This window comes from Sinohyriopsis cumingii, chromosome 15 (assembly GCF_028554795.1).
Source record: "Sinohyriopsis cumingii isolate HCF-2022 chromosome 15, ASM2855479v2, whole genome shotgun sequence".
NCBI classification, from domain to species: Eukaryota; Metazoa; Mollusca; class Bivalvia; order Unionida; family Unionidae; genus Sinohyriopsis; species Sinohyriopsis cumingii.
Window position 1 is genome coordinate 91,909,408 of NC_142975.1, and position 144,179 is coordinate 92,053,586.

Sequence of the window (144,179 nt, forward strand, 5' to 3'; positions counted from 1 at the left end):
GCATTGGTCTTCAGAGTGTCCAGACTGTCAAAAAAGAAAAAACAGGGGTTAAAAGAGACGAAAGTCAAGATACCTGTTATCATTGTCAAGAAAAAGGACATTGGTCTCCAGATTGCCTAAAAAAGAAACAAGAGGAGTCAGAAGAAGAGAGGGATTCTTCAGAGAAAGAAGAGGAGGAAGATAGCAGACAGGTGAAGAAAAAGAAACAGGAGAAGAAAAGAAGAAGGGAAGAAAGTGAGGAGGAAGAGGAGGAAAAGACTGTGACGGTGAAGAAATTTAAAAAACAGAGAGACTAAACAGTGAGACAGAAGAAGTGAATATACTTTTTAAAGTGCTCTGTTGTGAATTGTGAATTGGATTGTAACTATTTATAAAAGTATAAATAAGGTATAAAAAGGTAAGTGTCTTTGAGTTTTGATTTTAAATAAGAAGCTACACTCACGCACTCATATACACGTACTATAGGAGTAAAAATTTTTTTTTTTTTGAGTTATTGGCAATTGAAAGTCTATCTCTTTTCGAGAGAAGTGGGTGGCCCTGAAAAGGGCCTTTGGTTTTTGGTGTAGGGGTGAGTTTAAGCAATCAACTTTAACTGCCTTAAGCCTTTGCCACGGCCGAGGCCTACTTCTGATGATGATGATTGGTTGAAATCACTAAGGGTGGTACGGTAGGCTTAGTCACAGGGTTGGCGTGTTTTGCTCGGGAAGGTCGTATTCTCTTCGGTCGTGATAAAGAAGTCTGATACATTTGTTTCAGACTTCTTAACTCCGCTAAAATGTCTAACAGTACCGTGACCGTTTGATTTTCACCCTCTTGTTTCTTTGCTGCTTCTTCTTCTTGTTGTTGTTGTTTTTTTCTTACCCCTTCTTGCTGTTGTTGCTGTAAAAGAAAAGCTTGTTCCGCTTCCTTTTGTTTTTGTATAAATTTCTCCAATTCTTTTTTCTGTCTCTGTCTAAAATTCTCCACGTGTGGTAATGAAGGTGACGAAGGTTCCGGAACAAATTCTTGCGAGGTAAGAAAATCCACAAAATCCCAATTCACATCTTCTGAAAGTAAGTCCGGGTTCCCTTGGGTGGTCTCCACTGCTGGTGCACCCCAATTGATCGTTTTCTGAGTTTCCGTCATGTTGAATAGCTGTCGTATGGATTGACAGCGCACAGGCACAAGCGAATCTATATAGACCACGTGACGTTCCAGACTGTTCTCTTCGGATTGGATGCGAGCTGACTGAATTTTGTAACGCGTGTTTGGATCGGTCAATGAACTCAATCCGTTTCAATCCTTCCTCTACCTATAAATAAGCGCAGTTCACTGCATTGATTTACCTGTTCTCGTCGCCTCAGCATGTGGACTGACGTTGAATCTTCCACCCTTGTGTCAACCGTGATGTTCAGGACGGACATACCGATGTATGTCCGATCCGAATGGACAGTTGTCCATAGGACCGCCAGCAACCTATGGATACGTAGGATTTACGTGGAGAGGCAAGGATGCCTCAAAAGAGTCCTGATTTACGGTCCTACAGTGAGACGAAGCCTAAGGACAAGAAGAAGTCACAGATGCCCTTCATGTTAAGGGCATATATAAACCCAAAGGCCCTTTTCAGGGCCACCCACATTTCTCGAAAAGAGATCGACTTTCAATTGCCTACCCCTTTTATTTATTTTTTTTATCTTTTAAAAAAAAAAAGATCCCATGTTAAATTCCACTTGTCCCTAGAATTGCTTATTTTCTCCCATGTTAAATTTCCCTTGTCGCTCAACAGACCCAAAATATATTCCCATGTTAATTTCCCATTGTCGCTAAAGTGACCCAGGGGTTTTCGTAATGTTAAATTTCCCATTGTCGCCAAAGTGACCCAGGGTGGTTTTTAATGCTAATTCCCATTGTCGCTAAAGTGACCCCCTTCACTACTTATGTCTGAAGCAAGGATGTTAATAGAGAAATTCGATGTCAACAAAGAATGTGAGACTCTTCTGCTGTTTAAAGAACAGACAAATGTTCCAGTCGATGTTAGTGTAAGTATAAAGTTATTTGTGCTGAGTATAAATAAGACATATGCGTGTCTCGTTATTTCTATGTCTGCAAAATACACAATAAAGTTTTAAATTTCCTACAGTATTGAAACTAATTGCATGCATAGTCCGGCTCTATAATCACTAACTTAATAAACAGTGAACAACTTTTTCTGCTCTAGCGACAACATTTTGAATTTGGAATCTTTTGTGAAAATTTGTGCAAGATATTTGGCTTTGCCCTTTTAGGTAATTAGTTATTACTCAGTACAGTAAGTACTCGATTATTTGTGTAAATCAAGAGCAATACACCTGTGTCGCTTTTACATTTGTTTTAATTACTTCTGCATCTGTAAACAGATTTTATCTTCCTCAATTTCACAGATTTGTTTGTCTTCTATATTCTTGAAACGTTTTGCCTGCAAAGTCATCAAGCTATGTATACACTGACTTAATAACATGTCACAGCGACACACTTTTCCGACTCTAGCGACAATGTTGTGGGTCGTGGATCATGCAGAAGAAGCAAAGGTAAAACGGAAACATTGGTATGTATGAGAAAACTAGAATAGGTGTTAAGATACCATTTCCACGATGTTGTACAGGGAAGATGATTCTTAAAATTACGTGCTAGAATAATCTGATCACTGAAAAAGTTCATTTGGAAATTACATAAGTGCCTTCCACGTGTCTCAATGACATTTTAGTGGTACGTGTCTTACACAGATTATTACAGTATAGAATGGATGTGTTTATGCTCGAAGTGAAACAATTTATATGGATATATACCAAATAAATCAACTTTTCGAAATGAAAATTAACATTAATGTTTATTCCTGTGAGTGCAAATTTTGGCCTATGATTGATAATTGTCCACATAAAAACATTATGAGAGAAGTACCGATTTATTAAAGGATAACAGGTAACATGACTGCATTTATAAAAGGCATCATATTGTGAAACATTCTTAAAATTTGGTCATTGGCTGTATGACACTGGTTGTTCGTTGCAACGGAAACAAAAGCATCTTTCCAGGCAGGTAGCCCGCCTTGCAAAAAACTAATACAATTATCTGAATCATAATAAGACAAGCAGAGTTTCCAGTCTACAGTCATAATAAGACAAGCAGTGTCCAGTCTTCAGTCATAATAAGACAAGCAGTATCGAGTCTACAGTCATAATAAGACAAGCAGTATCTGGTCTACAGTCATAAGAAGACAAGCAGTATCTGGTCTACAGTCATAAGAAGACAAGCAGTATCCAGTATACAGTCATAAGACTAGCAGTGTCCCGTCGACAGTCAAAATAAGACAAACAAGGCTGTCCATTATATAGTCGTGATAAGACAAGCATAATATCTAGTCTCTTGTCATCAGAAACAAGCAGTGTCCAGTTAATTTTCAGTCATAAAAAACCACGAAGAGTCAATTTCAATGCACACAAAGACAAGCTGCGTATAGTCCCTTGTAATGAAAAGATGAGCAACGTGCCTTGTCAGCTGTCATTTAGAGACAAGCAGAGTCTAGTCTGCTGTTATAATTAGACAGTCCAGTCCCCCATCATAAAGAGACAAGCTGAAGAAACGACATCGGAAGGAAAATATGATGTTACTAATAGACTATAAGATAACGTGAGACAAGCAGAATGTCCAACCCCCTGTCAAAATGATATATGATATGGTACTTTATGTCAAGAACACTTCACATTTTGTAACTTGGGCATGTCACACTATTTCTAGCCATTCTCAGTTTTACAATATAGCCAAGATCGCCTTATACTGGGGTACATTCGTTGGAAAAATATAATACAATTAGTTCAATAGGATCCAAGACTCGTGTTATATCAAGGACTGTGTTATAAATCGGTGCTGTTTAATGTGATCCACATTCATATGGATAATATCAGTAACTGTTATATTTGGGGTGCTTTATAATCATATATCTGACATTACCTGTGTTATATCAAGTCCCATATTATCCTGAATTGCTTTAGTATGCTCTCTGTGAGAATGCCTATTGTTATTGCATATATAATATTATAAGGAGATGCTTTAAAATAGGATACGTGATCATGTCAATTTCATATCAGGGACAGTGTTGTACAGAGGTGCTTTATAATGGGGCCTATGACCATACCCATGATATATCAGGTGTTGAATTGTACTCAAGTGCTCTATAATGGGATTCATGACCATACCTGTGGTAAGTCAGGTATTGTTTTATACAGAAGTGTTTTATAACAGAACAGGATTCATGATGATAACCATGTTATAGCAGGTATAATGTTATACTGAAGTGCGTCATAATGAGAGCTATGGCCATGCTCATGTTATATGAGGAAACTCAGATGCAATGTAATGTAATCCATGACCATATCTGTGTTATATCAGAGTTTGTTTGATTGAGATGCTGTATAATTGCGTCTATACCCATACCAATGTTATATCAGGGAATGTGTTATACTGAGGTGTTTGATAATGGGATTAATTACCATACTCGTGCTATGTGTTAATTCAGGGACTGTTATGCTGAAATACTTTATCATAAGGGATCACTGTATTTACATACTAACAAAACTAATCTTCAGGAACAATAAAATATAGTCAGCAAATGAGAGATTTACAGGTGGTGGACCGCGTGTTTGAATGAGTGTTTAACTGGTTTCATGTTGAACTTTAGAGGCTGCGAAATCCAGTATTTGTTCTCAGCAGCAGGTGTTTCCCAAGGTTAAAATAAATAAGGTACTGGAGATACACAAGCGTTTAACTAGTTCCATGTTGAATTTTAGAAGTTGTATTTTTCTCTCTCACAGGAGCAGCAGTTTAACACAAACACAATATATAAGGTACTGGAGACAAACAAGTACCTCATGCTGCCTCGCCTATCCTCCCAGAGGCATTTTGATGAACTCTGTCCGCATGATAACAATGTCAAGAAGAGAATGTAAGTTGATGCAATATTTCAATTATTTTTTTCAAATTGGATCAATTTTAATAGCTTTGAAATAAATGATAACTTTGTTGATACTTAAATGTTTTGATATAGCACTAAATAGTTATGTAACTCTAATGGGTAAATATTGGAAAAGGTTGTCTTTTTAATCTTTTAGACTGATAGGCATTGTTTGGTTATCTTAAGTTGTGTACATGTTTTAAAAAGTTGGTAAACATTGCAGCTTAAGAACAAAATACCATACCATCCATTGTGCATAGCTTGCACTTGAGGTAAGATTAAATCTCTTGATTTTGAGTTAAAAGTTCAGTGACTGAGGTAACGGTAAAGACAATAAGAACACGATGATTTCCAGACAGTATATTTAGTTCTGGATTATATACACGGAGCAAGCATTTTGGATGGGTTTATGTGTTGATCACAAAAAAATGCCTGTTGGCTTTGCAGTCAAAATATCAAAACCCAAATTAACCGTGTCCTAAACAATATAAAAGATTTATGTAAAGAAAATAGTCATTTAAATTACACTCAATTTAAATGGAGGCAAATCAGCATTGACAGTAAGAACTGTTTCTGGCCCATATGCAACAAAGGCTACAGCGATATTGCCCAGAATATTACTAATGATTATATATTATGATAAACAAACAATGTTATAGAAGGCATATAAGTTGTGTTAGGAAATATACATTATTAGTCTACGGTCATACTGGGTGAGTACATTAAACTGCTCGTTTTTGTTATGTTGAAACAAAACTGATTACCTGTCAAACTATTTAATTATCACGTGCATTTGCATATATCATTATGCATGTTTATAATACATAAGCTCCTTTGTATGTTTATATTCCCTCTATGAATGAATGTTTGTACCTCTTTTTCACACGCTAATAATATTAACGGTTGGTAACATGTTTTGAAAGATGAATCTTCTGTAAAAGAAATGTTGTTGAAGCATGAGTATATCATATATGAATGATTTGTTCAAATATAAATCATCTGGGGAAATATTTTGATACCAGTTTTGTAAATGGCAGTAGTGTCTTCACCTACCTTACATATCTTTCCACTTTCAGTAGGGAAACACGTACTGATATCTATTTTTATCCAGGGTTAAGATAATGTTCATGTATTTACATAATGTTTCGTCAGCAGTCCTGTGAAATTGTTCCCGTTCAGTGTTCAATCTACTTATAATATATTGTAAACATTTTGCTAATTTTGTCGTCTTAAATCGGGCACCATTTGTACTACTGTTTATAATGGCCGTTCAGTTAGATGGCTCTCGTGTTAACATTTTTCTAACTTCTTCCATATTTGGTAATATTAGTGAAAACTCTGTCGTTGAATTTCTCGAGTTTTTCCCAAAACCTATAAATAGGGGTGTGATCGGTCGTTCTTGCAGTTGTGACTCAACTGGCTTCCAATCAAGGTTTAGAGAAACAACAAAAATCTCGACTGTAAAAATTTCTTCAAGCATAACAGCAAAGTAGACTAGTTTCTAAAGACACATTAAATTATTAAAAGTATATTAGGCCTAGATTCTTACAGTAATTCTTAAATCTGAGCGTTCGAGAACCTTCACACTCGACAGACTGCTGACCATTGGCTGAAAACAGTGTTTGATTTGTCATTTTCCTTAATGACGTTCTGGTGTTGAGACACACTACTAAAACTGATTATAATACTTTTCTTAAGTTGTTTCAACGTTTACTTCACCCTTCACATCTGAGAAACATTTCCGCAGAAGGAATTTCGGTGACGACCTTGTTGCTGTGTCGTCATCAAAACAAACGTCTGCTACCAATTGAAAAATCAGTACTCCAATTGGCATCATCAAATACTATACTCATTGATATTAAATATATCACATTTCACCATCTTGAACACTACCATTAGGTTGAGAAAACAAATATAAGCCGGTAAGCAATTTCAAAAACTGTCTTGACTATTAGTTTTGTACAATACACTGGAGATATCTAGTAAATAAAAATTGTTTGAGCTGTCCATCCATTCCTTTTATTTTGCCGTTACCCTTGACGCGTTACAATATTTCATTATAAATAAAGGTCTCTACAACATCAGTATATAAATGTGTAAAATTCAACACATTTTTATACTACATTTTTCATTTATATGAGACAGAATACCCCTACCAAACATTGCCAAAATAGGACTTAAGTTTCATGTTCTGCAATCACTGTGCATTTTGTGCCTTTGAAAGATATATAATACCCAGAACGTATATGGTCCCCACGACTAAAAGTTACCATTTTAAACAACAAAACAGTTCACATCACGAGCCGAATCAGTGCTTGTAACATGAAATGTTTCCCAATTTGTGTTGGCCATAATAGGTTCTCAAAGCTCATGTCCCTTTTAAAGAGGACATGCTTACACAGGAATGAAATACACCGCAGACTGTGGGTCAGACAACTAAACGAACAAGGTCGCATTGACCAAAACAGAAACAGTTGGTACTCTGCACCATCGTCTTTGAACAAACTTCAAAGACGGTTACCACTTTCTAGGAATAAATTACAAGATCAAGGTCAGCACCATCTAGAGTTTGCCTGGCCTTACAAGTGGATGATTGCATGACTATTAAACGCAGAGTGAAAATATCATCTACCATTCAGGCACGTTTTGTTGCATGTGCATTGATCTTAGAACATCTTTGCCCATTAATGTTATTCACAGCCTCAGTTGTTCTTGATGATCACGATGATTAGCCATATACACATAATTCTTGTAATCTTGTTCATAACCAGACTGTCAGTCCAGTCCATGTCGACTCCCAGCATGTTAGTCCCAGCCAGTAAAATTGGGGGGGGGGGGCTAGTAATAACAGCTTCTAAAGCAGACTTTATGAATAATGATTTGAAAGGCATACAAAATGGTTTGTATCAACACATTATAGCACCTACGCCGCAACTTTTATATTCTAGAAATGAATGATATCCATTTGTATTTATGAATTTTATGAATAATTAACAGTGTCAATGACATCTTTGAATTAGTACCTGTACTGCTAACATGTTAGAAGAGTCTATGGTGTAAGTCTGTTGACCTTCAGCACACGCTGGTTATCGCTACTTCTCATAAATAACTTGGATGGTTGCCATGAATCAGAACCAAAATGCCATGGTGGTTCAGTGGTTAGTGTGCCTCGCTCACGATGTGTAGGTTCATATACTACCGGTTTGTATTTCTGTCTGAACATAACTGTCAAAACATTCATGGTATTTCAACTGGTATTACTACATATTAAGTAAGTTGCATAGAGGAAATGACATATTAAGTAAGTTTGCATAGAGGAAATGACATATGATAGAAACAACTCAGTTTGTACTGGTAAACGGATTATTTGCAGTATTTCAGCCAGTAATAGCACACATTAAACAAGTTGCATATATTTGATGAACAATGGTAGAACTAACCCAGCTTATTAAAGCAATGGTGTTTCGTTGTTTTGTCCATAAACAAACCAAAACTAGTGTAAGCACTCTCGGGTTTCTTATCTGTTCCTTATTTATTCACTCAATATGTCATATTAGAGGGGAGATAGACCTATTGCTATGTTTATTCGTATGTCTCTTTGCCAGTTAGTTTCCCATCACAGCACAACTCGAATCATTCAGTCTAGTTCAACCAGCATTGGTGCACGTCAGGCAATTTCCACAGAAGTGCCGCGTCATAAATATAATGTTCAGTGTGTGCTCTTTGCTATCGAGAACTCATTGACTCCAATATCATTTAGTCAGGCGATGACACAGATAACTATGTCTGCTTCTTTTTCTTACAAGTATATGATAATGTATGGACTTCATCTTGATAAAATATTAAAGAAATATCCTGGGAATTTAAGATAATAACTCTGTCGTTGAAACAGTTTCCATCAATCAACCATAGTTAGCGTAAGCATTTAAAACTTGCATGTGATTTCAGCCAATAAATGTGCTCTTAAAGCAAGATTAGAAAAATATTATCCCCTCAGGCATGTAATACAGGGGATACAGCTATCACTCTCTGTCTTTCTTTCTATACATGGTTTACAGATTATACAACTATCGCAACATCTGTCTGTTTTTCAATGCATATTTGTGAAGCACTGCTCAAAACCACTCTAGGTGTTTCAACCAGACTTGGTACCCATGATATCTTGACATACAGAACTTTTCTCATTAGTTATTTTTAATATTACCATGGAAACAAAGTGTAGTATTAAAAATGCTAGACACTGTGTTACTTTTTCCTTAGGAGTTCGTACATGAGTAATGGGATATGGCATCTTTAGTTGACTTTAATTATCCTGGCACTTTAGCAAATGTATTGTTGTTGTCCCAGTGCATCAGTCAGACCAATCATGACCAGCTTGTACCGTGTTCTCCCACACCACTTGGTGAATAATAAGCACTCTAGGTTTGAAATATGGTTGGCTTAACTTCTCCTCGGAGCCATTTTGGATCAAATGCCTTGAAAAAATCAAAAAGGGGTGTTTTGAGAATTGAGGTCCTACAATAAATACAGAATTTACTGAAAATTTCTGGATAGATGACATTGGTGTAAATATGCAGCAACGTTCTGCAATTTTTTCCACTAATTGTGAGAAAGAGGGTCTTGTCTCTTCTTTTGTGACACGAGTTTGAGGATAGTATTGAAGCTTTGTAGTTTCCACAGATGGATAGCATATATGCTCAATAGGGTTTCACTTTCTTTTCTCTGGTTAAGTTTGGGTACAAGTTATGAAAAGAAACTTTGGAAAAGGGGGAATTGGAAGAATTCAGATTGTCGTTGATATTACTCCTAACCAACTTGAAAGATTTCATATCGCCACACGTTTGCAAAGAATATGAATATTATGTTACTGTTGCTCCCTGTAGATTGACTTGTTCATTTTAAAGTCGATCATTGGCAACGCTAAGTCATCACGATTTCTCACATACTGCTTGGAGGAGCAAACTTATAGGCTCGATGTGTGACTGGTGTCAGTGTCCGAAAGGATTTTTATTCTCTTTCCAAACCAATGTTAGGAAAGAATCTTCAAAAATGATAATAAGGGAATATTTTGTGAATTTCTTCAATTTCGCTTTTTCTTCCACCACTTGAAGGATTTTGGTGAAACTGTGCAGGATCGATATGTAGTTGTTGTAGATTGGCATTACGGTTTTACTTTTTTCTCTGGGATATATTTGTAGAATTTCTTGAAAAAAATCAAAAACGGGAATTCAATAGTTATTTCTTCTCCCACACAGCTTGTAGGCGAAATATGTGGGTGATGTATAATGTGCAGAAAACTTTCTTTTTTAGTGGGATGTCTTCAAAAAATTTTTGGAAAAAAAGGAGAATTTTGAGAGCTTGTTTCTCATAAACGGATTGTGTAAGTTTATTTCAAATTAGAAGAAAACATATATACTTTGCACTTATTTGTAATAAGGATTTTTATCCGTGGCCCGTGAGAAGGGGATAAAATTGTTGGTTTGTCATTACGATATATATATAAATATTAACCTCTCATTACTATATATATATATATATATATATATATATATTACCCTCTCAAACGGATTTGATTGAAACATAATGGGCCATATAAGTGGTTGATGTCGATTTGCAATACAGTTTTCAGTTTCTAATCTACCACTGGTTTAGACAATTGTACTGGAACATTGTCAAAAGATTAGTGTTATGTTTCGTGTTATTTTTTAAAATTAAAAAAAGAAAAAACTTTTATAGCTTTTACAATGGGTTTGGTATAAATGTGCGATGTGGTCCCACTTCTTCTTTTCATGAAAATGAGATTATTTTCTTGAGACGAAAGGGCATCTTGATTAGTCAGATTTTACCACATCACATAAACTGATTGACGGAAAAACGTGTTCAGAAGAACATATCTGAAGTGCAAGTATCCGACCCCCAATATTAGGATTCAACAATTTTGTTTCCCATAGCATTTCCGTTAATTATTATTGTATTTCAACACAATTGTATTTGGAGGTCAATGTTGCAATATTTTCAACGGAATGCAAATATGATCATTCTATGTCATTATTTAGTTGATTTATGAGCTTCTGTTGAACGTTGGACCCATATGATTATATTTCCCCATAATATCGCTAACAAAATATTTTATTTCAAGCGAATAATCTATGCATGTTTATATTGACAAGATCGCACATGCTAAGGTGGCGCTATACAGTTTCGCATTTTGCATAGGGTTAGGAATTTAAAGAAAAAGAATGTCCCCGGCTTTCCTCACTGGTTATACTGGCTATTTAAAAAAGACCTTGTATATCTTAGGTATAATGCAAAGAACCTTTAATTCCCTTTATTTTGGTGTATGATTGATGGGTGTACTATGGGTTATAGAGTATACAGCTTGGCCTTACTTCAAATGTGCACCTTTCAAAAAAGTGCTAGCTCTACTTGGTCATTTTCACTTCCTGAACTTCAGAGGTCAATTGTATAAAAAAGAGCCGATAACTTTTTTTACATTTTATATATTTGGTAATTCATTCATTGCACTTTCAGAAGCTGGTATTGTCTAGTCTGGCAAAATTCATTTTCCCTATTTTAATAGCTGCTATGTATAGTGTACTTTAGACTAATTCAGACTGATTTTTTAACACAAGGGAGCAGTCATTTTAGTTAGCAGTGTGCTTAAATCATGTAAAATTTCCAAAAGTACAAGGGGCCCCGAGTGGCCGAGTGGTCTAAAGCGTTCGCCATTACGGATCACTGCCATCTCACCTCTGTCTGCGCCGGTTCGAGTCTCAGATTCAGCCAATGTAGATATGTGAGAAAGCATGCCAGTAGCTTCTCGTGGGTCGGTGGTTCTTTCCGGGGTTTTCCCGGGTTCTTCCTCCACCATTAATACTGGCCGCCATATATGGCCTATCGTGTGCTGAAAAATGGCGTTAAACCCCACAACAACAACCAACCAACCAAAAGTACAATATCCAAAAGAAATATCATCCACATTACATTAATGTAGCATAGAGGTATGCAAACATTCTCTCCACCGTGCATGTTTTAAATGCGAACTACTTCACCTTACATACGTCACTCTCTCAAAAGCACATATTATCTGGTGAGCGCCACCTAAATCATCAGTTTCTTCCTTTATGAAACTTTCTACCATAACTCATAAACTGCATCACCATAATCATTTGGATACTTTATCCAATGAAAAGCAAAAGACATATATTCCTGAATTTTGACTGCTTATATTTGATTAAAATCATCAAGATATTTAAGATTTAATCATGAAATTATAACCTAAATCAGAGAAATTTATTTCTTTAAGGCTTGTGTGGTACTTGTCACAAATCAGATCAATATTTATTTATTTAAGGCTTTGTGTTGTGCTTATCACAAAGAAGAATAAAGAGCATGATGCCTATAGAGATTCCTTCAGGAATTATGCACAGACATCAAAATTGGCTGGCCATGAGCGTGTCATGTTTAGTTACGTTTATGAAGATATACAGAAAGAATTTGTGTTAGCACTCACCAAGGAGAGAATGCAGGAACACGATACAGCCACGGTATGATTTGACTACAATATTCAGTCTTTACTTTGTTTCCTTGTTATTTCTTTATCATCAATAGTTATCTTTCTTCAAGCTCATGAATGTACGTTGACTTTATTGAAATGGATGAATGATGAAAATTATGTAAAAGATCATTAACTCCATGTATTTGATGGACACGTCTGGTTAGTCAAGGGTTTTGCATGGTACATACATTAAAGATTAACTTGACCTTTATCATATGAGTTCTCAAATAACATAATCAATTTGTCTTTTAATTTCTTATCTATTTAACAGCCAAAAACCCATAATGAAATAAAATTCAAAGGTCACTAAGTCTAGTTTATTTATTGCTCCTTTGTTTGACAGCCAATAAATATGCAGCTAACAAAGCTTAATTCAAAGGTGAATAGGTTTATTTTACACACTCTTTGTGCATCAGTCAACAGAAGAGTTGCTGATTAAGCTTGTTTGGTCGTTATGTTTTACCAGCTGTTTAAATACTACATACCCACAAAACGCAAGACAAACGAGGTTTAAAATCATATCTTCTCGATTTGTCAAAATCTCTATGAATGAATGGTTTTTCCATGGTCTGTCTTAGTAGACAGTACATCATGTGGTTTTGTCACATTGTATCAGCTCTTGATACCTTTAAAACAAGATATGCAAAAGCAGAGACCCACAGTAAGAAATAAAAGGATACTAACAACAGCTATCTTTGGTCACGATCCAACTGTACCGGAAATGCCCAACAATTATGTATTATATATTTCAAGGTAGTGGAGTGGCTTGTAGTCAAGTAATAATTACTTTTAAACTCTCTTCCATGGAGTGAAGTGCTAAAGTGTAGTTTTCTGAAAGAACAACTGACTACTTATAAATATTCATTTTGACCATAAACCAGTTAACCTTTGATCAAAATACTAACACTAATGCAGCTGTAATTCTGGAACTGAAAATAATACATTTCCCAGGACATTAAATAAGAAAATCAAAGTTTTTGTTTTGTCCAAAACTTGTTCTTTGATTGTTTTTGCATAATATTTCACCAACATCAGAATATGAAAAAGATAGTATTGATAAACATTTTTATTTAGTATGACTTAAAATGTGGGGGGGGGTGTGATTTGGATTTTTAACGTACCTATCACAATTTTTCAGTTGTAACGCTGTGATGTCATCATTGTGGGGTTTATAGTGATGTCTAGCACTGGAGCATCATGGAGCAGACATGTAGCATGATGTCCCACCCAGTTAGATTATATCAATACCAAGACGACCAGTCCTAACACTAGCCTCTTAACGATGAGAGCCAAGCGAGGCAGCTGTTAGTACCATTTTTATAAGTCTTTGGTACGACTGGGACAGGGTTCGAGCTCGCTATCAACCACATCCGAGGCCGATGCTCTAACCAATTAAGACACCGGATCGGTTGTCAAAAAAATGTATAATTTAAATTCCAGGTCTACGGATTCTTCACTTTTAACATCATCTTTGTGACCCAACCCACACACTAATATTGCTTCTGTTTGGGGTTTTGCAGCCTAAGGTATTTTCAAAATAGCAGTTTAGTTTCGGTGGCCTCAACCCTCTAGGCAGGGTACTACGCCCCTACTTGATTGGGTAAAAAGTCCTGAGTAGGCCATTTCCTTCTACTATAGTTAAATAGGTATGTATCAGTGATTGATAAATTACCACTCGTTCGAAGATGAAAATTGTTCTTCAAAGAAATAATTACTCCTGTTGTTTCAGTACCATCACAATTGATGCACGCAGATTGTTACATATGCTTGCTGGCCATTTTCACTCATATGAGACAAGTACAAAATGCCAATTGTTTTCATCCTCACCTGACCTATTCCCTTATCCTTTCCTTGCCTCCTTTATTACCCTTATCCTTTTCCTCGTCAACATTATTTACAGAAGTAACATTTATATAAGAGAACAATCACTTGTATTATTCACAGGTTGCAATTTTGTGGCGAATGGACGAGAAGAGTTTGAGTTATGAATGGCTGGAAACAGGGTGGGAATTACAAAGAGAAAAGACGTGTGAGGAAAAATTAGAGTATCGTCTGACTGTTCTTCTAACTACTGATAGTAATCTGCAATACCAAACCAACCTAACGGAGCTTTACAATGAACATGGACCTGTAAGTTGTCTTTCTGAGGAAATATCTGGTTCACAATGTCTTTAAACGTGTGCTGGAATGTAAAAGTGTATTGGAATGATACAGAATGAATCAGGCTAAGTAACAAGAGAAGAAGTAGCTTAATGTAGTGCGTTACATTATATAATGACATACGATTACCTTGTGCATTTTTATTGCATGTTTTAGCTCTATTCGATAAAAGGCAGTACCCTATGGCTCTCCCTTTCTTGCATATCCTCCTTCAACCTCCTTAAATCTGCCTCTGTTTCCGTATATACAGATCGCTAAAATATATAATTAATAATTAGAACTATATTAATGCATATTCATTACCTAATCTTCCGTAAGACAGTTGTATTCTGTTTAGCCCACCTATACATAGCAAAGGTAAGTTATTGTACAACCCCCAAGATGAGCATGGAGTTTATAGCAGCAGCTCTCGGAGAAGAGGTTGAGACGGCTAAATTGATATATACAAGAAATAAGTTGTACAGTCTTGTTTATAATTGTGCATTTAACTCACGCTATTTGCAATGCTGTTTGAATACTGTTATGTGTGGAATCATACAAATTGGCGAGAGGATGCTCAATGAGGAGTACTTCACCCTCATCTCAAACCTATGCCAATGTGATCTGTATTTCATTCTTCGCTGACTTATTAAATTGTGTGCTTTATTTCTCGTGCTGTGTTCTTGCAAGAATAATCAAACTATAAACTAGAAGATTGTATGCATCTCCGTTAGTACCACAGCCTGATCACAAACGAATGTCACCATGACCTATATTTAAAATTATACTGGTTTAGTTCAAGTTTTGGGGTTTATCTCAAAACCAAATAATTTTAGCCCGCTTATGCAATAATCTTATACTAAGATAAATAAAATTTTATGATGGCATATAACTCAATCAGTACCACAACCTCATCATATATTTGTATGATGGCATATAACTCAATCAGTACCACAACCTCATCATAAAATTGTATGATGGCATATAACTCAATCAATACCACAACCTCATCATAAAATTTTATGATGGCATATAACTCCATCAGTACCACAACCGCATCATAAAGATGGTCACTGTGAGCACATTTCATGCTTTACTGCCTTGGTTTCAGTCTCAAGTAATGTTTATACCAGAATCATCAAATTAGGTAATTAGATGCATCCCTATTAGTTCCACACCCATGCAACAAAAGAAGGTCATTGTGACCTATATTAACATTTTACTAACTTATGGTTTTAATTTAGTTCATGGACAACTTCGTATTTTATCTACCGTGTAAAATACTTCTATACTTGAATCAAGTAAAAAAATAATAGGGTTTTGCTCACTCGTTTTAAAAGTGGAGCATGAACTAGAACACTTCCGTTTTAGGGGATTAAATAATTGCCACCTTCTGTGTGGCTTTTCACCATCCATTCTGTCTGTAAACACAACTTGTCCTTCTATCTGGCCATTAGCCATTCTGTATGTAAATACAGCTCATCCTTCTGTCTGTCCAGTATCAATTCTCTCTGTAAATACAGATCATCCTTCTGTCTGGTCACCTTCCATTCTGTCTGTAAACACAACTCGTCCTTCTGTCTGGCCATTAACCATTCTGTATGTAAATACAGCTCATCTTTCTGTCTGTCCAGTATCAATTCTCTCTGTAAATACAGATCATCCTTCTGTCTGGTCACCTTCCATTCTGTCTGTAAACACAACTCGTCCTTCTGTCTGGCCATTAACCATTCTGTATGTAAATACAGCTCATCTTTCTGTCTGTCCAGTATCAATTCTCTCTGTAAATACAGATCATCCTTCTGTCTGGTCACCTTCCATTCTGTCTGTAAACACAACTCGTCCTTCTGTCTGGCCATTAACCATTCTGTATGTAAATACAGCTCATCTTTCTGTCTGTCCAGTATCAATTCTCTCTGTAAATACAGATCATCCTTCTGTCTGGTCACCTTCCATTCTGTCTGTAAACACAACTTGTCCTTCTATCTGGCCATTAGCCATTCTGTATGTAAATACAGCTCATCCTTCTGTCTGTCCAGTATCAATTCTCTCTGTAAATACAGATCATCCTTCTGTCTGGTCACCTTCCATTCTGTCTGTAAACACAACTCGTCCTTCTGTCTGGCCATTAACCATTCTGTATGTAAATACAGCTCATCTTTCTGTCTGTCCAGTTTCAATTCTCTCTGTAAATACAGCTCATCATTATGTCTGCCCACTATTAATTCTGTCTGTAACTACATCTCATCATTCTGTCTGGTTACTATAAATTTTATCTGTATATACAGCTCATTCTAATGTCTACCATCTATTATGTCTGTAAATACAACTCATCTTCTGTCTGACCATTAATTATTCTGTCTGTAAATACAGCTCATTCTACAGGCTGTCCACCATCTATTATGTATGTAAATACAACTCATCCTCCTGTCTGGCCATTAACCATTCTGTCTGAAAATATACCTCATCCTTCTGTCTCGTCATTAACAATTATGTCTGAAAATACAGCTCATCCTTCTGTCTCGTCATTAACAATTATGTCTGAAAATACAGCTCATCATTCTGTCTCGTCATTAGCAATTCTGTCTGAAAATACAGTTCATCCTTATGTTTTGTCATTAACCTTTCTGTCCGAAAATACAGCTCATCTGTCTGTAAATACTACTCATCCTTCTGTCTGGACACTATTAATTCTGTCTGTAAATACAGCTCATTCTACTGGCTGTCCACCATCTATTCTGACTGTAAATACAGCTCATTCTTCTCTTGGGCCACCATCCATTCTATCTGTAAATACATCTCATCCTTCTGCCTGGCGATTAACTATTCTATCTGTAAATACAGCTCATCCCTCTGTCAAGCTACCATCCATTATTTCTGTAACTACAGCTCATCTTTCTGTCAGGCTACCTTCCATACTGTCTGTAACTAGAGCTCTTCCTTCTGTCGGGCTACCATCCATTCTTCTGTAACAACAGCTCATCCTTCTGTCGGGCTATAATCCATTCTGTCTGTAACTAGAGCTCATCCTTCTGTCGGGCTACCATCCATTATGTATGTATCTACAGCTCATCCTTCTGTCGGGCTAGCAGCCACTCTATAAATATAGGTCATCCTTCATATCAGTCCCTGACTGACAAGGATCGCTCATGCTTGATGGTAAAAGCGCACAAGTTCCATGCCATTGCAACCTTATAGACATATCTAACTCATTCATCACTGGAGGATGTTATGAAGGCTAAGTTTCAGCATTCACACACAACCTTCTCCTTCATTCCTTGCCGCATCAGAGTAGCCTGTAATCATGGCACAAAAAGTACCTCAAGGAGATTCCTTTTTGCATTAGCTGAAGTTCTTACAATAAATCTCTGATACTGCTATGCCCCTAAAATTAAAGAAGGAGACTGTGACCATTAATTCATGCTTTAGTAACACGAGTTAAGTATTTGTGTTTATATTCACATCGATTCATCCATGAAAAAATGTTAAAATAAAAATTTTGGAAGATAGACCCCTTGAACTTAATCAAATATTTGATGGGTCTAGATAATTTACATCTTACCGTATTTTTAGTTACTAATATTTAAATAAATATGAAATTTTTTATTAACAACTAATTCTTGTATAAAAAAAACTTAAAATAAAAGGACTGACCCAAAAATGTGTAGGCACCTAGACATTCCAAATGAGATTACTTCCATGTAATTGTAACATTTACTGTAAAATCATAAACATGGAGAGTTATTCATGGGGGATGGTGTGCCACGGATACTTGATATATATGAAATTAAATCTACTCTAAAACATAATATTGTTGACTGAATGTTATTTTTTAGTGTATTCAGAGGTCATGTTATTTTTAGTGTATTCAGAGGTCATGTTATTTTTAGTGTATTCAGAGGTCATGTTATTTTTAGTGTATTCAGAGGTCATGTTATTTTTAGTGTATTCAGAGGTCATGTTATTCCAATGCCCAACAATTTTATTTCTACAGATTATGTTTGTACATCTACTTTAATGTAGTTATTATTAATGATAATTCCTTTCTTCTTTATTAGAGCCATTTATTAAGGATATACCACAAGTTGCTATTTTGGGCAGACAGGATATTATCATATTTAATAAGGTAGGTATCAGATTTTATCAAATAGTTGGTATAGTGTTCCTATAGTATGTGCAGTTTCATGTTTTGTTATATTACCACACTTTAAAATATCACTTTATGTGATTCTGATTGATTCAAATACGCACATGAAATTATTGTGCAGTATTCTCTTTACTGATTGCCTGCAATCATGGGAAAAACATCTTAACCACACCTTTTGAAACTTTTTGTTTTCAGTGATCATTTTTGGCAGCCATTTTTCGAATCGACTTGCGAAATGAATTGAAGAAAATTGGTCTCGTCGTTTCAATATGGCTAATGTACCCCACAGGGGTTTGTTATGTCATATATAACATATCATAGCATGAAAAATGGCTAAAACCACTAGACAAAAACGATAACAACAAGAAGTGAAACTACTGGTATTGCTTGTATGGTGGAGGTTGAGGAAGGCAGTAAATCTGTAGCATGGAATCCACCCTGTATACAAGTGTGGTTTAAATGATAACTTACAGAAGTAAATAAAATCACTTCTGTTTACAGAAGAATGTGCACATAAACCAGTCTCCAAACTGACAGACGTTTATCCAACCGCTGCATATTTTCGCGGTAAATATGTGATGCAACTCCGAGTCAAAATGAAATTTGTTTGTATATTCTGCAGTATACTGTTCCAAATCAAACACTGCAAATATACAGTCACAAATACATTACAGTAAATATGGGAATTTCTGCATCCAGTAACCCTTTTTTCAAATGAATATCGCAATATCAATGCAATATTTAGTTGTGAATTTGACACCTTAAGGTTACACATACATGTATTTTCAACTGTACAGGTGGTGAACCAAGCAATGCAACATCAAACACGTTGGACATTCTGTGTTGAAAAAGGATTTAGTCTGTGTAAAATGTTCTTTATATTCGGAAGGACGCTTCTTCTTTGATTTATAATTTGTAAGAAAAGTACAATCTACTTTTAAACGTCAAATACTAGTTTAAGTTTGGTTGGGACTATTTCTTACGCACAACAAATGAAACGTGTGTTGTTTGTCAGAATGAACGAAATTATTTGTTCTTCTTTCCATCTAAATAATTTCCACTGAAATAAAGCTGTGATAAAAATAATCTCAAATGGGTAATGATGTAATATTAAATTTATGAAACTCGTTGAATAATGTTCCACTTTTGGTCTCATTACCCACTCGAGGTCTTCTATATATGCAGTTTGTTTGAAAATTATTTTATATAAACTGCAATCAAAGTAATGATCTGTAACAATGATTTTAGTCAGTCATTGAATTTTAGATTCATTCTTTATTATTAAGAAATGCTTCATTATTTCTTTGTTTCTCGGTGATTACAGCCATTTCAGATTTATGGAATTATTACAAATCTTCAGTGAAAATTAGCATTCTGAAAAATGGGAAATTCAGGATTGAGATCAAACTTGGGATAATTGTGCTAATATCAGTGTGTTGCAAAATCTGCAACACCATGGACCACATTTACCAAATTGTGAAGTTCATGGGATATATATATATATATATATATATATATATATATATATATATATATATATATATATATATATATATAACTTATTTATTTTGTCCTGTAGTTTGACCACTCTGGCTTATATCGTCGAGGTCTTTAACGAGTACAGCAATGAATAGGATCTATGCATATTAATGAACTGATATTTCATCAGATTGGTAGAACTTGTCAACACTTTAGCAAACATTTCCTGTCCTCCATGTTTGCTGACATGGTATTGAATTGACTCTAGACTTAAGACACCTGACTTGACAATTAATTTTAAGTCGGTCTTCAACATGAGCCAGTCAGATCACTGTATTCAAAACTTATGTTAAATTCTGTAGACTAAAGGTAGGTTGGTGAAGTTCATGCCAGATACAATACTGATCGGACTTAAATGTAAATAAGATATCACATTGAGCTTTCCAACACTAACATGTTCACCGATGAAACAACATTATATAACACTGAATCAACGGACCATGAGCTAAGCACTAAGTTAAATCAGGATTTGGTTAAAAGTAAATGGTGTGAGCAAAGTGGTACGAAGATAAATGCTGCCATCAAAAGCTGAGATCATAAGTAGTCAAACCAAGGTAACAACTGGGGAAGACAATTTCAATGTAATGCTATATACAATAACTCAATTGTCCATAGTTGATTCCTTCCAAAATCAAAGTGTCAGAAGTGAAGTCAAACTGAATGAAAGAAGAACCAGTTAGGTTACATTAGTACTACGTCACATACCTGAACCAAGCTTTGTGAAATGTGGCAAATTTCAAATTAATATAGTCACACATAAAATGCAGTATACTGCTGTAGCTTCCACAAACCATGTTTATAACACATGGGACCTCTGTACAATAAACTCTTTTCTTCTGCTTGTAATCATCTGAGTAAGATTAAAACACAATTTAGATATTAATCTTACATTAGTAACTAATTTTTGTAAAACTATTGCAAAATATATTTCTTAAGTACTCTTGCAGGTTGAAGTATTTGCATAAAAAATATTTTTATTTTGAAATATTGAACAACTGTATCAAAAAAGGATTTTATTACCACGCTGTAGCATCAGGTATTTTAAGATATCTTCATTAATCCATGTTTCAGTCATTCATTTACCGTATCTCCTAAACAGCGGGTCGTAAATTCATTAACATTGGAAGTAATATTTTTCATATGGTAGATATATACGAGAAGGGTAATATTGTTTACTTCATCCCCTTTTTCTCTTAAGGGGATCAGAGGTCTGATGTAAAAGAAACTTGAGTTACAATGACATTTTTAAACATTTGGTTCATAGTGATCCTGTTTTAAGCGTTACGTTAACACGTTTTTTAACATATGTGCAATAATATAATGATGATTATTTTATCAGTGTACAAAGAGCACTGATAAAGAGCATGTTCACGTGCCCTACAGCTAAAGAGACAGCTCACAGAAAGTTCTATTCATGTGTCGCTCAGCTAGTCATAAAACAGTAAAGCTTACGGGATGAACGTTTGTTCATCGTCCATGCAGCCATTGGCACAAGTTTGGTATAACTCTTAACCTACACAGATGATTGTGTGTACATTTACACAGAAATTCATCAAATATAATATCTGCCATCTAGTATTGTTACTTCATCTGAACAGAATGTAATGTTGAAAGGTCGTGCGATCTCTAGTTGATCACAAATAGAAATGAAGATTCTCAGACATCGTGTATTGCAGCAACTGTGGCAATCGTGAAAAGCTTATCAGAATTCCATCTAAATGGAAAGTCGTGTTGACATAGGGTTCCACCAGAACACTTCTTATGAAGTCTAGTTGGGTCTAATGAAAATGCTGCTAATTTGTTTGCAATATGTTTCCAGTAGTGGTCATCTTGAAATATTAGCATTGCTACTAATCATGAATGGATGAGCATAGCAACATGGAGATTTACTGAACAATCCCTTGTGATGTCTAGTCGCAGCTAGATGAAAATGGTGCTGTTCAGACAACACGTGTGGCCAGCACAGAGGTCATCTGAACAATCTTGTTAATCATGAATGAATTACTATATCAATATGGGGTTTTCATTGATATACTTCTTATGAAGTCTAGTTGGTTGTAAATAAAATTGTTGCCGATCTGATTTCTAATATGATTGCCACAGTGGCCATCTTTAAAATCTTAGCACTGCTTCTTCTAAATGACTAAAAGTTTGAAGAGAAACAAGAATTGTTGTTTAGATGTACACACATCGGTTTCTTGTGAATATTTGCATTCCACTTCTGTCATTTTACAAATAGAAATAAATGTCAATCAAACATGCATTAACACATCATTGGTAATCTTCCCTTACAGGTGGCTGTTGCATGTAATTATGTTTAAAGCAAACTATACGAGCAAGAAATGAATGGATTCAGTGCAAATAAAACTAATATGGTAACCTTAAATTGCAAAATATTCATGCAACAGTTATTCACATTTTGCACAGAAGTTCAATTTAAAATATCATTGTGCGTATGTGTATACTTTAGTTATTGTTTTCATGTATTATGCAATATAGATATTACTTACCTGCACGTATTTATGTGGGTTTTTTTGCAGTTATGATAATGTGGCATGCATGGAATTACTTCTGTTCTGCATGTTTTATTTTGCTATGGGATATCTCATATGGACTACCTATGGAACACATGATGTCCAATTGGACCCTCATTAATTTTTAAGGTCAGTGCTTACTAACATTTAATTTCCTTTGCATTATGATATTTATACCATATTAGGGCTAATAAAAAGAGATGTTGTTATTGTTGGAATATTTTTATCTTATACCTGCCAGTTTGTTTTTACATAAGTTCATGGATTTGTTTAAGAAAGACATATGCACACACACACATACACGCACACATACACACACACAAATATATATATATATATATATATATATATATATATATATATATATATATATATATATATATATATATATATATATCTATGGGTAGCAGGAAAAACGTTATGAACTGTTCAACACCTTTCTTTTTCATTTCTTCAACATGTCAGAAGATCAAGGAAAGATCAGTTAAACATTGGATAGTTTGTAATATAGACTAGTTTATATGTCAATTTTTCACAAGAAATTACTGTCAAAGGTAATTTATTTATTCAAAATGAGTCAAAACTTAATTAATCATGTTAAAACATTTAATGGAAATTTTATATTTTTGATTGAAAAACATTGTCATTGAATTGTCCATCTAGTTACCTGAAGCATGGTGACCAAATTATCTTCTTTTACTCATACGGTTCAGTGTTTGGGTGATTACTATTGCTAAAAAAGTCACACTAATGTATGTGTGTAGGCCACATGTTAACTGATAAAGCAATCACAGCTTGCCCCTTAAAAAAGCAACGCTCACAAATGTTCATATATTACCAAACATCAACATATTTATTTATAAAGGCATCTTACATCTGTGTCCTGCCATGCTGAATTCCTGTAATACCCTTTCTTGTGGCTTGTCGAAGAAATGAGTACTTGCTATAAAGCTTGTGACAGTTGTCTCTTTTGCTATCTTATCTAAAGGAATATTGCAAGTTTTATGAACTAAACCAACTGCAGAACTGTTGCATGCTACTGGCATATTGGTTTGTGGGCTGAAGATAATTCCACATAGAAAATGGAATGTAACAGTTTCAACACAGGATTCATGGTGTTGGATTAAAGACTTTCCTTGAATATGGTATTAGTTAATAATGTTCTTTGTTGACAGTCTCATTGTTTGTCAGCATTCTTGTAGTTGACCTTCAACCTGCTTACCCTGAGCAGAAATGTATATATATTTTATATTTATCTGAGTTTACATTAATACATAAAATGAAGCAAAAGTGCAAGCAAAAATACAAATTAATAATTGTTTGTTATAGTATTGATCATAACTGCAGTATTTATAAATGTTAAATGGTCTTTCATACAAGTGTTTATTATATTAGTAGTTTGTAAAAATGAATTATCTAGGCACAGTATTGTTATGTATGTTGAATGTCATTTCTAATAGTGCTTATTATGCAATATAAAGATTGTTCACAATGTTTCACAGGGGAATATCATTTTAGAACATTAGAGCCAAGACACATTATTGTTTTTTGTGGGGGTTTTGTTTTTTCAAGATGTTTATGCACTTTTCCATATCGATAATGTTGGATATACTTGTAGTTAACAATTTATGCAGGTATGATTAATGTACCACTCATATGTAATTGTAATACAATTTTCAACATACATTTGTATAAATACATGTTATCACGAGAGACCAACAAGTAAGATTAACTAGAGCAAACATAGTCTCCAAGAACATAATAAACACTCTTTATTATGATATATATATATATATATATATATATATATATATATATATATATATATATATATATGTATGTATGTATGTATGTATGTATGTTACATTATTTTTTTTCTTGTTTTCTTGGAAAATAGCTGCAAGTAAAGGAGACTGACCTTACCAATGAAAGAATCTAGAAATACATTACGCTATTAGCCACCCACCACTTTGCCTCACATGCAAATCTATTTTTGGCAGCATCCTACAGTCTTCTTAAGGAGAAATTATTGTCTCCAGTGGTGCTGCAATGCTTGCTGGTGGTTGTAGCAAAGACATTGAGATATGCTCTTTCCATGTCTATGATGCTCTCTGCGGAGCTGCTCCACCTTTATGTGGATGTTGCTTTCAATAATTCGTGGGACTGGCTGGACCACAGCAAGAACCTTTCAAGGGCTGCTTCTCTTGATAAAGGGACAGTCTTTGGAGGACTTGAGACCAACAGCATTAGTTTCTCACAGCCACTCATCACCCATCACAACAGGCCATAAAGCACGATCACCCTGACCACTTTGGTACTGTCAAGTTTTTCAAGTATGTGTAGCCCCATCAGTCTCAAAAGCAGCTTCAGTCCAAAGCTCCTTCATGCCTGTCATTTTCCAGACAAGGTGGATGGTAAAACCAAGGAAGAAAGTTTTTTAAATCCTCCCCATTTTGCAAGGAGGGATGAGGAAGGCCTTTATTCTTCCCATTGTCCCAGGGCTGCCCAGCTAGCCGTTTTCCAACCTCAGATGGGTTTTCTTGCTCCTCCAAACATTATCAACAAAATTATTTGCATATTAACAGCTTTCTAAATTAAGACATTGTTGTCAGCCCACCTTTACCTTTCACTCATGGGGACCTTGAACTCACAGCTTGTTTTGGCTACTCCATCTAAATGGATGATCATATCAATATGGTGTATTCACTAAATGTCTTCTTATAATGTCTTTTTGGTCCAAAATGAAAATGGTACCCACATACTCTGGCACGAATTAGAAGTTATGGTAGAAGTATTAAATCACTGATTACTATTGCATTGCTTTACTTCTGCAGGACTCACAGTAAAATGATCCAAGCTTAATTATTTCCTCGTCAAACTAGAAGATTCAATAACTATATAAAACACAATGCCACTCTGTCTCCTACATCACAGCCCGCATACAGAATAGAATCCTCTGTTTCCTTGGATGATCTATGTAATACTGCTCAGCAAAATTTGCCTTTGTCCTCAGTTTAAAACATTTTTGGCATGCTTGCTACTTTTTGTATTGATCAAGAGTTACTGCCCTTGATCATTGCCATAGCTGATTGTTATCTGTGCTCTTTTTGCAAATTTTAGGTTTTTTTATGCCTTGCTTTGTAAGCGGTGCATTCACAAATTGTATCCTCCTTCACTGTTCCAGTGACCGGGTAAGTATCATCTATTTTATTTCAGTTCTAAGATTTTTGTTTTATGCATACATTTGTCTCTTTCAGATTATAGTGTTGTGAGGTGTTTGCAAGTACAGGCACAGGACTGTACCATGGCACACTGACTGCAGCAGGCATGGATGGATGGATAGTTGTATAATCTGTTGTCTTTCATCTGACTAGACTGGATTTGTCAACTTGTGTATACTTTCATCAGTGTATAATTAAACAAATGGTAATTATATGAGTGATTATTCAAACTGTTCAAATTCTATCACATAGAAAATATCTTGAATTTATTTTCATGGGTTGCAATATTCATGGTATTTTTGTTGATACTTAAAGTTTGGATTTAGAAAGGGATTATGTTGTTTCCATGGAATGATTATATTTATGTTCAGATTTGAATTTTGTATCAACCACACAAAAAATTTGAAACTTGGTATACCACAGAAAAATAGTGAAATCACATTATTTCATTAAACAATCAGTGACTACTAAGTTTTCCCACTCAGTAGCTACTAACTTTAGCCACTCACTAACAACTAAGTTGGACCATTCTGTAGCTGCCAAGTTTTGCCACTCAGTGGCAAATAAGTTTTCCCACTCAGTGACTAAGTTTTCCCTTTCACTGACAATTAAGTTTTCACACTCAGTGATTAAGTTTTCCTTCTCACTGGCAACTAAGTTCTCACACTCAGTGACTACTAAGTTTTCCCACTCAGTGACTTCTTTGTTTAACTATTCAGTGGCTACTATGTTTAAACACTCAGTAGCTACTATGTGTAACCATTGATGGCTACTAAGTTTCTTGCCTGACTCAAGAGATCCATGAGTCTGCTCTATAAAATGAAGGTGAAGGTAGCTGCCATCAGGAGAAGTTGATTATTAGTGGAATATGACTAACAGTAACAAACATGTTTATGGTGGAGTGAAAACAATGATTTATATCTAGAGTATTTTAAGAAATCATTTGCTTATGCTGATAGAGTTTTCTTCAATAGGTTTCAGCATAATATTAAACAAGCATTAAAATTTTAGCCCTGAGAAAGTATGCCAATACAAACACTTGAATCAGCAAACCTGATTTTATGACTGCATAATATTTGCAAGTGGTAGCTGTAATTCATCTGTGTGATAAGACTATGTTCACCTTGTATAATTTGTATTGTGCTATATTTACGTTTTTAACACAGTAGATGTCACCCCTGTGGATTTTTTTTACTAATTACACATAAGTTAGCAGGATATTTATTTTCATTTCAGCACTATGACGTACACTAAATGTTAGCTAATTATGTTACCCTGGATAAACAAGAGATATTATTGTTTTTATTATTGTTGTTGTTCATGTTATTATTATTATCATTATAACAATACTGATTAGCCAACGTGGTGTTTAGCAGACGAATCCGTACACCAGACTGATTGCCAATCATATTAGATGGCTGTAAAGGGTAGGTAATTAGCTTTTAACTTGATGCATTACAAGATTAACTGTTTGATGTTAGATTTTTGGTACACTTTATTGATAATGTGTCTCAGATGGATCCACCAGCCTGATCAGTTACAACTTGTACCTGTAAATAGATCCATCTGTTTGACCATTTCCAACTTGTACCTGTAAATAAGATCCATCTGTTTGACCAATTACAACTTGTACCTGCAAATAAGATCCATCTGCTTGACCGGTTACAACTTGTACCTGTAAATAAATCCATCTGCTTGACCAATTACAACTTGTACCTGCAAATAAGATCCATCTGTTTGACCAGTTACAACTTGTACCTGTAAATAAATCCATCTGCTTGACCAATTACAACTTGTACCTGTAAATAAGATCCATCTGTTTGACCAATTACAACTTGTACCTGCAAATAAGATCCATCTGTTTGACCAATTACAACTTGTACCTGTAAATAAGATCCATCTGCTTGACCGGTTACAACTTGTACCTGTAAATAAGATCCATCTGTTTGACCAATTACAACTTGTACCTGTAAATACGATCCATCTGCTTGACCGGTTACAACTTGTACCTGTAAATAAGATCCATCTGTTTGACCAATTACAACTTGTACCTGCAAATAAGATCCATCTGCTTGACTGGTTACAACTTGTACCTGTAAATAAATCCATCTGCTTGACCATTTCCAACTTGTACCTGTAAATAAGATCCATCTGTTTGACCAATTACAACTTGTACCTGCAAATAAGATCCATCTGCTTGACCAATTACAACTTGTACCTGTAAATAAGATCCATCTGTTTGACCAATTACAACTTGTACCTGCAAATAAGATCCATCTGCTTGACTGGTTACAACTTGTACCTGTAAATAAGATCCATCTGCTTGACCAGTTACAACTTGTACCTGTAAATAAGATCCATCTGCTTGACCAGTTACAACTTGTACCTGTAAATAGATACATCTGCTTGATCAGTTACAACTTGTACCTGTAAATAGATACATCTGCTTGATCAGTTACAACTTGTACCTGTAAATAGATACATCTGCTTGATCAGTTACAACTTGTACCTGTAAATAGATCCATCTGCTTGATCAGTTACAACTTGTACCTGTAAATAGATCCATCTGCTTGATCAGTTACAACTTGTACCTGTAAATAGATCCATCTGCTTGACCAGTTACAACTTGTACCTGTAAATAAGATCCATCTGTTTGACCAATTACAACTTGTACCTGTAAATACGATCCATCTGCTTGACCGGTTACAACTTGTACCTGTAAATAAGATCCATCTGTTTGACCAATTACAACTTGTACCTGTAAATACGATCCATCTGCTTGACCGGTTACAACTTGTACCTGTAAATAAGATCCATCTGTTTGACCAATTACAACTTGTACCTGCAAATAAGATCCATCTGCTTGACTGGTTACAACTTGTACCTGTAAATAAATCCATCTGCTTGACCATTTCCAACTTGTACCTGTAAATAAGATCCATCTGTTTGACCAATTGCAACTTGTACCTGCAAATAAGATCCATCTGCTTGACCAATTACAACTTGTACCTGTAAATAAGATCCATCTGTTTGACCAATTACAACTTGTACCTGCAAATAAGATCCATCTGCTTGACTGGTTACAACTTGTACCTGTAAATAAGATCCATCTGCTTGACCAGTTACAACTTGTACCTGTAAATAAGATCCATCTGCTTGACCAGTTACAACTTGTACCTGTAAATAGATACATCTGCTTGATCAGTTACAACTTGTACCTGTAAATAGATCCATCTGCTTGATCAGTTACAACTTGTACCTGTAAATAGATACATCTGCTTGACCAATTAGAATTTGTACCTGTAAATAAGATCCGTCTGCTTGACCAATTAGAATTTGTACCTGTAAATAAGATCCGTCTGCTTGACCAATTAGAATTTGTACCTGTAAATAGATACATCTGCTTGATCAGTTACAACTTGTACCTGTAAATAGATACATCTGCTTGATCAGTTACAACTTGTACCTGTAAATAGATACATCTGCTTGATCAGTTACAACTTGTACCTGTAAATAGATCCATCTGCTTGACCAGTTACAACTTGTACCTGTAAATAGATACATCTGCTTGACCAGTTACAACTTGTACCTGTAAATAGATACATCTGCTTGATCAGTTACAACTTGTACCTGTAAATAGATCCATCTGCTTGATCAGTTACAACTTGTACCTGTAAATAGATACATCTGCTTGACCAATTAGACCTTGTACCTGTAAACAGATACATCTGCTTGATCAGTTACAACTTGTACCTGTAAATAGATCCATCTGCTTGATCAGTTACAACTTGTACCTGTAAATAGATACATCTGCTTGATCAGTTACAACTTGTACCTGTAAATAGATACATCTGCTTGATAAGTTACAACTTGTACCTGTAAATAGATCCATCTGCTTGATCAGTTACAACTTGTACCTGTAAATAAATACATCTGCTTGATCAGTTACAACTTGTACCTGCAAATAAGATCCATCTGTTTGACCAGTTACAACTTGTACCTGTAAATACGATCCATCTGCTTGATCAGTTACAACTTGTACCTGTAAATAGATCCATCTGCTTGACCAGTTACAACTTGTACCTGTAAATAGATCCATCTGCTTGATCAGTTACAACTTGTACCTGTAAATAGATACATCTGCTTGATCAGTTACAACTTGTACCTGTAAATAAGATCCATCTGCTTGACCAGTTACAACTTGTACCTGTAAATAGATACATCTGCTTGATCAGTTACAACTTGTACCTGTAAATAGATACATCTGCTTGATCAGTTACAACTTGTACCTGTAAATAAGATCCATCTGCTTGACCAGTTACAACTTGTACCTGTAAATAGATACATCTGCTTGATCAGTTACAACTTGTACCTGTAAATAGATACATCTGCTTGATCAGTTACAACTTGTACCTGTAAATAGATACATCTGCTTGATCAGTTACAACTTGTACCTGTAAATAAATCCATCTGCTTGATCAGTTACAACTTGTGCCTGTAAATAGATCCATCTGCTTGATCAGTTACAACTTGTACCTGTAAATAGATACATCTGCTTGATCAGTTACAACTTGTACCTGTAAATAGATACATCTGCTTGATCAGTTACAACTTGTACCTGTAAATAAATCCATCTGCTTGACCAATTAGAATTTGTACCTGTAAATAAGATCCATCTGCTTGACCAATTAGAATTTATACCTGTAAATAAGATCCATCTGCTTGACCAATTGCAACGTATGTGTAACATATCTAACAAAGCCTCATAGCACAGTCAGTTATTCCAAAAGCTCAAGAGATGTTTTCATCAGTGTTGACTTCTTATTGTCACTAATTAAAATATAATACATTCTCTGGTGCTACATTTATGAGTCAGAGAAATATTTTTGGGCATGACATTTAATATTTTGATAACACATGTACCAAAGACTTGTGTTATAAAATAGGTCGCTGACTTGTGATATAAAATAGGTCACTCCACCTTGTTGACCCTTAATCACAGCATAAACTTGGATGTCCAGTGGTAGTACGAAGTACTTAAAAAGGACTGAATTTACTGTATTATGGCTAGATTTCCTATACATTTGCTTAATAAAGTATTGGGGAAAAAGCCTCGGCATGCAATTTATTCAGCATGAATCTAAACTCAACATTTTTCAGCTGCCAATTAGATAACAGTCAGGGCCAGCCTTAGACCAATTGGACCTAAAAATATATCGATATAGAGAAAGTAATTTTAAAGCAATGAAAGAAAATTTTAAGTTCAATACGATACAAATCTTGTTTAAAAGTTTATTTCTGAATGATGTTTCACAGGGGGACATGTACGTAAATCCAGGAGGCCCTGCCAGAATTATCCAAATTGGTGCCAGCATTGGTTAAAGGCCAGTGCTGATAACACAATATCATTTTTTTCTGTGTAGATTTCTTTCCTATAAATCTAAACTTTAGACGGCTGTGTGTCTTATATTTATTCTTTCTTTCAAGTAAAATATTCCTATTTTCCCTCTACTTTTTGGCATCAAAAGTGAATATGATCCATCGTTTATCAAACTTTTTAACTTTTAACTTATGTAACAAATGGAAATTTATTTCCTATTGTCGTTTATTGCTAATTGTTTCACTAAGACGATTAGTTCTTGTAAAAAGTACTAGTAATGGCCTTCATGACTCACTTATATTCTATGTCGATGGCACCACAAAAAAGTAGGTATTTTTTATAACTTTTGATTATTTCTTATCTTATATCCTGTCACTGATTATCTCTTATCCTGTTGCTAAATAATTTTGAAATAGCAAATATTGATTTTAATAATTTTAGCTTTGTAAATTAAAGGAAAATTTCAGAAGTCTGATTACTTGTAATATTCACTGCCATCAAACTTTAAAATTTCAGAAGTGTATAGATTCAGTATGTTTTATCATTTTTTGCTTTCAAGTAAAACAGTAGCAACACCAACATAAAAAACAATATTATTATCTGCCGGGTATTATTTTGTTAGGATCATTATTATAATTATTATTATTATTATTATTATTATTATTATTATTGTTATCTTTACTATTAATATTATTGTTGTTGTTGTTGTTGTTGTTATCTTTACTATTATTAATATTATTGTTGTTATTATTATTATTATTATTATTATTATTACTGTTGTTGTTATTATCTTTACTATTATTATTAACATCAATAATAATATCAATATTATTATTATTTTTGTTGTTGTTGTTGTTGTAATTAATTCAGCTAATGCATACAGCGCACTTTTGGGTTCATTTAAATTAGCTTAGCTTGGTTCCCCCATTTCATTAACTCCTATCATTTTTATTTAATTATGAATTTTTTTTCAGAATGGGTAGTCAAACAACTCAGTAAACTTTAACATATTTTAGTCAGTTTGAAATTTTACTGAACATAAGAATAAATAAGATTGTATTTCATTTTTTGTTCTTTTTTTAAAATATAATTATTTTCCAGTTTTATGTTATTTCATTGAAATATGAATTATGGCTACAAATATATATACAAATCCTTTTATGTAATATTTTGTTTGGATTTAAAATTTAAAGGAACCTGTTCAAGGTCCGTGAAACTGACATCTTTTGCATGCTTTTGTTTACATGTTCATATGGCAATTCACATGACTTGTAATTACATTGTCATATGGTAATTCACATGACTTGTAATTATTGTCATATGTCAATTCATGACTTGTAATTGCATTGCTGTATGGCAATTCACAAGACTTGTAAATACCTTGTCAAATGGCAATTCACGTAAGTGATACTTACCAGTTTTGTAGTTTTTATGTAGGTCTGATAGTTGACACTTCAATTAATTTCAGGTAAAGTCTATTTAGTCTCCTACCACATGACAAAGGAAATGTGGCATTTAAAAAAGTTCTTAGTATTCCATTATTTATTCTTGGAGAAAGATCTTCTATACCTTTTTTACAGCAGAATTATATTAGTAGAGTAAAATTTAGAAGAAAATTTTGCATGTTGAATAAATGTTCAGCAAAATTATATTGGTGTCATGTTGTTTTTATTTTGTCTGTTTTTATCCAGTGTTGCTATCCACATCTATGTTGATATTTGATCATACATGTGTTGGGTATTTAAACATTTGTGTGAGTATTGTGTTTTTGTGCTTGATACAACAGATGAGTTGTCATTTGGTTTTGTTGTCTCCACACTTGATCCATTTGTCCATCCACTCATTTCATGTTTGTGCAATAACTACAGCCATATTAAGTGTAATATAGAGACTGAGCTTAGATCAAGTGTAATTTTCAATTTTTTCAATTTTTTGTCAGTATTGAATGATATACTTGATGTCAGCTAATATGTTGCACCAAATCTTTTCAGGTCAGTCCACCCAACCATCTATCCTTCAATAAGTCAAACACTCTTGTAAATGTAACTAGTCGACATGTTTTATGTTGAATATTGTGGTCATGATCATCAAATGATGTGCATCTCTACAAATCACTTTACTTCAAAAAAAATTGTTAGAGTTATTGCCCTTTTTTCTGGCAGCTGAATGCAGTGTTTGATGGAATGCAGTTTTTAATCAGTCACTATGAAGCTTGGAACAAAGCTATAAATCACTTTGCCCTTGCAATGTTGTTAGAGTTATCACCCTTTATTACTTGGAGCCAGTTGAGTGTATGCCATGATCTTGTCAATGCAACTAGGCTGACAGTTTTTTCTAAATGATCACAATGAAACCTAAGTACATATTATGGTCATCAAATATTGACAAATTACTGTCCTATTACAATATGCCTGCCAAAGGTATTATGTTATCATATTGTCCATCAGTCTGTTACTAACTTATTTCTGTACAATAATTTGAGGTTTCCACCATCTGCAGTTACCATGGTTTGTAGCAATCAGTTTCCAGGTCGAACACCAGTGTTACAGACTAAGGCAAGAAAAATGCTTTCTGCATAAATAACATAAATTATGCATCACATACCTGGACAAAACTTGCAGATAGTTTGCACTTAGGTTAAGGAGGCTGCTGAATATGGGGTCAAAAGATCACAGGTCAAGGTCACTTAGATTGAAAGAATTTTTTTTACTTCTGCACAATAATATCAGTTATACATCACATACCTGGACCAAACTTTGTGGATAGCTTGTTGTACTCTTGTTGTTACAGACTGGTTTTCTTGTTTTGTCTTTGAATGCAGTGTATGGCAGAATTTTGAGAAGGCATCCAGTCAAAGTTTCTGATGCATCATTAAGAAACATAGTATGTATTATGGCCATCATCCTAGGATGAGAATATTAACAAGCCACTGTAGACTTGCATTATTTGTTCAAATTACTGCCTTTTGTCCCACATCTTAACGAAATGTGAGACAGCATCTTGTGAATGCAGTTGTGTTGCAGTTTTTTATTGATCGATGTAATGCTTGATATTGTGATAATCATCTGAAGATTGTCATATCAAGAAATCTATATACTCCCACAATTTTTGATGTTTTTCCTAGCTTTTTTTATCTTCAGCTGGATGCAGTACATAACAGATTTGTGTGACTAATTTCTCTCCTATATTTCAGTGGAATTGATGTACTACATATGATGGTCATCATTAAAAGATTTGCATGTTGACAAGTTATTGTATATGCAGAGAAGCATGGATCCATGTTCACGTCACATTCCACAGCAGTACTCAGCCAAAGCTCCGCCCAAGGCTGGGGAAGCAAAGGATCCAACATGCAAATTGAATCCCGGTTATGTGCTATGAGCAGACCCCAACATGGCAATGTCCTCTGACTTTCAAGCCATTGGAATAGCCCTATGAGTTGTACAACTTAACATCGAGGGTGTCTCAACAGCCAAACAAACCATCATCAGCACTATAGCCCACCATCATAATGTTGACATAATATGTCTTCAGGAAACTGATGCAGCAGGCCAAATATCAGGAAGATACACAATTGAAGGCTTTGACATTATTTCATCAACACCAGACTTCAAATTCGGCCTCGCTACGTATGCACTACTGATGCATATCCAGTTTCCTCTACCAGATTTTGCAATGTGGTCCGGGTTGGAGGGTACAAGATTGCTAATGTCTAAAAACAGCCCAGTGAACACTGGGACAACAATAGGCTTCCAACTCTCAAACATAAAGCCATCTATATTGGCGACTTCAACAGTTATCACCCTGACTGGGGTTACTCACACCCCGATGACAATGGGGAACACTTGATAGAGTAGGCAATGAACAATGACCTTCTTCTGACCCATGACTCAGAGCAACATTGGATCTTTCATTCTGCAACATGGTGAAAGGACTATTCATTGGACCTCTGCTGGGTCAGCTCCATTGGTGACCATCCTCAGTCAGTAAGCCAAACTGTTCTAGATGACTTCCCACACAGTCAGCACAGACCAATACTTATCCATATTGGACTTCAGCTGCCGGCTATACACGGCTCTTCACAGCAGCACTGAAACTTCTGCAAAGCAGATTGGACAAAGTACACTAACATACAGGAGCGTAGCATAGTCACTATACCATCTCGCTGCATCCCAGTCAAGGAATCCTACCACCACTTCTAAAGAGCCATATTCAAGACAGCCACTCCCTGTTTGTCCCTTGTGGTCATCATCCAGATTATACACCCTGTTTGGATGAAGAATGTCATGCTCTTCTCAAGGAATATGAAGCATCTGGAGACCCAGATATAGCAGATCACCTGATCGAATCCCTGGACACTGCCAGATGCACTCGCTAGGAGGAAACTACAGGATCACTCAACTTTACGTGCTCCAGCTGTTAATGGTGGAGCTTGATTTGAAGACTTGGCACTGCTCAACAACCACCAGTTCAAACTCACCATGTTGTCAAACAAAATGCTGTAGCTAGCCAGATTTTTAAAAGTGGCAAAAGTACCCCTGGAAAACAGCACCAACATCAAGTAAGAGATGAGTGGCGACAATACTGCCATCGGAAGTCAGATGAACTAGATCAAAATACTCTAGAGGCATTTACAACAACAGAACTTGAAACGATGATATGCAGCATCAAATCAGGCAAAGCAGCAGAATATGACAACATCCTACCTGAGTTCTTGAAGCATCTTGGCCCAAAGGCAGAGGAATGGCTCATCGCTTTTTACACCCGAGTTGTTAGGGAAAAGTGCATGTCAACTTTGTGATGACAGGCAAAGATTTTTGCGATCCCAAAGCTGGCAAAGATCTCCCCAATGTGGCGAGTTATTGTCTGATCTCCTTGCTTTCATTCTGTTTTCAGGTACTGGAGCTCCTGATTCTCCAAAGAATTGGTCCAAACTTGGAGAATATCATAACTGTTGAGCAGGCAGGCTTCAGGCATGGCAGTAGTACTTGCGATCTAGTCCTTGCCCTGACTATGTTTGTTCAAATGGTTTTCAGAGAAACCTTAAAACCAGAGTTGTTTTCCTTGCTCTAACAGCAGTAAATGACACAGTTTGGCATGCAGGGCTGTTGCTAAAAATTTTCAGAGTATTGCCATGCTGCATAGTTGAGACTATCTAACTGTTCCTTTGTGACAGGTGCTTCAGAGTGCACATCAGAGATAGCTGCAGCTCGTGGAGGTGTCAGACTAATGGACTCCCATGAAGGTATGTTCTTTTACCAAGTTTATTCAATGTCTGTATCAATGACTTACCTTGACACACTTGCACAAGTCCATTTCTGCTGATGACATTGCTCTCGGGACCCAAAGCCACTCATTTACTGAGCTTAAGGAGGTACTGAACAAGGACCTGGAGGACTTCTTCAAGAAATGGCATCTACAGCCAAGCGCAACAAAGACAGTCTCCAGCGTCTTCCACCTTAATAATGCAAATGCGAACTGTGAGCTCTGCATCCTCCATGGGCAGCAAATAAAACACGACCCGGCACAAACATACCTTGGTGTGACTCTGGACAGATCTCTGACATTCTACAACCACCTGAAGAAAACTGCAGCAAAACTTAGCACTCAAAACAACCTGCTCCTCAAAATGGCTGGTTCAACCTGGGACGCTAGGGCTCAGACACTCAAGACATCAACACTGACCCTCTGTTATTTGACAGCCAAGTATGGCGCTTCTGTCTGTGCTTGGTCATCTCACACCAAGTTAATTGATGTCCAGCTCAACACAACAATGTGCATGATCTCCGGACTGATCATCTCACACCAAGTTAATTGATATCCAGCTCAACACAACAATGTGCATGATCTCCGGACTGATCATCTCACACCAAGTTAATTGATATCGAGTTCAACACAACAATGTGCATGATCTCCGGACTGATCATCTCACACCAAGTTAATTGATATCCAGCTCAACACAATGTGCATGATCTCTGGACTGATCATCTCACACCAAGTTAATTGATATCCAGCTCAACACAATGTGCATGATCTCTGGACTGATCATCTCACAACAAGTTAACTGATATTCAGCTCAACACAACAATGTGCATGATCTCTGGACTGATCATCTCACACCAAGTTAATTCATATCCAGCTCAACACAACAATGTGCATGATCTCTGGACTGATCATCTCACACCAAGTTAATTGATATCGAGCTCAACACAATAATGTGCATGATCTTCGGAACACTATGTCGGGCTCCTTTAACATTGCTGCCAGTACTCAGCAACATTCCTCCTCCATATCTGCATCGCCACAAAAGTGTTGGCTATAGTGCCAGTGAGAAACATCCACTGTACATAGACATCACCTCACATCCACTGATCTGCATGACTTCAAGACACCCAATCTGGTTAGGTTTGTTGCCAGTGGATGTGACAGCTATTTCAGCATGGAGTGTCTAGTGGTCTTCAACAGATGTTGTAGACAACTCCCTCATAGCTGAGCCATCTGTGTGCCCTACTGGCTTCAACCTTCCGCATCATCTACAGACCATGCCAAACTGCTTTCAGACAGGATAGGGTCATTGTGCAGTCAATCTTGTCTGATGGGGCCAGGCCACTGACTCTTCCCATAGCTGTGGAGCTCTGCAGACCATGTCACACACTGTGAACAACATTGTGAACAACTGTCCACTGACAAAGTTCCCCAAAGGAATACATGCTCTCTACCTTGCTGATGATGATGTGTTAAATGGCTGAGCATGCACTGCACACAATAATAATAATAAATGTAGGTGCACTACTTTCAGCAGAGTTACCAAATTGGACATTTTGTTTTCCTTTAGGCTCATCTCCATCTTGGGGTTGGAGATGAATGTGGGATAAGTCATATTTAGGCAAACACATTGCCCACTATTACTCAGGTTAAATTTGAAATGAGGTAAATTCATTACACACTCACAGTATGATGTCAATAATGTAACTGAATTTCAAGCAAAGATTATGGCCCCTTTTTCTTTAACTTAAAAATTAAAATTCCTTCATGTTACTGGATTGATGTCCACTTCTTCTGATGACTGTCTTCTCTTTTGTGTGTAAATTATCTAACTATTTGTGTGTACAAAAATAAAAAATAAGTCAAATGTCGCATGTTACTGTTGTATTATCATTACATATTACAGCAAGCATAAAACATTTGGTGCATACACAAATTATAAATACATGTATATGAAATATTAAATGTTGACATTTGTCATCAGTAGCAAAAGCAATGACAAAGGATCTTCCATTTCAATAAATAATAAATATCTTGAAAATTTAAGCATGTGAGCAAAGCATTTTAATAATACTGTGATAATACTGGTGCAGACAAACTTAATAAGGTAAATATTTTGGACAAACTTTAACATCGGAATGCTGATATATAATCCAAACATTAGGTGCATAGATACGGCATTAATCAGAAGAGCATCTATACAAAGCGGTAAAAAAGCCTAATACTAGACCCAAATCTGCCATTGTATAATATTCTAGTTTATCATGGCCTATGTTGTTTATAATTCATGTGATCTCAACAAACAGTGTCGACCCTGGGCTAGAGATTATAAAGCTCGAAGCTTGACTTTGAACTATCATCCAATCAGAAAAAAGCTTTCAAAAGTATCATTATTTGTGATTGGCTTAAACAAACTTTCAAGCATGAGAGGTCTATACTGTCCAGTCCTTATCTGATAGTATATTTTCAGATGGCAAATCTGTTTCTATACTTTTTGCATTCAGATATGAATTGTACATGGATATGATAAAAAATAATCAACTTCTAAGTGCACATTAGCTGTAATAATGTACTATTTATGCCTTATTTTCATAAAATTTTTGTAAAATATCACAGATCTAGAAATAATATTATATCTCTGAATTAAGCATTTATTCTTAACATCGATATGAACTCTAATACAGACAAAACTTTATAAAATATCTGCATGTAAATCAACTTGACTGAAGCATCCTACATGAAGGACATGTAGTTCCAATTTCTATATTAATGATTTTTCTGTTGTTTTTCGTAAAGTTTTCTTTTAAAATAAGCAATTTGTTTTCATTGATGACCCCTTAGGAAACTTTTAAAATCTAATACATTTTTAAGATTTAATATATAAAAATAATAACTTCTAAACAATATAAAGCTAGTTCAGAACCCCCACCCAAAATAATGAGCCAATTGAAATCGGTATTTTATGATCCTACAGGATGTGCAATTAATGAATACAGCACACAACCAAATAATAAATACTTTTTTCATGGATCAACAACCCAGTTATTGTAAAGCATATGGGCACAGCATTGTAATCGTTTTGTCGTGGTCGTAACTTTTAATATATTTGAACAGTTAATGCTGACAGTGACATAAACATATCCAAATGAATGTAAAGTTTCTTTACAAAAAAAAAACATGCACAATGCATAATGATGGTTACAGATTGATAAACAAAGATAGACAATACTAGTAATGCTCCATGGAGTGTAAATGATCAATAGTAACTAAGAAAAAACAACATATAAAGAATATACTTAGTGTAAAAGTTACTATTATAAGTCCTAAAAAAAATAACAAGTAACTATCGATAACAAGAAAGTAATACTGATCGTTCCTGACAAGTTTAAAACCTGCCTAGACACTACATTTGCTAAACAGAAATCCTGTACACAGCAGCATTGTAACATGTTGAGTTGCCTCCCTTTAATTAAAAATATAATTCCATGAACCATTCAAAAGTACAAAAATTTCTTGCATGTGCAGCAATTTTATAACATATACAATTTCAATACCTTAAAATCTTCATAGTGCTTTCCCTAAGAGATATGACCTAGATTTATTAAAGGTGAACAAGTTTTAAAAATAACACTCATTTTTAGGCATCTAATTTAAAATTCTGCATTTTTCATCTTGACTTTTTCTCTCACCACTTACAAAAATTGATTTACAAAATGCAGTGCCACCCACCTATCCAACAGATATAGAAATACTTTCTTCCACAGTTAATTACTGTATTTTAATACTGTTAAGCATGTGCTAACTTCACAAAACAGCTAATTACTGTATTTTAATTTAGTTAATCATGTGCCAACTTTACAAAACATAAGTTTACAGCATTACAAATATAAGGTGCAGTGCATAAATTGATACCTGTATTAGGTACTACTACATGTATATTTCAAATATTCATTAGTTTAGTTAATTATTGATTATTTGCACCCTATTTATCTGGACTTTATACATATCTGGAACAAAGAAATGTTGTCTTAAGCTGCAATTTATTCTTTACTATTATTTATCTAGACCAAATAAATTCCTCTCAGGATGTACAAATAATCAGTGTTTGATTGTACTGTATCAACAAGCCAAGTTAAGGTTTAAGATTATAGTTTGTACATTATGGCTATGACACGCATGAATGGAATTAAATGAATGGGTTATAATTCAAACATTGTAGTTTGAAGACCACTGAATGGAATTCAATGAATGCATTATAATTCTTACATTAAGGTCATAAACACCATTCAGCGAAGTTAAACTGATAGTTTAGAGTTCTTACGTTAAGATTATAATTACCATCAATGGGGTCAGATTTACTAGTTACAATTATTACATTATGGTTACAAAACCTCACACACACCACCCAGTGGAGCTAAATGATTGGTTTATAATTCTTATATTATGGTAATAAAATCCCAAAATAGATTTAAACTAATGGTCTGCGATAATTACATCATGGTTATTACACCCCTCAGTAAAGTTAAATGACTGGATTACAATTCTTGCATTTCTGAACTACTGGCCATGATGGCAGAAATAAATTTCTCAATTCAAGTATTTATATCTTTCCATTTTCAACCCCACACCTGTTCCCCACTTCAATACAGTTTCCATTTTTTTAAATCGTCCTGGATTAATCTGATGTATGCATGATTTTAGAATTAATTCAGATTTATGACCTTTTTAAGATACCAAAAATAATGACAACCCAAAAATTGCTACTGAAATCATTGACCTTAGTTGGAAACTTAGTTTCTTAAGAGGAGAAAAAAGTAAATGCATAAAGTACAAACTTTTTTCATATACTTGAAGAATTTACACTGAGCATTATTGAAATGTTAATATTTCAAATTATCATATGTAATGAATAGGTTCTGTATTTCAACTTCGTATACTACATACCCTGTTTTGAGCTCCATTCAATTAATGGGGGATAAAAAAAATCTTCATCTCAATAATATAAATCTTTAGCTGAAAACAAAGCAATTATTACTCATTTAATAGGCTCTTTTATAGCTTTCTGAAGCTTTATTTTATACTTATAGTTTTCCAGTAATAACCTACTTCATAAAACAAACTGCCATACAAATGAACATGTGCATATATACAAACTGAAATCTAATTTTTCGAACCAAAATTCAACACAAGATCAATTTCTTGTTTTGGGGACTGACCATTTAATTTGGGGCGGGGGTACCTGCATTCAAGATAGTTTTTCTTCAAGTAATCAGATGGAAAAAATTGGTTCTTTTTTCTACAAAGCAGAGAAAGAGTATTTTTTATTTCAAGCCAAATAGGGACTGGAAATATCTTTTAAAAACTCTGAGGCTTCCCCCACTCCATCAAAATTAAATGACTGGTCCCTGATAAATACTAAAATTCAGGTTCTTGTTCATACAGCTACTTGAGCCAAACTGGGCATTTTTTCTGGCGCTTTTATTATTGGCATATTTCTGAAATGCAAGTCCTTGTTCACTTTGTTTACAGGATGTAATGAGGTGGAGACATCTTTCGGAATTGCGTGCCGTTCTGTAGTCATGGCCTCATTTGGATGTCCATAGAAGCTGGTTTGGTATGTAGACAAGTAATCTCCCCTTGTCTCATCTGCTATCTGTTTGGCCCAGCGTGACTTCAGTTTCTGTAGCAATCCAAAGTTGGTTGGCTGTCCTGAAAAGCAATGCAAATTAACTTAAATAATGTAACCACAGCTTATGTATGTATAATTACAACTTTTTACCAAGCTTTTGTAACAACCATTTGGATTGGTTAAAATCACATTATGTAATGTTGAAAATGAGAAGCTACTAAGTCATAAAACCTAAATGAATTATATTAACTATGGGTTTTCCTGGTTTCTATATTTAGCCAGTTAGCTGCATAAGGGTATGTGTGCATCTTTGTAAATTTAAACCTCACAGATCACAAACTTTAAATGAAAATGGGATATCTAATTTTCATAAAATTATGCAAATTAAATGAAGGATGATTAATGATCCTATAGCATACAGCTAACAATTCCTCTAAATATTTTGTTTCAAGATCTCCAAACTAATGCATTAATGTGAAAAGCTTCTAGATTTCCATGTCAATGTAGTTGACTTGTGCATTCATCAGGGCTAAGTCCTTATCAGCCAGGAGCTGGGTGATTTACATGGATACTTTTACTTTACACCTGACTTCTTTAAAAAAACAAAATGTATCCCCCGGGAAGGTGGGGGTGTCCCCTGAACCTCTTGCTTACTTTAGCAACTCATCCTCCAACTTCAAATCTAATGGAAGGCCCCTGATTCATGCACTCTTCTGGTGTGCTTTGACTGTAACCAACCATCAGAATTTAATTATGTTGCCTGGTATTATATTTAAAAATTGAAAATTGATTTACATCTTTACAAATTCCATAAAATATAAAGTTCTTGAATACTTTTTATGAACACTTGTGATTACAATCACATAATTCTAATCCAAGTACAGTAAAACCTGTCTTGAGAGACTACTGCTATGAAAGATGACCTGTCTTGAAATCTAATACATTTCTAAGATTCTCCTTGTACAGACTGATTGGTTATAATATATTATGACCTGTCTTGAGAGACCTCTTGTCTGGAGAGAGCATTATTTTTGGCAGAAGGAGTGGTCTTCCAAGACAGGTTCTCCTGGAATAACAGATCTACTTTAATCCATCTTTTTAAAATAAAGCAAATATTTCCTCATTTTCCCAATGTCACAATTTTATTGTTCAATACATCTTGCACTTTTTTCTGCTATAATACAATTACTATCATCAAATCATAAAACCTATAGATTACTGTAATATAACACCAAGAAATGGCACACAATACTATAAAATTTCAACTTCACTATGATATTACAACCAGCAATTTCATACAGTGCTATAAAAACCAAAGGTCACTGTGACCTAAAAACCTATACATGTAGTGCCATAAAATTATAAGTCACTGCAATGTCATTAAAATTATGACACTGTTACATCAAAGTAATTACATGATATGCAGAATCTCAAACTCATATTCATTATGTAATAAAAATGTAAAATTTAACTGTACTCATGGAATAACACTGTACCTACATGTCTGTCTGTCTGTCTGTCTGTATGTATGTATGTATGTATGTATCATGTATGTATCTATGTATGTATATATGTATGCTGATGCATGCAGGCAGGCAGGCAGGTCAGTCGGTACGTAGATAGATATGTAGGTATTGGTTAAAAATCATGCCAAATTCCCAGGGGTGACCAACTATTCCATCCAAATATAAATCTCCACACAATGTGACAAAATGAACAAGGTAATGATGCTGCAGAAACTTCCAAATGGCATACAAAAGAAAAAGGTAAATTCTTTAAAATTAAAGATCTTTTTATAAAAATCACCATCTTTAAAAAACTCCAAAACCTTATCAGATGAACACCATGGGATGCATCCCAAAAGGTTACCTTCACTATCATCTGTTAATATTCATTTGGGCACATCAGGCCTATTTTATTTACATCCCCAAGCCCACAGACAATCACATCAGGTTTATTTTATATCCCCATGCCCAGAGAGGATCACATCAAGCCTATTTTACATTCACATGCCCACATAAGATCATAGCAGGGCTATTTTACATTCCCAAGCCCACAGAGGATCACATCAGGCCTATTTCATACTACCCAAACCAACAAGGGAATCATATCACATCAGGCCTATTTTACATTCCCAAACCAAGAAGGGGAATATATCAAATCAGGCCTATTTTACATTCCCAATCCAACAAGGGGATTATATCACATTAGGCCAATTTCATATACCTAAGCCCACAGAGGATCACATCAGGCTTTCTTTATATCCCCAAGTCCCCTGAGGATCACATCAGACCTACTTTATATCCCCAATCAAACAGGGAGATTATATCACAAAAGTCAGCTGGTGGCATGATAAACATGTATATCCTTTTTTGGTGGTGCTCTACAGTTTCGTATTTTGCATAGGGTTTTAAAGAAAAAGAATTTCCCTGACTTTCCTCACTGGTTATACTGGCTATTTAAAAAAGACCTGGTATATCTTAGTTATAGTTGAAAGAACATGAAATTCCCTTTATTTTGGTGTATGATTGATGGATGTAATATGGGTTATAGAGTATACAGCTTGGCCTTACTCCAGATGTGCACCTTTCAAAAAAGCACTAGCTCCACTTGGTCATTTTCACTTCCTGAACTTTAGAGGTAAATTGTATAAAAAAAGAGCTGATAACTTTTTTTTCATTTTATATATTTGGTAATTCATTCATTGCACTTTTAAAAGCTGGTATTGTCTAGTCTGGCAATATTCATTTTCCCTATTTTAATAGCTGCTAAGGATAGTGCATTTTAGACAAATTCAGGTTGATTTTTGGAGCACAAGGGAGCAGTCATTTTAGTTAGCAGTGTGCTTAGATCATGTACAATTTCCAAAAGTACAATATCCAAAGAAATATCATCCACATTACATTAATGTAGCATAGAGGTATGCCAACATTATATCCATTGTGCATGTTTTAAATGCAAACAACTTAACCTTACATATGTCACTCTCTCAAAAGTACATAAATAACTGGTGAGCTCCCCCAATGTAAATACCTAAAAAAACCACAGCAAATTTATTAGAAATATGGTTGAAATACTCAGAGTAACACATACCATCAAGTAATCTGTACTGTATGTGCTTGTGTGTACATTACAAGGGGGTGTTAACAGCATATTGCACACAGATGTGTCATTGTGCAATACACCCCAAATCTCAGTGATTGCATCTTTATTCTAACAGTAATTTCAATCAAACAGAGCAGACACTGATCATCATCATGCTATGACAGAGCAGGTTCTATCAGTGTAGACATTGATCATCATTATACAAGAATGGATCAGTTTCTATCAGTGTAGACACTGATCATCATTATACAAGAATGGATCAGTTTCTATCAGCATAGACACTGATCATCATTATACAAAACCTGACCCGTTTCTAATCAGCATAGACATTGATCATCGTTATACAAGAATGGATCAGTTTCTATCAGCATAGACATTGATCATCGTTATACAAGAATGGATCAGTTTCTATCAGCACAGACACTGATCATCATTATACAAAACCTGATCCGTTTCTATCAGTACAGACATCAATCATCATTATACAAAATCTGATCAGTTTCTATCAGCACAGACATTGATTATCATTATATACAAAACCTGATCAGTTTCTATCAACATAGACACAGACTTTGATTATACAAGAACAGATCAGGTTTTTCACCATGCACACATGTCTTTATTTTGCTAGAACAAATCCGGTTCTATCAACATGGTCATAGTTTATCACTGTACCAGGTCAGATCAGGTTCTAACATAGACACTGATCTCGAGCATACCATGACAGATCAGATTCTATTGATATACACATGCCTTCATTCTGCATGCTAGAAAAAAAGTCAGGGTCTGTCAGTATAGGCAGAGATCATCACTACACCAGGTCAGATCAGGTTATATTGAGTCATAGATTCATCACTATACCAGATCAGATCAGGTTATATTGAGTCATAGATTCATCACTATACTAGGTCAGATCGCGTTATATTAAGCCATAGATTCATCACTATATCAAGCCAGATCAGGTTATATTGAGTCATAGATTCATCACTATACCAGGTCAGATCAGGTTATATTGAGTTATAGATTCATCATTATACCAGGTCAGATCAGGTTATACTGAGTCATAGATTCATCACTACACCAGGTCAGATCAGGTTAGGGGTCCCGAGTGGCCGAGTGGTCTAAAGCGCTCTCCGTTACGGATCACTGCCATCTCACCTCTGTCTGCGGCGGTTCGAGTCTAGGATTCAGCCAATGTGGGTATGTGAGAAAGCTTGCCAGTAGCTTCTCGTGGGTCGGTGGTTCTTTCCGGGGTTTTCCCGGGTTCTTCCTCCACCATTAATACTGGCCACCATGTATAGCCTATCGTGTGCTGAAAAATGGCGTTAAGCCCCAAAACAACAACAACAACAACAGATCAGGTTATATTGAGTCATAATTCATCTCTATACCAGGTCAGATCAGGTCATATTGAGTCATAGATTCATCACTATACCAGGTCAGATCAGGTTATATTGAGTCATAGATTCATCACTATACCAAGTCAGATCAAGTTCTGTGTACACACATATCTTCATTATGCTACAGCAGATTCAGTTCTATCAACACAGACACGTACCTTCATCAGGACAAGGAAAATGCATGTTCTATCAGCACTGACAGATCTTCATTATGAAAGAACAGATCAGGTTTTTTCAACAGGTACACATCTTTATTATGCTATAATAGATAAGATTCTATCAACATAAACATTGCTCATCATTATACCTGATCCGATCAGGTTCTATCAATGCAGATCATCATTATGCTGGGACAGATCTGACCAAGATCATCATTATGCTGGGACAGATCAAGTTGTATATTGCAGTGGTTTATGCATTGCACAGATGAATAAGGTATTAAAATGGTAGAAAAAATTTCTTTATGACAGCATTACAGTTCTCCCTAACTGTAAATCTGCTACAGTATTTCTTAACAACGGATTGCCTTATATGCGAGGTTGCCTGACATGGAGGTATGCAAGATAATATTAAAGTGAAATAATTACATGGAATCTTTAGCCATACATACCTTATAAAAGTAACTACCTTATAGTGAGGGAGTAATGTATTTTCATTGCAAAAAATTATGTCTGAGTTGACATAAATGACTGCATGAATGCAGAAAATATACATTCATTACTGATCATAGCTCTGAAATAGGAATAATGATTATGCCGTTCATTCAAATCATAATGGTCTAACATCAAAAACCATATAATTAATGATAACATTCTAACATTGAAACCACATGATTAATGATAACATTCTAACATTGAAACCACATGATTAATGATAACATTCTAACATTGAAACCACATGATTAATGATAACATTCTAACATTGAAACCACATGATTAATGATAACATTCTAACATTACAACCATATGATTAATGATAACATTCTAACATTGAAACCTTATGAATAATGACAATGTTCTATCACTGAAACCATATGAATAATGATAATGTTCTTAGACATTCAAACCATATGAATAATGATAATGTTCTTAGACATTCAAACCATATGAATAATGATAATGTTCTAACATTACAACCATATGAATAATGATAATGTTCTAACATTGAAACCTTATGAATAATTATAATGTTCTAACATTGAAACCTTATGAATAATGACAATGTTCAATCATTGAAACCATATGAATAATGATAATGTTCTTAGACATTCAAACCATATGAATAATGATAATGTTCTAACATTACAACCATATGAATAATGATAATGTTCTAACATTGAAACCTTATGAATGATTATAATGTTCTAACATTTAAACCACACGTATACTGTTCATTAGAAATACATGTATGGCTACAATGTTTAAACATTTAAACCACATAATTATTACAGGAGAAAGCAAAACTACAATGTTCTAACATTTAAACCACTTGTATAATGTTTATTGGAGGAGATATGGCTACAATGTTCGAACATTTAAACCACATGCACGAATGTTTGCTGAATGATATTATAAACCGTAGCTATAATGTTCTAACATTTAAACCATATGCATAGTGTTAATTTGTGGATGTATGGCTGAAATGTGTATGCAAAAACAACTGAGTACATTTCTCAACAAAAGAAAAAGATCTGAACGAGACAAATTCTGGTCTTTGCATTTTCATCTATTAATAAAAGAATCCAATATGAGGATTTGTCTGTGTGGGTTCGAGTATATGATTCATCCAATGTGAGTATGTGATAAAACTTGACAGTAGCTTCTCGTGGGTCAATGTTTCTTCCCGGGGTTTTCCTCCACCATTAATACTGGCCGCCGTGCATAGCCTATCATGTGCTGAAAAATGGCATTAAACCCCACAACAACAACAGCCAACATAAGGATTTATCATTATTCACATAAAAACATATTCTGACCCAATTCCAATCTACACTGTCTTAGTCCCTGTGGCTGAACATATATTCCAGTAACTCCACTTCTATTTGTATCAGCTTCATGGGTTAGTATATATTCTGGCCAAGTTCCAAACCATATTTGCATGAACTTCATGGGTGAACATACATTTACAACCTTGCAGTTGTGTATGCTGATTGTAATCTCATATATGTATATCTTTCTGGCATATGTATGGTTTGATATGACCAACACATCATACAATATTTAAATTAATCAATTATCAATAATCAATGGACAATTTTAATCATGATTTAATCTTAACTGTACAGTTTACAATCGATAACCTGAGAAGGGTTCATTTTATGCCATATCCACCTGTATAACAGATGCCTATCCAGGGACAGCACTAAGAAATGTGTGTGTGTGTGTGTGTGTGTGTGTGTCTATTACAGAGTGATGTCTAGCACTGAGGCACCATGCCACAAACATGTAGCATCATGTCCAACCCAGTCAAATTATCCTGACACCAGGCAATAAAGTCCTAACACTAACTTCTTAATGCTGAGAACTAAGTGAGGCAGCTGCAAGTACCATTTTTATAAATCTTTGGTGTGACTTGCATGGGGTTTCATTGAACCCACAACCTCCTGCATCCATGGTAAATGGCCACAAAAACAGTGTGACAGGCAGCAGTGTAATTGTACTTCATGTCATTGCGACATTTTCTACTTTTATTCTATGTTCTAGTCTTTACATCTCAATCCATCAACACACAAATGATGGCTGTACTTGTAGTATATTTTCATGGTGACTGGCTGTACTAGCAGTCTGTACTGTAATCTTCACACAAATGATGGCTGTACTTGTAGTATATTTTCATGGTGACTGGCTGTACTAGCAGTCTGTACTGGAATCTTCACATCATAGTCCATCTACACACATGACAGGCTGTACTTGTAGTCCATGTTCATGGTAACTGGCAGCACTTGTAGTCTATATTCATCATGACTAGCAGCACTTGGGGCCCCGAGTGGCTGCATGGTCTAAAGTGCTCACCGTTATGGATCATTGCCATCTCACCTCTGTCTACATGGGTTTAAGTCTCGGGTTTGGCCAATGTGGGTATGTGAGAAAGCTTGCCAGCAGCTTCTTGTGTGTCGGTGGTTCATTCCAGGGTTTTCCCGGGTTCTTCCTCCACCATTTATACCGGCTGCCACATATAGCCTATCTTGTGCTGAAAATTGGCATCATACCCTACAACAACCACAACTGGCAACACTTGTAGTCCATGTTCATGGTGACTGGCAGCACTTGTAGTTCATGTTCATGGTGACTGGCTGGACTTTTAGTCCATGTTCATAGTGACTGGCACTGCACTTGTAGTTGTCACATTGCAAGTGCAAATTAATTAATGAAATAACAAGTTTTGTGCATTTTTTTATATCCTTGATAATTTGTTTTTAAAACTGGAATGGCAGGTACAAATGGAAGGGTGTGCGAATAATATACACACGTGGTGGCAGGTTGTACTTGTAGTCTGTGTCCCAGTCTTCACATTTCAATATATACACATAGTGGCAGGCTATGCCCTAGTCTTCACATTTCATTCTATGCACATGGTGGCAGGTTATGTTTGCAGTCTGTGTCCATCTTCCCATTTCAAGCTACACACACAGTGGCAGGCTATGCTTGTATTCTATTCCTTGGTCTTCACATTTCAATCTACACACATGGTGGCAGGCTGTACTTGTTGTCTGTGTCCTAGTCTTCACATTTGAACATACACACATGGTGGCAGGCTGTACTTGTAGTATGTGTCCCAGTCTTCACATTTCAATCTATACACATCGTGACAGGCTATGCCCTAGTCTTCACATTTCAATATATGCACATGGTGGCAGGTTGTGCTTGCAGTCTGTGTCCATCTTCCCATTTCAAGCTACACACATAATGGCGGGCTATGCTTGTATTATATTCCTTAAGTCTTCACATTTCAATCTACACACATGGTGGCAGGCTGTACTTGTTGTCTGTGTCCTTAAGTCTTCACATTTCAATCTAAACATATCATGGCAGGCTGTGCTTGTTGTCATTAGTCTTCATATTTCAATGTAGACACATGGCAGCAGGTTGTGCTTGCAGTCTATGTCCTAGTTTTCACATTCAATCTACACACATGGTTGCAGGCTGTGCTTGTCCTTTGTGTCTGAGTCTTCACAAAAGTTTGTGTAAGTTCAGTAGATTATTAAATATATGCAAAGAGGAATCTAAGTGTTGTTGCCATTCAATAATCCAATGGAATATCAAATCATGAGGGGTTATACAGTCTGCAGTTGGTATATATGGTATGCAGATTGTTCACAGACCTCTCTTATCCAGTAATAAAATGGAGTAACAGAGCATGTAACAGCATCAGTGTGGTATCTACACATCTATGGAATGATAAATGGCCTCAGTCACACATCAGTGCTTTATCTTTATCCACAGGTATTTATGTGGCTAGTTCGATAAAGAGCAAAAATACCTAAATTATCCCACTTTAAAATTTGCCCCAAGTTCTTCGCCAAATTAATTACTTTAATATGTCCCCCATTACAGTAAAACATGCCTAAATAGCAAACACCTCTATGAAGAGGGCATCTGTTTATAAAGGACAATTTTTACACCATGACTAACTAGAAAGGCTCAGGCCCTACAATATTAAAATCTAAACCCATCTCTTCTTGCATTTTTCCTGACAATTAAAATTATAAAGTGTTATCAGCAGACTGCATCAATCCGTGTTAAGTAAACACTGTCTACAGGGCTTAATTGTACAATATGTAGACGGGCATCTCATCAGCCACTGTACCGTTCACATCATGGTTGTGGGGTGGGAAGACAATCATAAGATATAAAGTTTAGTCAAGTACATGTCTAACATATTTAGTTGCAAGGTGAAAGGTAACATCAATGGCTGTAATAACTAACGTAACTTATAATGAGTGAAGTCATCTGAGTGACAGCTACATATCATCAGAAACATGGAGGGTGTTATGTACTTCTGAGAGAGTGACAGGTACGATAAAATTGTTTGCACCTGCAACACGCACAGTGGATAGAATGTTGGCATATCTCTATGTTACTTTCATCCCAGCAATGTGTTCTCACAGAATTTTGTCAAACTTTATTAATAAAACATGAAACTCCTGTGCTGACATGTACTGTGATTGAAATTTCTTTGGATATTGCACTTCTGGAAATTGTACGTAATCTAAGTACAAATTTAAAAGCAACTGGTAACTAAAATGGCTGCTCGCTTGTACTTGAAAAAATCAGCCTGAATGAGTGTCAAGTACACTGTCTTTAGCAGTTATTAAATTTATATAAGGAAAATGAATTCTGCCTGACTAGACGAATATCAGCTTCTGAAAATGCAACGATTGAATTACAAATATAAAAAGATTAAAAAGAGTTATCTGCTCTTTCTTTACAATTTACCTTTAAGGTTCTAGAAGTGAAAATAACCAAATGGTGAAAGAAAATTTTTATAGGTACACATCTGAACTAAATGCCAGGCTGTACTCTATAACCCAACTTTACAATTCTTTTAACAATGCCTGAGATATACAAGTCCAAGATCAATGTCACCATTACACAAATGACAAAATGGTTTCTGTATAAATCTCAAGTTCATAATTGCATTCTTTACCAAACTTTCTGGATGGCTTCAATCTGAAACAAGACTCTTATTAACTTGAGGTCAAAAGGCCAAGGCTTTACCTGGGACTGAAAGAAAAAATGCAGTTCCACTGTATTATTCCTTAGCACAGTGTCATAGCAACTGCCTAGTAAGCATTACTACTGCAACTGAAAGGAAGGAGTGGGGCTACAAGCAACCAGCTCTTTTTCATTTGGAAAAAGCCCCAGAGTTTTATGGGGGAGAGGGACAATGCCACTGGCTTAGCAAAATAAAATTTTATTTTAACAATTACATAACTAAATAAACCTCACTGTTGATGGTATTTGGTTTTCTATGCACTGTAATATCTTTATATTTATAGTTATCTAATTAATCTGTCAACTGAATCTATAGACATATGTAGACGTACAAAATATATTTGTCTCTTTTCTCTGTACATTTACATCTGTATCTATACCTACATTTATATCTAACTGGTCTTTGATTCATGCACCACATCTGTTTTATTATCAGTTTAATCTTAATATAAAGGACACCTGTCCATAATGGAAAAATTTATGTCATTTGTGTGCTCATCATTAGACTACCTGCAGTGTAATTAAATGTTTTTACCATCCAAATAAGAAAGTAAAGTGGCAGTATCATATGGAGACATACTTGTTCACTAATAATGCCCATGCAAATACATCACAATCAAACGCTGTTAGAACGGATTAAATATCTTTCAACAACATAAGACATGACAGTCTGGATTTGCATGATTTATAGTCCAACAGAGCTAAATCTGTTTTCAAATTGGAACAACATTCAAGAAATCAATAGAGACACAAATGCCAATAAAATACTGTCAAAACACCTTATCAATAGCTGTTACACTAAATATTTACTCTTATTATTGGTATATTTATGGCAAGCATTTATTGGTTGACTTGCCCTTGAGAGTTCTGAGGTGAAAATGGGAACCAAAATTGATCTTTACTTTATCATATATACAAAAAGACCTAAGCACGCCTTCAAAGTTGCCACAAGACAATCATGAAAATAAAAATTTAAACTTGTCATGGGCTGCTGGATAATGGATTTTTTGTGGCTTTAGAAAAGAATGTCTTATTTTCAAACCCCAAGATAAAAATACTGTTTTGTATTTTCAAGTTATCACACTAATTTTAAATAGTATAATTTTAATGAGACAACTTCCAACAATTCTTATTTGTTTTGTTTTCATGTGCTTTAATAAACACTTATTGTACAATCTACATACTTTGATAGTGATAGGGTACTGACCATTTGACTGGTGGGGGGGGGGCAGGGGAGACCTTTGTTACTGGTGGGGAAAAAACATTCAAGTCCTCCATAAGTTAAATATTTGCTTACAAAAATGTTTAGTCTTTTCCCAGGAGTCTAGCTATGGAAAAAATCCAAGTCCACCCACCCCTCTTTTAGACTGTCAAAGTCCAAAATATGTTTACAGAAGAATTTTTAAAATCTGTGATGACTGATGTACAGGTTTTGACAGTAATTCAGAAATAGACAAGCATTTTTATGTAGAAAAACTAAAATTTGATAAATATGTAGAAAAACTAAAATTTGATAAATATGGGAATCAGCAAATTACAAGATATTACAATTTATCTTTGATACATGTTTTTTTCTTCTTCCAAGTTTCATTTACTTTTCTCTGATGAATGGTAATCAGAAATCAAAACAAAGACGTTACCTTGGAAAGAATATCTGAAGTAACTGCTGCACACTATCTGATGACTTAAATATAAAATGTGACTACACCATTAAGCACTGTTAGAAAATTCTTTGTTGTTACAGCATTTTCATCAAAACTCTAACATTCACTAGGTATAATAACATTAGTTTTAGGAAAATTTACTAAAGGCTTTGCTGAGCTTATCTCCCACTCAAGACAGAAGAACTTGTATAAACAATGATATAGTGGATATAAACGCATACAGCCAGTATTGGCGTACATTTATCACACCTATTCAGGTCATATACAGTAGTTATTACATTTTGGGCATCTTAATAGCTTGTAACCTGTCACAAACATACAGCTTCTATTGCTCCATTTTTCAAAATTAAAGGAGTAAATGTGCTCTATTGTATGTCTGAGTTTTGCATTTCTAAATATTCACAGCACCCATATGACACTGTTTATGACCATAGCTATTAAAACATTCCTGATCCAATGACGGATGACTGTAAAGTTTTAGATTAATGAATTTCATGACATGAAGCATTAAAACTCAAATTAAACAAAATTTTAAAAAAGTATTCAAATATATAAATACTTTTAGCTTTGCACAATGTATTTTCTCCTATATTATGCATACAACTGCAAACAGCTTAGCATGTTGTTTATTGTATGTAGGGTTTAATGCCATTTTTCAGCACAAGATAAGCTATACACTGGCTTTATAACAGTATAAATGGTGGAGGAAGAACCCTGGAAAATTATGGAAAGAACTTTCAACCCACGAGAAGCTACTGGTAAGCTTTCTCACATACCCACATACGTCGAACCCAAGACTCGAACCCATGCAGACAGACGTGAGATGGCAATGATCCGTAATGGTGAGCACTTTAGACCGCTCAGCCACTAAGGGCCCCAGCTTGGCATGTATATGTATGTATGAAGAGGGTTTAACAGCACATCAGCACAATACTGGCTATACAGTACTGAGTATGTTTAGGTATATCAACAATGGCAAAAAATGGGTAAAATATCCAAATTACAAAGTCAGGCTTTCCATATAAGCTACACTTCTTGAAACCCAGACTGACCGTTTTATATGAAGACAATATCAGACATGATCTACACTTGGTGTGGTTGACTGGACATTATAGATATAGGTAGAGTACACAGTAAATTGCAGTTCTAGATTTTATCAAATATTCCATTTCCAGGACCAATCATAATCTATTCTAATTGGAAATGGGACAGGAGAAGATAGTTTTACTTTTAAAATCTTTCACTTGTACCGTTTTATTTATATTTAGCTCAACTGGTTCAGTCTTAATTGTTTAATAGCTTTCATGTTTAAGCTTTAAACTGTGAACATTACCACACACTATGTCACACAAAACTGCTTGTTTGAATTTACTCTGCCATGTACTGAATTTCATTACAATGCTTTTGTTGTTAATCGAGGAGTTATCTTTCTAACAGGTCTGGCCTTTCGCCAGTTCTCAATTCAGTCATGATAATACCATTGTTAATGTCATAAAACAAACCCAGCTGTAAACAACATAAACCCAGCTTTTCTATTTCTTAATGCTCTGGCAAATCAGGGGTTATGCTATTCACTCTGACTGAACAGCAGAGCCCAAAACTGACATTTTAATTTGTTCTCGGGCTGGCAGCCTGTGAATTTTTTTAGAATAAAACTCAAATCCCCAAATTAACTTCAAATAAATAATCTTACACTGATAAACTGATTTTTAAAAAACACATGATACTATCCCGTAATAATAAAAAAATTGTATCGAGAAATAGATAATGTATCTAAGTTAAAAAGAAAATTCAATCCCCTGACAAAAGATGAAATGGTTGGACCCTAAGTACCAAAAATAATGCCAACCTGACCGTGAAATCACAGTTTTTGAGCTTTAGTTTGAGCTTCATATATCATTTTGGCCAATCGCAAATAAGGTTATATCGGAAAGGTCATTTCTGACTGGCTTATAGAAAAAAAACAATTCAAACTTCAGCCTGATCTGAGTCTGCACTGTATACAAAAGGGTGAACATCATACGGGTAAATATGGTAATAAAAAACCTGTATCTGGCCAGGAAGGGTAACACTCTTACCATAGCACTGAGACTTGCTCAACTAGAAAGATTAAAGACATTTGTTGGGGGGGGGGGGTTGACAATAGACAGCAGTAAACAATAAAATATCTCTTAACAACATGTTTTAACAAGATGTCACTCTTCCAAATATTTAGGGGCAGTGAGTTAAAAGTTCCTGGGCTCAAGTCACTTATGATCCCATATATCAACAAAATCAAACAACTCATCAGGATCAAATCAGAATAATTAGACTGATTTCAAATTTACTTCTAAAATATACCATATAATTACTGGTACTGTATTACGTTCTCACCTGTGTCAATTTATTCTAATTATTCTCTACCCTTCAGTCAAAATCCATTTGTTATTTGATTGATAGCTGAACAAAATCTTCTTTAATCATATCAGTTTATACGAAAAAAGGTTAATCATCTGAAATATTATCATTGTACAAAAAAATGTTAATGTTGCTTTTATAAAAGGTTGAAATTACACATCATCTTTGAACAAAATACTTGATGCCGATAAATGAGACCCCTTCAAATGGTCAGTTTCATATGTCATATAATATAATTATGACAGCATTTCACAACTACGAACTATTATTTGGTATAAAATCACTGACCTAAGACATTCAACTAATGAATGAGAGTACAAAGTATGTACAGCTAAGTAAAAATGGTACAATTAGTATGTACACTTGAGTAAAAATAGCACAATTAGTATGTACAGTTAAGCACAAATAGTACAAAGAAGGTTCAGTTGAGTAAAGAGTAGAAAGTATCTACAGTTTTACATCTGGATGATATCTGTTTACTATAGTTGTGGAATAGGATATAGTCAAACTTGTGAAGAAAGTCACATGACTTTAGGGTAGAATCAGTGTACTACAAATGCTTGGTAAGCAGGACGACTGGTGTCAGCACAAATAACATACAAATTCTAAACAAATAATTGTATTTCAAAACAATGTCTCAAATACTATAATGACTTAATATAACATAATCCCAAATTAACAGCACAGGTCCATCAGTCATGAATTACTTAACATGTACCAAACTAACAGCAACAAAGTTATGAATCACTTAGTGTACCATGTACCAAATTAACAGCACACGTCCATCAAAGTCATGAATTACTTAGCATAACGTGTACCAAATTAACAGCACAGGTCCATCAAAGTCATGAATCACTTAGCATAACATGTATCAAATTAACAGCACAGGTTCATCAAAGTCATGAAATACTTAGCATACCATGTACCAAAATAACATCAAAGTCATGAATCACTTAACATAACATGTACCAAATTAACAGCACAGGTCCATTAAAGTCATGAATCACTTAGCATACCATGTACCAAAATAACATCAAAGTCATGAATCACTTAACATAACATGAACCAAACTAACAGCACACATCCATTAAAGTCATGAATCACTTAGCATAACATGTACCAAATTAACAGCACACGTCCATCAAAGTCATGAATCACTTAACATAACATGTACCAAACTAACAGCAACAAAGTCATGAATCACTTAACATGTACCAAATTAACAGCAAAGGTCCATCAAAGTCATGAATCACTTAGCATACCATGTACCAAATTAACAGCACACGTCCATCAAAGTCATCAATCACTTAACGTAACATGTACCAATTTAACAGTACAGGAGCACAGGTCCATCAAAGTCATGAATCACTTAACATACCATGTACCAAATTAACAGCACAGGTCCATCAAAGTCATGAATCACTTAGCATAACATGTACCAAATTAACAGCAAGGATCCATCAAAGTCATGAATCACTTAACATCACAAGTACCAAATTAACAGCACAGATCCATCAAAGTCATGAATCACTTAACATGTACCAAATTAACAGCACAGGTCCATCAAAGTCATGAATCACTTAACATCACAAGTACCAAATTAACAGCACAGATCCATCAAAGTCATGAATCACTTAACATAACATGTACCAAATTAACAGCACACGTCCATCAAATGCATGAATCACTTAACATAACATGTACCAAATTAACATCACAGACCCATCAGTCATGAATCACTTAGCATAACATGTACCAAATTAACAGCACACGTCCATCAAATGCATGAATCACTTAACATAACATGTACCAAATTAACATCACAGACCCATCAGTCATGAATCACTTAGCATAACATGTACCAAATTAACATCACAGGTCCATCAAATGCATGAATCACTTTGCATAACATGTACCAAATTAACAGCACAGATCCATCAGTCATGAATCCCTTCACATAACATGTACCAAATTAACAGCACACGTCCATCAAAGTCATGAATCCCTTCACATAACATATACCAAATTAACAGCACAGATCCATCAGTCATGAATCCCTTCACATAACATGTATCAAATTAACAGCACAGGTCCATCACAGTCATGCATCACTTAGCATAACATGTACCAAATTAACAGCACAGGTCCATCAAAGTCATGAATCACTTAGCATAACATGTACCAAATTAACAGCACAGGTCCATCACAGTCATGAATTACTTAGCATAACATGTACCAAATTAACATCAAAGTCATGAATCACTTAGCATAACATGTACCAAATTAACAGCACAGGTCCATCAGTCATGAATTACTTAGCATACCATGTACCAAAATAACATCAAAGTCATGAATCACTTAACATAACATGTACCAAATTAACAGCACAGGTCCATTTTGATTTTTAATCATTTCACTCTCTATAATGTTTTGAAACATTAGAACTATTGGCTTTTTGTATTTTAATGTCTACAAAGAGAGGGAGTTGCAATAGCCAAGTTAATTGGCGGAGTGTCCAAGAGTTTATGTTTATACATCCAGGCTAGCCAGGGTTAGCTGTCTTATACTGGCCTTTGGTCAAGCACTAAGCTCCCATTTTCTCAGCATAAAATAGTCAACAATGTTAAAACAATGCTGTTAAACCCAGCATTAAAAACAAAGCTATGGTCAATTTTAAAAGATATAAGGCACTTTGTAAATTTGATTTTTTCTTTTTTACCTTTGACATCTAGTTCAATTTTTGTGCTCAACATATCTGTAAGTACTGGGCCTTATCTATACCATAACATGTCTGCAGATAAAGGGAAATTAGAACTTGCAGGACCCTGTAACATTATCATGTCTACAGAGACAGATAAGGGTACATTTAAGTTTACAGGGACCTGTCATATATATCACACCTAGCCATAGTACAGGTGTATATACACACATAGTCTCCTTTCCTTACATAAACTACCATTTCAGTCATTGAAACTGTACCGGTATATCATCACAGAATAAATAAGGCTGTCTATGCATATCAATTACACCTCTACTGACCATCTTATTTCTGATTTTGTGCAAATGATGCCAACACTTATCAGCTGGTGCATTAAATGTGGGACAATTTTGTGTCTATGCTGTCTATACATGCAAGTTCAGAGTACATTGGTAAATAAAGGTACATGTTTTTGTGATGAAATAAGTACAGAATTGTTACTTACATATATCAATCCCTCACTATAAGACCTTTCATTATATCACAATTCCTGTTATAAGACGTTTTTTCATTGTAATACAGTTCCATTACAAGGCAGGCATGGTTAAGAATCCCATTTGACTAGAATTTGTAGAAGTGTATGTATCATTTACTACTTTATCATGAAGTGGTTTCATGGATAGTGTTATAATGAGGGAGTAGAGTATCATGTACTTGATTATCAGGTGGTTTCATAGACAGTATTATGGGGGAATAATGTCATGTACTTCATTATAAGATGTTCTCATGTACAGTTTTATAATGAGGGAGTTGTTTTTGTTGTTGTGGGCCTAATGCTGTTTTTCAGCACATGATAGGCTATACATGGCAGCAAATGTAACTAGTGGAAAAAGAACCTCAAAAAATCCCAGGAAAATCCACCAACCCACAGGAAGCTACTGGAAAGTTTTCTCACAGTAACCCACATAGGCTGAGTCCAAGACTCGAACCCATGTGGACATTGGTGAGATGGCAGTGATCAGTAAAGGCAAGCACTTTAGACCACTCTGCCACCCAGAGCCCCTAATGGGTAGTTTACCATGTACTGATTATAAGGTGGTCTCATGGACAATGTTTTAATGAGGGTGAATTGTATTATGTACTCATTATAAGGCATTCTCATTATAAGGTGAGATACCCTATTACTTCCATGGATATTGTTGTAATGAGAGATTAACATTATAAAAAAATTTCATTTCTAGCAGAAGATGAACATTCCATTTCCATGTAGCTAATTGTTCCTATTTTCCTTTTCTATATAGGGCAAATTTCTATATAGGGCAAAAATGTACTAACGAATGCAGTGTCAACATAATGGCTTGTAATAAACCTTAACTGGAGATAAACCAACAAACTTCTGTCCATTTGGTTACAGACCTAGAATAGGTATGAAGAAGTGACCTCAACAATGTTAAACAATGTTGTTTTTAAAATGATTTCAAAGTCACATCTGTTCTTTAGAATTTATTCAACTGAAAAAATATCCCTCTTTTCCAAAGTTTGTACAAGAATATTATGCAAGTTCCTGTCAGGCTTGCATAAGCATAAGTCTACATCAATGCATCACCGTTCAGGCCTGTCTCACCCACCCATATAAGCAATCTAAATCTCCGTAACATATTTCACATCTGGATTCTTCTTTCACGTGCTTGGGATTCCTATCTCACCTGTAGACACAGCAATCTAACTTTTACATTAGAGATATTGTTTGAAAATATAAAAAAAATTTACTTAATTTTGTAACTTCAGAACACCCTCATTGTGACACTGTCTATGATAACCATACTGTCTTATAATGAAGTACCTGATACATGTACTTTAATTACCACTTGAAGACACGGGTCCTACTCACCTTGTTACCTGAACTGTGTGTAATGAAGGGCATTAAAGTGAAGAAGTAGTATGAGTTTTTAACCTTCAAACAAAATTTTTGTTCTCCGTTTAAGTTATTTGTTTACAGAAAATTAACAATAAACAGGGTACATGTAACATTCTTCATTCACGCATGACAAGGGTTCCAACTGGAACACCAATTGCTGCTACAGTCAATGTTAAACAACATTAACAAATTAGAACACATCATTATAACATTGCTGATGACTCCAAAACTGGAGGCCATCATCACAAGGAAATTCATAACCACTCTCACTATCTTCTAAATCAAATAAAACAAGAAATACCTTGCAGAGGATAGTCTGATTTTTCAGGACCCCATGCCAGTCGATTACCATTCCACTCTCGTGATGGAGGCAATGAATTCTCCTTCCATCTACCATTGTAGTGTTCATCATACCATGAGATCTTGTTGTTTGCATATCTATTACCATGGTGATAAAACAAATATTCCGGTCCATATCCATCATCTTTTAAGACAGCTTTGCGTCTTACAATTACATCTGGACGATGATTTCCAAAGTTTCGGAAATCTGTTCTATGAGTACTGCTGTTCTTGTGATCTCCCCTCAGAAACTTAAACAAAAACAAATACTTGTGAATATATTTATTACAAAAGTTTGGTGGTGTGGTCATTAATCAATATATTATAAATGATTGATCAGAAAATAACATGACCAATCATTCAATAATTCATTTTACAATCAATTATAAATGAACTTTCTTCACAGAAAATTAATGCATTATTACATCTATATTTCCAATCTTTTCAATGCAGTGCAAAGCAAGATGTGGTTGATTGGGTAAATGATAGATTGGTATTCGGTACAGAGTAATGACAGACCCTTTACATTAATCTGGTATCCAGTACTGGCCTAATGGAGCTTTTGTAAGCCTTGTAACAGCAACAAATCTAAGAACAAACACTGTTGTAAATGAAACTATGACCATCTGATCTTTCCAAAAAACAAAAACTAACACACACAAAAAAATATTTTTTTCAAACCTGTACACTAAAATTTCCCATTTATCTCTTAAATACGTTATTAAGCAATGAAATATTCAGCAAAAGTAAAATGTAAAACGCATCATCAAAACAGCCTTTCTTACTTATCTTGAGTAAGATACCCAAAACAAACGACTGATGACAAAAAAGCTAAAGAATTGTTTGACGTTTTGGACAAAATCTTCCCAAAGATGTAAAATAGTATTTCATTGTTTAGTAAAATCCATGCACTGAAAACATGGCAGTTTGTCCCTGTAAACTGTTTGACCTTTTGGGACACAAGCAACTTCACCAAGTATATGAACATGACATAAAAGTCAATAAAAATTTCTCCAAAAATTTTTAATTGATACTTCATGAAATAAACATGAATATTAAAGTTTTAAACCAATTCCCTGCAATAACCAAGTTTAATAAAGTTACATAATGTATTAGCATGAGGTAAACATTGAAGAAAGGAAAAGCATTCATCCTGAGGAAAACATCATCGAGTATTTATCCTTGCCTATGTTCTGACCTGGGAATCATACCTCCAACTGCAGACATGTAAAGTGAGCTTGTTACCACACTGCAGTATAAAGACTTTCTCTATGTAATGGACTGTACGCAGATTCAGACTTGTACGGGCCATTTTGAACAGTAAAATAACTGTGTCAATAGAACACAAGTCACCAACTCCACCTCAACTCTATTTTCAAATTCTAAGGACCTGTATACTAACTGACAAGCTAATGTATAATTTGACATTCGGAAATACAACTAAATTCAATCAAATCAGTCAAATTTTCCTTAATATTTCACTTTCTTCTTTTTATGATTGTTGTCAAGCAACAGTCAATCCTGATTGTAATGAAATATGAATAATAGATATATAAAAAAAAAGTGTAGCCGGTTTCTTTACTTATCAAGCACCAAAATCGATACAATGAATTTGAAACTGCGGACTTACTAATGGCCACGACAATATCAATTACATTTTTGTTAAATAAAATTATAAGGGTGGAAAAACAAAAAGACAAGGAAAGAGGGAAATGAACGTGTCATGCATATTGGAGAAAGCGAAGAATAAAATCACGGGAGAACTTAATCTTACACAATTAAATAAACGATGTGAGTTTGACTTCCTCTCCCCCTATCCACAAAAAGTTGTGTGTTGATTGAGTTGATTTCCTCTCCCCCTATCCACACAAAGCTGTCTCTACCTCAATGAAAACCAAAGCGGATAGCGGATAGAAAGACCGAGAAGTTGCATCCGACCCGCTAATCAAAACTTACAGTGTATCTGTCCTCCGACCAGTTTCCGATCAAGACACCCTGTCCAAACTTTTGTTCAATTCTCCACCCTGGCATGTGCCATTTTCTGGGATCGCCCTGTGCCATTTCTTTTTAAATATAATTCTCTTAGCACACTAAAATATTCCACTATTACATGTACCCCATTAGCCAACAGAGTACATGTGGGATTTTGACAGATGATAACTTTAATATCACTACGCGTACAACTACACAGAGTCCCAAAATGTACCCGGTCGAAGAATGATTATATACAATTTGATGTTAGAGTAAACTAATTTCTAAATAAATATGAGCCAACACATTTTTATATTTAATTTGCCGTTTATTTTTTTTTTCGAAGAGAATTTATTCGTCATATGGACTATCTATTTGTGCGTAAGATGAAAGACAAAGTAGTTCAAAGGCGTTGCTAACAGCGTTACTAAGCATATCACGTGCTCTGTTATCTACTAATTAGTCCATTAAACGCTCCATGGAGCTGATTTAGGCATGGCTAGTGATGAGAGCACATTAAATAATAATAATAATAATAATGGTTTGTGCGGGGTTCTTTTTGTTTGGTTTTTTTTTTTATCATATTATTTTATATGATTTTTTGGGGGGGGTGTCTAACGTTAAGCGCTTAGAGCTTCAAAATATTAGGTGCTAAACAAAGTTCTCATTATTATTATTATTAACACAATAAGACAATCCTATGCTGGTAAGTCTTTAAATGTAAAGGGAAAAAAGTGCGAACAAAATCTGAATGAGAATCACCTTTATTTAAAAAAAAAATGTAATCGAAATTATAACGGTAAAGATGTTAAAAATTATGCTAAAGATATTTAAAATTAAGAGTACACGGTTAACGGAGATCCGAAAAAAATGTACGTGGGTACTTAAACGGACAAGATGTTAACATTCTGCTTATTTAAAAAAAAAAAAGACAAAGGTAGAAAGATAGGCCTACCAATCCTTAAACTACAGGGTCAAATTTCCTTAAAATATTATTATTGTAAAAGGTTCGGTATTTTCTATGATTGCCCAGCATCAGAAGGTTTACTGTTGTGCATCAAACACAGGATTGAAGTCGATGCACTTGACAAGGATGCGTTCCAATGTTAGTGGATAACTGCAGGGAATTAATTATGTATGCTCTAAACGCTAGTGGCCACATGCCCTTGAAATTATATTACTATAAGTAAGAAAATGTCAGAATATCTAAGAGAATCAGAAAAAATAAATGTCTCTCGACAGGATTTTTGTTAGATCAATAGATGTTATCTTTTACATGTTTTTCACTGACATTCTGCCATTTTCCTGCTACAGGGATAGAGCTTTAAAGACCTGTGCAGTGGCAAAATAACCACGTTATATGAGCGATTTGACTTAAATGACGAATACCCCTCCCCAAGGAGACAGAGATGAAAATGAGACTCATTATCTGGGTCATACCTAAAGTATTTGGCATCAGGGGCGGATCCTTCCTTTGGCACCGCCACAAATAATTTTAAAATGTAAAAACACAGAAAAATATATAATGTTTGCAAGTAGATTTTTAAAGGGTACAGTGCTGTCATAAGCAAATTGGAAATAACTTCTACTTTGGCGAATTTTTCATTTGGTTTGAAAACTTGAACTGGTATTTCAACTCTCCCGAAGGCACTCCACCCCCTTCTGTCTGTCACCCGAGGCGGAACCCACCCACCCACCCCGCCTCACACCCCCTTTGTACGCCACTTCTCAGTATACACCGTTAGCTTTTAATTTTAGTTTGTTTATTCGCTTTTATCTTCACATACATTTATACATTATAGATTACTTAACTTTGCTTTGTTACGTTCAGTTTAGATTAGCTGTGTGTATAGTCAGCTTAGAATAAATTTGTATTATATCCGTGTTCTGTCTGTTCGTGTGTGCGTCATGTTAAGCAAGTTCTATACTGTTCAAGACAGAAACTTCATACTTTCGAATATGGTTGGTGATAGACATTGCATGAGCTGTGGTCTTAGAATTTTGGTTCATACTAGTAAGGAAACTTTTCTTTGGAGTACGTGTGTGGAGATGGGACCTTTGCACAGATCTAATAATGTAGAGAATGTGTATTCATTTTTCTCTGTGCACTGTTCAAAGATGAAAATTTTAACCTCAAGCTGTGATTGCAGGCAGTCAGTAGCGTGTGCAAAACTATTTTTTAATTTTTAGATGGAGGTTTTAAAAGTTTAGCTATACTATGTATGTATGTATGTATGTATGTATGTATGTATGTATGTATGTATGTAGTTTAAGGAGACAAGAACGCTCTTGGCTATATAGTGCCAAGCAAGTTTAGATATCCGAATTAAGGGATACAAAAGAAAGATAAGGCAAAAGAATGATCAAATCTTTAAATCAATAAGTCATTTTCTTTTTTGCTTAAATAAAGACCTTGAATAAGGGGTGCAAAGCAGACTCACACAATGAGAGAGAGAGAGAGAGAGAGAGAGAGATTATTTCAAAAGCACACTACAGAATGTAAGAAAGAAATAAACACAAGATGAGTTTAATATAATGTTAATGTGTATGTATTAAGTTGATTCGACATTGCGGAATTTCAGGCATAACCTTACACACAGAACATACAAATATACAAAACAATGAAATCATGGATGACTTGTAACAAGCTGCAGATGAATGATGATAAAACTGAGGCTATTCTGATCACAACACAAAGACTTTCTCATTCACATCCTTTACCTCAAACAATACATATCAGCAACAACAACATTAAATTCACACAATCAGTACGAAACCTAGGTGTTATTCTGGACAGTACTCTCACACTGCACCAACATGTCATGAACATATGCAAGGCTGCATATCTTGAGCTGAGACGCATCAGCTCAATTCGCAAATATCTTTCAGTTGATGCCACTAAAACACTTGTGTGTTCATTAGTACTTTCAACTGGACTATTGTAACTCAGTTATGTCTGGTTCATATCAGTATCTATTCCAGAAACTTCAAAAAGTTCAAAACACAGCTTCTCTGATCATACTTAGAGTACCACGATCAGAGCACACCTCCCCGCTGCTCTGTACCCTACACTGGCTATCCATTCCATCCAGAATCAAACACAAAATTTGTTCTCTGTGCTATGTTTCACTGTCGGACTCTAGTCCAACATACCTATCTGACCTCACCCATGTGTACACACCAGCAAGATACTTACGCTCCTCTTCGGACAATCGTATACTCATTATTCCAAGTATGAAAACAAAGTCATATGGACAGCGTTCTTTTGCATACCAGGGCCCAGCAACGTGGAATGAATTGCCCACTGAACTTAGACACAACAACACAGTGATCACATTCAAGAGGGCTCTCAAAACTCACTTATTTCGACAGCAAGAACAAACTTAAAGACCTAATAATGCTTCCTACCTGAAATATTCTCAGCATGTTTTTGTTTTATTAATGTTTTTCTAATTTCATGTTGTTTGTTTTTGTAATAATATTATTATGTTTCTTATCTTATAGGTGTTGTCTAAAGTTGTAAAGCGCTTAGAGCTTCTAAAGATTAGGCGCTATACAAAGTCCTCATTATTATTATTATTATTATTATTATTATAAATTGTCATCAACATTTGCACAACACGTGTACACGTGTGCTAGTAATGCCGTGCCACCTTTACCTCTGTCAACAGAGACTTCACACCTGTAAGTAATATTCATGACGTTTTGTAGAACTGCATAAGTTATTAATCAAACACAGCCATGGCATTAATCTGCTTTACATAGAAATTATGGTATGTCTTTGTTTCAAAGATCTGAACTTACAATGCACAAGGTTTTTTAAAGATATAAAAACAAACCCTACGATTCTGCTATCTAGAATACTGCATGTTAAGGAAATAACCTTCCAGAAAGCTTATTCACTTTATTAACTGATATATTTCAATGTAAAATAAAAGATTAAGGTTACCTATAGAAGGCTTGTTCTTCGTAAATGACAATTATGTCGCTTGGTCATCCAAAAATGTAGACAGAGCGGTGTTATCGCTACTCCTCCCGAATGAGTAACCATATCAACATTAAATGTTTACTATCAGACTTCTTGTGATGTCTATTTTGTCCTAAATAAAAATGGATCCAATCTGATATCCAGTATGGCCGTCATAACAGCAACCTTCAAAGTCTTGTTATCGCTACTGCTCCTAATTTAAAGTTGCATTGACAAAGGATTCTCACCAGAAGGATTGCTATCATTCAAGTTGGTCCTAATTGTAAATGGTGTCGACAAACCACTTATGCCACCGGAGTGGTCAGTTCAACTTTAAATAGAGCCTTAAGAAAATACCTATGCCTATAGCAATAATAACTTATATATAACCATGAGGGACACCCAGTAAGGTTTACACTATAAGGAATAACTATAATGAGCCAGGAGAAGCACTCAGTGGCATCACAATAATAATAATAATAATAATATTATTATTATTATTTATTATTATTATTATTGATGTTGTTGTTGTTGTAATCCTCGTTTTTGTTGTTTACTGAGTTCCATTTTCTGATGAAGATTAATGTACATTATTATCTTATAAAGTATGCAATAAACACTTGACATCGCAAAATCACGAAAAGTAATGTCTGCATGAAATTTATCGTTTAATTGTCAAATTTAAATGGTTGATTTTGAAACATCAAGACGAGGTAATATCCCAAAAATGTTGGATTTTATACATGCCAGATTTCAAAACTTCTATTTAGACCTGTCCAACAAGTACTGGAAAATGTAATTTTCATTGCAAATATTTGCATCGAGAAATAGCTTGATCGTTGATTCCCTGCAAAACAAAAAATAAAAGCGTTAACTTTTCTTTTCTTGCTGTCTTGTTTGGAATTAGTAGCACAATAACAGTAAAAATAAAACGTTCCGTTAAGTGTCCGAGATGCCGATAAGCCTATCGTAATTCCACCTACTGGAATTATGTATCACCTAGTACAATTCGCTTTTCTCTGGGTAGCAACCACAGGAATTCGAGCGTGTTAATGTCCTCCTCTTTTTCAATATTTATTTGACGTGACTAGTGGAGGCGAAATTTCATGTGAAGTTGCTTTTCATCGTCCCTCAACAGAACTTACACGAAATGTCAGTCAAATTCGATCTGTACACTTTACTTTAGTAGCTATTTACGTATACAACACATTATTGTTTAAATGCCGTGGTCACGTGAAATTTACAGACATAACAAAGTTCTATCCTGAATTGTAACAGAATTCTTGTCTTCCTGTGCGCCTAGATTTTATTGGAAACTCGGAGGTTTGTGCTATACTGCATTTGTGAACTCAAAATGAAGCTAATCACAAGAAATATATTATGCCATCATAAACTGTTGCCACAATAAATCAGTCATTTTGATACTAGATTAAATACGCAAACCGATGATTTTCTTCAACTATATACGCGGTCAAATAATTAATAGTGTAGCATGCAACCCGGACTAGATCTTACAATGGACTCTCTTATACTAACTTAACTTCTAGATTTTCTCAGATTTTTCTATCCTCCCTATAACTGTTCCTGACAGTGGCATATTACAATCTTTTCCAAGATCACAAGGTCATTAACCTTACATCTGAAGCCTATAACAATATCACTGCCTAAAGAACACGCACCAGCCAGCCTCTGTCCTTACCAGATCGTCTCTCCATTTTACGGCACCATTAGACAAACACACTGACCTAGTGTGAGAATGCAGTTTAAAATTTATATTTGTATCTTATATGCTTGTTGTTATATTAATCCTGTCCAATGGTTAATTAGAACGTTTTATTCATGCTAATATAGTGTTCTATATAATACCACTCCCAGGACCACAATGCAAGTTTGTTTGTCATGCATGAAAAAGTCTAAACACCACATTTTCCCCCCTGAGTTATTCAAATTACAGTGTAGGCTTCATTTTTTGTAACCTGAAACTCGTCATCCTCATTTCTATCACTCTTATATCCAAAGTACTTGGGCATATTTGACTCTCATATTATCATGTGGTTCTAAGTTATCTAATCACTGTTTAACGTCCCACCGCTACATTAAAGTGCGATTCAAAAGAATGAAAGAAAAGGAAATTTAATACCCTTGTATATCCCCGAGACAACGCAACCGGTTTTTCACATGCTGAAGTTTCATAGAGTTATGCCCCCTTCTCATACATTTTTCGATACGTTGCCGTATGCAACTGTTTGCTTCTTCTTATGTTTCAGTGGAATCATATTAAATGTTTCAAATACGCAGTGAAATTTATACAGATTTACCCATCGCGCAGATGCGTCTAATTATAAGCTCACATTTTTACAGAGTCTAAATTTTGCTTTTTTTTAGACACGATAAGGGAGAAGTCAATTACAGATAAATGTCTTTCAGACAAAATCTTCCTCCAAATTGTTATCTGGTGCCAGAACACAATTAATTTTACTACATATTCTCAACATTTGTTTCTCAGTACTGAACTTTCCTCAGTGTGATAATCAATACAAATCATATGTTAATCTAAAATAACATTCAAAGGTGGCTTCACGGTGACGTTCTTGTCACAGGTTCACCGGCATTTCTTTGAGAGGTTGGACTGTAAACAAAGCAACGTGCGATGGAACACAGATTTCACTTCCGGATCATCACTAAAGACCTTATTATTCATTGTTAATTGTGATCTGATTCCATCTCAGTAGTAGTCAGGTCGTCTCAATCATAGTGTCCACACGCTAAGAAATACTTTTAAAAAGAAGAAACCCCGGTTGTCTTATACTTGACTGAGTTGTTATAAAATCAAACAGCAACAACAACAACAGATTTATACAAAAAGAGATTCACTCATAACGCAACTTTAGGTCTCTCCAACTTTGATAACACAACATACAAACGTTTTGAGAGAGACAGACACACACACGTACAGTTGAGTTATTTGGTATTGACCTTGAAGCTATACACTGCAGTGCGAATTTATCCTATCTGTAACTATTCAAGTCAGCGTCATTGAATTTAGCAAAAAGTATCTAATTAGTTTTAAATACTTCGTGTGAACCGAATTAGGTACTTTTAGCTAGATTGAACGACGCTGACCTAAAAGAGCCAAAAAAAAACCCCACTAATCTACAGATGGTATAAAATTCGCGGTGCGTGTACTGTGTGAAACTAACTACAACAGAAAACACTGTTCCAGACACATAGGAAATACATATCACTGGCTACAATAGTCCAAATTCTCTCAAAACCGGCAAGAACCAGAATTGAGTTATGCCTGAATTGCTTTCATATGAAATTGTCTGCAAAGACGCCCAACCAGCTCCAGCTAAATCAGACTTTATCAAAATATGAAAAGCCATGCACTTAACCAATCTGAGCGATTCATTCTCCAGTCCACACGCTATTCCACAAGACTTGCATGTAGAGTATCATTGTACCAGTCATAGCAACACTTGACATATTTCCCGGATAGAAAATATAAATTTCCAAGAATATCATGAATTAGAAACCTCCTCACAATCATTACATACTTCGTTAGACTGAGCTGTCTGCTTTACCGTATCATTGCCTACCACAGAACTTTTTCCAAATTAGAACTGATGAAAGTTAAAAGTCATCTGTATAAACGAAATTAATTACTTGTTATTTTCACACGACATCCATCAATTAAATGTGATAATACAGTAAACAAAATATCAAATGTTTTTATGTTCTATTGTCTCATGCCTAGAACTTGTGTGTAGATAGCCTGCTAGGCACTGCATTGCCCACATTAACATAATTGTATTAATGAGCCCTTACAAACATAAAAAAACGTGGCTCGAGACTCATGATGCAATATTTGCAGCACGTAAGAATTCTAACCTTTCTCTCGAATTTTATTTATTTTCGAAGAGCAGCATATATAACTGAATTCTACTTAGATAATTATTCAGATTTTTATAAACGAGTACAAAACTTGACGTTCTTTATACAGAGTGAGAGGCAATACTAGTACCTGATGAATACTGTTTTGAATCTGCTAAATATATTGCAAAAATGCTGGGTTATTTTAATTTTAAGAGAAAAAAAAATTGGGTTAGAAAAATAATCTATGTAGGTGTTTGTGACAAGATCAGGAAATCCGAGTCGCAGGGTTACATTTTTTGTCTACCCCTTCGGCGGAGCCTTGTGGGGATACGTAATGTAACCCCTTGATTGGGATTTCCTTGTCGCGGTGCAAACCTCAACATAGATTCTCTTATTCTCACTGCACAACCAAACTGATCAAAGTCTTCAGGCAAGACACCTTCAAACGGACTTAACTCAGCTAAATTAAAATATCGTGTGCAATGATGAATACCAGCGATAAGCGTGGTACCTCTATGGTCAACTTGCTGGACTCCGACGCAGGAAAACTATTTCATTCCCAGTCACGGGCAATTCGGCTGCCATGTTGTGTAAGCCAGATATCATTGTCCCTATGTGCCTCTAATGAACCAGACAAAGTCTCTGGGTACAAGACCTAAAGCGCGATATAATTATCAGGAAAATCTATTACTAAATCTGACTGAACACGCCTTTCTCTCTCTCTCTCTCTCTCTCTCTCTCTCTCTCTCTCTCTCTCTTGTTTAGAAGTATAATAATAAGAGTGTTTACATGCCTCTAGCCTCAATATTTGTACTGGGGAGGTCGGGCAGTTGAAGAAACGGGAGGGGGGGGGGAGAGACTCAAATCACTATAAGTACCTTGATCAAGCCTTGACAATCTAGGTACACATGAAGATCATATTAAGTGCAAAGTGTGCAAGACTTGATACCTGAATTAGGTGTCACGTTTGCTCTGCCCCAGTTTGTAAGTCGTGTATAAAATAAGGTATTATTACAAGCCATGGTTTGATGTCTAAACATTTCCTCAGGTTAGAGTTAATCTCTTACGCAAGATTACCGTGACCAGAGGGACGACCCGATATCTTGAATCGGCACAGACGTTGGATCGCGCGACTTTCCTCCTATTTTTTTTTTTTTACAGATTAGTCCTAAGATAAGAGGAACCTACGAGCGTCAGAGGGCGTGTTCTAAATCCGTCCCCACGTGGACAGACAGCAAGAAGGACATTGACCGCTAAGCGACACCCAATCGGAATGGTGATAACGTTTTCGATCCGAATTATAACTTCTCACTAGCAAGCGAAAATTAAGTCTGGCCTAGTAGAATACAAGGGCAAGTGGAAAGCTATCTCATAGTACTAATCAAATGATACAATAGGCTATCAGAGGGTCGAGCGGAAGGAGAGTACTTGGGAAATTTTAATCATTTGATTATTGAATTGTCATTAAATTGTTATTCGTTGAATTTCACTTTATTGTATATTCAATCATTTAACCGTCGGCATTGCTGACTGGCGGATCCTTTAAATCTCTCTTTCACTAATTTCACTCCCAACCAAAATCGAACCTTGGTGGGACTTCTATAATAATTTTAAAAGTATTTGGGAGCACCCCACCCCAACGATAACACCTACCACAGTGGCGGCATAACAACCCGTCACACCACAAATACCTGAATTAATTACAGGTTGGTGAAAGTTAATGAAATTAGGAATTGTTTAGATCAATAGCTATACCATTCACAGATGTGAGAAAAAAGTATAAAATAACAATGAAGATATTAATTGTCTAGCGGTTGGTACTTAATGTGTGTTGAGGATGCTAGTTTAAATGTTGCAGGAATGGCCACATTATGTCTTATACATTTAACTGTTTCAGAGTTTGTTGTAGCTTTAATAGGTTTGTTGCAAAAGCCTCAATAGACAAACTAGTAGACCATAACATTTTAAGACACGACGAGGCTGAAACTGTTGTTATAATTAAGCTGAACACTATTGTTGAAATAAAAAGAAAAGCTGAATAGTATTGGCGACATGATAAGTAAAGCTGAATACTATTGGCGACATGATAAGTAATCTGAATACTATTGGCGACATGATAAGTAAGCTGAATAATATTGGCGACATGATAAGTAAGCTGAATACCATTGGCGACATGATAAGTAAGCTGAATATTGGCGACAAGATAAGTAAGCTGAATACTATTGGCGACATGATATGTAAGCTGAATACTATTGGCGACATGATAAGTAAGCTGAATAATATTGGCGACATGATAAGTAAGCTGAATAGTATTGGAGACATGACAAGTAAGCTGAATACCATTGGCGACATGATACGCAAAGCAAAGGCTGATATAAGTCAAGATTAGTTTAATATGATTGCGAGTACAACAGAAAACTTAACGAGGCGACAGGACAATTTCATATGATACTTTAATAGGAAGAGATGAAAAAGTAAACGACATCGGTACTATATGCACATGAAATGTCAAAACGGTAATGACTGCTGAAAATGACAATTTAAAAAAATACATATTGAAATCCAGAAAAATAAATGTAACGTTTTTTAATAACTCCAAGAAAAAGTTACAAAGTGTATCGAACCAATATCAATTTAAAATTGCCAGGATAAGATAGTCAGAGATCTATACAGGCATCAACCGATACAGATACATTTTGTGCAATTCTGGAACCAAAAAACTGAAATATTCTATAAGGTATTTCTCTAATGGATACTTTCCAAGTCTTTTGAGAGTTATCACCTGTGATCTCATTTCATGCACTGTTAATACTCGATTAGAGTCTGACACATAGTAACTATAAACAGATTAAATATCAGCATTAAAGATGATGATATAACGAAATAGATTTCCTTGGAACGTCCATTAAATATATGTTTAAAATGGTTCAGTAATAATTTCGCTTAACTCGCACACAGTAGGTAAGCTCACGCAACAAGTTTCTAATTTGTTTTTAGAAATGCCATTAAGAGGCCAGAGTATGTTTAATCTAGAATTCTCAGAGATAAACAACACAATTAAGGGGAACAATAGTGACCTAAACACATCAACATGAACAACAGTCATGTTACATATTAGGTGATCCAGTTTAATTATATGATTCAGGTATTAAGCAGCATGTACAAAACATTTTAACGCTGAAAGAGGTAAGACTTTGGGTGATAATAATTTGAACAACATGGGGAGAAGCATGTGATACTAAATAAAATGCATGGACAAAAAGGTCACAGACTTGTTTCAAAGAGAAACTTAGTACCCTGCATAATGCTATAAAAGCTTTAAAAACTGTTAGAAGAACCCTATCTAATATTCATGAGCACTTATAACCAATTGAATAATCGAAAAACTTACAGATAGATTTAGGAAGCAATATAAAAAATCTCTATACATTTAGAACACATTATAATCGCAGTTAGATTATTTAAAGAAAGATGTAAATAATGAATGTGACAAAAGAATGGAGCAAATAATGTAGTAGGTGAAATTATTAATATGGTTAAAAGCGAATTTTAACATTAATAATTTGCTACAGATTCAAGTAAAAGAGCAAATTAACATAAATAGCTGCCCCTCCCCCGGAAAAATATAAGAGAAGTAGAACAAAATAAGTGTCACATTAGATCCATGTGAACGACATACTAGTTATCAATCCTCGACTTAAACGACTTACGAGTTATAAACCCTCGACTTAAACAACTTACGAGTTATAAATCCTCGACTTAAACGGTAAGAATTAGCAACTCTTAAACATGAACTATCTGCTGGAACAGAAATGAAAAGCAAAACTATAAAATATATACAATGCAGTCATTAGGTGGTGACTAACTGAAACCATTAGGAATGTTGGTGGTCACTAACTGAAACCATTAGGAATGTTAGTGATGACTAACTGAAACCATTAGGAATGTTGGTGGTGACTAACTGAACCCATTAAGAATGTTGGTGGTGACTAATTGAAACCATTTAAGGATGTTGGTGGTGACTAACTGAAACCATTTGGAATGTTGTTGGTGACTAGCCGAAACCATTTAGAATGTTGTTGGTGACTAACTGAAACCATTAAGAATGTTTGGTGGTGACTAACTGAAACCATTAGGAATGTTGGTGGTGACTAACTGAAACCATTAGGAATTTTGGTGGTGACTAACTGAAACCATTAGGAATGTTGATGGTGACTTACTGAAACCATTAAGAATTTCTGTGGTGACTAACTGAAATCATTAAGAATGTTGGTGGTGACTAACTGAAACCATTACGAATGCCGGTGGTGACTAACTAAAACCATTAAGAATGTTGGTGGTGACTAACAAAAACCATTAAGAGTGTCAGTAGTGAATTAAGAATGTCGGTGGTGACTAACTGAAACCATTCGAAATGTCGGTCGTGAATTAAGAATGTTGGTGGTGACTAACAGAAACCATTAAGAATGTTGGTGGTGACTAACAGAAACCATTAAGAATGTCGGTGGTGACTAACAGAAACCATTAAGAATGTCAGTAGTGAATTAAGAATGTCGGTGGTGATAACTGAAACCATTCGAAATGTCGGTAGTGAATTAAGAATGTTGGTGGTTACTAACGGAAACCATTTAGAATGTTGGTGGTGACTAACAGAAACCATTAAGAGTGTCAGTAGTGAATTAAGAATGTCGGTGGTGACTAACTGAAGCCATTCGAAATGTCGGTCGTGAATTAAGAATGTTGGTGGTGACTAACAGAAACCATTAAGAATGTTGGTGGTGACTAACAGAAACCATTAAGAATGTCGGTGGTGACTAACAGAAACCATTAAGAATGTCAGTAGTGAATTAAGAATGTCGGTGGTGATAACTGAAACCATTCGAAATGTCGGTAGTGAATTAAGAATGTTGGTGGTTACTAAAGGAAACCATTTAGAATGTTGGTGGTGACTAACAGAAACCATTAAGAGTGTCAGTAGTGAATTAAGAATGTCGGTGGTGACTAACTGAAACCATTCGAAATGTCGGTCGTGAATTAAGAATGTTGGTGGTGATTAACAGAAACCATTAAGAATGTTGGTGGTGACTAACAGAAACCATTAAGAATGTCGGTGGTGACTAACAGAAACCATTAAGAATGTCAGTAGTGAATTAAGAATGTCGGTGGTGACTGACAGAAACCATTAAGAATGTAAGTAGTGAATTAAGAATGTTAGTGGTGACTAATATAAACCATTAAGAATGTTGGTGGTGACTAACATAAACCATTAAGAATGTCGGTAGTGAATTAAGAATGTTAGTGGTGACTAACGGAAACCATTTAGAATGTAGGTGGTGACTGACAGAAAAAATTAAGAATGTCAGTAGCGAATTAAGAATGGTGTTGGTGACTAACATAAACCATTAAGAATGTTGGTGGTGACTAACAGAAAGCATTAAGAATGTCAGTAGTGAAATAAGAATGCTGGTGTTGACTAACAGAAACCATTAAGAATGTTGGTGGTGACTAACAGAAACCATTCAGAATGTCGGTGGTGACTAACTGAAACCAGTAAGAATTTCGGTAGTGAATTAAGACTGCTGGTGGTGACTAACGGAAACCATATAGAATGTTGGTGGTGACTAACAGAAACCATTAAGAATGTTCGGGTGACTAATAGAAACCATTAAGAATGTCGGTGGTGACTAACTGAAACCAGTAAGAATTTCGGTAGTAAATTAAGACTGCTGGTGGTGACTAATGGAAACCATATAGAATGTTGGTGGTGACTAACAGAAACCATTAAGAATGTCAGTAGTGAATTAAGAATGCTGGTGGTGACTAACAGAAGCCATTAAGAATGGTGGTGGTGACTAACAGAAATCATTAAGAATGTTGGTGGTGACTAACAGAAATCATTAAGAATGTTGGTGGTGACTAACAGAAACCATTAAGAATGTCAGTAGTGAATTAAGACTGTCGGTGGTGACTGACAGAAACCATTAAGAATGTCAGTAGTGAATTAAGAATGTTGGTGGTGACTAACGGAAACCATTAAGAATGTTGGTGGTGACTAACATAAACCATTAAAAACGTCGGTGGGGACTAACAGAAACCATTAAGAATGTTGGTGGTGACTAACAGAAACCATTAAGAAGGGACTTTAATGATATAAACCTAAAGATAAAAGTAGAAGCAGATAAAAAGACTATATCATTAAGTGAAATCGTTGTTATATCTATACTCTAAATCGAAAGAGAATAGAGACATCAATAACTAAGTGAAACAAAAAACTGTGTATAAAAAGCATTGCATTGTAATGCATGAAGTTAATACAAATTGAATGATGGCCGGAAAGAATACAGTTTATGATCAGCCACCAGTAATTATATTTCTTCTTTAAGTTTTGCAATACAGTGTGCCTGGCTCATGGAGAAAGTGTGTTTTACTTTTTTGAAATAAAACATCACTAAGGTAAGCAATTTTAATTTCCCACGTAATTTTCTAGTTATTAATTGTTTGTTTTATGCAGCTGTGTTTGATATGGCTAAGATCCACATTATGTATCGTTATTCAGTTTCACGGAAATCTGTTGATGCTAGAGTTTTTATGCAATTTATCTCTTTAATTTTACAGTTACTAGTTCGTTGATAGAATTGATGATTGCATAATATCCAAGTTTTCATATGTGTAGGATTTCATAGGGTTATATGAAATAATTTTCCTTGTCTGTTTGGACGATTTTGATTATCGTGAGTTAACGATAATCGCATATTTTTATCTGATTTCGTAATGTTTAAATAATCTTGTAAGTTATAGATTGCTGTGAGCTAGAATTTTTTGAATTGTATGCTTTAGTAACCGAGCATGTGGTAGCGTAGGTAAATAGATACGGTAACGTTGGATATACCGCTAACGGGGTAATTATGGCCTGTCGCTATAAAGCGAGGGTGATGTTCTATCGGATTGGTTCAGAATTTATGCAGTGTGGATAGCTAGTATGCTTCTGAGTGAGGGAAATTTATGTACACGCAAAAAGTGGTACTTACAGAGATTTAGGGGTAATTTTGTCCTTTAAGGAACAGCTGTCTGGGGAGAGACGGTACAGTCCGAAGAAAGGAGTGACGAGTTCAGTGTAAAGGACTAGGAAGTCCAGGAAAGGGTGAAGCGTAGAGAAATAGGAAGGCTCTAGGAAACAGGAAGACGTTAATACACGGTCATGAGAGGGAGTTGAAGCCATCAGTCGTGGACATTGCGGTCATTTCACCACTCGTTGTTATGATGAAATAAGTCCTAATTAGACACTGCTATTAAATTGGCATAATTTAGATTGAAATGGAATTGCCGCTATTAATTTGTTTTGATTAAATTTCTTATTTTTCTCGTCTAAAGGGGCTTCTATTGCATTACCTCTTCCTAAGATTCATGCTCAGTTCTGTGTTGAAATTCTATCTTTCCACTCCAACCGGGCTGTAATATCGAGGGAGGTCATCCTCTAGATAACGCCAGCCAAATCAAATTAACCACCCTCTTATTAAGAGGGCGACGTAACAGTAACAAAATTTGAAGCAAAAATATAACCATTATCTCCGTAAATAATACATAATTATTTTTGCTCATTAAATTCTAAGTTGATCATGATAAACATGGGAATAAATATTATACAAATCCAAGGAAAATGGATTCAGTATTTTGCCAGCTTATTATTTTAATGAGTCAGAACCGGCAAACTTAAATAAAATAATTGATGATACAAGGACTTCAAATGGAGTGTACGCAACAATAGTTTTAGAAGAAAAAACCAGTCAGATTAATTATGTACAAAACGTAAGTAATATAAATGGAATAGAACAGTACGTGTTGTTGTTCGTCGTTCAAAGATGACCATGACATCACATGACATGTTCCAATTGTGGCTAAAGTAAGAATCTTGACCAAATGCAAGCCAATACTCAATCTAAAATGTGAAAATAAATCAAAAGGGCATTATAATGGAGGATTGAAAGAAACCGAGAATACAACAAGAAATGATTATTTGCGAATGCGGAAAAACTGTAAAAAAAATTATTAATTTTTCAATAATACAAGTTTTAAAATTGAACACTAAAACTTAAATTGAAAAAATAAAATGAAATAATGATGAAAATTTTGCTTCAAATCAAAATGCCAAACTCAGAAGAGGACGAGTCCTCCTCCAATCGTCTTCCGACGATTAATGTTTTTAATATAAAAATAAACATAATAATTATAAGACATTAAATAAAATTTTACAAAATGGCCACAAAGCATTCAGTATTCATTTCAATTAGCATATATTTATAACATGAATTTAAATTAGTATAGATGTACAAAATTAATTTCAGAGAGCATATATTTTAATATACATTTAAACGAGTATAGATTTTAACATGCACTTTAAAAAGTATCGATTTTAAAATGCATCACATAAGTAATTATTTGTAATATGCATGTATATGAGTACATATTTTAATATGTATTTAAATATGCGTTTAAATGAGTATTGATTCTAATAGGAAGATAATGAAATTAATCAAGAATTTATCTTACAGAAGTTTGATCGTATCTATAGAAAATAAAAGTGGAGAAATTAAAGATTTTTGTTTGTTAACAGCCCATCTATATTTATTGATTAATAAACAAAAACTAAAAAGGAGAGTAACTTTCAAATACCTTTGCTATATATTCCATATACAAAATTTAATCCAGAAACAATCATAACCGCTGCTTCAATTGATATGTCAGAAAGCGAATCCTGAGAAGAAGAAAAACACAAAACACCCCACCCAAAAGAAACAAAAAAAAAAAAAAAAGAGAAGAAGAAAAAAACAAACAGCGGAAACCAGAAAGAGAAGAGGACCCCTCCAGAGACCACGCCAGAAAGAGATCTGAAATGAGAGAAAAAGACGAAAGGAGAGAAATATGATAACCATAAAACAAAACGAAAACTAAAAAATTTTACCCTTTAAGTCCATGATTAAAGTCATGAACGTTTAACACTATCAAATCTATTAAACTTTAACAGAAGTCGAAATTTAAATTCTCATGACAGAGGATACTTAAATTAAATAAACTAAGATGGCGAAAAAGGGAAAGGAAAAATCTTCTGACAGAACATATCTGGAGGAAGGCGAGTATTAACCCAGAAACCACCATCTCGTGAAAACTTGGTACTTTCGGAAAAATGCAGAAGAACTTCTTTCTAAAACCATTCTAAAATTCCTCTCTAAAAGTTAAATATTAAGCCTTCGAGTGTTTGAACAGAGTTTGAAGGGTCAACTCGAAGGATCAAATATTGTTTCGAAAGTACGTGTACACCATTTTCCTAAGTGGTTATGGTTCGGCAATATCAGTTATTTATATTGATCATTTCTAATGGCATGTCTACATTTAGACGGATGACAATTAAGGATATGTTTTAAAAGCTTTTTTTGTCGTTATATTAAATACAAACTCCAAGCCTGAATAAAAAATATAATACATTCTGAGGATGTGTGAAAGGTCAAATTTGGCCAGCCGCAAAGACCAACAATCGCCATCGACTTACCCTCAAATATCAGTCAAAATGTAAACATTTTGATTCGTCTGTTGTTATAAATATTACGTGAAGCTTTATCTTATAACATTACACCACACACACAAAAAAAACTCTAAAGATTTCGGTACACGTTGAACCACACTGTGCATTTTCTCTAGAAAGATTACCACAATTTGGAATTCCAAGTTCTTGCTGGCAATTTCTTAATAAATAGCTCATTCCAAGTTGTGTTCCACCAGCAACACAGTATGGAGACCTTCGAGAAAGCGATGCGACTAACGAGGATTTGTCGTCTGCTGTACCAAGATTTTAAACGCAATCAATATCTGAGGACTTCTGAGAGATTTATATCATGCACGTCTTTTCGTTGTTAGTATTTTACGCTGTTTCAAAAGATATACTTGGCCAATTCGAAAATGAATAGGTGTCCCCAATTTTCGATAGCCAGCTAGATCCATGCTTCGGCACCAATTTACGTTCAGTCTTAGATCACCATTACGTCTTATATTAAATAGACCACGCCTACGAGGTTTTAGTCATTTGTTCGCTCACAGGCATGTCACTTTGGAGACCTCATGTCCGGAAAACTCGAAAAGAAGAAGTGGAAGTGTTTTGCAAGATTGCCTTTAGTCCTACATGTAAGACCTCGACGCTGATATTTATGTTGAGGCGTCAAGGTCTTACAGCCTAACTAACGGCGCTGTGTTTTGATGTCGACTAACATTGGTATGAAAGTCAAATTTTCAGGAATATTTCACACAGCTGACAACTAAATTAACGACGCTTTTCTACAAAGTCAAGTCATAATGTTTTATAGTCTGACAATACAAACCCGTTTGTTTGTACCCACCTACCGATTTAAATAATCGAAACCTTTAATGTGATAAAAAGTGCAAGGAACTTAGTCAATTAGTTCATTGATTTATAGTTTCTAACATGACTGGTAGAGTGGCCCAAACACCATCTCTTATGCGCGATTCATGCTTAACGGAAGTTTTTAGTGTAATAGACGGACGTGCCCGGATCCATTTCCAGTTTCTGGACAAGTCCATTTTCAGCAGGGGTGTATCACAACTACAGATGTACATACATAAGCCGTCTGTCTCCAATTTACAATGTCGATTCAAGCGGTTTAATTTCTATGTTCATATATGCAAAGGGATATAATTCCAAACTCTCAACGTTATGTAAGTTACGGAATTATCCGGCAATTGCCGAACAGGATGAACTACATCATTATGTGTCTGATGGAAATAAACTAGCCTATAGTGTACGCAATATGGCGCCGTGTTAGTATGGAAAGTCTTTAAAACATGAAATGGTGCAGGGGATGCCAGCATTAGTGCCATTCTGGTCACAGTCAGGTTAGAAATTATAAATCAATGATTCAATTGACTTAGTTCTGTGCACTTTTTATCATAATAAACGTTCTCTTTTTTGAAATTGGTGGGGGGGTACAAGCAAACAGGGCTGTAGAATTAGACTATAGTTAGACTTTACTTACTATGATGTCTTTTCTCTAATAAATTCAGATTCTCACAAAAGAAATGGACCTGTTTTCAGGTTTCATTGGCCTATATTTCAGTTGGCTGGAAAGAGATGAAAGCCTGGAATGCCGAAATTGGGTTAAGTTGAAATATTATTCTTTAACAAAATGAATAAAAATATTTTATGCCTATTGGAACTGTAAGCAACATTTCGTTTGATTCAGGAAACACATCCCCAACATGAAACTACTTACCTTGACTACCGTCGCATTGCAACAAATTCAAATGTATGTCAGAACATGAAAATGTGTCCATGTGCTATTATCATATTTTCATTCTGCCAGAATAAAAACAGCACAGTAAGTATATTAATTACACATAAATTAGTGGAAGAGTGTCGATATAGGCTGCCAAGTGTGTGAGTTGTTCCTGAAACTTTGACTACTCATTCCAATTTCATTGACATTGGAACATGCTATACAAGGCTGTTATTTGGATAGTAAGACAGAGCACTAAAACAAAAACAACATGTGCTGTGTGTAGCATGTTTTGATGTCGACTAACATCATAACGAAAGTCAAATTTTCAGGAATATCTCAAAACTGGCAATCAGTAACGGTGCTTTTCTACAAAGTAAAGTTAGCTGGAAAGCTCTGAAAGCCAGGAATGCTGAAAGCTAGGAATGCCAAAATTAGGTAGAGTTGAAATATTATTCTTTAATGAAATAAAAATATATATAAATACATTATGCCTATTGGAACTGTAAGCAACGTTTCATTTCGTTCAGGAAACATACCCCATATGAACTTGAACATACTTTGGCATACCTTGACTACCGTCAGATTCCAACAAATTCAAATGTATTTCAAAGGAACATAAAAATACGTCCATTTGCTAGTGTCAGATTTTGATTCCATCAGGATAAAAACAGCACTGTAAGTATATTAATGAAATATCAATTTGTGGAAGAGTGTCGATATGGGCTGCCAAGTGTGTGAGACATTCCTGGAACTTTGGCTCCTCGTTCCGATGTCAGCTGACATCAGAACATGCTATACAAGGCCATTATTTGAGTGGTAAGATGTAGCACTAAAACATAAATAACATGTGATGCATCTTATATTGTAGGACTAATTTATTATGTACTTCTGATAGAGGCACCGTTATAAAGTGAAGTTATTTGCATTTGCAACATGTACAGTGGAGAGAATGCTGGCATTCCTCAATGCTACTTTCATGTACTGCGACTTAAATTTTGTTCCATGTGGAAATTATGGACACTAAAGCAGACAGCTGATAAAAAATGACTTCTTCCATGTGCTTGAAAAATTAGCCTAAACTCTTGTTCAAGTCACATGGGTTTGCGCATTTATGAATTTTAAATTAAATATAAATTATTCTTTTAAAATTTAACACTAATTATCTTTAACCAAAGTCTATTCAATCCTGATTATTGAATGCCCTGCACCTTAACTTTCACCCAGAAACTTCCAGATGAAAATTATATACTGTACTTTGAAACATCAGTGGTTACAAATAAGAAATGTCTGGAAATTCTTTTTGTCTATTAGAGCATCAGTCCATTTGAGGGACTCCTGTTTTCTAAGTATCATTTGAAAACTGGTTTTGTAATTAAAATTCCAGTACCACTGGCGAGGATGAGGATTCTTATTACTATTCTCATGGTTCAACATTGGATATGAGGATGTCAAATTGCCCTCAAAATCACTGGATGAATGCTGATTAAACTTTGTATTTATGTTAGCCCTGGTGTGACCATCTGCATGTGTGTTGTAATTCCTGGTCCACATGCCTCATGTCCCACCATGGGGATCATGCATCAGGAATACAAATGTTTCAATTACAGTCTCATTTTAAAAAACATTCTGATAAAAGGTTTATATGTGCTGCCATAGCAGGAGGACACACAAGTTGTATGATGGAATTTGAATTATGGTCTCATGCTTGCAGTGGGGTAGGTGGTAGAGGGGAAAGGGTTTTACTATATGCAGTGAAAAACATGAGGATTGTCCTGGTGAGCCATTGCTGTAACTTTAGTTATTGTTACCACAGTAAAAGACCATCTTGAAAGACCACCCCTTCTGCCAAAAAGTTACTGTCTCTCAAAACAGTTCATAACACTGTTTAATCAATAAATCTGTGCACATAAAATCTGATCTCTCAAAACAGTTGGTTTCTTAAAGCACTGGTGTTTCAAAGCCATTTTTATTTGTATTTTTATTATTATTATTATTATTATCATTCTCAGCTGATGTCGCCTTGAGTAGTGGTGGGTCCAGTAAGGCCACAGAGGGCAGAGACCCACTCCCTTTATTTATGTCGGAAGACGTTCAAACATGGCTACAGAAAATGACAGGGTTTGACATTGAAAAGATCTGTGCACCAAGGCCCTTTGAGGCAGACAAACCAACATATAGACTTTTAACACAGGATGAGTTAGAAAAGGTATGACCTTCTTCACTTTGCTGACAAGTTTTCAGAATGGCAAATGCATGTGGTATAGTGAGTCCGAAGCTATATCTTGCTAGTTTTCAGTGTTTGTTTGTTAAATTTACTGATAAAAATACTTTATTCAGAACTCTTTTGCTGCAAGCTTTGAATGGTTGATGGGCAAGCTACACCACAAAATAAATGCTGCCATAAATTTATTTTTTGTAGCTCTACTGGTCATAACCAGAAGAGCTTATGGGATGGTCATCATTCCTTATCCATCAGTCTGTTCACACAAGTTTGTTAGTGCTACTCTGCCAAAGCTGCTTGGAGGATTGCCATAAAACTTTACACACATCTATCCCAATGTCGTGTTTGTCCTAACTGAAGATGGTGCTGCTGGGCCATCCATTTGGCCACAACAGCAGCCATCTTGAAAATCACTACTCTTCCAGAATAGATAGATGATTGTATAGCCCCATGTCCATCATGCATTGCCCAACCATCAATAATTGCTGGATAACAACCAGGAGTCTATATTTGTGAGCCACTTTAAATCGAATTTGGAATTTGGGTTTATATAGTTTGATAATGAACATGGTTCACAGATATTAATAAGGTCATCTTGCATCTAATTGGCAGATGTTCTTTCCACTCAGAAGGTCATATTTCTGATGCAGTTTTTATCAGATAAATATAATATACTTTTATAATTAAGATTTTCAGTGAGTTTGCTAATGAGATGCACACATTAATGAGGTGATCTTTTTTCTGAGGGACTCAGATTGTTACACCAGTGGAAGAAGTTTCTCTTACAGAGTTTGATCAGATTTGGAATAATTCATATATATCAAGATTTTGGGCAAGTTAGATAATGTATAACAGGGGTCGTACTACCAGGCGAAATGGGTGGCTTCGTCACCTAAAAAATTTAAACTTCGCCTTTTGTTGTTAGGAATGTGAAAATTACTTTGCCCTGTCATTTTCTTTAGACGTACATTGAGTTACTGTAGTATATAACCTTTGAGATGCATCCTCGCTGTAGCCAGGAAGTTCTGACAGTGTAGTGTTGTAGCCCAAGGTGAAATGTATTGTATGTATGTTGATACCAATTACACAAACACACTCACAGGCCTGCATTTTGAAAGCTGTCTGATCTTTAACTCTTTCCTGAGCAAATCATCAACACTCAATTCTGCTTGTTGTGCCTAACGTGTTGTGGAAGCTGAAAAACTTTGTAAGGTCATGGTTGATTTCTGACATTAATTTTGTGATAATACTAAAAAAGCAGTGAAGCAAATACTGTTCAACCAATACGTGATGTTACCACAAGTTTGTAGGCAAATAATAAAACAATACATTTGCAATACTATTAATGGATTGTTGTAACAAAGCTTGATTCAGTTGGAAATTAATTACTATGTTCTAATTTAAAGTCATGTGGCCAAAATACACTTAATGTATCTCCATCCAAACATACACACATACCGCTCTGGTGGCCTAAGTGGTTAGAGCATCTGTCTCAGATGCGGGAGGTCGTTGGTTAGAACCCTGGCCAAGTCATACCAAAGACTTACAAACAATGGTACTTGCAGCTGTCTCACTTGGCGCTCAGCAGTAAGAGATTAATGTTAGGACTGGTCGCCCTGGTGTCAGAATAATGTGACTGGGTTGGACATGTCTGCGGCATGATTCCCCAGTGCAGACATTGTAGCAGTATGACTGAAAAATTGTTAAAGCTATGTTAAAAATCCAAATCACACACTCACTCACACATTCACCATCCAAACATACTCTTTCAAATATAAATACAATTGGCATTGATATAATAATTTTAATATACATACAAAATATGTTTCTAATAAATATATAGCTTAATACTGATTTTTCAACTTAAAAATAAAGTACTGCTTAAAGCTAATTTTAAATGGATACTGAGAAATAGATGATATTGAACATGCTTGAAATACAGGCTGCTATGTTCCAGATCTGGCACAAGTTTGATAATTTGCTGGACTTGCACATTAACGAGGTGATCTTGCATAAAATTGACTGAGCTGGTTAACACTTTACAGACTTTTTAATCCAGTTTTGATAAAGTTCCAATATACAAACTTAATATTTCAATGATCTTGGTCAGTAATGAGTGAGATGCAGTGCATATTAATTATTAATAAAATTGTTTTTCATTTGATTGGCTGGAAGCAATAATTCTGCTCCAATTCAAGTCCAACTTGAAATATATGCTAATAGCATAAGATCTTGGATATAAAGGTCAGTAATAATGAGATACATGCATATTATTGAGTTGTTATTTCATTTGATTAGCTGAGCTTGTTTTCACTCATGAAGCCATAATTATGATCCAATTTTGATGAAACTATGAATAGATAGAGGATTTCAGATGGGTAATGATTTAAAATAATCATAATTTTAGATTAAAATAAAAAATGATTTAAATAATGTCCAGCAAATGATGGACATTACAGGGCTCGAAATTAGCGGTAGTCCGCTAGCCCGAGGCTAGCAGATTTCCTGTCAGACTAGTTACTTTCATAATGTTAATAGTCCGATGGGCTAGTAAGTTTCAGTTATCGATAGTCGGCATTTGTTTATGCATTCCCTAATAAAGACTTGACTTAGCAGATGTTCTGTAGAATCAAAGCAGTGGCCATTGTAAACACAGTCATAAAATATTAGCATGAGAAGATGAAGTCAATTTCTGCTTCGGAAAGGTGCGTTTCTATAACAAGAATCCATCCAATTTTGTGCATTTCACTTAACAGCGCAAATTTTGGTCCCATCATTAACAACGGAAGTTTGGTATTTGACCCTAATTAATCTGATAATGAATTAAATGAAAAAATGATGTGGTATCACACTTTATTCACTTGACCACAGTAACAAACTACAAAGCGGTATACCACACAAAAGAACATGGCAAAAACTACTTAAAGAAATTAGTTTGCATGTTTTTTGTTCACGATTTTTTTTTTTTTTTTTTGCTTGCCACCCAAACGCTTCAACAGTCACAAACAGGAAACTACATATTTTACATTTCCATCGAAATAATTATAAGAATTAGATCAATTTATTACGATTACGTTATTAACACATCCTTTCCATACAACTACTTTTTCTATGATGATAAGAATAGTTTTTAGATTTTTCCCTTACAAAAATGAACAAATAATTGAATACACATGGAGATATCCAAGCAGAATGCCATACATTTGTAGGGAATTAAAATCTCAGAGAATGGGAATCTAAGATTTGAAATTTTTTCACTTTATGATTAATTTCAACAATACATTGAGGTTTGATTAATTAGGAACAATTGCCAAACTTACGACTTATGATACCATAATTGGAGCTGTTAAATACAACATGCCGAGTGTCAGATGGCTTTGTTTGATGGGAACACACCTTTTCCAAGCTGAAACTAACACTATCTTCTGATGCTAATATTTTATAAGTGTTTACGATAACCACTGCTTTGATCATGCAGAACATCCGCTGAAGTTAAGTCTTCATTAGGGAGAGGCCATTTAATTGTGGAAGGGGGACAAAGACACGTGTTTTGAAATGTGTTTCTTGCTCTGACTTTTTTATATAAAGGACACTGTGCCATTCCTTTTCTTTCTTTAAATAATTCACATCAGCTATACTATAACAGCTTGTATTTCAAAACAAGGCACAATTCCCTCCTTATAAGACAGGCAAAATGTGGCATTTGATAGAAGGTGTTCAGCCACCAGAAAAAAAGCAAAAGTTGAAGGAGAGAATGATGAGGAATAATTCTTATGATAGGGAAAAGCGTAATGGAAAATTTCAGAAAGATGGACAAAAGAAAGGGAATGGCTGAATTATCACGAAGAAAGGAACGTTATATGGTGTAACTGTTGTATGCAATTCGCAAAAACAAACACACAGAAAACATCCAGTTTTGTTATGGGTTGTTCGAACTTTAAAACTGAATCGGTAAATGTACATGAAAGCTGTGTGACACTGTTTTGTGAACAGGACTAGTAAAGATTTGGCAGAACTAGTAAATTTCTCAATATACTCGTCCTTCTGGCTACAAAGAAATTTGTGTTAAATTCGAGCCCTGCATTATTTAATGAGTTATATAAATTTATTATTCTTTTTATCAAAGTTTTTATTTCAATAGAAGTTATTCAGATAAAAAGAAAAATTAATAATTTTGTTCATTCTGATGGATGCTGCACCTTTCATATGTTGTGCTTAAAAATTAGTCCCCAACAAAGTTGAAATAGCAAATTAAAGTAGATTAAACATTGTTGCAAACTATAAATCAAAGAATAAGCATCCATCCAAATAAACAGAACATTTTACAAAGACAAAATCATTTTTCAGCACAGAATATCTCATGTGTGTGATGTCAATTTGTTTGGTATGGTAAACAGTATTAATTAGTGTAGGCCTACACTACACAATCAGTTTTTACCCAGAAATATCACATCACATAAACATTACATTTTAGCAATATCCATATGAAAGGAAGATTACTGGATGCAGAAATTCCCATATTTACTGTAACGTATTTGTGACTGGAAATTGACAGTATTTGATTTGGAACAGTAGACTGCACAGAAGACCTAAACAAATTTTTTGTTTGAGTCAGATTTGCATCATATTTACTGTGCAAATATGTTGTGGTTGGATAAAGTTTGTTACGGTGGGAGGCAGCTTTATGTCCACATTCTTCTCTGAATATAGGTGAGTTTATTTACTTCTGTAAGTCAACATTAAAACCACACTTGTATATTGGATGGGTTCTGTGTTACAGTTATATCGTCCCACTCCACCTCACACACCTGCTATCAAATCAGTAATACCCAGTTTTACTCCTTATTGTTGTTCTTGTCTTGGAGTGTTACACCATTTGTTATATGGCAGTATTGTTATACATGACATAATGAACCCATGTGGGAGTAAATTGACCATATTGAGACATACACGAACATTTTCCCATAGATCCTTTTCATGACTGAAGTGGAAAAATGGCCATCAAAATTTTGATCGAAAACAAAAAATTCCAGAAGGCAGGGTTAAAAAGGTTTTCACACAATCACACCCAGTCAGTAAAGAGAATACCACACAGTAATTTCATGGGCTTATTTAGAACAATAAGAATGAATAAAGAGATATATAACACATTGTCATATCAAAAATCTGAATCTGCACATACTATAGGAAAACAATACCATCAGTGTGATAAGGTTTATGTGATCAAGACCTCACATACTATAGGAAAACAATACCATCCATGTGATAAGGCTTATGTGATCAAGACCTCACATACTATAGGAAAACAATACCATCTATGTGATAAGGCTTATGTGATCAAGACCTCACATACTATAGGAAAACAATACCATCAGTGTGATAAGGCTTATGTGATCAAGACCTCACATACTATAGGAAAACAATACCATCAGTGTGATAAGGCTTATGTGATCAAGACCTCACATACTATAGGAAAACAATGCCATCCATGTGATAAGGCTTATGTGATCAAGACCTCACATACTATAGGAAAACAATACCATCAATGTGATAAGGTTTATGTGATCAAGACCTCACATACTATAGGAAAACAATGCCATCCATGTGATAAGGCTTATGTGATCAAGACCTCACATACTATAGGAAAACAATGCCATCCATGTGATAAGGCTTATGTGATCAAGACCTCACATACTATAGGAAAACAATACCATCCATGTGATAAGGTTTATGTGATCAAGACTTCACATATTATAGGAAAACAATGCCATCAGTGTGATAAGGCTTATGTGATCAAGACTTCACATATTATAGGAAAACAATGCCATCAATGTGATAAGGCTTATGTGATCAAGACTTCACATATTATAGGAAAACAATGCCATCAATGTGATAAGGCTTATGTGATCAAGACTTCACATACTATAGGAAAACAATGCCATCAATGTGATAAGGCCTATGTGATCAAGACTTCACATACTATAGGAAAACAATACCATCTATGTGATAAGGCTTATGTGATCAAGACCTCACATATTATAGGAAAACAATGCCATCAATGTGATAAGGCCTATGTGATCAAGATTTCACATACTATAGGAAAAAACAATGCCATCAATGTGATAAGGCTTATGTGATCAAGACCTCACATATTATAGGAAAACAATGCCATCAATGTGATAAGGCTTATGTGATCAAGACTTCACATATTATAGGAAAACAATGCCATCAGTGTGATAAGGCTTATGTGATCAAGACTTCACATATTATAGGAAAACAATGCCATCAATGTGATAAGGCCTATGTGATCAAGATTTCACATACTATAGGAAAAAACAATGCCATCAATGTGATAAGGCTTATGTGATCAAGACTTCACATATTATAGGAAAACAATGCCATCAATGTGATAAGGCTTATGTGATCAAGACTTCACATATTATAGGAAAACAATGCCATCAATGTGATAAGGCTTATGTGATCAAGACTTCACATATTATAGGAAAACAATGCCATCAATGTGATAAGGCTTATGTGATCAAGACTTCACATATTATAGGAAAATAATGCCATCAATGTGATAAGGCCTATGTGATCAAGACTTCACATACTATAGGAAAACAATGCCATCAATGTGATAAGGCCTATGTGATCAAGACTTCACATATTATAGGAAAACAATGCCATCAATGTGATAAGGCTTATGTGATCAAGACCTCACATACTATAGGAAAACAATGCCATCAATGTGATAAGGCTTGTGTGATCAAGACCTCACATACTATAGGAAAACAATACCATCTTTGTGATAAGACTTATGTGATCAAGACCTCACATACTATAGGAAAACAATACCATCTATGTGATAAGGCTGATGTGATCAAGACCTCACATACTATAGCAAAACAATACCATCTATGTAATAAGGCTTACGTGATCAAGACCTAACATATTACAGGAAAACAATACCATCTATGTGATAAGGTTTATGTGATCAAGACCTCACGTATTATGGGAAAACAATGCCATCAATGTGATAAGGCTTATGCGATTAAGACCTCACATACTATAGGAAAACAATACCATCTATGTGATAAGGTTTATGTGATCAAGACCTCACATACTATAGGAAAACAATACCATCTATGTAATAAGGCTTATGTGATCAAGACCTCACATACTATAGGAAAACAATACCATCTATGTAATAAGGCTTATGTGATCAAGACCTCACATACTACAGGAAAACAATACCATCAGTGTGATAAGGCTTATGTGATCAAGACTTCACATATTATAGGAAAACAATACCATCAATGTGATAAGGCTTATGTGATCAAGACCTCACATACTATAGGAAAACAATACCATCTGTGTGATAAGGCTTACGTGATCAAGACCTCACATACTATAGGAAAACAATACATTCAATGTGATAAGGCTTATGTGATCAATACTTCACATACTATAGGAAAACAATACATTCAATGTGATAAGGCTTATGTGATCGAAACTTCACATACTATAGGAAAACAATACATTCAATGTGATAAGGCTTATGTGATCAAGACTTAACATACTATAGGAAAACAATACCATCAGTGTGATAAGGCTTATGTGATCAAGACCTCACATACTATAGGAAAACAATACCATCTGTGTGATAAGGCTTATGTGATCAAGACCTCACATACTATAGGAAAACAATACCATCTATGTGATAAGGCTTATGTGATCAAGATCTCACATACTATAGGAAAACAATACCATCAGTGTGATAAGGCTTATGTGATCAAGACCTCACATACTATAGGAAAACAATGCCATCTATGTGATAAGGCTTATGTGATCAAGACCTCACATACTATAGGAAAACAATGCCATCTTTGTAATAAGGCTTATGTGATCAAGACCTCACATACTATAGGAAAACAATACCATCTATGTGATAAGGCTTATGTGATCAAGATCTCACATACTATAGGAAAACAATACCATCAGTGTGATAAGGCTTATGTGATCAAGACCTCACATACTATAGGAAAACAATACCATCAGTGTGATAAGGCTTATGTGATCAAGACCTCACATACTATAGGAAAACAATACCATCAATGTGATAAGGCTTATGTGATCAAGACCTCACATATTATAGGAAAACAATACCATCAGTGTGATAAGGTTTATGTGATCAAGACCTCACATACTATAGGAAAACAATGCCATCCATGTGATAAGGCTTATGTGATCAAGACCTCACATACTATAGGAAAACAATACCATCAGTGTGATAAGGCTTATGTGATCAAGACCTCACATACTATAGGAAAACAATGCCATCCATGTGATAAGGCTTATGTGATCAAGACCTCACATACTATAGGAAAACAATACCATCAATGTGATAAGGTTTATGTGATCAAGACCTCACATACTATAGGAAAACAATGCCATCCATGTGATAAGGCTTATGTGGACAAGACCTCACATATTATAGGAAAACAATACCATCAATGTGATAAGGTTTATGTGATCAAGACCTCACATACTATAGGAAAACAATGCCATCCATGTGATAAGGCTTATGTGATCAAGACCTCACATACTATAGGAAAACAATGCCATCCATGTGATAAGGCTTATGTGATCAAGACCTCACATACTATAGGAAAACAATACCATCCATGTGATAAGGTTTATGTGATCAAGACTTCACATATTATAGGAAAACAATGCCATCAGTGTGATAAGGCTTATGTGATCAAGACCTCACATATTATAGGAAAACAATGCCATCAATGTGATAAGGCTTATGTGATCAAGACTTCACATATTATAGGAAAACAATGCCATCAATGTGATAAGGCTTATGTGATCAAGACTTCACATATTATAGGAAAACAATGCCATCAATGTGATAAGGCCTATGTGATCAAGACTTCACATACTATAGGAAAACAATGCCATCAATGTGATAAGGCCTATGTGATCAAGATTTCACATATTATAGGAAAACAATGCCATCAATGTGATAAGGCTTATGTGATCAAGACCTCACATACTATAGGAAAACAATACCATCTTTGTGATAAGACTTATGTGATCAAGACCTCACATACTATAGGAAAACAATACCATCTATGTGATAAGGCTGATGTGATCAAGACCTCACATACTATAGCAAAACAATACCATCTATGTAATAAGGCTTATGTGATCAAGACCTAACATATTACAGGAAAACAATACCATCTATGTGATAAGGTTTATGTGATCAAGGCCTCACATATTACGGGAAAACAATGCCATCAATGTGATAAGGCTTATGCGATTAAGACCTCACATACTATAGGAAAACAATACCATCTATGTGATAAGGTTTATGTGATCAAGACCTCACATACTATAGGAAAACAATACCATCTATGTAATAAGGCTTATGTGATCAAGACCTCACATACTATAGGAAAACAATACCATCTATGTAATAAGGCTTATGTGATCAAGACCTCACATACTACAGGAAAACAATACCATCAGTGTGATAAGGCTTATGTGATCAAGACTTCACATATTATAGGAAAACAATACCATCAATGTGATAAGGCTTATGTGATCAAGACCTCACATACTATAGGAAAACAATACCATCTGTGTGATAAGGCTTACGTGATCAAGACCTCACATACTATAGGAAAACAATACATTCAATGTGATAAGGTTTATGTGATCAAGACTTCACATACTATAGGAAAACAATACATTCAATGTGATAAGGCTTATGTGATCAAGACTTAGCATACTATAGGAAAACAATACCATCAGTGTGATAAGGCTTATGTGATCAAGACCTCACATACTATAGGAAAACAATACCATCTATGTGATAAGGCTTATGTGATCAAGACCTCACATACTATAGGAAAACAATACCATCTATGTGATAAGGCTTATGTGATCAAGATCTCACATACTATAGGAAAACAATACCATCAGTGTGATAAGGCTTATGTGATCAAGACCTCACATACTATAGGAAAACAATGCCATCTATGTGATAAGGCTTATGTGATCAAGACTTCACATATTATAGGAAAACAATGCCATCAATGTGATAAGGCTTATATGATCAAGACTTCACATATTATAGGAAAACAATGCCATCATTGTGATAAGGCTTATGTGATCAAGACTTCACATACTATAGGAAAACAATGCCATCAATGTGATAAAGCCTATGTGATCAAGACTTCACATATTATAGGAAAACAATGCCATCAATGTGATAAGGCTTATGTGATCAAGACCTCACATACTATAGGAAAACAATACCATCTATGTGATAAGGTTTATGTGATCAAGACCTCACATACTACAGGAAAACAATACCATCTATGTGATAAGGCTTATGTGATCAAGACCTCACATACTATAGGAAAACAATACCATCTTTGTAATAAGGCTTATGTGATCAAGACCTCACATACTATAGGAAAACAATACCATCTATGTGATAAGGCTTATGTGATCAAGATCTCACATACTGTAGGAAAACAATACCATCAGTGTGATAAGGCTTATGTGATCAAGACCTCACATACTATAGGAAAACAATACCATCTATGTGATAAGGCTTATGTGATCAAGACCTCACATACTATAGGAAAACAATACCATCAGTGTGATAAGGCTTATGTGATCAAGACCTCACATACTATAGGAAAACAATACCATCTATGTGATAAGGCTTATGTGATCAAGACCTCACATACTATAGGAAAACAATACCATCAGTGTGATAAGGCTTATGTGATCAAGACCTCACATACTATAGGAAAACAATACCATCTATGTGATAAGGCTTATGTGATCAAGATCTCACATACTATAGGAAAACAATACCATCAGTGTGATGAGGCTTATGTGATCAAGACCTCACATACTATAGGAAAACAATACCATCTATGTAATAAGGTTTATGTGATCAAGACCTCACATACTACAGGAAAACAATACCATCTATGTGATAAGGCTGATGTGATCAAGACCTCACATACTATAGGAAAACAATACCATCTATGTGATAAGGCTGATGTGATCAAGACCTGACATACTACAGGAAAACAATACCATCTTTGTGATAAGGCTGATGTGATCAAGACTTCACATACTACAGGAAAACAATACCATCTTTGTGATAAGGTTTATGTGATCAAGACCTCACTTGAGTTCAATAATGCATGAGATACTAGTATCATGTTCTTGCATGTCATCGCTACCACTCTAGAGAGTGTCTTTCTGATCCAGACTTGGTAGATAAGCTTAAATCCGTAAGGTCTTGGACAGTTATAATTATGGGAAGATGTATAACATGTATATCAATTAGTGGGGTGAGTGCGACTGATTGACTTGTCTAGTCAACACTTGAGCAACTTTATTTCTGACCATGTTTTTATCAAATGTGGTAATTTGGCATATATCATCAGGATATATGATGTATTTAATTATGACCAAGATTTATTGATACTAAGATAGAGATCTTGCATTTGATTGGCTGATCTCGTTACCACTTCAAAGACTTGATCTTCAATAATTCTTGATAGTGTCCATCGATTCTCACAGACTTTACTATTGTGTTTTTTATTTTCAAGGTCTTTGAGTACTTTGAATACAATCAAGAAATTATGCATTAATATTTAGAACAGATTTTTATCAGCTTAGAAAATTGTTTAAGAAAAGGTCAAATCAGCATGAGATACAAGGTTTGGGAAATAGTTTATGTAGGTTGTGCTTTTATTATACTGCCCTACCAATTCCATTGAGTGAGAGGGTCAGCTGTTTTATGAGTGATATAAGGTTGACATCTGCATCTTGTTTTGTTTTTCCTTTTGTGTTCTTTAGATCTTTCAGTATGATTCATTTTTTCATTATAGGAAAAAGAAAGAGCTATTCAGATTGCAAAAAGAAGAATTCAGATGCCTCCAGTGATGAAGATGAGAGACGGAACATCAAAAGTTCTACAGAAGGATCCAGATCTCAATATGTTCTCCAATGCGAAACATGTCTTTACTGATATTTCCTTTGGGCTTAAAGATCGTGTACGTCATATTTAAAGCTTTGATGTTAATATCCTCATGCTGTAGTGTGAAGTTTGAAGATGTTGTGATATCCTTTATGCACTGTTTCTGACTACATTTCCTTCTAAGCCACCAGGTTGAAATTCCCTTGATAGTTTTAGTATGCATAATATTATGATGGTAACTCAATGCCAGGGTAGGTATTCCTGATGAAGATGGTAGTAGGTGGTCTCAGAGAGTATGTATGGTTCTTGGCATCCTTTCCTGGGATTTTTAGGAATATGTATTATTCTTGGCATCTTCTCTTGGGGTCTCTGCTAGTATGTATTATTCTTAGCATCCTCCCCTGGTGGGATTTTGGGAAGTAAGTCTGATTCTTTGTATCCTCCATTGAGGTCTCTGTGTGTGGGACTTGTTCTTGGCATCTTCCCCTGAGGTCTCCGGGAGTGTGTATTATTCTTTGCATCCTCCCCAAAGGTCTCTGAGATTGGGTCAGAAATGAAATATACAAGAAATTCAATTAGTGACAGTTTCAAGTCTTTTGTTTACCATACTTTACAGTATGCAGAAAGTCTACTTAGCATTTTTCACTCACACGGACGGTGGATGATGCTGTTTTGTATAGCTCAGTGAACTATACCTGTGAAATCTCCAGTCTCTAGCTGTACTTCTTTTACCAAGTGTAACTTTCATATGATTCTCCAAGATTAGGTTTTATGTGACCAGTTTGTGGATTAACTCCATATTCCAAAAAGATTCACTGCAGACAGTAAAAGCATGGGTCATAAATCAGTTAATTGTAGCACACAACAGCACAGTGTAGCTCAGACCTGACTCCAACATTAAATTCTGAAGGAGGATGCATAAGGGCTATTCTTTATCCCTTAGAGTGAAGGGGAATCCTTGTGTTTTAGATGGCCTGCCATGCAGCTCTTATGCTTCCAAAGCAAATTTAAAAAACATACAAGGTAGTTATTCCAGTAGAAGCCCTCCACCCTTTTTTTTCCACAAAAAAAGAAATTTCTTCTTTATTGAGGCTTATAGATCTATATATTTCCATTAGTCCAAATAATTAACACTACCTGAGTAATCCAACAACTCATAGCAAAATCGAAACAATTTACAAATGTTTCCAGTGAAACTGTGATGTATGGTATTCAACACCTACCCACCACCCCCACCCCCGGAAATTGCACCCCCACCCCAAGGGCATCAGTTAGGATAAGTATGGTACATCTGATTAAGTAGTGTATTTATGTCCATTTCATTCCTGATGAAGATAATTTGGCCTTCTGTCTCTTGCCTTTGTAATGAATACTACATCTGACTTCAAGCTAAGGATGTTTTTGTTTTTTCAGTGGTGAGTGTTCTTTAGAGCCTCCTCTCACCTGATTATTAGATAATAAATATCTTGCCCAACATTTTAATTCCATTTTTATGAAGAAAAATAATTATATTTCAGAAACGTTTTATTGTTGTGCGAGAACCAGATGGCACCCTGCGCACTGCTACAGATAAAGAGCGTGACAGGTTGAACCAAATTTACAATCCTCAGGAGGGGAAAGCACCAGTCATGCCCCGAATGTTTGAGGAGGAATACTTAGAGGTAAAGAAGATGAAGTGTGTTAGAGTAATAACGAGATTTCTAACTTAGAGGTCATTGAAAACCACAACCTCTCATCAGTTATCAGGACATCATTGAGATGACTTTTTGTGTAACACATTCTCATGTCAGCAACCTTGAAAAACATGAAGCCTCCAGAAACTCAGACAAATATTTTGGACTGCAGCATTATGACATTTTGAAGTTCTGCTGTACTTCATTTTTAAGATAGCAAAATTATGACTTTATCAGTGCTTTAAAAAAAAAATATAAGCAATTAAAATATTTGCTGAAAGGATCTTGACAATGGTTGAATTATTTGAGACTATTAAAGATCAGTTCGGCATGATTCTGAGATATTTCCATTCATCTTAGTCAATCACATTTATTCATACAGAAAACCAATTCTTACCTTAAAATATGTTGAGTCTAACAAGTGAAAATTATTATATTTTGATACATAGTTTGTTGTGTTAGAAGCATGGGAAAAAAAGAAGGGACATATTGTAATGGGCAGGAAGTCTAGCCATGTAAGTTTCTCTGTAAATGAAGTTCATTATCTACTGTAGGGCAACCCTTTCTGACACTCTCAAGTTATATTGGGGTGCTGCCATTGAGTTAGAACCAAATCTTTCTGATCACATCAGGCACTTTGAGCTTCAGAGACCAGTATCTCATGCATTCTTTGGGCATTGTTCAAAATCTCCATATGAACCATTGAGTGATTATCCCTTTGAGAACTTTACCTTTATGAACCATTGAGTGATTATCCCTTTGAGAACTTTATCCATATGAACCATTGAGTGATTATCCCTTTGAGTACTTTATCCATATGAACCACTGAGTGATTATCCCTTTGAGAACTTTACCCTTATGAACCACTGAGTGATTATCCTTTTGAGAACTTTATCCATATGAACCATTGAGTGATTATCCCTTTGAGAACTTTACCCTTATGAACCATTGAGTGATTACCCCTTTGAGAACTTTACCCTTATGAACCACTGAGTGATTATCCCTTTGAGAACTTTATCCATATGAACCATTGAGTGATTATCCCTTTGAGAACTTTACCCTTATGATGGATTTCCTGCTCTGCTTAGGCTAAGCAAGCTTAATGCCTTGTCAGTAGAAAAGCATTATATTTGTTTCAATAGTAATTATGATTCAGTTTCATTTTTTTTTTGCCAACCTGGGTTTCTGGCTAAGAATTGGCTATCTTCAGTAGCTCCACAGCTTATTGATATCACCAATCTCAGCCATATATGTTGCTGGGGATGATCAATATAGGCTCCTTAGGACTTCAAGGTTAATCTTCTGAGTAAAAAAGGAAGAGTCAGAAATGCATCTTTCTACATAATAAGGGTTCCCCTGATATTTTGGCATCTACTGTGTCCATATGAATTGTCCTAACTAGCAAGAGAGGGAACATTCTTACATGAGAATGAAACCCCATGAAGTTTGGACTGTTTCTACATATTGGGCCGTTTTGAATCACTCCTCTTTGGATCATGAGACCCACCTTCTGGCAGTCACACATGACCTTCATCTATCTTCGATCTTTGGCACATCAATGTAGCTGCTTTTTGTTATGTTGGGTGCTACAGTAACAGCACAAGGAGTGGTGACCCAGCTTTCTACCAGCTTACAGTAGTGAACACTCCTACCATACAAGTACAATATTTTTTATTCCAGAATTGATGAAGCCATCAGCCTCCCCAATAATGGGTTAATTCAGCAATGCAATAGTAGCAGCTGTTTTATTGGGGGTAGGGGTTCAGGTTAAACTAATTTTAAGTATATGATGCTTACATGCTACTATTGCAGATATTCCTTACTCCCAACACACTCGTATGTCATGTACTCTGTTATGGTAAAGAAGGATAGTTTTATGTGTATTGGCTCTTTCGGCATGGAGTGATGAGTGGTCTTCAACAGATGTTGTAAACCACTCCCTTGTAGCTGAGCCATGTCTGCCTCCTGGCTTCAACCTTCCATGACATTTGTGGACCATTTACAGACAGGATAGGGTTTTGTGCAGTCAACCTTGTCCGATTGGGCCAGACCAGTAACTCTTCCTGTAGCTGTGGAGCTCGACTGACCATGTCACGCATGTGAACAACTGTCCAGTGACAAAGTTCCCTGGTGGACTGCAGGCTCTGCACCTTGTTGATGATGATGCTGTTAAATAGTGGGGCATGCACTGCACATGATAGATAAATAATGAATAATTGGCTGTGATGCAGGAGTCCGACAGGGGGGATAATTTAAGTTAGACAGTGGACTGTGAGACCTGGAAAAATAAAGAAGTGCTGTAGAAGCAGATAAGTATTACATAATTGAAATTAGTTTTCTCATCCAACCAATCTCACTGCAGTTACATCTTAAATTAACATCTGACAAAGTGTGCATTTTGCACTCCAGTCTTATCATAAGAATGGACTGGATTATACACCAATCCTTCTATCCAATGTATGATCCTTCTTGTCAACTCCCACTTACGTGGCCATACAACATTTTTTAAAGTGGTTTTTCTTGTTGCTAAAAGCTAACTTGGGTGGACTGGATTTGTAGGGTAGTGGTCACACTTATAATGTGTTATGATTGGTTAAGAATTATCAAAGAAACATATTTTAAATTGCTTTCTATTACTTGTGTTGTGCATGATTTTGAGATAATTGTTTTAAAGCATTTTATTATAACTGAGGATAAACTTTTGTAAATATAATTTGACTTAAGGCATCATGCTATTGATATAGAAGGAAGGGTTTTAAAAGAACAGATATACTGGGAACAAAATTTAATGAATTTTTTTCTTCTGTGTCAAAAAGCAATATCAATTATGGTTTGTAAGATTAAATGGGTATATGATACAGAAATATAGAATGAACAGCTATATCAAATGCCAGGTCAAGTTTGTATGATTAAATGTATATGTAATAAACAATATTTCCACATCATGAGTGAAATATCTCCTTGTATCTACTACAATGAACATAGATTTTCTTTTTATCATATATTTTAAGGCAAAAAGTATCAATTTGTGTGGATATTTTCCTGTGTTCTATGCAAATGTGCTCAAGAACTGCATTGCTACATTTAATAAAAGGAAGTTTTAAATTTTTACAATAATTTAGGTCAATGACCTTCAGCAATTTTATAATGTTCTAATTAGAATGCTTCAGATTGTGTATTTTATGAGATTATTGACTGCTTTCATGTAGATATGATGAGATTAATTATTTTTGTTAACACATTTCTTGTGTGGATTGATGCAGGGAATATTGTTGGGGTGCATGCACTTGGGAAGCATCACACAGCCATCGCATGTGATAGATTTCACATCATTACTTCTATAAACAAAACATTTTAGTGATTGTTTGTTTACTTGTATGGAATTTGATGCTTTTTCTTGGTGATTTTTGCATTCCATTGTGAACTTATGGCCTTAGCAAGCTTGCAGTTTATTTCAGTAAAGATGCTGCACCAAATTTTGACTGCCACTTAATTTTGATTTGGAATCAGCGCTCATCAGTGCCCAATTTCTATGTCATTTACAGACGTGAGCATAATTAATTTGAAACTTAACGCAGTTTTATTATTATTATTTTAATCAAGGGTTTTGCCTAAATATGTCAATTTGTCACTGTGTAAATTGTATATATGACTGTATGGGTGCTGCAGAATATTGAATAGCAACATGTCATTTAAATTTGCATGATTCATGTAGACAACTAAATTGTTAAAATGTTAATACTTGAAGCCTACATTTTATTGTTCAGAGTTTGTTTACTTTTTATAGTGCATCCTTATTGATTTCATCTATGCATAATAGAGGGTCCACTATACTGCCACATTTTTAAATCTGTTTAGCCTGTGAGAACGACAGAGAGGAAAACGAAGAAAAATGAAACGGGCCTAAATATGGAAATAAGATTTGAATAACATGCATAAGGACACATATTTCCTGAATGTGAAGGACAGATATATTGCCACTATGGCAATATCATTTTTCTCCTGTTGACGTATTTCAAGATCACATTATGAAATATATAATAAACATGAATATAAAAAGAAAGTATTGTTCACTAGTGTCAAATGTGTATTAAGTTTCATTGAGATAATGTTAAATAATTTGGGAGTTTTGCTCCAGACATATGAGTGAATAATTGATGGATGGATGGACACATTAAAAATATTGAAGCTGAGGAAAAGTGATTAGACAAAAGAAAGCTGATATGTGGACCAAATGTCCGGGATATCTTCAACAGTTTTTAAGTTGCAAAAATCTAAGTAGGGAGGATGGATAGATGAACAGAAAGTTTAATTTGTGAACCAAGTTTCATTAATGCATCTTGCTTTTATAATTATACTACAGAACCAAAGGGTAATTAATGGCTGCACAGAGAAATGGACCATGTGAATTTCTGTATCCCCCATTAACTTGGTCAAGTGGGAGATAACTACATTTCTTGACTTTTTTGACAAAATCAGTTTGTAACAGTTAATCACAATGAACATCCTCAAATTCTCAAACATTAGACACTTGCTAAGAGAGGTTTTGTTCAAGGGAGGTGATCATTATGGGAGATTGCCCTATGTTGTTTAGTATATTGTGTTTGAAAGTACATAACTACTTTTGGCCAATAATCAATAAATAAACAAATAATTCTTTTTTTTTCTTTCCAGAAAATTCTTGAGAAGGAGAAGTACAGGTATATTCTAGACAGAGCATGTCTGCAATTTGACCCAGATAATCCTGATTTTATTCGGGTAAGTTTACCTCAGCTTGCTTTCCCTGGCTTTAGAGTGTCTTTGCATTGTACGTTGGACAAATGATATTGAAATTATAACAGTTTGAATTTGTACATATCATTCATTGAATCTTAGAACTACCTTGGTGTCAAATCATCATTGTACCCAGCTGCCACATGGTTAGATGAGCTCATCATTCATTGGTAATTACACAAGACATTGTGAGATTAATCCATTGGAATTAAAAATAAACATATAACTGACAGACAGCTGTTTATAGGCATTTAGAACTTATCAGTTCATCAATAGAAACATGTACCAATAAAGATAATTAGGAGCCTGTAATCAGGTTTTAATATAATCAGATTTAGCATATTTCTGGAATTAGGAATGTTTCTTCTGCAAATACATCATGATACCTTGGGAGAACTCATACTGTCTCATAAATCCTGCCCTCCCAGATTAAATCATTTCAGATAAAATTAAAAAAGTTATCTGTCCACCTAGGTGGCAGTTAGATTGAGTGACATCATCTTGATACCCCGATTGGTGCCAAATCCTGTGTAATCATCAGTTACTGCTTCCACTCTTGCCGAGTAGCGCACTCTCTACTGAATTGAAAGTCCATTCAAACAGTTTGGAAGTTTTTCTACCTGAAAACAAGATGGAGGAGTTTCATCTTCAAAGGGAAGTAACTCCATCTATAACTTTCCAACTTTTATGTTCTTTCTATTGTCGATGACAAGGTTAATAACTTTTCAGTGTTATTACTTTTGCCATCTTCATACATATATGGGCTTTTGAAACATACTTAAATGGGTCATGACAGTGTCCATGCACGTTGATTTAACTGCATTAATAAGTGCAGGTATGGTGCATGATATAGAGAACTCATTTAATATTGCTGTATAATTTCTGCAGTGTCCAAAAACATTCAGGTAAGTTTTCTATATTATCTTGTCTTTGCATCCACGTCATAAATGACACTTGATCGATTTTACCTGTTTAGAATATGATTGGGTCTTTCCTACAAATAACATTGTCTCAGAATGAATGTTGTAGCACCTGCTTCACAAGTATCAATAATGACACTTCAATACCTTTTTAATTTGCAGGTTTTTTGTGTTCTATAGAAACTCATTTTTATTACTGTATAGCGTTTGACATCGTTAGATACATACAGGTAGTTACTATTAGCAATTTTACCTGTGTAGGCATTCAAAAGCTGACCTTCCTACAGTTAATTTGTTACTAGAATTGATTATTTGGTGTCCACTTCATACATGTAGTTATTTAAAGGTCACTGGCAATATTCCAACATTTTCCAATTTATATCAGATTTGCATTACATGATTAAAAATAGTTATACTCACACGCAAAAAAACAAAAAAATTATCAAGGGTAAAGAAGAAATAATAATTTAATTACTCAGAATAGAAGTGTACAATGCTGTTACTTCCCCTTGGTTATGATTTCCCACCTATAGAGGATGCAACTGGAAATGACATACATTTATCTCTACAAGATGAAATACATGCTTCTTCTTGTCAAAAAATAAAACACTATAAACTATGGATAGGGAATATTTATGAAACTAAGGAAAACTAATTTACTGTTCAGCCTTATATCAGTAAGCGTGCACGACACACTAGATTGTGTCGCTTTCAAAACTGTTCCATTGTTTCAATTTATTTTGAAAATTCCTGTTAATACAGGTAAAAAGAATCAATGCTGGCTTCCCTGTGTCGGCAGACTTTATACAGAAAAAAAGATAAAAGAAATCGGCACACTTAAAGAATCCAAAGGAACCAAACTTGACTTCCTTTTGTTGGCCGACTTCAGAAGAAAAAAACAACACACAAAAAAGATACCAAAGTCAATTTTCCGGGGTTGGTTTGCATTGTAATAAAATAACCTATGTATTTGATATCCTGTCGGTAAGTGTCAACAATGAGTTTATTGCTCCATGCCAGTTGTGTTTATCACCCGGGCTTCTATTTGTTTGCCATATGTAATCATAATTGATGTTTGCAGGGCAAATATTATACACAATAATAACTTGCTTTAATAATACTTTTGTAACCCATGCTAGCAAAAAGATTATCATTTGCACTCGCATTGAATGTATTTTAAAATAATGATTTTTTATTTATTTGCGAGATACCGACCTATAGTTGACCTGGATACAATACAATCTGGGTCAGTTTGCAATAAGTAACTTGTCATGTGTAAATGGCAGGTGCTTTCAAGCAATCGGGTGATACTACTTTCGTCAAATTTGTGATTTTGTTATTTGACATAAGTGATACACACTACACTAAGGATGCATACGCAAGCCAGCATCCACTACATATACGGAGTTTGTGGATATATATTTTTAAAGAATAATTTTCGCATCATGAAAAAAGAATGAATATATGATAACAATGCAATGTTAATTTCTTTCATTTTATTTTCAAACAAGTGTATGTTTATCAATTTATTTTGTACTGTGAGTGTGTGTGGGGTGGGCACAAATTAAACACAAAATTGTTTCCTTTCTAATTTGTATGGAATAATGGAGCAAATATGATTGACAATATTGACCAGTAATGACAAGCTTTCAATTTACATGCGCAAACACTAAAACAACTTGAAAATTAACCGGTAAGAGCTTCATATTGCAGCAACTAAATACTGACAAAATGCTCAACATTATTCTCTTTCTCTCTCTCTCTCTCTTGCTCTCTCTTATGTGTAATCTAGTATGTATTGTATGCAACTGTGTTACAACGTGAAGCCTAAAATTAAGTATATTTGTTATAATATCCCATGTACACTACCCTTAGCAAAATGTATACGTATTATGTAGAATATTATGTTATTTTTTTTTGTTTTATAAATGATTATTGATAATTTGATCGGAAGACTTAAATTGAGAATGTCGTTGTGCAGATGCAAAAATTTTTTAGCATAAAAAATGTATATAAATATTTTAATTAGAACAAGCAAGATATGTCAGTTTGTGTTTTATCTCATAAATATGTACACTATGAAGTATGATTATTTTCTTTCAAAGAATATCAAAATAGTTTGTTTAAATTTAGTTTTTTTTCCCTAAAACCTATCTTACATAGCCTTTTTTTTTGTTGAAGAAAAAGAACGTACAAACTATTGATAAATTTGGCCGAATTTTATTTCGAGTTGGGCCGAATTGTCTTTGGGCCAAATTCACTATAATCCAGCATAAATTATACAACTTTCCCATCCCTCCCCTATTCAGTCCCAATGATTAAATACACTTTTTTCTGGTAAACATGGTTTTTCGGAAAAACAAAGAACGCTTTTTCCCCATTATCACTCTTTTGGTTACATCCGTATGCAACACAGTGCACCATATTTGCTGTACAAAAGCATGATTGTACGCTATATCACATAGACATTTATGTGGGGAAATTATGCACTTGAATAGCTAGGTTGAATAGAAGGGATAAATGTATGTCATATCCGGTTTTGGCACGCAGAAACTACCGATTGTTTATGGAGATTAACGAATAATTTTTTCATTTAATAAATTTAAATAATTAGTTTTAAGTCTAATTAAAAATTTTTATGGTGTGCATACATAACCAATGCGTTTGTACAATATGGGTGGCCGGTGACCTTTCAGCAACTCTTCATTGATTTTATTTGTGTAGGCAGTCAACAGTTTATTGGCTTTCCAATGGGTAACTTATTATTTGAATTTATTATTTAGCTTCCACTTCATAAGTATTAGTAGTGATGCTATAAATTCTCTACCTATACAGGCCATGTGTGCTCTTTTACAGGTCTTTATTTTGGTATGTAACTCTGTATACACACTCATAAGTTCATAAAGCAAGATTCATGCTGCTCTGTTTTGTCTTACAGATTTATACAACTGGTGAAACCAGTCTGACATCCACTCAGCATATGAAGTTTTCTCTGGTTGTCATTCCTTGAAAACATGTCAGACTTGCATATTGCATACAGAGGTCAGTGGGTGGCAGTTCTGTGGGTTTTAAGGGGAAGTGCAATAGCTTACTTTGACAGGAAAAATGTCAGCTTGCATACAAGGGTTCTAAACCATATAATTTACTCAGGAGTAAGGTGAAGAGCAACAACAGCCTCAGTCAGTCTTGCATATTAGAATTATGGACCGGCTACATGTATCAATATCCAGTATATCATCCCAGTGAGAAAAACTGTCATGCCAGTGAAGATGGCCATGTTCTGTCATGACTGGACTCAGCCATATACTATAATCACAGTGAGCCGCAACCACAGTAGATCATACATCAGCCACCAGACAAATGAACTGTCTAGTTCCATGACTCATTTAGTGTCGCTAGTCACTTCCTGAGTATAATGCCGAGCTTAGTTCCTCAATACCCATGAACCCAGTTCACAAACCCTGTTATATATGGATCAGTCTAACCTGCATAGTGCTGCTAGGCATGTACAGTAAATATGTCCAAGCTATACTGGCACTCTTATGGACAAGTCTAACGCGTATAGTGTCACAAGGCACTTTTGGTGGATGACATCCAGTTTATATAGATTCTCTCATGTATGTAATTTGCATCAAGACACTTCCAGCATAAGTTGACTATCTTGGTGCCTCAGTTCCCAAGAGATGTATTTTCAGTCACAAAAAGGGGACCTCTACTTATCAACACCTTGGAAGCTTCAGGATCTAACTTGTAACATGCTGTAACGAGCCATCATCCTGAACATTCTTCTCCAACTGTTTCGCATGTTGAACAAGAGACAGTGGCTTCACTACCTTAAACTAAAAACAACAAAAACTGGCTCTTAATTTCTCTTGTTATTACATATTACTATGATTACTGAAAGTCAGCCTTACAGATTGAAAGTTTTCTGCCCACTCCCATTGGAGTTCAGTCTTTCTCATTCATCTTGATTACCTGCAGGTCTGTATTTCTAACTGAAATTAATCATTGACTGCTTCCACAATCTGACAAAGTTCAGTTACAAGTTCCAAGTGTCTGTAGATGTTTTTTTTCTTGCAGATGTCTTTGCCTTGAATTATTGTCAGCAATTCTACAAAGCCCCCACAATCCATTTTTCCAGTTGGATATCCATCAGTCGATTTGTGATGTCATGACCATGGGATCAGTGTTACACCTGATATCTGTGGTGATCTTTCAATAATCAGAAACCAGCTTGCCTTCTCACACACTGAATCTTGTTGGACACACATGGGAGGATGTTTATAGAATAGCCCGCTTTGTAAACATAGAGGCCCAACATATGATGGCCATGGCCAAAGCAGCAGCTATGAACTTAAAACAGGTGGAACAAAATGCAATGCAAACCTCCACCTTTCTTAAAGACCATCACAGGCCAAGCTACAGTCACAATCTTAATGATCAAATCTCTTCCATGATCAGGTTGATGGAATTTGCAACAAGCCACCAAGAATACAATCTTCCATCCCTCAGCATCTCAACCACAGCATTTGAATTTGCAAGGCAACCAAAGTCACAGGGACACTCTTGGAGCACAGGCCACTGGGAAGCAGTCCTCCAAAATTTACAGCCATTGAAAATCATGGTTCTCCAGAATTAAGTGGAAAGAATCAAAGGGAAGGTGATCATTTTCACAAGCGTTTCAATAGAAAACCTTCCATATCTCTTACTTTTCACACACCCACCCCTTATCACAGATCCCATAGGGGAAGGCTCCAATTTTTTTTGGTGCCAAATTGGGGAGGTTTACCTTATCAACATTTGGACCTGACCATGGGGACTCAGAATCATGTTTAGAGCACATCATAAGCCTCTGCTCAGAGTTCCTTCAGCTACAAATGCATCACTCATTACTTGGTGTCAATGTAAGTGCATTTAATCAACTCTTTTACACTCTTGTGTTCAAATGGAATGCCAAAACAGGTTCTAAATGCTATCCATTTAGGACATTACACCTACAAAAAATAACAGGCTACAAAACAACAGGTTAGTTGTATTTTGGAGCACAACTTCATGTGTTACATCCTCATTCTCAGTCTCCTTGTCAACATGAACATCTCCAACCTTGTACCCTTTCAAGATTTTGGTCAAGTAGGTATGGAACTCATCATTCAGATAAACAGAGTATGTTTCCCCCCAGGAACAAGAATTGAAGTAATACTATCTGGTAGATTCATTGCCTACAGGGAACACTCCATCTGCAAGAGAAATCCTTCATCTGCTGGTTTTTGCTCAATGCAGCAACATATGTCTTAATCCTAGGTTTTCTTAATGGGTTTCTATTGCAATGATTTTGTGGTCCAGATATAGACCAAACCTTTGCATATAACAAAACTGTTCCCTGACTTGCTCTTGGTGCTCTAGGATAGAGAGCCAAGATACTACTCCAGTTTTTGTCTCCAAGATCTTTCCTAAAAGGCTGAACTCGATCTGGTGGGACCTTTACCCATATGGCAAAAGGTTACCTATCCAGGTTGTTCGATAGCTTCACAACACAAAGACATGGCTTCAAGACTTCCTCTGGATTTGTGAGAGAGAAAAGTTTTTTGCTTTTGAAGACACTCCGCAACATATTGAGTCTATTTTCCACGCTGATTATCTAGAAGCTGTCAAACACCTTAGATGACTGGAGATAGTCTCTCTGGGATCCTCCATCTCTTACCCATTCTCTTTAAGTATTATGATTGGGTAATGTATTTGAAGCATAAACCATGTTATCAACTAAAATATGTTTTTTGATAGTACTTACCCACTCATAATACACTTACACGCTCCCAGCCTCTCAACAGTTACATTTACGTAGAGAGGGTGCCTTCCACTCCAGTAGTAACTGGTGATTTCATTGGATTTGGTGCCAATCACAGTATTAAGGGACTCGATCAAACTGCCACCTAGGTTAACAGATAACTTTAAGCTTCTCAGCTAAAAAGTTTTAATCTGGGATGGCTGGATTACAAGATAGCAGTAGTTATCAGGTATTAGACTGGATAAATATTATCAAAGAAACATATTCTACTTGAGGAAAAAAAATGTTTATTTTGTCACAGTGTAAAATAGAATCATTTATATTTTTCAAGATTTGTTTCACTCAAACAAAAAACGAAACAGATTGTTCTGCCCCATGAATCTAGTTAGTGACAGATAACAGGCTTATCTGTATTTTTACCATCTAAGGAAACAATGTAGAACAAACATTTCACACTGGGAATTTTTGAGGATTTTTAGTTCTGTTCTATAACTGAAGATTGGAGGTGGGGAATTTCCTTCTCCATTTGTAAAATGGGGAATATTCTGAATGTTGGATGAATTTATTGAAGAAAAAAATATATGACCTGAAAGAAATAATGTGTGATTTTTGTGTAATCAGTTGATTTTTCAGGAAAGTTTTTCAGTTTTTAGAAAATACCATGAATTCAGCAATTATGCATCCTGGAATAGACCCAGAAAATTAATTAAAAAGATACAGTACTGTAATAAAAATATTGTTGTTCAAAACATAAGTTGCAGCAGAAACATTTTTTTTAGCTAAGTTAAAGAGCATTATTTTACATCAATCATTAATTGATTTGCTAAAATTAGATATAAAACTTTAAGAATTTGTCTACTATTTTTAAGGAAATCTATTCTTTCTAATCAGGTGGCCCACAGGACATATGAAGCTGTTTGTGAACGACACCAGTTTGATGTTTTGAGGTCAACAAGACACTTTGGGCCCATGGCTTTTTATTTTGCCTGGTATAAGAAGATTGAACCTTTGTTAGCAGATATGGTACAGAGAGATTTGTAAGTATCCAAAATGTAGTCTTTTAGTGAAGGTTCTTATGCTTGCATATTGATTTTGTTTGTTTCCAAAGTGTAGACTGTTAGTGAAGACTTTTGATGGCATATTATTGTTGTAGTATCCAAAGTGTAGACTGTTGGTGAAGAAGTGTAGACTGTTGGTGAAGACTTTTGATGGCATATTGATATTGTAGTATCCAAAGTGTAGACTGTTAGTGAAGACTTTTGATGGCATATTATTATTGTAGTATCCAAAGTGTATACTGTTAGTAAAGACTTTTGATGGCATATTATTATTGTAGAATCCAAAGTGTAGACTGTTAGTGAAGACTTTTGATGGCATATTATTATTGTAGTATTTAAAGTGTAGACTGTTTGTGAAGACTCTTTTGATAGCATGTTGATATTGTAAGCTTTGGAGTTGAAGACTGTTAGTGAAGACTTTTGATGACATATTATTATTTTAGAATCCAAAGTGTAGACTGTTTGTGAAGACTCTTGATAGGATACTGATATTGTAAGCATTTGAGTTGAAGACTGTTTATAGTGAAGACTTTTGATGGCATATTATTATTGTAGTATTTAAAGTGTAGATTGTTTGTGAAGACTGTTTTGATAGCATGTTGATATTGTAAGCTTTGGAGTTGAAGACTGTTTGTGAAGACTTTTAATGGCATTGTTACATATATTTCATTTGATTTAAGTTGTGTTTGATTTGATTTGATTGTTTGTCGGTTTTGGAATCTTTTTATTTTCTTTACATGTCAGTGTAATGTAATTTTGTTTGCTAAGAATGTGATATTTTCCAGAAAGTTTGTTTGACCTGAATTTTTCTATAAATACCTAATAATAGAAACACTTAGTTCCTGGCCTTGGCTGAGGGTCAAGTAAACAACGTTTTCTCGGAGTAAAATGATTGGTTCTTATCAAGGACATACAGGAGCTATGTGACTTTTACATGTAAACATGATCACATCATCCTCTATTTCGCAATTATGCATTTCCAAAACTACGAAATACTTAGTATTAATAGTGATGTTTAGAGAGAGAGTGGTCTCAGAGTCCTTGCTTTTAAACATTTAATGTCAAGTTGTTTTCTTCTGTTGTGACCAGTATTGAAATATTGAAGATTTTTTTTTTTTAGTTATATGTTAATTTTTCTTCAGATTATTTGGGCTCTAGAAGATTAATTCGTTTCTCTGGAAATATTATTGTATTCATACAGAACTCTTGAACAAGGACATTTTTGAAAATTTTATTTGGATTTCCAAGACCAGAGGATTAATTATTATGTTTCTACACAACACAGTACAGGCTACAGCATACGTCATTGCCTTCTATCTTGGATTCTTTGTCGGGACTCAAACTTGGAATCATTAGAACATTTCAATATTAGGACTTCACAAATTTTATTTGTGGATTATTCTTGTATTAATTTTGGATTTGATTCTGGAAACCATAAGTCCTCATATTTTTTCATTCTTACAGTATTTTTCCAGGGAAATAAATTATTTGTTATATTTTTCAAAGCTTGTTGTTTTCACTCTTTATTGTGTTACTATTTATTCGAGCCAAACACGTAACATAACAGCATATTATTATTGTAGTATCTAAAGTGTATTTGTGTAGACTCTTTTGATAGCATGTTGATATTGTATACATTCGAGTTGAAGACGGTTAGTGAAGACTCTTTTGGTGGCATATTGATTTTGTTAGTATCTAAATTGTGGACTGGTAGTGAAGATTGTTTTGATGGCATATTCGTATTGTTAGTATCCAAATTGATGTTGTTTGTATCCAAAGTCTAGATGGTGAAGGCTTTTGATGGCATATTCGTATTGTTAGTATCCAAATTGATGTTGTTTGTATCCAAAGTCTAGATGGTGAAGGCTTTTGATGGCATATTCATATTTTAAGTATCCAAAGTGTAGACTGTTAGTGAAGACTTTTGATGGCATATTGATATTGTAACAACCAAAGTGTAGACTATTAGTGAAAATTTTTGATGGCATATTGATATTCTTCTTGACAGACATGCTTTCTCCACCTTCTGGAAAACAGTTTTAGTCTTTCCAATAAGGAATTCTAGGCCACTGAAAACATACTAACACAATGTGTGGTTAACATGTATTCTTAATATTGGGAAGCAAAATAGTCATTAGAGTTTAATAAATTTGTACATTGTTCTGAACCTAAAATATATTTTTTTCTGATGCATGATCTCTTAAATCATTTATAAACATAAACAACTCTGTCAAAAAGGTCTGCATCATGCCATGCTGAGATCATTCACACAATACATGTGGAAACTATTCATTGTACTCATTTATGTTTCCATCTTAAACTGTTTTCATGAAACAGAATCAAAACAAACCAGAATAATAAGCAATACCTGGCAGTATTGATTTAGACAATGCAGGTTCTGTTACACCATACACTTCACTTAGCATTCAGACAAGGAAAGAAAACTTCTAATAATTTAATAGGCTATCTCCAAGGACATGTATATAGATTCAGGCACAAAGGGACAATTTTAATGATTAAGCCTGAAATCTGTATTGAGAAAAAAAACAAAGGCTTCATTGGTTGTTGTAGTTTTGGGTTTAATGCCATTTCTCAGTACAAGATAGGCTATATACATGGCAGCCAGTATAATTGGTGGAAGAAGAACCCTGGAAAACCCTGGTAACTACCACCAGCCCATTGGGAAACCACTGGCAGCTTTCTCACATACCCACATTGGCCAAACCCAAAATTCAAATACACATGTGAGACATGAGATGGCAGTGATCAGTAAAGGTGAGTGCTCAGCCACCCTGGGCCTGAAGGCCCAAACTGCATTAATTTGGTAGATCTGTATAAAAGTATAAAACATATTGGCAATTATTAATCACTGGAACTATCCTAACCTAACTAGTTTTGTTCTCGTTGATTTCATCAAAGGGCTGACTTTCAAGGTTTTTAAACAGAAATATTGATACCTTTCAAAATGTGGTCAAAAGTAAAGGTGAAGACAGAAGTGAATCTGTTATAGACTCTGTGACTAAAAATGTTCCATTTGAAGAGCACCTGTTTTTTTTAATTCCCCCATCCCCCATTATAGCAGAATAGGTAATATGATGGTACAATTAAATGCAGACTTGACCATGGTAATAATTGGATGGCACAGTTAAATTATACAGACTTTACTTGGTTGTTGTTGTTGTTTTGGGGTTTAACGCCATTTTTCAGCAAAGGATAGGCTATACAAGGCGGCTAGTATTATTGGTGGAGGAAGAATCCGGGAAAACACCGGAAAGAACCACCGACCCACGAGAAGCTACTGGCAAGCTTTCTCACATACCCACACTGGCCGAATCCAAGACTCGAACCCATGCAGACAGAGGTGAGATGGCAGTGATCCGTAACGGAGGGCGCTTTAGACCACTCGGCCACTCGGGGCCCCTGACTTTACTTGGTAATCATAGGATGGCACAGTTAAATATACAGACTTTACTTCGTGATAATTAGATTGCACAGTTAAATTATACAGACTATTTGGTAATAATTGGATGGCACAGTTAAATATACAGATATTACTTGGTAATAATTGGATGGCACAGTTAAATATACAGATATTACTTGGTAATAATTGGATGGCACAGTTAAATTATACAGACTTTACTTGGTAATAATTCGATTGCACAGTTAAATATACAGATATTACTTGGTAATAATTGGATGGCACAGTTAAATATACAGATATTACTTGGTAATAATTGGATGGCACAGTTAAATTATACAGACTTTACTTGGTAATAATTCGATTGCACAGTTAAATATACAGATATTACTTGGTAATAATTGGATGGTACAGTTAAATTATACAGACTTTACTTGGTAATAATTGGATGGCACAGTTAAATTATACAGACTTTACTTGGTAATAATTGGATGGCACAGTTAAATTATACAGACTTTACTTGGTAATAATTGGATGGTACAGTTAAATTATACAGACTTTACTTGGTAGTAATTGGATGGCACAGTTAAATTATACAGACTTTACTTGGTAATAATTGGATGGTACAGTTAAATATACAGATATTACTTGGTAATAATTGGATGGTACAGTTAAATTATACAGACTTTACTTGGTAATAATTGGATGGTACAGTTAAATTATACAGACTTTACTTGGTAATAATTGGATGGTACAGTTAAATATACAGATATTACTTGGTAATAATTGGATGGTACAGTTAAATTATACAGACTTTACTTGGTAATAATTGGATGGCACAGTTAAATTATACAGACTTTACTTGGTAATAATTGGATGGCACAGTTAAATATACAGATATTACTTGGTAATAATTGGATGGCACAGTTAAATTATACAGACTTTACTTGGTAATAATTGGATGGCACAGTTAAATATACAGATATTACTTGGTAATAATTGGATGGTACAGTTAAATTATACAGACTTTACTTGGTAATAATTGGATGGCACAGTTAAATATACAGATATTACTTGGTAATAATTGGATGGCACAGTTAAATTATACAGACTTTACTTGGTAATAATTGGATGGCACAGTTAAATTATACAGACTTTACTTGGTAATAATTGGATGGCACAGTTAAATATACAGATATTACTTGGTAATAATTGGATTGCACAGTTAAATTATACAGACTTTACTTGGTAATAATTGGATGGCACAGTTAAATATACAGATATTACTTGGTAATAATTGGATGGCACAGTTAAATTATACAGACTTTACTTGGTAATAATTGGATGGCACAGTTAAATTATACAGACTTTACTTGGTAATAATTGGATGGCACAGTTAAATTATACAGACTTTACTTGGTAATAATTGGATGGCACAGTTAAATATACAGATATTACTTGGTAATAATTGGATGGCACAGTTAAATTATACAGACTTTACTTGGTAATAATTGGATGGCACAGTTAAATATACAGATATTACTTGGTAATAATTGGATGGTACAGTTAAATTATACAGACTTTACTTGGTAATAATTGGATGGCACAGTTAAATATACAGACTTTACTTGGTAATTGGATGGCACAGTTAAATATACAGATATTACTTGGTAATAATTGGATGGTACAGTTAAATTATACAGACTTTACTTGGTAATAATTGGATGGCACAGTTAAATATACAGATATTACTTGGTAATAATTGGATGGCACAGTTAAATTATACAGACTTTACTTGGTAATAATTGGATGGCACAGTTAAATATACAGATATTACTTGGTAATAATTGGATGGCACAGTTAAATATACAGATATTACTTGGCAATAATTGGATGGCACAGTTAAATTATACAGACTTTACTTGGTAATAATTCGATTGCACAGTTAAATATACAGATATTACTTGGTAATAATTGGATGGCACAGTTAAATTATACAGACTTGACTTGGTAATAATTCGATTGCACAGTTAAATTATACAGACTTGGTAATAATTGGATTGCATAGTTAAATAATACAGATATTACTTGGTTATAATTGGATTGCATAGGTAAGTTATATAGACTTCACTTGGTAATAATTGAATGACACAGTTAAATATACATACATTATTACTATGGTAATAATGGGATGGTACAATTAAAATTTCAGACAATTACAAGAATAATTGTTTTTTGAGAAGATTTTATCATGAGGACTCCAGCATTTTTTGGACAAAATCTTCATGTTTTGCACAGTTAAGTGAAAACTGTGTTTGACAACAAAAATGTTGTAGGCTTATTTATATTATTACATAATTATATATTGTGGCAATTACAGCAGTTCTGCATATTTTTTAAACACTATTTTAACTTTTTGGACTTGAGGCGGATGTTTGGTGGGTTTACAGTACTTTTAACACATTTGCTAAATCATGTCAAGGAAATATTAGCTAATTATATTCCCAAGGAAATATGGAAGCATACTGGTCTGTTGTCTATCAAACCCAGCACCTTTGATTGCACATTCCACTTTTGGATAGTTATTTTTTAAAACCAGAAACATCTAGCACATTGTAATAGTTGACACTGTAATAGTTGACACAGTCAAGTAGTAGAGACAGTGTCATATTAGTCAGTGTAATAGTTGACACAAGGTAGTGTAGTAGTAGACACAATGTAACAGTAGGCACACTGATATTTTGACACAATATAGACACTGTAGTAGTAGGGAAAATGTAATAGTTGACACAATATAGACACAGTGTAGTAGTAGGCAGAGTATAATAATTGACACAATATAGACACAGTGTAGTAGTAGGCAAAATGTAATAGTTGACACAATATAGACACAATGTAGTAGTAGGCAGAGTGTAATAGTTGACACAATATAGGCAGAGTGTACTAGTTGACACGATATAGACACAGTGTAGTAGTAGGCAAAATGTAATTGACACATTATAGATACAGTGTAGTAGTAGGCACAGTGTATAGTTGACACAATATAGACACATTGTAGTAGTAGGCGCAATGTAATAGTTGACACAATATAGACACAGTGTAGCTGTGGGCACAGTGTAATAGTTGACACAATGTATATACAGTGTAGTAGTAGACTCAGCAAAGTATTAGACTGATATTAGACACATTGTAGTATTCAACACAGTGTAGTAGTAGTAGACAGTATAATAGATGACACAGTGCAGTAGTAGACATTATAAAAGATGACAGTGTAGTAGACTCAGTCTAGTCTCAGACACTGGGTAGTGGTATACACAGTGTTGTAGTAGACAGTGTAATAGTTAACACAGAGTAGACCCAGTGTAGTAGTATACTCAGCCTAGTCTTAGACACTGGGTAGTGGTAGACAATATAGTAATAGACAAAACAAATTGGTATGCATGTTTATATGTACATGTAGGTTAACAGATTAGGTTTTGATGCCATTATTGCAGTTTTGCACATTTTGTGAAAGTTTTACATTTGCAAGGTACCTTTTTTTAATGTAGTGTCTCACATATATGTTCTACAGACATAAATCTAGTTGAAAACAAAATTATCTTGTATAGATTATCCTTGGAGTGAGACCTTAGTAACTGAAATGTAGGAGCTAGGGTATTTGTTTCATTAGAACAACATTTATTTTGGTAACAAGGAGAAATGAATAAATGTTTTACAGCCTCTAAAGGGATGCATTATCCAATGATGAAATAAATAATAAAATTTTGACTAATTAGAATTTTTAACTAAATGTACTACCTATTTGGATCAATTGTAGTATTTCTTTCTCTTGCAACAAGGTAAAGGTATGAAAAGAGTTTTTCTCAAAAATTGAATGTTCAGCTTGAACAGTTTAGGTGATGGCAAAGTCTAAAATAACTTCATAAAATTACAAATTCCAAAAATCACTTAACAAAATAAAATGTTTCCAAACAACACTATATTTTTATTCAGTTTTACTGATTAATATTCAGTATTAGCTAACATAAACAAATCTCAGGTGTAAAAAAATGCACTTTAATAATTTTAACATTCAGTGTCTTGTCCAGAGTGTGTGTTCTCCATCCATTTAGTGAGTTGTCCATTAAGTAAATACCACATTAGTCAGTTTTCCACTTAGTGAATTGTCCATTTGGTGAGTTGCCTTGTTAGGGAGTTATTAATTTATTGAGTTTTCCATTCATTGACTTTTCCAATCAGTGATTTGGCCATTCATTGAGTTCCCTTTTCAGTGAGTTGGCCATTCATTGAGTCATCCATTTGGTGTGTTGTCATTTAATTGATTGTTGGTGAGTTGATTATTTGGTAAGTTATCCATCAACCCAGGGATTCGGCTAATCATGCTGTCTCTTCTGTGATATTTTTTTTTATGCTTCTTATGTTCTGACACAGAAAATGAGCAATATTTGACATTTTCAATTCAGAATTTTTGATGCAGTCCATAAAACTGGAACATGGTGCTTCCTGCAGAAATGTAAAACTCTGTGTGTACTGACTAATGATGTTGGATTGATATAAAATCCTCTGTTTATTTAGCATTCTATAAGAGGTTTATAAAAAAGTATTGAAACAAAATGAATATGGAAAATATAATCTTATTATGTGCAACATTTCATGTCTTAGGTTTAAACATTAATATTTTGTATGTTATTCTTGGTACCAAAGATAATATGAAGACATTGGAAATGTAAGTTGTTTAGAACTTACCTTCCATATTTCCTTATTTACCCATTCGTAATGCTCAAACATGGTAGACCCTGATCAGTTGGAATCGTGTTGATAATATAGTGGTGACTCACTACATACGTTCAAAATACTTCTGCCATTCTGATATGCAGAGGGACATTCTCCCTGCCCAAATTGCATGTATGCATGTAAATTTAATAAATCCCCATAATCATTGTAGGAGAGGCTGAGACAGATGTCCATTCAATGTCCCTACGACAGCTAAATCAAGGTGCAACACTGATATTGGTGCATTAAAGGGAGAGCACTGTACAAACAAGCAGATTTGTCCCAAATCAAATCTCTAGGAGCCCCAGAATTAATTTATTACATAATTCATTTGATCCCTATTGTAATGTGCAAATAGCTTTTCCCTGGGGATGCAAATTCAATTTATACTAACAGTAAATAAATTGTATACATGCACCAACCAACCATGTTTTACTATAGGGCCATCCCTAATCTGCTTTTATATCATTAGGTGCATATTCTTTAAGGTTGGAGATGAGTTTTCTCTTAATACAGTGTAACATGGAATACTGGCAGAGATTACAAAGTCTCCTTGCTCATGTTGGGTAACAGGATTTTTTAATGTCTTTTTCTATGTCTCGGGTCTTACAAGGCTCAATTCTGTCATTACTTTTTTTTTAAAGTCTTTGTATGCATCAGGTTCTACAAAGCCCAATTCTTCCATTTCTTTTTTTTTTAAAGTCTTTGTATGCATCAGGTTCTACAAAGCCCAATTCTTCCATTTCTTTTTTTTTTAAAGTCTTTGTATGCATCAGGTTCTACAAAGCCCAATTCTTCCATTTCTTTTTTCATAAGATGATGGTGCATTGCAAGTGAAAATTTACAAAGAATTTTTTTTTTTTCATTTCAGACTGAGTGATGGAGTGGATTTAATTAAACTTTACTTCAAAATACACCAAGAGCTTTCCTCCACTGTAGTTCTGGAAGAGAATATAGATGAACTTCATATAATAAAGGTATGACAAACAGCCTTGTCACATGCTCTCATTTCATCTGTCTGTATGTTAAACGACATACAGTCTTGTTATATCTGCCCATTTCATCTGTCACACCTGTATATCAATGTCAAACAGCATTGTCATCTGATGTCCATTTCATGTCTCTCACCTCTGTATATATGTTAATGACAGCTGCTGTTTTATACAGTCCATTTTATCTGTCACCTTTATATTAATGGCAGACATCTGTGTTATGTCATATTCATTTCATCTATCTGTATGTTTATGACAAACAGACATGTTAATTGTTGTAAGTTTCATCTGTCAGACTTTACAGTGTCTGTATTTTTATGAATTTTGTTTTCTGCTCACTAACATTTGAATTACTTCATAGTTAAAACCAAACTTTGGTATGAGGTTTTTCATTAAAGGAGAGGTAAGGAAAGTTGAATTTTACATTTTTTTTTTCCAGAATGTTATCTTGTATTATGAATTATGTTTCCACTCAGTAACTTTGAAAGCCTTAATGGAAGCTATTTGTTATTTAATGTCAGTAATTGATTTTCACATTTTTTACTGGCTTATGACCAGTATTTGACTTTGACCTTTGTACTTATCCAGGGTTTCCTTGTATTTATCAAAGGTTTCCTTGTATTTGTTCAACGTTTCCTTGTATTTATTCAAGGTTTCCTTGTATTTATCCAAGGTTTCTTTGTATGTTTTTCAAGGTGTCCTTCTGTTGCATTATTCTGCAGACACATTTCTAGTCTGCTTGAATGTTGAAGTCCCTATTTTAAGACAAGTAATGATATTTTACACAAGTTTTCCTCAATTGTAAATTAATTGATGATGTGAAATCAAATACTGGACTGACATAAGTGAGGCACACAAATAAGGACATCATAATTGAAATTGAAATGTCATACAATTTTGAGAAAGAAAAAGAAACAAAATCTCATCAAAAACAAAATTAGAGATCGTATTTAGGTTGAAAAGGCTTTTGTTCATGATTTCCCATGATAAATACTGGATGTTGATTTCAAATAATGACTGTTCCCTCTTGAAATTAGTAACTTTGAATATAATATGATAAATGAAAATATTTTGTTGCTTTTTCAGAATTTCTGTGAGAAGATGGTGAAAAATCCAAATTATAAAGGACAGTTGCAACTTGCAATACAGGCATATGAGGCGGCATTATCATCCCAGGCCAAACATAGCCAGTCATAGCAGATCAACTGAAACAAGAGCTACAATTCCTTTCTGTCTGTTTTATGGCACCTTATATTTGAAAACAAATAGATTCTGTTTATAAATTATGTGTTCTTTCAATAATATTAAGTATGGAAATGACATTATTGGTTTGTCTAGCGTACAAAGCCAGGATCAGATTGTCTGTTCCACAAAGCCAGGATCAGGTTGTCTATTCCACACAGCCAGGATCAGGTTGTCTTTCCCACACAGCCAGGATCAGGTTATCTATCCCACACAGCCAGGATCAGGTTATCTATCCCACACAGCCAGGATCAGGTTGTCTTTCCCACACAGCCAGGATCAGGTTGTCTATTCCACACAGCCAGGATCAGGTTATCTATCCCACACAGCCAGGATCAGGTTATCTATCCCACACAGCCAGGATCAGGTTGTCTTTCCCACACAGCCAGGATCAGGTTGTCTATTCCACAAAGCCAGGATCAGGTTGTCTTTCCCACACAACCAGGATCAGGTTATCTATCCAACACAGCCAGGATCAGGTTATCTATCCCACACAGCCAGGAGGTTTATTATAGTGAGGGGCCACTGTCTGATTCAGACAGAAAATTTGTGGTCAAAGAATGCATTACGTTAGAGTGAAAGTATGTCAGATATACTATGGAAATAGCATTAGATTTTAGCATTGGCTTACTTCACATCAATGCCTGATTGTAATTCCACCTAGTTCTTTTTTATAAAAAAAATATTCAAAAAATTATGTTCAGAAAGACATCTTCCAATGTACATGTGAATCATGCTTGCCTTCTAAGAACAATTACTTATCTCCTCAGTTTTTAACCTTAAACCATGATCACTTACGTAAGATTCCATTTATCATGGCATAAAATAATTGTAGTCAAATTGTGTCGTACGTAAGATTCAGTTTATCATGTTGGATATAATAATTGTAGAAAAAGTGTCTCTTGATCACCTGTATATCTAGATCACAGAAATGCTTGTCATGTTTGATTGTAATTCTTTTGTAAAAACATTTGAATATTGATCATGCAGAAATAGTGTAATGAATGTATGTCTTGGAACAGGAAAAAGTCATAATTTCTTGTGCCCTAAGACTTATATGTAAATAAAAGATTTAACCCTTTTAGGGTCCCAACAGTTTTAAGCTACAATCAGCATGATTACCTCTTGTTACATGAACAGTTGCCAGCTCTTGTTCAGTTTGCAAGTCAGTAAACTTTTATACACTAATGTGATTGCCTTTACATTGTTATTTTGTGTGAATATTTATTTCTCCTTCAGATAATTTCTCCAATCACATTAAGGTTAGGGATATAAGCCTGTTAAGTTGGCTAAAATGGCATGTTATTTACATTTGACCTGATTGCCTTGGTATTAAATTACCTTGTGATTCTGTGTGATAGAAAACCAAATCAAACTGAGTACATGTATACATTTTACATATGCTTTCCTATAACTCCTTCTCTTCTCTCCCCCACTCCTGCTTCCGAAAATGAAAATTAACACAAGTTTAGGGAAAATTCTTTAATTAAACAGGTTGTGAATACATCAACAATTAACTGTGATAAAAAGTGCAAGCTAACTGCTAATAAACAGAAAAGATCACAGCACTATTTAGATGAAGCAGGTTAGTCTTAACATTGAGTGTGAAGCAGGTTAGTCTTAACATTGAGTGTGAAGCAGGTTAGTCTTAACATTGAGTTGAAGCAGGTTAGTCTTAACATTGAGTGTGAAGCAGGTTAGTCTTAACATTGAGCTGAAAATAGGTTAGTCTTAACATTGAGTGTGAAGCAGGTTAGTCTTAACATTGAGTTGAAGCAGGTTAATCTTAACATTGATTGTGAAGCAGGTTAGTCTTAACATTGAGTTGAAGCAGGTTAGTCTTAACATTGAGTTGAAGCAGGCTAATCTTAACATTGAATGTGAAGCAGGTTAGTCTTAACATTAAGTTGAAAATAGGTTAGTCTTAACATTGAGTTGAAGCAGGTTAGTCTTAACATTGAATTGATGTGATGTGATTTTGATTTTTTACGTAGCTTTAACAATTTTTCAGTTATATCGCTACGATGTCTGCAATGTGGCAGTTTATAGTGATGTCTATCACTGGGGCATCATGCCGCAGACATGTAGCATGATGTCCCACCCAGTCACATTATCCTGACACCAGGCCAACCAGTCCTAACGCTAAGCTCTTGATGCTGAATGCCAAGCGAGGCAGCTGTTAGTACCATTTTTGTAAGTCTCTGGTATGAATCGGTAGGGGATCGAACCCATGACCTCCAGCATCCTAGGCAGACGGTCTAACCACTAGGCCACCAGAGCAGTATATTGAATTGAAGCAGGTTAGTCTTAACATTGAGTTGAAGCAGGTTAGCCTTATCATTGAGTTGAAGCAGGTTAGTCTTAACATTGAGTTGAAGCAGGTTAATCTTAAGATTAGTTGAAGCAGGTTAGTCTTAACATTGAGTTGAAGCATGTTAGTCTTAACATTGAGTTGAAACAGGTTAGTCTTAACATTGAGTTGAAGCAGGTTAGTCTTAACATTGAGTTAAAGCAGGTTAGTCTTAACATTGAGTTGAAGCAGGTTAGTCTTAGCATTGAGTTGAAGCAGGTTAATTTTAAAATTGAGTTGAAGCAGGTTAGTCTTAACATTGAGTTGAAACAGGTTAGTCTTAACATTGAGTTGAAAATGGTTAGTCTTAACATTGAGTTGAAGCAGGTTAATTTTAACATTCAGTTGAAGCAGGTTAATCTTAACACTGAGTTGAAGCAGGTTAGTCTTAACATTGAGTTGAAGCAGGTTAGTCTTAACATTAACTTGAAGCAGGTTAGTCTTAACACTGAGTTGAAGCAGGTTAATATTAACATTGAGTTGAAGCAGGTTAGTCTTAACATTGAGTTGAAGCAGGTTAGTCTTAACACTGAGTTGAAGCAGGTTAATCTTAACATTGAGTTGAAGCAGGTTAGTCTTAACATTGAGTTGAAGCAGGTTAGTCTTTACATTGAGTTGAAGCAGGTTAGTCTTTACATTGAGTTGAAGCAGGTTAGTCTTAACATTGAGTTGAAGAAGGTTAGTCTTAACATTGAGCTGAAGCTGGTTTGTTTTAGCATGTAGTTGTAATACAGGTTTCTACAGTTCTGTCTTAACATGTAGTTGAGAAACAGTTATAAAATTTAAGTTAATGTATGCTCATTAATTTCTGACCAGCTTGCAACCAATATTGCAACAGACATAATAAATCTACAACCCATAAAGTGTTGATAGAAAATAATTATGCACACAATGAAATTTTTTTTTTTTAAATGCTAGGCCGTGAATTACTGGATTTTCGAAGTAAAATAAAAGTGATAATTCATTGGAGTTTATTCAATAAATAATTTCACTGCCACTTTGATAACAAAATAAGCATGAAATTCGAAGTTATTGATGTTTGTGTGGCCATGTGGTAAAATGGATGCCTCACATCAAAGATAAATTGAATTCAAATCCAACAAGGCATGGATAAAAAAAATTTAGTGTGCTATTTTACTTTGAATTTAGAAGGAGAATGATGTAACTGTTTACATTTTATGTGAATAATGACAAAACTCAGCAGGATGTAAACAATAGTGCTAATTCAAGCTGTTATACATACTACACACACACAGTACATCTCGCTATCCAATAAAATTTAGCATAAATTAGAAATAAAATTTCTTTGCTATGAGGGAATAAAGGATATATTCAACTGAGTGGGTGAATACTTAAGTATTTTCATGAGTGTTATATAAGAGTCATTTTTAAACATGAGGGCTGTTCCAGTAAAACATATATCCCCCCCGGGGACGGCACTTCAAGAAAACTTCTGTAGGAGGATGTGTTTCGAACTATTTTGATTCTGACAGTGGAAGGTTGGTTAGGAAAATCACTTCTGTTGTGGGTTGTGCTAACAAAATGAGAAATCGCTGGTGGGGTTGTCAGAAAGAAGATAATAAAAAAACCCGAATATATATTTAAAATCGCATCTCCCCACTCCTAGCAGTCTAACGTGAATAAAACATTGGGTCAGAAAATGATGCCAGTACACGCGAGTACATGTAATTTGTACGAATTTGCGTCCTTTTAAAGCAGTGATACGCGTTCGGCAAATTACGTCAACACCATGGATATAAAAAAAAAATGTGCTTTGCGCAGTATGCAGTTTTTATTAAACTTTAAAATTTAACTTTAAAAGTACATTTCGCGATGTAATTCGCGCTGCCGCAGCTGTCTCGCATCACTTGATGCGACATCCAGATATTTGGATACTTCGGTTCGACATGAATGGCTGTTAAACTAAATTTGATTCGTTCTTTGGCCCTGGAACAAGCATTTATGGAGTTTTAGCCTTACTTTCATCATGGAAGTTTTACAAATGCGTGTTTCCAATAAGGGCCACACAGGAAACCAAAATGGTTGAATCACAACACGGTATGTCTTCAGATGAAGTTTTCGTCGGCAAATACTGGCTGGTGATAGCTATGATGACAATGAATTTCATGTATATCGGTCTGTTGGACATTGGAAAAATGTCACTGGAAATACCAGTGTGTGATTTTGAGCCTAAAATTGATGTTGAGTGCGAGTCCGATGTACGTGTTGGATGGACAATATACCGGTTACATTTATTTAAATATACCCATGTCTAAACAAGCAGACTATGGGAATGTTGGACTTTAAACCCTAATACAGCATTATGGAAGATAAAAATCTGGCATAAGAGGCAGCAAAACACGGATTCAAGGAAGTGAATCTTTGGCAGGGTTCATGTTAGTGAAAACTGACAGAGGTCTCGGAAACGCTTATAATCACGCGTATTTGGACGCCAATTTTTTTTATTTAGGTGGGCGGTAAAATTCAAAGACTTGCCAGTCCCGCTTCAGTTACCTGTATAGTGGGAAAATGTGTTGATCAGTTCGCTGTGATGATATTTACAATGACAGAATTTAGTGGTTGAAAGCCCCCCTCCCGTCGTCAACATTATAAGAGTACATCAAAAGAACATGCTGCAATAGCTAAGCGGCGAGATCAAAGGCTTTGACTGGCAGCTGGGTGGGAAAATCTATTGATATTTACAGTGCTTGAATTCAGAGGCAGAAATACCCAGAGATGTACATGTGGTCTTGTATAACAGTACATTAAATAAACAACTTTGGCTTTCATTCTTGTGTTCATTTCCAAGTGTACCTGTATAGTGGGAAAATGTGTTGATCAGTTAGCTGTGATGATATTTACAATGACAAAATTTAGTGGTTGAAAGCCCCCGCCGTCGTCAGCATTATAAGAGTACATCAAAAGAACATGCTGCAATAGCTAAGCGGCGAGATCAAAGGCTTTGACTGGCAGCTGGGTGGGAAAATCTACTGATATTTACAGTGCTTGAATTCAGAGGCAGAAATACCCAGAGATGTACATGTGGTCATTTATAACAGTACATCAAATAAACAACTTTAGCTTTCATTCATGTGTTCATTTCCGAGTGTAACGGAATAAGCAGTGCACGTGACCTCGGAATTATGACATGCTGAGACATAGAGTATTTTGGGGTTCAACGGCAAACTGAAGAAGATTGTGAGATTCAGGAGAGGACTAAAGTTGCTAGAACTGATAGTTTGAAAGGGACATTAGCCAAGTGTAAGAAAGTGTGTGATGCCTAACTTAGTGCTTTGAATAAGACCTTCCTTGGATCGAAAAAATTCAGACTCACTCTGATGGACAAGCAAGAGCTATGTCAGTGTTTTAAAGAAGGTAGAAATTAAACTCTAAACCAAAATGGGAGCCATGGACTCTTAGTTTTAAAATCCTAACGAGACCTCTGGTTTAAAACTTTTCTTTTTGGGACAGAGATATCCAAGAGAGAATACCCATGGGGCCATACATGTGGGATGTTGAAAATTGCACAATCATAAAGAACAGTAACTTGTTCAAGCTAGTTATGCATATGCGTTTCAGACAGCAGGCAATGAAAGTAGTTCACAGCACAGAATAATATTTGTACACTGAAGAGGAGGATCATATTAAATTCAGAAACAATTAACAGATTTATGCTCGTAGGGAACATCAGAAAATCCCCATACAACATAATTAAGTTTGTGTAGATCTCAAGTTGGCAGAACCACTTTGCAACAAAAGAAGAGAAAGACAAACTTTTGTATCATGCAGATGTATGACCAAATAATGTACATGCTATGTGCAAAAATTAAATGACATTAAACATAAGAGACTGACTGATCTGTGTAAACTCGAAGCAAGATGGATAAAAATTTGTCCTGTTTGCGTTCGGTTCTTCCTATGTATATTTTGTTCATGATGGTATTTTCTGCAGACCTTTTGGCACTTAGTTCCAAGCCATCATTTGGTATTTGTATTGCAAATGGATAACTAAAAATGTATATTATCTAGTACAATACATTTTTAAGCAGTATCATTAACTGATGATGAAATTGATGAAAAAATACTTGATGTCATTCTGATATATGGGTTCTTTACTACACTACTTATCTGTTCATCATGATTCTTTTTTTTTTACCATCTCCTTTAGTCTTACTGGTACCAGTGCTTTTAATAAAATTTTAACATCTATTTTCTTGCAATCTAAATATTTGTAATGATGTGTTATTGTCAAAAGGTAAAATGTGCTTAGTGTTGTAAAATCTAAAACTATTACTTAGCAAGGGACTAAAGTAAGAAGTGGACAGAAATTACTGCCATATTACAGTGCTGTTAGACACAACAGAATAGTTGTACAAGATGTATTTTGCACGAAGTTGTAGAACTAGCTCTCGTATTGTCACCATATATTCTACTTAAATAATTATATCGTTATTTATGTATATTCCTATCAGTATTTTCCCAGTGGTAGTAATTTCCTGATCTGATGTTCTTGTGCAATTTTTACACATCAAGAATTCTCATCGTATCATTAAAAAACAATGTAATTTGCACCAAATTGAGTTGTTTGAGAAGAAATTAATTTTTTTTTTCTGTTACTTGAAAATTATCTTATAGTGTGTCCATTCAGCATGGTCGAAAAAGGCTTACAACCATTGAGTTGTTTAAGGACTCGCATCACTACAAATGTGAAAGAACGAGAACCATACTAAGAATCAGTGAAGATAAAATAGAGATACATGTGTTTGACTGTCCCTGATTGGTTGATAATGAAAGTAAGTTTTAGTAAAAGCAATCTTTTAAGAGCTTGTCCTACTTGTAATTGAAAAAGTGAGGGACATTGTTTTATTAACATAATTTCCATCCCTTTACAGACCCGAGTTTGGACGACTCGTTACTGAAATCAGCAGCTGACTCTTTGGTGCAGTATTGAAAGCACACATTTCAAATTTGTATAGATCCAGAAAATGGTGGGGCTGTTATGTTTTTTTATTCTTCACAAAAGCTGTCGTCATAGATGTGTCTATACTAATATAAATTTGATCATGAGCACTCAAAATTTAAAGTTACTGAATTTTAATATCGTGGTGTTTGCACAAATTTACAGTGGGAACTGAATTAGTGCAGAGTCCTAAAATCTTGAGTTTTGTGCAGAAATATGGAATCCAAGCAGAATACATCCAGAAATGCAGAGATTTTCAATCTTGGATTTAGTCTCCCCATTGTGTTTCACACTGATGTGCATATTCACAGAACATTTGTATAGTAATTAGTAGGAAAAGTGAGAAATATAGATACATATCATAAACAAGACAAACAGTATGTGGGGGGAGAAGATCATAAGAACAGGCTGGAATGGAGAAGTATAAAAACAAACAATAATGAGTAGAAGTGTGCCTCTTTTTTATGTGTGCAACATTATTTTCTTGGCTTCAGTAAGAAATTTCATCAAAAGGAAGACAATAAAGGGTGTACAGTTAACTAAACCAATATGAATTTATCTACTTAAAAGCTGTATCAAATTGATTTTAACCTTCTGGTCTGTTTCTGTCCATTCTGGTGATATGTATGGTTGGAAAAAATATTTGGCAAATTTAAAAAATTAAAAAACTTTTGGCAGATTATGATCATACCCTACTTCTGCCTGAGAGAGTGTGAATAATTTTATTTCTTGGTTGTTTTGATTGTGGTTGTTGCTCAATTCGAATTCATCATTGAAAAACATTGATGCATTTTCATACTTTGTTACAAATATTTATTACAGATGCATATCATCAGATATTGGTGAATATAGCTTGAATAAGTTATAACAGTTCTAGTTGGAACAATGAACATTGTTAAGAGAAAATCTAAGTGAGCTAAAATGTAAACCTTTCGGCAGCGTGTGATGCAGGATTGCTCAAGACTTTTCCATCTCGTATGCTCACCATGAAAAATCCATTTGCACCTACTGATGATGACTTTTAGGTAACTGTCAGAAAGGCATAATTGACGATATTTGACGATATTCTTGGGTCTGCAAAAATTTAGTCAAAAGTTATAAACTCATACAGCTGTGGCAAAAATGACTGACTAGTACCTTTGCTGCTGTTGCCACGGTTGATTAGTTGGTTGATTCAGTGTGGTTTGATTTTGGTTTTTTTTGGTGATTTTTTTTACAATATATTAGGTGGAGGAAGGACCCCGAAAGACCACCAACCTAAATTGGTTGATCTGTTATGCAAACTCACTCTGAGATGTGCAAGTGATGTAAAAGCAAGCATTTTAGTACACTTGGGCACATGGAGCCTCTGTTGATTTGATGTTTATCTCCAACAGCTGAAGTCATTTAGACACGAGATCTCCGGGGTTTCAGTAGATCATCATGGCCTTTACACCATTTTCAGATGAAGAGAATCTATATATGGCAGACAGTTGTACTGCTGAAGAAAATCCAAGTCCTTTTGAGACACCAAACACCACTTATGTAGAACCACTGACCTTCTACAAGTAACTGGCAACATTCTCATTTACATATTGGAGGCAAGTAATCACATGACAAGCATCTTGTACCACTGCCATGGAAGCCCCTATGATCTGTATCACAAGACAAGCATCTTTTACCACTCTGCCATGAAAGTCCCTCAGGCCATAGGTATAAGTCTCATATGAAAGACTAGAAGTGGGAGATAGAACCTGTGACAACTGGATTGAAAGTGCAGATCGTTACTGTTAGGCCATCAGTGATGATTATGATGCTGTTGACAATACAGTTAACTGCAATGACATTGATTTTATGAGTGCTCTGGGAAAAATGATTCTTTGACTTTCATCCATTTTTTTAAATCTATGATGTACAAATGTTTGACTTGCTATATTTTTTAATAACTTTATATTAGTCTTGCAACAAGGCGTAAAAATAAGACATCGGTAACTGAAAAAGATGTTCTTACAAGAAATGATATCGTGTAAAAGTAGACAAATGATGCAACATCACTTCCACAGGCATCATTGTTTTTTTTTTTTCTTCTGACAAATCATATAAGTTTACCAAAACATTTATTGGAAAAAATAATAACAATGAATCATAGAATCTGACCACACATTTAAAGCAATACAAGATTTAACTATTATTCTAATCAAAAGCAGCATGCCTGAGAACAAAGAAAAATAGCAAGACATATTGATCACTTTAGGAAACACAGAGTTTAGTAAGGATAAAAATTCATGATTTCTGTATTAGAATAGAAATATCTATTATAAAATCTGTATTCATGGATGTTAAATTAGTAGGTATTAAGGGACTGCTCAATGACATCTACAAATAATATTCCACCATGAAAATCTGTGATTTCACAGTATCAGAGACATACTTGGCTGACAGACAAACAAAAGGACAAAAGACTGATTATAATGAATGAATACAAATAAAAATATGCAGTAGATTATATGATGTATATGAATTCAGTAGATTGCCTCCAGCCAGCTGTCATTTAAATCGCTTCTGTCCCCAACCCAATATTAAAATCGCTTCTACCGCCCACTAACCCATAGCCAGAAATTATGTTGAAAAATGTACTTCTGTAGGGGGCAGTGTTTCTCGATTAAAACACATCTGACGGTGGATCATAATTTTTTTAAATTGCTTCTGTTGTGGGTTGGTTGAATTTGAAAGTGCCTTCCCCCCGGGGGGTATGTGTTTTACTGGAACAGCTCTGATTTTAAGTTTAATGGTTTTGCATGTAAGCTCTAAGGTGAGCATGGCTCTCAGACTAACATGTAATTTAGCCATGTAGAGTCTAAAGTCAGCGTGACTCTCAGACTAATATCACATTATGACACGTATGTTGAGTTCAGCTGCAAAGAACACTGATCACATAATGTGCCAGCAAATCAGGATGTAAGTTGGTCTAATGATTAATCTTAACAAGCAACAAAGACACAGAAGATTTGCTGGTGCATTATGCAATGACAGAACTAGGTCTTGTAGTTTGCAAATGGACATCTTAGCAAGTATATGCAGTTCATTATGGAGATATAATTTCGATTTTGATATTTACAGTATCTCGTCATTGTCAGTAGCTTCCATCAGGTCAGTGGATTTCTGGGATTCTTCCTCCACTGGATATAGTAAGTGTGTCTGCCATGTATTGCTTATCATGTGCCGAAAATGGTGTTAAACCCACAATAACAACATCAGTATCTCAGCAGTATTTCTTATTAAAATCAAGATATGCAAAAGATACAGTATAAAAGTACTATATAATGCATATATTTTTTTATAACTTGTATGTTATGATACAAAATATATAGTCCAATATTTTAACATGGAAACAAAGAAATCAGTTGTACAGTTTTAATGCTATACTTAAAATAAAAAGATCTGGAGATGGGGGAATGGGTTGTATTATTTTTGTAAGTTTAGAATTCTCCGTTTTGAATTTTAGCTAGTAATCTTTTTATTTTTGTATTGGTTCTTTGTGGTAGTCTAACAACAGTCTTTGCATTGTTTTGTACACTTTATAATCATATTCAGGGTCACAGAAATGTTGTGTATTGGTAATTGCCTAATTCGCCACATGATAGGGAATATGCTGCCTCAATTACACAAGTTGAATTAGAATGTTTTCCTTTTATTCAGGAGCAGGGGACAAAATAAAGATGGTTTTCAAAACTTACAAGTGAAATTTTTAGTTTAAACTCAAGATAAGTGGTGTCAAGCTTGTCCAGTTTTACTAGCACTATGAAATCCCACTTCAGATTTCATTTTCAGTTTTGCCCAGTTTTACTAGCACTATGAAATCCCTTTTCAGATTTTTTTTCAGTTTTACCCAGTTTTACTAGCAATATGAAATCCCACTTCAGATTTCATTTTCAGTTTTGTCCAGTTTTACTAGCACTATGAAATCCCTTTTCAGATTTGCCCAGTTTTACTAGTGTCATAAAATTTCTTAAAATGTTAAGTTATAGACATAATTTCTCTTTTCAGTATGATACTTCACAATATTGGGATTTGAGCTAAAGATATTGGGGAGAATTGCAGCAAACTATAAAACTTCCATACTGAATATATCTTAATTTCTTTCTGTGGATCAGATAAAGAGGTTTTGTTGTCATTTCCTTTGCATCAACAAAGATATTAGACATATCTGAGGAGATTTTATTTAAAAAAAAACATACTAAAAAATGCAAGATTTTTTGTGAAGTTTGTTGTTTGTGAGGCTTAATGTCATTTTTCAGCACATGAAAGGCTATACATTGCAGCCAGCAATAGGGTAGAGGAAGAAATGCCAACATTTGGGAAGCTACTGCAGGGTTTGTATGGTCTTTGAAGGTCTTTGGCAGTTTGGGAAAAATGAGATAGTATTTTCAAGGCCTTGAAAGTTTGGGAAAATCAAGCAGATTACCCTGAGGTCTTTAAAAGTCTGAAAGCTGAAATAAACCTGAACATTTTAATTTCTTTCCATAATGACAAATAAAATTGTCCAAGGTTGTTAGATTTGGATGTAGTTGAGTTTTCCTGGTTTCTTTCTTTTGACGACCCGTTCAGTTTCATTGTCTCCGCAATAACAAACAAGCATTTGTATGGCATCCAAAGTTTCCCTTGGTGGCGAATTAAATAACACATGCACTCTTCATCAAAGCAAGCTGGATACACCCTTCATCAAAGGAAGTCAGCACCATAACTATTTCCAGCACGTTTTTTGTTTTCTAATTTCATGTGTTTGTTTTTCGTAATCATATCCTTAAATATGTTTTTATGTGTTATCTAATGTTGTAAAGCGCTTAGAGCTTCTGAAGATTAGGTGCTGTACAAAGTCCTCATTATTATTATTATAATCACAAATAAAATTGCCTAAGTTTGTTAGATTCGGATGTAGTCGGTTTTCCTGGCTTCTTTCTTTTAATGAATCATTCAGTTTGATTGGACAAGTCCATCAGCTTTGGCCAATTGAAATGTTTATTACACTAATTCAAGATTTTTTTTAACAAAACTGTTCAGCCAATTGAATTTAGTTACATTGAACAAGCACTCATTCTATATAGTAAGTTCAAGAAAGTAGCAATGCTCAAGGACTCAAAATCTGTTCAGTCGATTTATTTCTTCAGTTTTGTTTCACCTTGTGTTTAAAATTCCAGGTCTTTGCTCTTCGAACAATATCTGTCTTGAAAAAGAGATACAAGGAATGACTGAAAAAGGATAAAACATGTAAACGAAAGGCATTTTATACATTGTGTAAAAGACTATCAATTGGCTTCTCTCTCCAAAATGATTGAAGAGAAAAAACAGCAACTATAATAATGCATTTAAAGCAGTGCTGATGTCTGTGAAAAGAACAGTTTATTTTGTATTAAATCTGATGCATAAGTTATATATTTCTGAAATAACAATGAATGTTAACCTATCTTCCAGATCATTATTAAGCAATTTTAGGAAATTAATTATAGTTTGAATTTCATCATTTAACAATATTGTAGTATGCTGCATTCTTTGTTTTCTCATATAACGTAACTTGTATACAAAATGTTAGTGAAAATAGGTCTTGGAAATCTATTTTTGTGGTCTTTGAATTTATCATTCAGAATTCTGTATGAACCCTGTACTGGCAAGCTTTTCACATACCCATGTTGGTCAAGCCAAAACTCTACCCGACACGAAAGAGGTGAGACCTGTGAGTGATATGGAAAGGCTTGTGCCTTAGACCACTCGGCCACACAGGATCCACAATGTTTTGTGAAAATGAAGCCAAATAATTGGTTTAATCCGATAACTGTGATACAGGGAAACAGTTTTAATATGTCTACTTATCAGTTAGAGTGATTGAAAAATTACACAGCTGTGCTAAGTACCTTCAAATCATAACATAATCATACTCAAATGAAAAGAACACAGACCAATCCGAAACCCATGACAAGGAAGAAGACTTTATGCACCCAGATTTAAGAAGATATCAACATAACAGAGAAATTAAATGGAGTGTGGTAAGTCAATGTATATTTGACACATGACAATAAGCTCCAAACCAGTACAATGCATACCATAGGCCTATTTCTATTCCAGTACAATTAATTCCACAGGCCTTGATCAGTACAATGTATACCGTAGGCCTAATTCTTTTCTAGTACAATGTATACCATAAGCCTATTCCATTACAATGTATACCATAGGCCTCTACTAGTACAGTGTATACCATAGGCCTATTCAGTACAATGTGCACCATCGGCCTATACAGTACAGTGTATGCCATAGGCCTATTCAGTACAATGTGCACCATCGGCCTATACAGTACAGTGTATACCATAGGCCTATTCCAGTACATTTTATACCATAGTCCTATACCAGTGCAATGTATACCATAGGCCTATTCCAGTACTATGTATACCATAGACCTATTCCAGTACAATGTATACCATAAGACTATACAAGTACAATGTATAGCATAGGCCTGTATCTGTACAGTGTATACCATAGGCCTATTCCAGTACTATGTATACCATAGACCTATTCCAGTACAATGTATACCATAAGACTATACAAGTACAATGTATAGCATAGGCCTGTATCTGTACAGTGTATACCATAGGCCTATTCCAGTACTATGTATACCATAGGCCTATTCCAGTACTATGTATACCATAGACCTATTCCAGTACAATGTATACCATAAGACTATACAAGTACAATGTATAGCATAGGCCTGTATCTGTACAGTGTATACCATAGACCTATTCCAGTACTATGTATACCATAGACCTATTCCAGTACAATGTATACCATAAGACTATACAAGTACAATGTATAGCATAGGCCTGTATCTGTACAGCGTATACCATAGGCCTATTTCAATACAATGTATACCATAGGCCAATACCAGGACATATAACTATTACTAGTAAGGATACTTCGCCAGTACAAATACCAGATTCAAATACACACCTAAAAAACAGCTGCCCCAACAAAAGTAAGCAAAATAACTCCGCTTATTGGAGCATGTACTGTGATACAAGTTAAAACAAAGAATGCCTTGAAATACTGATGTGATAACACATAAAGATGCAAAAATAAAGTTACCTTCAAAATTATGCAGGTGGATTTATCTCCATACAAAACCATTATCCAGGTAGGAGGAAATGATCTCTCAGGGCTGAAGAATAACCCAAATTTAGGAGGATTTCATGAATCTACTGTGTGTTGTGTTGTTTACAAATTAATCTGAGTGTAGTATCATTGTTTCAGATTTACCCCCTTGAATAGATGCAGAGTACAAAGAGTGAACTATATCGTAGCTCTTGAGAATTTAAATCCGTATTGTGTATCTCATACTACTACTTTTTCATTGAGAACTCAACAAAGTGAGCCTCCAATTATAAAATAAAGATCCAACTGAGCAATATGGGAATGGCCAAATAACAGCATGAACAAATCTGCTTTACAGTGGCCAAATAACAGCATAAACAAATATGCTTTACAGTTGACCTTAAAAATTTCTAAACCCAATACAGAACAATTTTCAATGTCTGCAAGAAAGATGTATGGAATTCTTTGCCCACGTCAGTTTGATTAGCCACTTATGTTGAAAGTTATAAAGAAAATATCTTAAAAAATATTTAAAGCTTGATTTTGATTATTTCTGCATGTCACATTTTTGTAAAATTCTTGTTTCTATTCTGCTTTGTCTTTGTGCATGCTAATCTGCATGTTTTAGTACGACTGATATGTTGAAAGTAATGTAAAGTCAAATCATTTGATTGTTCTTTTGTTAAATGTTGTGATTTAACTTTTTCCTATGTTAGTAACATACATTCATGTAAAATGTTAGAATGTAGCTGATGACTTCAATGTAGGTTAGATGCATTTATAGTCTAACTGAGCTACCCTCATCAAATACAGACTGGGCATTATTATTATCATCATTATTCGGTCCATTGTACCTGTTTGTTTGGTAGTGTAACACAGATAAGGTAATCATCTCCACGGTAACCACATATTGTCTAGTTATCAGGCTAAAGGTCTTTTAGTGCATTCTCTTCAAGTGAGGACTTCCCATTCTGAACAGTCACAAATATAGGAAAGCGTGTCACCTAAAAATGGAAGTTAAAATGGTAAGTAAATGTATTTGGTTAGATGAAATTCCTTGCCAAGTCTTATGTTATTTATGATGTAACTTAAAAAGTTATATTCGAATGGAAGAGAGTTTCTGACCATCTTAGAAAATGCAGATGGGGGAGCAGAACATAATATATTGACCCCCTAAGTAAAGGCCACCTTGACCTAATATTAGCCAAATTATGGTATGCTCTTTCTCGTGCATCCATACTCAAGGATGTACGGCCTCAAGGTCAACATTGCTTGAAATATTGAGTTAAACGTGTGGCTTAATTACACTTGACAGACAGACAGACAGGTATATGTGTATAGCATTACATGAATGATGGACTATACAGTCCATGCTGTGTCTGGCCAGTTTCAAACTTGGACCACAGGCCTAAGTAACACACACACACACCGATATTTTGGGGGCTTTTTGGTTGCCCCCCAAAAAATGAATACTAGTAGAGGCATTTTACATTGTTGGACTAACCACGTGCTAGCAACAGGATAAATGCATATTTATAAAGCACGAACAACTGTGAATTAACTTAAGATTTACGAACTTCATCCATAAATAGGGAAACAAGTGAAAGAAAGGCAGTTAAAGATATCATGGAAAAGGCTGTATTGTAAACTGTAAACCAGACTCATTTCAAAATACAAAGATGGTATTCTCAATATATTGCTATATACATTTCAGTCTTTTCTAAAAATTACAATTCTAGACATCTTTCTTGTTCGCATTTACTTCTTTTTAAATGATAAATCATTATGAAAATGTTTCCCAGTTTATATTACAATGGATGCTAGACTCGCAATATATGACAATAAATTAGTTTTAAAATATTATTCAAGTTCTCTCTCTCTCTCTCTCTCTCTCTCTCTCTCTCTCTCTCTCTGTTCTTACCTCTTTACATGATGACCTCAATAACGCCGACAGTGTCGTCATATTCGAGTTATGTGCAGTTTTGTTTATAAAGTAATTCCCAATTTTGTTTTCCGGCTTTGCCAGGATACGGTCATTCAACAGCCGTATGTAGTTCTGGTAACCTGCTTTCTCTGGGTACCCGGTCGAGTCCTTGCATTCTATGCAGATCACGTCGATGTACTTGGGATTCACTGGGGGAAAAATCTCTCCATGTTCATCGTATAAATGATTTAATCGACTGCTGTGTATTTCATGATTAGTATCATTCTGTCCATCTTTAATAGTAAGCACACATGCAGAATTTTTCGCAAATTGTAGATTGTTCTCCTAGTTTTGCGGAATAGTGACGAATGCGCACTTTTGTTAATATTTCTTATCATTATGCACTCTGCGCCATATCTGCTAAATGAAAGATTATAAACATGCCTGGAATTTGTTAAGTTTGGTCATTTTTTGCAAGTCAGTTACTCTTCACGGAGCTTTCTAAACGCTTTCTGCCAATCAGTACAAAAATGTTAGATAATAGTGACAATATATGAAATGCGTATATATTATAATACTGAAGAATCACTTGATGAAAGTTTGCGTTTCATTAAAATTTTTGGAAAACGCCGATCCTTGAAGAATTATGCATCAGAGTGGCAGCGCACATCGGCAGTTCTGAATTTGCTTAGCGGTAGCAACACGTGCAATGGTCGGTAGTCACCACTGCACAGTGGATATTTTTCTCCGGTTTTCAGCCTTCTGCTTACAGGTCCTTGAAATAAACATTTTAAGTTTAAATTAATGTTCACAATTTCAACGGGACAATTGTTTTCTTAATAACGTCCATAAAACCTAATTTTATCAAGTTTATAAAGTAGACATAGGTTTATATATGCTAATGGTCAAGCAGTGGGGATTATTAGTCCGAGTTTCCTCTGACCCTTGCCACCCCATTTTTGGTATTTATGTTGGGGAGTAGTGAAAGTGATGAGATTAACGACAATGGGAATTAGCATTAAAAACACCCCCTGGGTAAGATTAGCGACAATGGAAATTTAACATTAACCACCCTGGGTAAGATTAGCGACAATGGAAATTTAACATGGGCAAAAAACCCTGGGTAAGATTAGCGACAATGGAATTTAACATTGGAGAAAGGAAAAAAAAGGAAATATCCATTTTAGCGACAAAGGCATTCGAACAATGGAAAAAAAAATATCGATTCTAGGGACAAAGGCAATTGAACATGGGGAATAGAGTTTGGGTCTGTCTAGGGACAAGGGGAATTGAACATGGGAATAGAGTTTGGGTTTGTCTAGGGACAAAGGGGAATTGAACATGTTAGAAAAAAAAAACTACTTTAGGGACAAGGGGAATTGAACATGGGATTTTAAAAAAAAAAAATTAAAAAAAGGGGTAGGCAATCGAAAGGCTATCTCTTTTCGAGAAATGTGGGTGGCCCTGAAAAGGGCCTTTGGGTTTATGTTAATATTAATATTAACATAGACGGTATCTGTCACATCTTCTTCTTCTTCTTAAACTCCTTCTAACTGCAGGTCCATACACAAGTACCCTCTTGAGGCATCCTTGTCTTTCTATGTAAACTCTTCTCATCCATAGACTAGTATCTGTCCTATCAACAACAGTCCACTTGGACCGGACATACATGAGCATGTCCGTCCTAAACATCATTGAAGACACAAGGGTGGATGATTCAACTGTGGTCCACATCGTGAGGCGACGAGAACAGGTGAACTGCGCTTATTTATAGGTAGAGGAAGGATTGAAACGGATTGAGTTCATTCACCAATCCGAACACGCGTTACAAAATTCAGTCAGTCCGCATCCAATCCGAAGAGAGCAGTCTGTGACGTCATGTGGTCTATATAGATTCGCTAGCGCCTGTGTGCTGTCAATCTATGCGACAGTGATTCAACATGACGGAAACTCAGAAAACGATCCATTGGGGTGCACCAGCAGTGGAGACCGCCCAAGGGAACCCGGACTTACTTTCAGAAGAGGTACATTGGGATTTTGTGGATTTTCTTACCTCGCAAGAATTTGTTCCGGAACCTTCGTCTCATTCTTCATTACCGCAAGTGGAGAATTTTAGACAGAGACAGAAAGAAGAATTGGAGAAATTTATGCAACGACAAAAGGAAGCGGAACAAGCTTTTCTCCTACAGCAACAGCAACAGCAACAAGAAGAGGTAAGAAAAAAACAACAGCAACAACAGCAAGAAGAAGTAGCAGCAAAGAAACAAGAGGGTGAAAATCAAACGGCTACGGTACTGTTGGACATTTTAGCGGAGTTAAGAAGTCTGAAACAAATGTATCAGACTTCTTTATCACGACCGAAGAGAATACGACCTTCCCGAGCTAAACACGCCAACCCTGTGACTAAGCCTATCGTACCACCCTTAGTGATTTCAACCCAATCATCATCATCAGAAGTAGGCCTTGGCCGTGGCAAAGGCTTAAGGCAGTTAAAGTTGATTGCTTAAACTCACCCCTACACCAAAAAAGGCCCTTTTCAGGGCCACCCACTTCTCTCGAAAAGAGATAGCCTTTCAATTTGCCAATAACTAAAAAATCAACAAAAAAAAAAACCCATTTTACCCTTATAGTACATGTCTGTGTATGAGTGCGTGAGTGTAGCTTCTTATTTTAAAATCAAAACTCAGAGACACTTACCTTATATAATTAATGTATTCTTTTCTCCATAGTTACAATCCAATTCACAATTCACAACAGAACACTTTATAAATTACATTCACTTCTTCTGTTTCTTTTTTTACTCTCTCTTTTTTTTCAATTTCTTCACCGTCACAGTCTTTTCCTCCTCTTCCTCCTCACTTTCTTCCCTTCTTCTTTTCTTCTCCTGTTTCTTTTTCTTCACCTGGCTGCTTTCTTCCTCTGAAGAATCTCTCTCTTCTTCTGAAGAATCCCTCTTTTCTTCCGACTCCTCTTGTTTCTTTTTTGGGCAATCTGGAGACCAATGTCCTTTTTCTTGACAATAATAACAGGTATCTTGACTTTTGTCTTTTCTAGCCCCTGTTTTTGTTCTTTTTTGATTGTCTGGACACTCTGAAGACCAATGCCCTTTCTTCTGACAGATATAGCAAGTATCTTGACTTTTATCTCGAAAGGAAGGAGAGTAGTCCGTCGGCTGGTCTGAAGAGAATTTTCTAATGACCCCTCGCAAAGCTCTGATGAAACGTTCCATCTGGGTAGTCTCTTCCATCGTTGTGCTCGGTTTGAGAGTGAAATGAATAGTGAAAGGACAAGACACACACCCTTTTTATATACGCTGGTTTGCCATGACTATAAATTAGTCTATGGTGTTTAAACTTGAGTCATTTGACGTTTTGCACTCAAGATGAAACGATCCTATTCATTCGAGAAGAAAGAAGAAGAAGAAAGTAAGAGGCAGAAACGTGATCTATCGCCTCGTACCAGAGCTGAAGTCTTGGCACAAATTCATGCCAGTGATTTTGAAGAGGACATGAGTGAACCAGAATCCGAACCCTCTAAACAAAGTTCACCACCCTTAGTCAACCCTGAAAAGTACTATTCCATTCGAGAGACGGAAAAGCGCTCCTCTAGAAAATTTAGAACCACGGCTTACACCTACACAGTGAAGTTTAAAGATTTCAAGTCCGACGTACCACTGGAGAAAGCAGAAGGATTTATCACCGAGATGTGGGATTCTTTGCTCACCGCACTCAAGCGACAATGTCAACCCAAAGAAGACGATCGCTTGACACTATCCATAGATCACGACAGCTTGAAATCCCCTGTTTGGATCGAGTTTAGCAGACCCGTAGAACTAACCCCTTCCAAAATCATGGACAAGATTCAACACGTACAACAATCTAATGACCAGTTTGACATCACCGATGGTAAAGCCACACTGAAAATGGCCCACGTCTCTCCTCCTCAAGGGACCGGACAACGCAATAAGGTGTTATTGGTGAACGACCTTCGCAACACCAAAAAGAGTCTCGTCCAAATTCACAATTCTCGAGCCATCGTGGTGGGACGAACCTATGCCAACAAGAACGACACGGTAGAATGGAAAAGAGCCTGGAAAACTATTCAACGATCCGACTGAGCCAAACAACGAAATGAAGCAGAACTCCTGTTACAACAAGCCGGACTGTCCAAAGACACACCCTGTGGCATTCCTGAGATGCAGAAATTGCAAGATGTCCTAGCTGCACTCTACACCTTGAAAGTGCACCCTCAAGAAATGCGCGGACCTCTGTTGTTTCGAGGGAAAGACTTTAAGGACGAAAAATACATTCATGTCTGTTATCACGATGACCATTTCGATACCATTACCACTATCACTGGATTCCTGGGATACAGTTATTACTGTGAGAAATGTGACTATGGCTATAACAATCGAGAGCAACACAAACATTGCGGATGGAAATGCCCAGGATGTTTGGCCTTTCCACCCTGTCTGAGCGAAGGACAAGAAAGAGTACATTGTCCTGCTTGTCTGCGCACGTTTGTCAGCCCTGCCTGTTACCAACAACATCTGAAGACGCAAGGTTCACAGCAGAAATGTGCTTGTCAACTGCTGAGATTGTGCCCTACGTGTCGACAAGGCCGACGTACCAATAATGCCAAGGCACACGTATGTTCAGGAAAGAAAAAATGTCACATTTGTCACCACATCGTGGACTTGGAACACGAATGCTACGTGCAAAAATACCAACCCCCACCAGAGAAAGAGGACGGTCACAAGAAGAAAGGCAATTTCATCTTTTTCGATTTCGAATGCATACAAGAGACTGGCATTCACATTCCTAATTTCTGCGTGGCTCATCGAGCGTGCGAGAAGTGCATTCAAGAACCTATCTTCAGTCATTGCCCTCACTGCAGCAAGATTCCCGGAGGGCGTGAAAAAATCTTTCGAGGACCGAACACGTTAGCCGATTTTGCCCAATGGGTCTTAGATCCCATCGACAAGACGTGGGGCCAAGAGGACATCGAACGTTACGGAGATTGTCATCGTCATGCCACAGTGATGGCTCACAATTTCTCCGGATACGATGGACAGTTTCTTTTGAGGTACTATACGGAACAAGGCACCGAACGTCCTAAAGTCACTTTGAACGGAGCCAAAATCATTTTCATGCAAGTGGGACAAGTGCAGTTTAAAGATTCGATGAGCTATTTGGCCATGCCTTTGAGTCGAATGCCTAAAACGTTTGTAATGACAGAAATGGCTAAAGGGTACTTTCCACACTTTTTCAATACGGAAGCCAATCAACACGCCGTTCTACCCCATTTGCCTGAGGCTCACTATTACGACCCCGACAACATGCGTACCGAACAACGAGAAGCTTTCTATGCTTGGTACCAGACTCACGCCTCCGACCCTTTCGACTTTCAGGAAGAAATGCTAAAGTGTTGTCGTTCTGACGTGGACATTTTACGACGTTCCTGTGGAAAATTTCGAGAACTGTTCATGGAACACGGAGGGGTCGATCCTTTGAAAGAAGCTTGCACCATTGCCAAAGCGTTTTCCTTAGTGTATCGACAACGATTCATGCCTGAAAACACCGTGGCTGTCATCAGTCCTCAAACGACCCACTATGTCAAACGTCAATACTCGGTCAAAGCCCTACGTTGGTTACATTACTTGTGCGACAAGGAAGACAAATGGATTCAGCATGCCCGCAACGGAGGAGGCATAAAGACCACCGGAACGTATTCGGTCGATGGCTGGGACTTAGAAAACCCCAAGATCGTGTACGAGTTTAACGGTTGCTTATTTCACGGATGTCCCGTCTGTTACCCTGATCGTAGCACTAAAAATCAGTTTTTGCAACGAACCATGGAAGACTTGTACCAGGACACTTGTCAGCGACGCCTAAAGTTAGAACAGCATGGATACCAAGTGGTGGAAATGTGGGAACACGAGTACGATCACCGTATGAAAACCGATCCCGAGTTTAAACGTGTCGTGGAAAGTTACAAGCTGATGGACCCCCTAAACCCGAGGGATAGTTTGTACGGAGGAAGGACCAATGCCACCTGTTTGCTGTACCAAGCCGACGAAGAGAAAGGAGAAGAAATCAAATACTTGGACGTGTGTTCGCTATATCCTTACGTGTGCAAATATTGTCCCTTTCCTGCAGGGCACCCACAATTGTTCGCGGAACACATCGACCTGAAAAACATTCGACAATACGAAGGCTTGATCAAGTGTAAAGTTTTGCCTCC

The 144,179-nt window shown here is 35.3% G+C and overlaps 3 protein-coding genes across 3 annotated transcripts; 2 read left to right on the forward strand and 1 right to left on the reverse strand.

Moving 5' to 3' along the window:
- The first annotated feature begins 4,838 nt into the window (after positions 1–4,838).
- On the forward strand, positions 4,839–23,015 carry LOC149782306 (dnaJ homolog subfamily C member 16-like). Its single transcript, XM_089934862.1, has 5 exons — positions 4,839–4,957; positions 12,321–12,513; positions 14,469–14,654; positions 18,722–18,789; positions 22,890–23,015. Exons 1-5 carry the CDS (start codon positions 4,884–4,886, stop codon positions 23,002–23,004), a joined length of 636 nt encoding a protein of 211 aa, XP_089790988.1. The 5' UTR covers positions 4,839–4,883; the 3' UTR covers positions 23,005–23,015.
- A 15,603-nt stretch (positions 23,016–38,618) lies between these two features.
- Positions 38,619–63,756, reverse strand: LOC149782307 (cilia- and flagella-associated protein 107-like). Its single transcript, XM_089933687.1, has 3 exons — positions 63,570–63,756; positions 61,576–61,864; positions 38,619–42,458 (listed from the first exon to the last, which is right to left on the reverse strand). Exons 1-3 carry the CDS (start codon positions 63,672–63,674, stop codon positions 42,184–42,186), a joined length of 669 nt encoding a protein of 222 aa, XP_089789813.1. The 5' UTR covers positions 63,675–63,756; the 3' UTR covers positions 38,619–42,183.
- A 17,436-nt stretch (positions 63,757–81,192) lies between these two features.
- On the forward strand, positions 81,193–122,774 carry LOC149782308 (small ribosomal subunit protein mS22-like). The gene is made up of 8 exons (XM_089933688.1): positions 81,193–81,331; positions 84,719–84,915; positions 96,864–97,028; positions 98,470–98,613; positions 103,300–103,383; positions 110,995–111,140; positions 120,224–120,329; positions 121,431–122,774. Exons 1-8 carry the CDS (start codon positions 81,211–81,213, stop codon positions 121,539–121,541), a joined length of 1,074 nt encoding a protein of 357 aa, XP_089789814.1. The 5' UTR covers positions 81,193–81,210; the 3' UTR covers positions 121,542–122,774.
- The last annotated feature ends 21,405 nt before the right edge of the window (positions 122,775–144,179 follow it).

Excerpts from the sequence above, each read along its gene's own strand:
- LOC149782306 (XM_089934862.1), top strand. The coding sequence starts at position 4,884 with ATGCTGCCTCGCCTATCCTCCCAGAGGCATTTTGATGAACTCTGTCCG. Across the intron at positions 12,514-14,468 it reads AGGAACACGATACAGCCACG|GTTGCAATTTTGTGGCGAAT; the intron begins GTATGATTTGAC and ends TATTATTCACAG. Across the intron at positions 14,655-18,721 it reads TTTACAATGAACATGGACCT|AGCCATTTATTAAGGATATA; the intron begins GTAAGTTGTCTT and ends CTTCTTTATTAG.
- LOC149782307 (XM_089933687.1), bottom strand. The coding sequence starts at position 63,674 with ATGGCACAGGGCGATCCCAGAAAATGGCACATGCCAGGGTGGAGAATT. Across the intron at positions 61,865-63,569 it reads GGTCGGAGGACAGATACACT|TTTCTGAGGGGAGATCACAA; the intron begins GTAAGTTTTGAT and ends TTTTTGTTTAAG. Across the intron at positions 42,459-61,575 it reads ATCAGACTATCCTCTGCAAG|GACAGCCAACCAACTTTGGA; the intron begins GTATTTCTTGTT and ends ATTGCTTTTCAG.
- LOC149782308 (XM_089933688.1), top strand. The coding sequence starts at position 81,211 with ATGGAGACCTTCGAGAAAGCGATGCGACTAACGAGGATTTGTCGTCTG. Across the intron at positions 84,916-96,863 it reads CACAGGATGAGTTAGAAAAG|GAAAAAGAAAGAGCTATTCA; the intron begins GTATGACCTTCT and ends TTTTCATTATAG. Across the intron at positions 111,141-120,223 it reads GATATGGTACAGAGAGATTT|ACTGAGTGATGGAGTGGATT; the intron begins GTAAGTATCCAA and ends TTTTCATTTCAG.